The sequence below is a fragment of the Tinamus guttatus genome, unplaced genomic scaffold (assembly GCF_059628265.1).
Source record: "Tinamus guttatus ecotype Peru unplaced genomic scaffold, ASM5962826v1 Tinamus_guttatus_pri_ptg000211l, whole genome shotgun sequence".
NCBI lineage: Eukaryota > Metazoa > Chordata > Aves > Tinamiformes > Tinamidae > Tinamus > Tinamus guttatus.
In genome coordinates this window covers 7,151,158-7,295,336 of record NW_028288745.1, presented here as the reverse complement: position 1 = coordinate 7,295,336, position 144,179 = coordinate 7,151,158, and the positions used below count along the sequence as shown (strand labels likewise).

General features: G+C 38.9%; 5 protein-coding genes across 9 annotated transcripts; 1 reads left to right on the top strand and 4 right to left on the bottom strand.

Annotated features, from left to right (window-relative positions):
• Nucleotides 1-11,660: 11,660 nt before the first annotated feature.
• VCAM1 (vascular cell adhesion molecule 1) lies at nucleotides 11,661-19,529 on the bottom strand. Its single transcript, XM_088524438.1, has 9 exons — nucleotides 19,335-19,529; nucleotides 18,382-18,657; nucleotides 17,702-18,019; nucleotides 16,664-16,936; nucleotides 15,842-16,108; nucleotides 15,042-15,308; nucleotides 13,889-14,155; nucleotides 12,943-13,209; nucleotides 11,661-12,220 (listed from the first exon to the last, which is right to left on the bottom strand). Exons 1-9 carry the CDS (start codon nucleotides 19,396-19,398, stop codon nucleotides 12,060-12,062), a joined length of 2,160 nt encoding a protein of 719 aa, XP_088380564.1. The 5' UTR covers nucleotides 19,399-19,529; the 3' UTR covers nucleotides 11,661-12,059.
• A 32,476-nt stretch (nucleotides 19,530-52,005) lies between these two features.
• On the bottom strand, nucleotides 52,006-53,462 carry GPR88 (G protein-coupled receptor 88). Its single transcript, XM_088524544.1, has one exon. The coding sequence runs from the start codon at nucleotides 53,053-53,055 to the stop codon at nucleotides 52,006-52,008; it is 1,050 nt and encodes a 349-aa protein (XP_088380670.1). The 5' UTR covers nucleotides 53,056-53,462.
• A 5,543-nt stretch (nucleotides 53,463-59,005) lies between these two features.
• Nucleotides 59,006-102,075, bottom strand: CDC14A (cell division cycle 14A). Of its 3 annotated transcripts, XM_088524479.1 has the most exons (16): nucleotides 101,959-102,075; nucleotides 101,572-101,662; nucleotides 93,209-93,284; nucleotides 89,533-89,625; nucleotides 83,981-84,060; nucleotides 77,912-77,978; nucleotides 76,482-76,544; nucleotides 73,652-73,739; nucleotides 72,824-73,054; nucleotides 71,143-71,281; nucleotides 70,461-70,620; nucleotides 69,596-69,711; nucleotides 69,060-69,107; nucleotides 67,872-68,000; nucleotides 66,564-66,891; nucleotides 59,006-59,729 (listed from the first exon to the last, which is right to left on the bottom strand). In XM_088524479.1, the coding sequence occupies exons 1-16, from the start codon at nucleotides 102,062-102,064 to the stop codon at nucleotides 59,700-59,702; spliced, it is 1,845 nt and encodes a 614-aa protein (XP_088380605.1). In that variant the 5' UTR covers nucleotides 102,065-102,075; the 3' UTR covers nucleotides 59,006-59,699. The 3 variants fall into 3 exon arrangements, with proteins under 3 accessions (XP_088380605.1, XP_088380607.1, XP_088380606.1); XM_088524481.1 differs by lacking the exon at nucleotides 66,564-66,891; XM_088524480.1 differs by lacking the exons at nucleotides 101,572-101,662; nucleotides 101,959-102,075 and adding an exon at nucleotides 97,367-97,384.
• A 5,289-nt stretch (nucleotides 102,076-107,364) lies between these two features.
• Nucleotides 107,365-111,938, bottom strand: EXTL2 (exostosin like glycosyltransferase 2). Its single transcript, XM_010213716.2, has 4 exons — nucleotides 111,911-111,938; nucleotides 110,335-110,762; nucleotides 108,778-108,848; nucleotides 107,365-108,157 (listed from the first exon to the last, which is right to left on the bottom strand). Exons 1-4 carry the CDS (start codon nucleotides 111,913-111,915, stop codon nucleotides 107,666-107,668), a joined length of 996 nt encoding a protein of 331 aa, XP_010212018.2. The 5' UTR covers nucleotides 111,916-111,938; the 3' UTR covers nucleotides 107,365-107,665.
• A 1,520-nt stretch (nucleotides 111,939-113,458) lies between these two features.
• Nucleotides 113,459-128,094, top strand: SLC30A7 (solute carrier family 30 member 7). 3 transcript variants are annotated; one of them, XM_088524436.1, is made up of 11 exons: nucleotides 113,459-113,560; nucleotides 113,647-113,748; nucleotides 117,088-117,201; nucleotides 118,521-118,608; nucleotides 120,059-120,185; nucleotides 120,701-120,850; nucleotides 122,083-122,115; nucleotides 123,508-123,643; nucleotides 125,275-125,365; nucleotides 125,577-125,726; nucleotides 127,076-128,094. In XM_088524436.1, the coding sequence occupies exons 1-11, from the start codon at nucleotides 113,481-113,483 to the stop codon at nucleotides 127,121-127,123; spliced, it is 1,119 nt and encodes a 372-aa protein (XP_088380562.1). In that variant the 5' UTR covers nucleotides 113,459-113,480; the 3' UTR covers nucleotides 127,124-128,094. The 3 variants fall into 3 exon arrangements, with proteins under 3 accessions (XP_088380562.1, XP_088380561.1, XP_088380563.1); XM_088524435.1 differs by having other exon boundaries at nucleotides 122,065-122,115; XM_088524437.1 differs by lacking the exon at nucleotides 117,088-117,201 and having other exon boundaries at nucleotides 122,065-122,115.
• The last annotated feature ends 16,085 nt before the right edge of the window (nucleotides 128,095-144,179 follow it).

Genomic DNA, 144,179 nt, shown 5'->3' with positions numbered 1-144,179 from the left:
CGAGATATCTGGAACCACCGTTCGTTGTAGCTCTGTCTGCAGACACAGGCTACACACACTGCTGCACTCCTGGGAATGCCAACCTCCTGTGGCCCTGAGCCTCTGTCCAGCCAGCCCTAGGAAGGGTCTGCCCAGATGACCTTGGAAGATTTCTGCATTCCCAATTGTGGTCGTTGACAGGAAATGGTTTTGCAAGGACTAAGGTTAGCTGGAGCCACGCTGTACTTTTAATTCTGCAGATTAACAGTATTATGATATTGTAATGTTTTTTAAGTAGATGGGAAGTGAAGGAAGTGAAGGGAGAGTGACAGGCTTCGGGTTGCTCACCCTTTTGCAGATCCAGCTGCTGCAGGCAGTGACAGAGCGAGCAGTGAGTAGGGAGAGAAGGAGAAAGCAGGCAAGAGAAAGGGTGAGCTCGATGGGGGCAGCCTGCAATTCAAATGTGCTGAGTTACGCCAGTTTTGTAATATGTTACAAGATCATACTGAAAACCGCAATTTTGGCTGAGTTCTCCCTATTTGCTTTTGCTGAATTTCAGCTTTATCTTATTTATGTGACTCGTACTAGTAGCTTGTCCAGAGGGAAGCAGCTTCTGGGAAACAGCCTGCCTAAAAATTTACTGGAAACTTATACTTCATGAAGTCACGTGCTGGAAGAGCAATCCTGGGGGCAAGCTAGACCACAGCAGCAATGGAAGAGCCCAATGGCCTGTGTTTGGCCCTGGGCACAGGGAAAAACCCCAGAGGACGGAGCAGGAAAGCATCCGATGTTGTGTGCCAGCTGCTGACACCTAACCCAGAGTTTTGTTAGCTTTTACCTTGTCTATACCATTTCAATGCACTCATTTAGAAAGGAAACAAACTTGTTATAAATTAAGATATTAGTAATATTAAAATATTGCCCTCTACTACCCCCAAAATTAATAACCCAATGAAAAGACTCAACATTCACTAATAAAAAGGCTTTTCATAGCACCAGCTTTTGCTTAAGCAGTTTACAAATTCTAGTAATTAACAGACTAAAACCACCCTGGTACAACTTTACAGCTGCATGCACATAGTGTCATTATTTCCTCTATTAATGCCAAAAGCAAATATTAAAAAACCATTAGCCAAATGTAGGCCAGGAGACTAAACACTTGAGTAAATGACTGTCAGTTCACATGCTTCTCTAAACAAAAGCATCTGTTGGATGACATTACAAATTTTGATATTACGCAGATAGGTATTTAAACCAACTGATTTAGACATACCTGGAAAAAAAAAAAGTTTCCTAAGCAATTTTTCTATGAGAAGACAGTAAGAGGATGAACAAAAGTAGCAGTTTAATATGTGAGATTTATATTCTTGAGTCTTGGGTTTTGACACAAAGTATTTTTAATTACTTTTTTATTGTTGTTGAGCATGTGGGTGATACTACAGGATGACAGGAATAGCATATGCCCCTATCCAGCTTGCTCCTTCCAAGCAATGCCGGGAAGCTGCTGACATACCAGTGTGCCACGTGTATCACTTGTAGAGCAGAACTGCTGAAAGGGACTCAGCCAGCACGTTCACACCATCTACTCACCGGGTTGCCTAGGGAAAGCTCTGGCCCCCAAGCTGCAGCCTTTCCCCAGGATCAGCAAACACTGCACGGTCCCAGTGTGGCTCCCAACCCTCGGCATCCAGTGTGCAGCTGTTCCCTAACCTGCACCCCTCAGGTGCAGGTCACCGCTGCGCTGGAAGGCATGCACAATTGGTATCTCATGCTCCTGAGAGTGCCTGGAGTGATCCAAAACAGATACACACTCACCACACTGTACAAAGAACTTTCACATAAACAACTTTCAAAGAAGTGAAGACCAAAAGAAGTTTTCTATAACCAATATTAGTATTGAGTGAGAGCTTCTCTCCTTTACTCAATGTTTATTCATTAAAAGCTAAATATGCTGACATTCCTCCACTCCAAAAGTTCTTCGATTCTTCCATAGTGACAACATATTTTTTAATTGGCTTCCAATTGGTGATCTATGGGTGGCTGACCCTAAACGTAATTCCCAATATCCTAAAAAAGCAAAGCAGTATGTCTGCAAAATGCACTGCAGGAGAGTGGTAGGAGAGAAATAGCCTAGCATCACATCTTACTTTACAAGGATAAAATCTTGTTACCTGTGCAATCCCTGACAAGTATCATTTACTTCTACAGCGTAGATCCTTACATTTAAAATTATATTTCAAAAATCTTGAACTCTTTCTGGTAATAAATATTTAATATACTCTTCAATCAAGGAACTCTGATGTGATTATCAAATGCATTTGAAAAGTTCAAGGAAATGGAAAGTATTCCTCAGTCAACGTACTTGGAAAAAACATGTCAGGCTTTAGAAATATCATAAACTTCCAGAAAGCAGCTAAATGACTCTGATTTCCTACAGGAAATTTTTGCTGGGTAACAAGCTACGTGATGAACATTCACATAGGGTTATTGAACTCATTCTAAATCTAGTGCGCATTTTACTAACTAAACAATTAATAATGCTAGTTCTGAATTCAGTAAAAAGCTTTGATTGCTGTGCATCTAGGGTTAAAATAAGGTCGTTACCACAAATAACTGTTTTCACAGGCATTTTCATTGGATGCAAGTGTGGGAGGGGCGGCTCTGTCACCGCACTGACTAGCAGCACTGCGAGCCTGGTTGCACTAGCCTGGGACTAAGACTCTGTGGCCACTTGGATTCAGTACCTGATCTATCTGAAGCAGAATTAACTCAGTAGGAAAGAAAAAAGAAAAAAAGAAAAGAAAAAAAAAATAAAAAAGAATGTGGGTGGAGGGAAAAATAGTTTTCATTAAACAGCAGACTTCTTTTGGCTTACCGGGGTGGATATGGATGGAAAGCATAGAATATCCTCTCATATGAGACTTTGTCATCTTAAAGCAACCATACCTCACAAAACTAGGATCTGCAAGGAACGAGAAGCAAAATAATACTATAATAATCCTATAATTCCTTTAAGATAACAAAACGATGGAGTTTCATTTGGAATTATAAGCATCAGACCGATCACTAGGAATTTTGGAGGGTGACAGAAATCACTGAAATGTGAAAAGCACTAGAACTATTACAAAAAAAAGTGTTTTTTTTTTTAATTTAGAAAGGATACGAATAAGACAAAATCACGTACATTAATCAACAGAAAAAAAAAGACCATTAGATAACAAACTTTTGTTCTTCCTGCATCATAACTCAAAAAAACCCCAAGGGAACAGAAACTATTGAAGTACTTGAAACCAATCAAAGGAAGCACTTTTTAAAAAGTATGCAATTAAAATATGCAACTCTTTTCCACCAGAAGTAATTTGAGTCAGTACTTTAACTAGAGTCATGAAGGAATTGGGTGTTTAGACTTGCAGTTATTGCCAGCTATCTGGAAATGGGATCAAGTCTTATATCTGCAGGCTGAATTTTAAACAATCTATATCAGAGATCAATCTCTTCCTGTGTATTACAGAATCTCCTTTCCTAAATCTGTCCCTAGGGAGTTTCTTTCATCTTGTGGAACACTGGATGCTTCTTACTAATAAAAAAAAACAATATGCTGAGCTGCTTGAGTATTTTTATTTGCTCCTGTATGGGAATTCCATTGTTTCTCACAAAACAAGCAATGGCACCTGTCACAGAGAACCACAGGAAGAAGCAGCTTGGGATGAGCTCCAGTCCCCTGCTCCTGCGTCGTGCTCAGAGGGAGCTTATCCAGGTAAGGCTGCTGCTCAGGGCCTTGCCCAGCTGAGCTGGGAACATCCCAAGCGCAGGGGCTGCTGAGCAACCTGCCCTGTGCTTAACTGCTCCAGCTGGCAGGAGGTTTTTGCTCGTGTCCTGCTGCAAAAGCCCTTGCCACATATTCTGACCACAACCTCCTGTTCTTTACTATGCTCCTCTGAGGAGAGGCTGTCTCTGCGGCCTCGCTAGCCCTGGTTTGGCGGAGGGATATGGAGAGACTGCAGTCACACCACAAGTACACTTTGCCCTTCTAATATGCATTTTTTATCTGGCAAGGGTATTTACAGATTTCACTAGACTATAAACTATGAGTTGCAAAACAGATTAAATGGGAGGAAAGGGAGGCTTGTACTAGTCACAAAACTTCTTATACTTCGGCTTTTAGAATCATAGTCATTCACAGTATGTTTTTCCAAAACCTCTTTGCTTTAACTTCAGTTTAATTCTGCAACCCCTTTAAAGGCAAGAAATCCTATTGTGTAATTTGAATAAAATGTATTTATCATGCATATCACATGAAATTTAAGGTGCTTTCTTATGTGACCTGTGCATGGAAGATAGTTTCAGTGTAAAAAAAGCACTGTACTTTATTCCTTTATCTAAATTGCAGACTTTTATCTCTTCCTATAAAAACCAGGAGTCCGAGGATGGCTTTTTTAAAAAGACCTTTACACTGCATGCTTTCAAGATGCCTACACTTGAGAGTTCAACTGCAGAAAGATACAGCAAAAAGTATTCATCTTTTAAGTACAAGCAGGGATGCTAATCTTGCCATTCTGAATTGACAGGTTTTCTTTTCAAGTGTCATAGACTCGAGCTCTGATTACACATTCTTCACAGGCTCCAACAAAAGAAGCTCCTGTTTCATCTTTACTTTGTGCTGTTGATCTATTTTTCTGAGTATTCATTTTGATAAATAATACAGGACATTACCCTAAAACTAAGTTTTTATCAATAAGATTTTGCCGTTAAGAGTGGAAAGAATATCATTGTAACACTCTTTTACAAAATTCAACGAGATTTAGAAATCTACAAAGTATTTCTCAGGTTTGTTTTATTACTACTTTCTATCCTCTTTTATGCTTACTCTTATTTTACGGCTTGATAAATTTAACAATGCATTAGCTTTTAATAATTTAACATTCTAATTCAAAACATCTAATTCAAAACGTCTCTATTTCAAAAACATCCATGCATTAGACTCCAGTAGAATTCAAAATTCCTTACCAAGTTTGTCAAAAGCATAAGGAAGACTTCTATTTTGTTTGCAATGAACACAGGAAAATGTGGTCTTGCTCCTGCCAGCTGAAAAAATGACCATCACAGCTACCCTATGCTTCATTTTAAGCTCCACAAAAGGAACTGAATAACTCAGTCCAACAGACATATGAAAAAACACACACCCTCCTTGCAACAAACACCAAATTTTCAGTATTCTTCAGTTCTTCAATCAATCAAGAAAATAAAAAATCCACTCCACCTTAGAACTGTCCTCCTCAGATTGTCTTCCAATTCTCATCTTTATATAAATGACTTGACCTTCATATCAAGTATATAAATGAGGGCTCTTAAAATGTGAAAATAATGTTTATTACTTGCTTGTACCACATGAAATACAGTCACTGGCAATCTACAGACTGTATGTTGAACTACTCCTCAACGGACTTAGCACTTTCAGCCCTCTAGCTGCATTTCATGGGATCACTGCCAAACTCCTTCCTCCTGCTGCTGACAGCTCGCAGCAATACTGTGCAGAGCTCTTCACACCACATGCCTCACTCTGAAACATTATCTACAAATCTAGATAGTTCAGTGTTGAAAGATTGCTCAAACTTACTCATGCTTTCTTCCATTTTGCAAAGAACACAAAACAAAACAATATAAAACAAAAACCACAAGCCAACTTTGACATAGGTAAGCTAAGCTTTACTAGAAAAAAATGAAGCTCCCAGAGGTACCACCTGCCAAAAATAAAGCAGAATTTGCCTGTGTACAAGGACATACTATGTATTTAATGCATATGCACATATGTATTTTTAATTATTAAAACATTAATAGAGTATTTGTAACATATTATGATGCATTTACATAATTTCAGTGACAAAAAAAGTGAACAGAAAGCAAAACCATTACAACAATTTACTAAATATAGAGAAACAATGTCTGACTCACGAAGTTCCTGAGCTACAGAATTGCTGAGCGTACATTTGGAGAAAATTTTACTTTATGCTTGTTGTTTGTACAGCCTTTTTCAGGTCTTAACATTTCACTGAAAAAAAAAAAGACTCTTTGTCATTCTTATGTTCCACATGATGGTGAATTTCCTTTCCCTTCTTGCTGTGGCTTTTTCCTAGAATCCTTTTTTTTTTTTTTTAAATCTAATTACCAAGGTCGGGTTCCAAAACTGTGTATGTGCACTCACAAAAAACTGTGGGAACCTTGTGAATGATCCAGCACAAGTTTTAGCCAGTATTTGCCTTAGTTCTCTATTAATCATGCCCAAGGCTCAAAAGATGCCCAGGTCCAAACCTCTATCTACTCACCTCTCTCTCGTCACTAGAAAAGAACTTTGCCAAGAAAACAAACAATAGCTTCTAGAGGAGGATTCTCACATTCAAAGTACTGCAGATCTTGGAGATTTTTATGGACCCATTATGTTCAATTCACAGCAAGCTAGAGATAGGGAAGAAAAAAGAATAGTTGTTTTCTTCTCCCATCATATATACAGCTACTCGCAGAAGTGCTCTTAAGCTACTATAGATTATCTGCTACAAACAACACTGCAAAGAACTACATCCATATTTAAATATATATATAGCTTTAATAAACAGGATGCTTCAGGACATCTATGCTTTAACACAGAACTTTCAGCCTGTGAATGTAACTCTAGATGAGGAAACAAAATATCATGGTCCCATTTCCTTAGCTCCTTAGCTGTCTGTAGAGACACATCACTCTTCTGGCTGTTAAAGCCAGCAAACAGGGCACTATTCTGCCATATTCTTGTTTGTCACCTCAACTCAGAATCCTCGGGAAAGTGCTTTATGCCAAGATTGTCACAATTTCTCATAAGATGTGAGGTTCCTTAATACACACACACAAATGTGTTCCATGGAGCTATCTGCTCCATAATGTTCTGTAATCAGCACCAAGGCCATTTTGACTATAAACATAAACAAAACACTCAGTAGCAGTGTGGTAATAGAACTACACTTTGTATGTGAGAAGGGATTTTATTATTCTTTTCTCTGAGAGTTTATCTACAAAACTTGGATTATCTCCATAAATTATTTCTGTTTGTTTTTCAGATATGAGGGACAGTTGATTATTCAAAAGGGAAGAATCATGCTTATTACCTTATCCTATTGTTTTAATGCTTTTATATATCTATATATGTAGATCTATATATGTAAAAAAATATATTATATAATAACATATATTAAATTAAATAATGGGAAAAGCTGTTACAGGGATTAAAGTAGATATATATGTATATATAATATATATATATTTTAATAAATCTTCTGTTAGTCCTTGCACAAATTTTAGGATTTGAATGACTAAGTTTGCTCACATCTGCAAAAAGCAGAAAACGACCTTGTGTAGTTAAATTTTCAACCAACCAAAACCCTCTTCTCTTTGTCTCAATCACAATAAACCTTAAACATAGCAGAATTTCTGAGAGGAACAAGGAGCCTGCAGAGGGAACTGCACACAGCTGTGTCTCGGAGAAACCCGTCTGGCCATTCCGCGTACTACTGAGATAGGAAAGGCAGAGAGACAGAGGGTGTATTCCCTGCTTTGGCACCTGGTGACTACCCAAGTACTCAAAACAACAAATTACAACTTTTAAGTCATTTAGAAGTTAAAAAAAGCAAAAACAAAACAAAAAAGCAACTCATCGCTCCTTTTACAAACAAGTATTTCCATATTTTCACTAGCAAAACTTTATCTCTTAGGGGGCAAGATATAGCATGTGGACCTCAAAAGAGCGTGAGATTTAAAGCTTATCTGCATAATAAGCAACAGAGAGATTTTCCGTGATCTCGCTGCTTCTCTCATTTATTTTTCAAATTAGTGAAGTAGTTTTGAATATGGAATCAAAAACTCTTTTTTTTTTTAGTGAGCTGAATGATCTGGGTAAAATGTGGATTGTTTGGCATGAAAAAGGTCTAAATAATGCGAAAAGTTTATAGGGGGATTAAAGTAAAAGAATAGAAAACATAGTACAAAAGTGTTCATAATTTCTCAGACAAAAGTGCTAGCAGCGCCTCTGCCAAGGGCTGTGAAACCATAACTGGGATGAAGAACAGAGCAATAGCTTCGATTCTCTAACAGAAAGGGATTTATGTAAAAAGAGCTGTATGCAGCAGGAGTAAAGAAGTAAAATCAGTTCTGGCAGAGCCAGCACTAGAATATTGTACGTGGCTGTCCCATGGCTCCATGTTAAAAGATACATTGAAGTACTGGAGGGGATTTAGAAAAGAGCCCAAGAACTATTTACAGACTGTAGAAAACGCCTTATAAAGAAAGTTAAGTCTTACAACAGCTCAATCTGTTTAGTTTACCCAAAAGAAGATTAAGAGACAGCTTGATTACAGGATATAATTATCTAGCGGGGAGAAAGGCATAAAGCAAGCCAAGAGCTAGAAGCCAAGGACAGACAAACAGAACTAAACAACAGGCCACGTGTTTCCAGCAGCAAGGGCAGAACTAATGATAATGGACAACGGTGCAGTCTCCATTTTGTGGAGTTTTGAGGACACTCCATTCCAAAGTGGAGTCCTTACATGGCAACGTGCTGTGCTCGGGAACATCCCTTGGTTCAGTGGGTGGGAGGTGGCTGAAGCCAAGCGGCCAGCAGTAGCCACACTCACGAGGTTGCTCTTGTTCCCAAGAAATTTTCCCAAGCATTCCCAAGAGAGTTTGAAAAACGTATTTTCAATTGGAGCTTTACATTTTCAAGGCAGAGCACATCCTGCCCTAGCCACAGGAAGTAAGGTTTTGTAACCAGCCTTTAAAATTCAGTCTCATGCTAGCATCTGCACTGCCCCCAGGCTCCTATTGGGATAAACTCCTGCTCTGAGGACATGGGCAAATGGAGTGCTTGAGCACAGTTCTTCCATGGCAGAGAGGATAAAATGTAATTCTCTCCATTGGGAAGTAACTTTACGGAGAGAATTTGAGTGAACCTATCACAGACTTTGCTTCAGAGCTCCCTTTTTCTGTAGGACACAAGACCCTCGAGTCTAAGCCTTCAGCTGTGACTCCTTCTGAAATCATTTGGTGGCCTGGAGCTGCTGTTAAGGCCTTTTTACCAGGGCAGGGGCTCTGTATTTTGCATCAGGAGGAACACTACAAAGAGAAATTATATTCCTTCCAGAATTTTCAAAAAGTAGACTACTGGATCATGAACTTTTATGAACTTCGAACCTCCATACTACAGCTGCTGCTCAAATCATCAAATCACTTGGAAAACCCCGAGCTGGACACCACAGGGGTGGAGATCCCCTGACAATGTTCTCCTCGTGATTTCATGGAGAGGAAGTTCGCTGCCCACACAAGAATGTCATCTCCTAAAATGGCATCTGTGTCTGAGAGGACAGACAAGTGACGCAGACGCCACCATTCTTCTCAAACAATGAAACCAACAGTGCAGCAAAGATATCGGGAGCCTGAGGAAGAACTAACAAGAAAAACTTAAATGTGTGCAGCATGACTTAGATTCTTCCACTCTTTTTTTTTTTTTTTTTTTTTTTTCCTGAAGGAAAAGAAGAGGAAGGAAAAACAACTCACAGGAAATACTGAGTTGCTCCTCTGAGCAGGCCTTGCCCTAGACAATTGAGAGAAGACAAGAACACATGCAATACCTTACTGGGTCCAGACAGTGATCTGGCTGTCCCAGTGTCTCCATCAAGGGAAGGCAATTCAGGGAGAACATCCAAGCCTGGCCACTTTCTAAAGTCTATTCCCTGAGGATTGCCTGGCATCCATGGCCATGGGATCAGGGATGTTATACAGCACATCTCTACCTACTTCCTTTAGCTTTTCTTTATATACCTCTCTTCCATTAATCTGTCCATTCCTTTTTCATGCTGATTGATATTGTTTACCTCCACAAGGTACAGCACCAGCCACCAGTAGTTTACCACCTACTATGTAAAAGAGCACTTTCTACCTCCTAGTTGAGGACCCTGTAGTTCCAGCACTGCATGATTTAACAAACAGTTCTGCATCTATTTGCTGTCAGCTACTTCTGCAGTTTTGAGAACCTGTCATATCTCTTCTTCAAAATGCTCTCTCCAAACTGAGAAGCTTCAGCCTTCCTAATTTGTTTCTCCAGCTCCTCCAACCACTTAATAATTTTAGTTCCCTCTCTGTATCTTTTGTAATTACACTATGTCCTTGCAATACAAAGACCAGAACTATATACAGTATGCAAAATGTTTTGCATAATGGAAAAAATTATGCTTTCTGGTTTGTTCACAAGACTGCAGAGACAGGCCTGACAGCATTCCATTGCCTGGCACCACCTCCAAGAAATTCGTGTCAGAGGCCTGTCAAAGCTCTCCTCCTCTTCTGTCTTCAGTCTTTTCTTCACCCTCCTACTGCATGCCTGCATTCCTCCAAGCCAAGGCCACACTGCTCTCCCATTTTTCTGCTACACCCCCACTTCCCAAGCCTCCCATTCCTAGTGCAGGGAGGCATAGGACCCCACATGACCTGACTCACTGTGCACAAAATACTGCTGAGCACGCTGTGATGGGGGAATACACATCCCTGCCTCATCCTGCAACTACCTACTGAGGTTCAGCTGCTTTTCTGTTGCTCCTGGAGGTGGCTGTTACCAAGTGCTACAATATAAAGAAATTCCTTTCACATATCTGCTTGAGCTTGTTGGGGGGGAAGTGTGGGTAGGAATTAGGAGGCCCCTGGCCCAGCTTCTTGTGCCTAACCCAGTGGTTCAAGGTGGCTGGATGAGACTAACTGCAGCCCACCTGGTCTCGCTTGGCACCACCTGGGGTGCAGAAGGCACAAACATTGGTTGGAAAGCAAGTTGTCAGGCAAGTGGTTTGGTTTTCCCCACTCCAGGCACTTTGGGAGCTGCTTCAGGAAGCAACTCAGCTGTCTTTGCTGAGCCTGCCTAGATTTTGCTTCCCCCTATAGCCTTAGGCAACTGCCTGCTTTGCCTGTGCCTTTAAAGTCAGGGCTTCCCACGACACTTGAACTTGCTGTTATTAAAAGGAACTGTGTCCACTGGTGCCTTGCATAGGAATGTGCACAAGGATCACACAAGCTTCTCCTCAATAAGGCAGCCTATGTCCAAGTTCTGTTTAACTTTACCTATATCACAGCAAGTTTATAGATACAGATATACACAACCAATTTATTTACATCATATAACTTCTGAATGTGGATCATCTTGCTCTCCAAAGAAACGTTCATTACCAATGGTGATTTGGTAAGCAGGAGACTTTTAGGACAGAAAACCACTTGCAGCTTTACTTTGCAGTAGAAATGTGTAAAACATACTTATTGACAGCTTATATAACAAATCATGGAAGAGCAGAATTCTGCCACTGACTTGAGAATGATTAAACCCTGCAAAAATATCTTAGCTTTTCCAAAACTAACTAGACTTTGATCCCAGTCACTTTCTAAATAGCATTTATACTAACATATTAACTAAAGTGTTTTAAAGATGAGTCTTGAGATCTTAATTATATTTAAATTAATTAGAAATGCATGGCCCAAAGACCGTGCAACTTAACTGAAAGTAGCTTTATGTCAATATAAGTGAAAAGAAAACATTTTTCAAACATTTCCACAAGTGGACAATTTACATTAAAATCATCCTTTCTGTAGAATAATACAAAATAAAATATTACCATCTGATCAACTCATATAATGCTGATTTTATATATTTGAATTAACAACATTTCTATGTACAATTGCAATAAGACTGCATTTTTACAGATATTCAGTTGAACGTACTTATAATACAAATTATACACTATATACAAACCTAGTCCTCCCAGGAACTTATTGCTGAGCATGCTTCACTTAGAAGTGTTTTCCCTGTTTCTAAGACAGGATGTTATTTTTTCCTTTAATTTAAATACTGAAATACTCATGAAAACACAAAACATTTTCCATTTGCTATCACAAAGTAATGTTTCAAGTCAGTTGCTTGTTACAGCGTATTATGGAAGAGGAGCAAATCCAACAAATGTGTTGGCAGAGCCAACAATAAATAACATTGCTTATTATGAACCACTTAGACTATTATATTCACGTGATCACACTTTCAGCCTCAGTGCTTTTACAAGACTGTAGGATCCATTTATCTTTGCTTTTCTTGACACGTAGATCAAAATTGCAACCAGAGGTACTGCTATTGCTGTTACACAAGAAAATGCAATAACCACGAGCATCATTTGATCTGGGTTTTCCACTCTTCCTGCAAAATAGGGACATAACGAGGAAAACAGTTTTGTAAAAAGTGGTTTAAATAAATGTATATTTCTGTGAAAGATATGCTATTAATCATCTTCACTGGGGCTACTTTTCTGTTCTCATATACGAAGCACATTTCCAACCCTTCTCTTTATATTTGCCTCTAGCGATTGCATAGTACCCCCTTTATTTCTTAGACAGAATCTTGTTATTGAATTAATTTTGCAAGTTTCAATGAATTTGGTATCATTTACAATGAAGAGTATCATGAAGTTCATGAAAAATACAAGAGAAATATCCTCTATTTCCCCAAGGAATACTTGGGACAATTCTGCTTCCTGGAGGCATAGCACTTCAGAAAACAGTCATTAAGGAGCCCAGTCTTTACAATATTTATGTGAAATGGAGCTTGTTCCATCCACAGATTAGCTCTACTGCTCAAGTAGGTGCACAGAATTGTAGTCAGGATCCTCCTTTTTTCTAACCCCTCTCTTACAACTGTTGTACCATGTCAGCTAAGAAAGATAACAACATTCATTTTGAAAGGAGGTTATATACAGGTGATTCTTACCAGCTGTTTTATTATTTGTCTTAGTTTCTTTGTTTTTTAAAGCTAAGCATAACGTTTCTGTGCAAGGATCAGCAGTGAACTAGATGTGCTCACCTTGACACAAAATTCGTTATAAGACAAGAATAAAGATAGTTGAAGGCAATAGATCTACCTACCTCCAACAGCTATCTCAATCATTTTAATGTTGTTTCCAACCTCATTAAAAACATCAAGCAAATATGTGCCTGTGTCACTTTTGGTGACATTGTAGAGTATAAAGGTTCCATTCACTGACGACAGAATAATTTCTTTCTCTGGATGGACTTTTTTCAGAATCATTTTTGACGGTGGGTTACTGTATGTGCTGCATGTAATAGTGACATTTGCTCCTTCTTTAATATTTTCTGATGGATGTACTAATACAGTAATATTTTGAGGAGGAACTGAAAAGAAACACAGTAAGATTTAGCAACAGATAGAAGCCAAGGAAAAAAGATTCATAAGGTACCAGCAGCTTGTAGACACAAGGCATTCATTTAATTCAGTTAACAGATTCACAACAATTTTTGAGGATGTAGCATTAGATGCTGCTTGGTACCTATACTTAATAAAGTGCACTCAACAGCAATTGATCGAAAGAACATTTTAGCACCTGATAGACTACTTCGCATTTACTTTATCTCATATAGAGCCTTTTTTTTTTCTTTTCTTATTTTATTTATTCAGTGAGTCCATGAAAGGGTATGAGTTTACAGTCACACAGGCTGATGTCCTTTTTTAACAGTCGAGAAAAGGCAAAAAATACCATTTTTATCATTAGGTTCCACAATTTTAAATCCTGTTCTTACAGTTTGGGGGAACTATGAAAACTTCAAAGAGACAATTATCCTGTGCATCTGGACAACAGTTTTCCTTCACCACTAAGATCCTATCACTTTTTTTTTTTTAATGACAAGAACCTGTGCAATTCATCTCAAGACAATTTTTTAAAAGACATTTCATTCTCAATGGATAACAAAAGATGAGCCCAAATACTGCTATTTGAAAGAAATGGAAGTGAAGATGTAATTTAATCCTTCTAAAAAATCATATTAATTTTATACAGTAGTTGTTTTAACTGACCTTTGACATCAAGCACTATATGCTGAGACTCCTCTCCCAGTTCATTACTGGATACACATTCATATGTTCCTGCATCCTTCAGCAAAACCCTTTCTATGGTATATTTGCCATCTTGTGTTTCAAGCGTTGTGATTTCATCACCTGTTTTCTTTCTCAGAGTAATCTGAACAGCTGGAATTCCTGTAGATGTGCAAGAGATGGCAACACGTTCTCCTTGTTTCACTGCATTTGAAGGGAAAACTGAAAGAGTTGTGTTTTTTGGCGGAGCTACAAAAAAGTAGAGAGACTGATTAGCAGCAGAAGTAACTTCTGAACAACTTATTGCCCTGCAGTAAACACAACCAGACTGACTAAAGAGGATAAATTAATGAAGTTACATTTTAAAAATAAATTAATAGTCTAATAACAATATTCTAATAATTATTTACTTAGTTATAGATAACGATACTACATATATGTATAGTAGTGCAGTCAATTAGATTGCTTTTAGGATTAGATTGCTTACTAAATTTACTAAAATGCGCATGTATATGCTGTACTCCACACCGTTACTCTTATCTTTTTTTTCAAATTCAAAAACATTTATGTTTAGCTTGCTCTGAGTACTGGATGAAAACGAGACCCAGATCTTGTTTTGTAAGGGCAAGCTGAGTAACAACTGAAAAAAAATATTCCCTGAAAATGAAACTCTGCTATCCTTGCACACAGCTTCAGGAGTTAGTATTTGACATAAATTTAAATGGAGCTTATGAGAACAAAATACACTGTCAACACTTAAAGGAGGGCCAAGGAACTTCAAAACACTCCCTTCACAGGGAATTTTCAGCATATTCTTTCTCTTTGAACCTTTTCTATATAAGTATCTGGATCCTACTTGGTGGAAAATATAGGTGCTTTCCTTTATAACTGCTTTGCCTTGTGTGTACATTTCCCACAGCAAAGGAGTAACAGAAGCTAAACTGACATGGAGAACTTCGCATGACTTACCTGTACTAAGGAAAAAGTCACTCTTCATTAATGGAGCTACCTAAATGATTAAATGGAATAGGGCCAAATTTTGACTCCATTCACATCAAAGACAGAATTTTCATTGACCTTCACAGATTTGGACCTAAAATACATATTTTTAAAATGTTTTCCATCTTCTACTAACCTTGAACAAGTAATTTTAAAGCTTTTTCTTCTCTGCCAAATTGGTTATATGCTTCACATTCATAAAGCCCCAAATCTTGACTTTTGATATTGTCTATAGTTAAAGTAGCATCTTTAAAAATTTTCTCAGACTCCCCAGTGGCACTCTTTTTCTTCCAAGAGATTACTGGAGTTGGATTGCCAGAACTATTACATTTCATTGTCACAGTTTCCCCTTCTTTAACGGCAGCAGCAGGGATTACAGAGATGACTGTATTCTTTGGTCCATCTAAAAGGAAGAACCATGTGGTTAATTATCAATAGAATTTTTAGAGAAGATTTTAGAGAACATTTACTGCTGCATGCAGGTTGTCAGCCTCCTGAAATTAATTTCTCTCTTATCCTCAGAATAAGCAAAGCACACAGATTCAGAGCTTCAATGCAAACTCTCCAAACGCTGTTTATCCTACCTATAAACCAAGAATGTTATGATAAGTCAGTCAATCTCACTCAGATCTTGATTTAAGACTGACAAAATGCCAGGTCTAACCGTTACATTAAAAATTTCATGCCTCTGTTTTGCTCCTCAGCACTGCTCCTTTCTTTGGGAAAATACAGAGGATTAGGTTGTTCTTTTTCTACAAAGAGAAAAATGCACTCAAAGGAGGACTGGATGGGCTAGGGAACAGGCAGAACTCTGACTCCGATTTTGTATTCATAGGTTTTCGTTTAGTTTGTTTGCTGTATCTATCACTTGAGTAAGTGGAGAACTGACATAACTAATTATGTTTAAATGACTGAGAATACATTATGGACACTTACATTCCACATTAAGAGCTATTGCACTTTTTTTTTCTCCGAACTTATTTTCGACTATGCATTCGTAGTCTCCACTATTAAGAAATGTCACAGATGGCAGAAGGAGAATTCCTCCCTCACTGTAAAGCCTCACGTCTTCACTGTCAGATTTCCTCCTTAAAACAATCTTAGCAGGAGGGTTACTCTCAGCAGAACATCGTATGGAAACATTTTCTCCTTCTTGAACTGTTGTTGAAGGCTCAATGGAGAACTCTGCAATATTTGGAGCACCTGCATGACAAGAGGAAATACTAAGGTTATGCTAAAGCACAAGAAGTACTAAAGATGGATAGCATTTGAGAAAGTAGTAACTGCTGAAGGATCACTTTATTTTGATTTTGGTCCCAGATTCCAGCTGAGACTTTTGCCCCTACTGAAATAGTGATGATAAAGTGTGATATAGTTTTATTAATAAATGACTGCTAAATTTACTACTACTCATTAAAAGTCCAAAGTCGGAGATGAGATGTTCCTGTGAAATTCCTATGTGCATTACTATTTCAAGGGAATCCCCACAATACCACTTTTTATGACTGAGTGTGGCACTACAGGAGATATTTATAGGACTGCATGAAAACCAGGAGAAAAACAACTAGCTGAAAATTAATCATCTAAATGCAAAAACATAGCCACAAAGAGTAACAGTAATTCGAAATATGATTCCTGAATATGTTGTAAGGATGGCCCCATAACTTCCTAATTTTCAGTGTTCTAGAGTCCTGAAAGGAAGAGACAGCTGCAGACTGGGACCTGAACAATATAAGTAAAATTTATTCAGACTTGTACCTTGTATAACAATCTCCACAGCTGCTTTCTCTGTTTTATTAGTCAACAAATTAGTTACTTCACAGATGTAAAGTCCTGAATCAGTGAAATGGGCTTGAGGAATAGCAAGGACATTGTTTTCCGATGCACACTGGACAATTTTGTCAGCCACTTGTCTTCTCCAAACTATTTGTGGTGGTGGATTACTGTCAGTCACACAAGTGAGATTTAGAGAGTCTCCTTCCATTGCTGAATTGCTTGGAGATGCAATAATGATAGTATTTTTAGGACCAACTTGAAGAGAACAAAAGAAAAATATGGTCAATATTTTGATGAAGATATGCACATCTCTAGGGCTAGCTTCTCTAGAGAAACACTTCATATAATACTGAATAAAAATAACAATCTGGGTATACCAATAGAACTTTTTTTTTTCCCCCGAACTTGATAAGGTGTTCACACTTGCAGCTTTAAAAACTAAACTAGCCAAAATGTGTACCTTTTTAAATTTTTTTTTAAAAAAATGCTTACCCTGTTGACTAGGACTATAAACTCACAATTCTAGTTTAAATAAACTTATAATTTTAAACAAAGGCAACTTAAAACAATATTTCTCTATCTATATGCTGTTATTTTTATTCTGGTCTTTACTAGTACCCAGGGTAAGAAAGTGAGAGAGAAGTTACTGCAGGACTGCCTAATTTCCATCATGAACAACAGTGTGTTACTAAGCTGGCGAGTGCTGCTGAGCGTTACTGAACACAGCCCCATCCAACCTATATGTCATCGCCTTTAAACCTGAAGCCCTCAGTCACCTGTTTCACAAAGAAGTTACAGACTACTCAGAAATGACATTTCATAACTAAGACCCACAGACTGCAATACGGTTGCTACAGTAGTGTGAGGCCTAATATGGATATTAGATAGTAGATTATCTATACAAATAATATAGCTAAAAAAAGTGTGGATTATCAATGATTTATTGCACATATGTCGTAAACCCTCTCATGAACCTTAATGTAAAATGGTATTTGAAAACTCTAGTATGGAAAGACTTACAGTTTGCATTCAATTTCTGAGATGTTACTCTTTCTTTGGGTTCAAAGTCCATATCATCAATTGGTAATTTAGCCACACAAGAAATCTCTTTCCCAATATCTTCAGCAGTGGGGTTAAATGAATATGTCACAGTTTTGGTCTCTGCATTTGTGCTATGATCTTCATAAAAATTTTGCTCATGAAGAATATGATCCTCTTTTTTTAGGAGCACTTCTAGGCGATCAGAGGGATACACATTGGGAATTTTACAGGTAACAGTGGCTTGTTCCCCAGCAGCTAAGGATGTGCTGACCTCAATGACAGGATCACTGGGGAAAGCTGAAAGAACAAAACAAATTTGTTTAGTCTGCCACAGAAAGGCCCTAGAGAAAACACGAGGGCAAGATCCAGATTTGAAACATCTTAAGTTTAGAGGTGTTCAGAACATGACTGTTTATTAGCTGTGTTACAAGGCATAGCTTGATATGAAGATGCACAGGTCTTTCATAAGCAATTCATACACTAGCAGGAATTACATTGGCACACTTGTTAGAATGTGACCACAACTGATCTAGTAAGATCCAGCAAGGAACCTAGGCTGCCTAACCCTAGGGTTATCAGTTAACTGCACCATCTAAGAGCAAACCATTGAGTTTTTATGAATAAGTACTACTTAAAGAAAGTTTTACATATTCACTTACAGTAAACTTCAATTTTGAAACTTTTTTCTTTCTTCTCATGCTCGCAGCAGACAGTACACAGATAATCATGAGCATTCTCAATTTTAACTGCATTCATAGTCAAGGTCGAGTATGTTCCATGGTATGTCACTGTTCCTCCAAGTGGGTTGTCGGTTTGGATTCTCCAGGAAAAACTTGGTGATCCACAGCCAGTGGCATTGCATGTAAGCACAACTCTTTCTCCAACCTGTGCAACAATTCTGTTGGCAGGTGTGATCTCCATTTCAAAAGCTTTCACTACAATAGGGAGAATATACATAAACTGAGCAGCATTCTCAACATTTATTTTCCTTCTTCTCATGGTCAGTTGTGATATAAGAGCTCTTTACTTTACAAGTTAAACTAATAAACCTCATATACTGGTTTACTTGTCAAAAAGAAAAAAGAAAAAAGGAATGTTTATGCAGTAAAGATAACTTGGACTCAGATGATCTTAACACCCTTTTTTTTTTGTGCAAAATGGCATAAAAACAAGCCTAGCAGTAAAAATATTTGCATCAGCACAATTCAACTTTTTGCTACCTGGATCTGTTCCAAAGCTTCATGAGATTTGAATGAGCAGTAAGTAAATAAGTTAAAAACGGCAATTACAGAATCACTTCCAACAGGACGTTTAGTACTAAACTCGACTGATACTGTCTGGGATGATAGTAAAACCAAACATATAGTGATATACAGCATTTGCCTCCTAAGTTACCTGACAAACTGAATGAGAAAAGGATCGTGTTATTGCAGAGCATAAAAAAGCTCAAAGTGAATGCGGAAAAAAGTTTCTTAATATTCTGACAATTGTACTCACTGAAATGTAAAAGCAACTGAAACAAAATGAAATAAAGTTCAAACGGCAAATGGCACCTCAGTTGGCATTAAGCAAAATTTAAGTAAATTAAAGGAAACAAATTCTCCCAACTTACCACTCATGCACACATACAAAATTGTTATCACAGCTTGGCTTGTTCTTTCCATCAGTTTTATCATTTGTAATTGCTGTAATTAAGTGACGAAAGTAAATTCAAAAGTCTTGCTTTCTATTTCCTGTGGAGAAGTTCAGTGAGAGCCTGCTGCTCTGCGACTGCTTGTTCAGCCAGCGCCCGCGTGCTTTTATAAAGGTTCTGTGGGAAATCCCTGGACGGGGAAAACGGGGAAAGCCAGTGCCGAGCGGAAGTCATCCACTCAGTGCTGGGGAGGTGATTTCAGCGCCCTCTGCTGCCTTTTTTTTTTTTTTTTTTTTATTTAAATCAGAATTTGAAGCCCAGGAAAACAACAAATACACTGCCAATTGTACTTGCAAAGAGCAAGTAAGTCAACATCTTGCTCTGGAAACGTCTGATAAAATGAATGAATGAGGGTAATTCCAATTCAACAGAACTATGTAAAAGATGGAAAAGTTATTCAAGTTTACCTTCAGTATCTTCACAGGGTTGGGTTTTTTGAGAAAAGTCCCAACAATACTCAATTATGTGAATTTCCTTTGAAAACTGTGCCACAACTCTATGAGGTGATGTTATTCACAATCCTAAGTGCTCCTGATCCCTGAAAAAAACACAAGAAATAAGTCAGAGGAAAGTGTGGAGATCAGACTTCATCAGCTTGAACCAGGCTAGTCATGTTCGGATGGATTTTTACTCAAATGGCTCTTCTTGTGAAGCGCTATTGGCATGTATTATAACCCTGATACTCCTCTGGGACATAAAAACACCACTCCAGGTCAGTGCTTGGTTTCCAGTGAATATGCAGTTTGGAATAAAGACAAGTACTATTACGTAATGTCTGGTAAGGAGACAATGTTTGCAAAAAGCAATATACTGCCTGTGCTTAATTATAAATTGCGAAATGCTATGAGAGCAAAAACCGAAGGTTTACAAATCTCAATTGTTTAGTTACTCAAATTGCAACCGGTCAGATATGACTGCAATAAAAGCATCGCAAAAGTCAAAAAAAAGCACAGATTTTAAAAATGTGTCTGCCAGATCATTTTGTATGTAGTAATTTAATGAATTGTTTAATATCTGTGAACAGTGATTGTCACTGCATTGTGCGCTTTATAAAGAGCATGGATCTGACTAGCTCTTAACTAATTATTTGGAAAAATACACACTAAAATTAAAAATAGATCTATGAATGCTAAACAAATTTCACTATTGAAAGGTGGCACTACAATAATCTAATACCTTTTGAACCGAGCAGATTTTATGGTCAAGACACTAGTGCTGGCTCCAATACACCATATTCAGGTGAGAGTTGTACTGGGGTGGCAAGGCTCCTGCTGTTACCGTGTCTTCTATCTTATTAATCAAACCCAGAAAATCAAAATCTATGGAACTAGGTAAACAGTATTTATAGAATGTGATTTGATTCAACCAAAAAAGTGTTTTTCTGAAAGAAAGCACACCCTCTTTGTTAAGTTGTAAATAAATACTTTTTAATCACAAAGAGAAGCAGCAGATGAAACTCCTCTGTTTTGACTGCTTAAATAGTCATACTTTAAGCCACAGAAAGAAAGGCATAATTTCTCTATTTCTGGGAAGTCAGTTTCGAGATACAAGAAATTATAAACATGGAAGGCATTATCCGTATGCTGGGAAAACTGTAATTAAATCCTTCATTAGATACCATGGAATAGGAAATAACTCTGATCCAGATCCCAGTAAATTAAACTGGACAGTTGCCATTAATTTTACTGTGTTGGATCCTTACCAGAGGGTTTAAGGTGAGCAATCAGACAAATCTAACCCAGACAGTACAAGTAAGAATTGGGCTAGCCAACACACACCGTTAAAGGAAGTACAGACTTGCCAAGAGCACTGATAAATTTCTTCAAACTTGCTTTTTCTTCCACATTAAATGTGAGCACCCTGAGCGTTTTAAAAAGAACATGCACTTTACTGTGGCCCTACTATCCTCAGCATTCGACCTACAAATAGGAAAATATGTTACCTGGCCATTCTGTCTACAAAAAAAACAGAGAACAGCTGTCAAGTTTTAGATGTTGGTCTCAAGAGTTCAGATAATCTAACTTTTCATTCAGCTAGGACCGAGGAGGAGGCTGAGGATTTAAAAAAATAAAAAGAAAAAGCTGCATCTAAGTTTGCAGTGACATGAGGCTGGAAGAAATTGATTCATGCAGAGTACAACCATCTACAAGCAAAGTAAAAAAAATATTACAAAAATATTATCTAAGACCCAAAAGACTGAAAGAATTAAGTACTGGAATGTAAATATATGTTTTCCAACACATTTAAGATTCAAAAGTGACTTTTCTAAGGCCTTGGTGGACAAACTGAGCTAAAATGATTGTGTGTTTCAGAAGAGGTTCAGAAATAATGAACATGTCATTTTTTGGCTTGGCACCAGAAAATAGATGCCTTCCAGGAAATCGAAACTTACTTCTGACTCTTCTGGAACACAAGAAGAAAATAAAACTGCTTCAGAACTGTGCTAAGCATTGCCTTTAATTCATACTTACACAGCCCTACCAAACAGCTTTATCATGAAATTCAAGATTTCCTCTGGACAAAAGAGTTCACAAGCGCTTGCTATTTGAAGAAAATGTGTATTATGTAACGTGCTAGATATCTAAATATGCACTTAGAGAGTAGTGTGCTGCATTGTTTCATAGAGAATATTAGGGGAAAGCATAAAAATTAAACTTCATAGAGAGTTTGTCTCTCAAAAATCTCTCTCTTTTTTTTTTACTAAGGGGCCAAGATCTGCTGAGAAGAGGACTAATCTTTCTCTTCTTTTGGCAGAAGAGATTTTAAAAGTGCTAGAAATAAATTGGCCTAATTTGACATGCTTCCTATGCCAGCAATAAAATGCTTAATGGCACTTCACGCCAATATCTGCATCTAGAGCCACCTGGGATTTCTGCTTTAAAAAAAAAATAGTGTTGCAGTATTTATATTTATACAGAATGTGAACCCAGAGACTTACTTAAGCATATACATTATTGAGCATCTTTGTGTCCCATCAGCTTGAGATGGCAGAGTCTTTCAGGTGAGAGATTAGATATAGCTTAGTTTCACTCCACATTTCTTTGGTCTCAGGTCACAGAGCTATTTCAACAGGTTCATACTTAGGTCTCCCCTAACTGCAGCCTCACCTATCTCATAAAAGATCTTTCTCTCAAGATGTGCACTGGAAGCCACTGGGATGAAGAGCTTTCACTCTGCAGAAGCATCTGATACATCCACAGTATGATTTGCCTAAAAAATGTGAGCAAGAGAAACATCCTGTAGCCTGAATGAGAACTATGCTGGCAGGGAAAGCATATTTTTGTCAACAAAGAAAGAACAGGCACTGCATCCTAGACAACAACTTCAATATAGTTATGTCTTACGAAATAACAGAAAAACTATTTAACACACCCAAACAATTATTAAGAATGCTTCTTATGCGGCCTATGCTGCAGACATCTGACACGCCAGATTCAACTTTTCAGTTCTGGCAACCTCAATAACCAGCTATAATTTTATACTGTCTTTCCTTTCTCAGTGCCTACTGGCTTTTCCTGTTTTCCAGTGCTTCCCTGACCCTTCTCTTTCCCTACCTCCCACCACCTTCTGTCTCATCACCTGACAATTGTACAACCTCCATAAAGCCCCCAAGAGAGGGAGGAGAGCATCACTGAATCCCTATAATTTTCACCTCTGGATGGGAGGGATGAGATCTACATACAGATCTATTTAAAGGACTGTGTCTGTTTCAGAAATTTTAACTTTGTTCCTCATTACAAAGAGAACACCAACGCATTACCATATAACCCACTTCTCACTATACAACATCTAACTTGTCATCTGTTGAAAACAAAGAAAAAAAACTTTAAAAAAGTTTTATCTGCTTTTCCTTTTCTGGAGTTTCTGAGATACTTTATACAAAAGTAAATGTTTCTACTTTCTTTATTATCTTTCTCAGGCACCATTTCAGCAACTATTATATTTCCTGTTGGGTTAGTTTAACTGCACAGTCTCTGATGGTATCTAGAGTCCATAAAAGATGACAGATAGAATAATACAGAAGTCTGCTAATCTGCATAGACTACAAAATAGCTTGTTTCTTATTTTCTTTTATTCTGAGGCACTATTTCACTTAACTGAAAGAACAAAAGCTTTATCTATCCAAAAATAGAAGTCAATAGAGGAAAAAAGTCCCTACATTTTTACCCTGGCCTTTTGGTGCTGGGAAAAATAACAAGCTGAGGAAATTCCAGATCTTACTTCTGAAAAAAAAAGAAAATTCTATTTTAATGATGCTGAATCCAAAAGCAAAACTCACTTGTCCTTTAAATCCACATACTTCTTAGAATGTTAAGTACTAGAAGTCAAACTGTCAGTCTGAGTAGCTCAGCTTCCACTCCTCACATGGTGAAATGTACAAAAAAAATCCTTTTGTAAATAGCAAGACTCAAATTCAAACCTAAGCTTTGGGCTATTCAAAATCTCAGTGAAAATTCTGAAGTGAGAAAATGAATGCTTTTGAGATCTTTGCCGAGTCAGATAAATGGAGATATATCGAAGTAGTTTCTTCTTACTATGACTTTTTAGATAAAATCCATTCAAAACCACAAAAGTAAAAAAATAAAATGAGTTTTAGATTAAAGTGCAAACTGCTGGCTAGCATTTGGGATACAGCAAGATAAACTGAAAACATGTAAAATAAAATATGAACAAATTACTTGGCTCCCTCAACAGGGCAGCAACACTCCACATGAAAGCCCAGTATCAGTAAATTTTCTTATGTACCTCATGAAGGCCAGCATTTCAAATTATCAGAGGTGAAGTCAATCAAAAAGAGGGTGGAGGAGAACTTTTTGACCAAGCTGCACACCACAGCTGCTTACCAAGGGACTTGTAGATTCTTGACTACGGAAAACAAATCAGTGACTTCCTCTGTTTCTCATCGCCTTCCTGTTCTTCAGGAACTAGTTCAGCAACTAGGTATATGCACATCTCTGTAGACCCAGAAATAAATAGGGGAACCATGAGAACAAGCCCTATAACAGGTCATGTCAGCTGGATCACAAGCCAAAAATCAAATGACAGAACGAAATGCAGAACTTGAACAGTCTTAGACATACTGCTGACAACTGTATAGCTGCTAACTGATTATCTTGTAACTTGTGTACCACTTTCTTACAATGATTCTTTCCTTCTGCAGAGCTGGTTAGCTTAATGGATGCTGCTTTTGCTGCAGAGTTGTATAAATATTATCCTTTATAAACCCACAGTGGTCTGGCTCACCAACTAGCAGAAATATTATGTGGATATCAAAGGGGAAATAAATGACTTAACATTGCATTTTTCAAGAATCATCATCTTAAAATACTCCTTATGAAACAGGATTATGGGGATTACGCTATTTTTTATTTTTAAAGATATATAAGGGAATCATCTGAATATTGTCACTATGTCTGCAAATGAACTGCCAATGGTAAAATAAATGACCCTCCAAAAAGAAACAGGAACGAAGCAAACAAATTTTACTTCTGTCTAGCCAAAATGTCAAATACCAGTGAGAAAACATTTTGAAGTTGCAAGATGCAGTTGTGTATCTGTACATATATTAATACAGAGGGATTCTGAGCCAGCTATTGGTCTATTAAACCAGGAAATTTTTCTTTTTGCTTTTCAATGTGCTCTACCTTAAATCAACAAAATGCTGCTTTGTTCCTAGACTAACATTTATTATTTTTCTCTTTCTCTCTTCCTCCCTCAACTGACTGTCACACGTATCATCTTAGCCGGTTCACTTGCTAACCCTTCCATGGAAGGAATACATTAATGTAGAAGAAACTAATAGCTCACTGATAAGAACCACCGGCAGCTGAGTTTTTCTAAACAAGTAAGTGCAAGAAAGATGTTGCTGGGATTTATTTTCTCTTTCAAGAGAATTACTTGGCCAGGCATCAAAGCCCAAACTCTTGTTGCCTGAGATAGACGACTGAGCCAGAATGACTTTCATAGTTGTGTCACCCACTATCATAGACCATGTTACCCTGTAGTGATAAGAAAGGCAACTTGTGAAATGCAAAGCATGTTTTAAATTGCTGGCAGGCAGGATAAAGCTTTGTGTGGAATTAAGTCAACAAATATCTGACTTTCACCATTCTCATGCTACTTTGCCAAAAGTCTTTCCTGAAATTTTCCGGACTCATAGTGAACAGTTTAATGATCCTTTTAGTTGGATACATTTTGCTTCTATTGACTTAATTTCTTGCTGTAACTAATTTTGCAGCATAATGAAGAAGAGGTATCAGTCCTGTATTCCAACAGTCAAGCTCCAGGTAACTGCTCTAATTACACAGTTTCTGGCCAAGGTTCCCTCTCCCTGATGAATGAAACCACTACTCAGTGCAACACAGACAACCAAATAGACCAGTGCTAGGGCACCCAGCTGGAAGCTGAGGCACACGTTTCTTATCCTAATAAGAAACATTCTGTACAGTTTCTTAAAGATAAGACTTCTAATTACGACATACACAGTGCTGAATCCCTTTGTGGATAAAGAATCAAATCCAGTTTAATTCTGGTAGGTTCATGAAATTGAGATTAGTCTTGCTTTTATAGTATCTTTCTGTATTCAAGTAGTACAGCAACTTAGTGACTTGGAATCTGCAAGAGCAACAGGGCACAGGAATTCCAAGGGAGGGGCCCAGGGCGAAGTCATTAAGATTTCACCCATATTATACTGCACTCAGTTTCCTAGCTTACCTGAAGAAATACAACACAATTGTGTTGTATCTTACACTATCTAGTCTAAGATTTAGACTATCTAAATACGGTGTAGCAATTCTGTATTATTGTGGTAAAGTATTCGATATAAAACTACCAGCCTTTAGCTGATACATTCAGCCTTTCAACTTTATGATACATTTCCCTTTATTCCAGTAATCATTTCATACTACCAGTGGAAAATTTGTCCTTCTTTCTGTTACATGTAATCTCTTCTAATCTTGTTTCATTAATCTGAATTATTTACTAGTACTTACGAGATCATCATAATTAGCACTTTAATATGAGTGCCAAGAATGTTTTCTAAGTCATCAGAAAGCATGGATAAGATATTTGAAAAAGACTGTTAATTTAGGTTAGAGCTGCAGATTATAATAAAGATAACTGAATCATTAATTTTGCCTAATACTCACTGCAAAGCTAATAACATTCTTGTCAATTATCTACAAACTTACCTTGCTATTTGATTTTCTCATTAAATTGTTACTAAATTAAATGTATTAATGAAGGATTTTCAAGTTAAGGCATTTGACTATTTTGGGGGGAATTTGTATGGTGCAATCACACATTTAAGATTCACTTTACACTTCTGATCCTTTGTTAGATGATAAAAAAAATTAGACAACCATGCTCAATGCTTTGACTAACACAATAATCTATTGGACATGACAGGGAATTATTCTGGCACATAACTTTAAAGCAAACCTTTGTGAATAACTGGAAATCCTGGCAGGATCTAATTGGAAGAAATAAGGCATAAAAACAAGCAAGAATTCATCTGAAATTTCTTGGTAATCTCATAATAGCTGTTATATCAGTTGTAACAACCCCATAGTTGCTATTTAAGGTCCCTAAAGGTGAAACACTATGGAAGACTGACTTGACATATGACAGAAAACTACCAGTTTTATCTTGGCTTGAATTCCTCACAGTCTCAAAAGAAAAATGCCCAGAATATTCAGAGAACTCTTTCAAGTACATGGCATTTCAAGAGCCTGGAATGACAGCATGGGCTGTATTGTCACGTCTGGGTTTACGACAGAGAGAAGTGTTCAGTAAAAGTGACTTCTGACTTTGTTTGAACTTCCCAAATGAATAGGGAACAAGTGTCTAAAAGCTCTATGCAACCTTAAAAATCTTACACTTAATATCAAAAGAAATCCTAGCAATCTTGCCAATGTGGAATAATGTCTTACACAGAGGAGCCACTGAAATTTCTGTCTATGAGAAGTGTAATACTCAGTGTAGGTATGAATACCAGACTGCCATTAACTTCTTAGAAAATTTCTAGGATCCATCTAGTGGGAAGTTCTTTGAAGAGCAGTAAAACAAATTCTTACAAACACCACGAGATCTTCTTACTCTACAAATTAAAATATTTTCTAACAAATACCAGCTTTCAGTTCAGGAAAGTTCATTTATAGTCATTCCACAAAACAACAAGTAACACGAATAGATAAAAAAAAAGGAGAAAAAAATGGATAATAAGAAATGAATGCTCAGCAAAAGGTTGTTGTTGAAACATTATTAAACAATCTGAATTCTTCCATATCTCACACAGTTTAGGATAAGCATTTTGTCTTCTAAAGGAGTTCAAATCAAAAGACAAATGCTGCTGCCACATTCACTTCAGATAACAGAATATGTTATGGAGAATACTGTTCTCATATGTCATGTGATATATTTAGGGTTTATACTCTTTCATCTCCTTTTATTTTCTGACATGAAAAGGAACCTTTTCCATCTATAAATTCAGCTGCTGCTCTTTTCTTTTATCCTGTACATTCAGAACTATCTGTAGTGATCTTCTCCATGGTTATTAATGTCCTTGAAATAAAATGTTACCCTAAACCTTTTGAAATACAGATATGCATATGTAAGAGAAAAAATGATTTTTCCAGTTAATTGGATATTCTTCTACATCTTTTAGTAACTGTGAAAAGTGGGCCAGGGGACAGCTTGTGCTGACTTCTGACAGTATAAGACAGCTTAATCTGACTTCTGAGGGAAGGCGAGTGCAAGATTTCTAAGATGGCGTTACGCAGAGTTTGACAAACCACTGATTGTTTCACCCAAATTAGATTTTTATGCAATTATACAAACATTTCCACTGAATCAGTCAGAATTTTATCTGGCCAGAATCCCAGCTCTGGCCAAAAACAAATGCTAAAAGAAAACCTGAAGAACAGGAGAAGCAAATGTAATACAATTGATGACACAAGGATGCACGGAGATGACTTCTATGCTTTTAGGATGTGATTTTAAGAGCATAACTCAATATAAGAAAAATTGTATGGGGAAGCAGAAAGAAATCTGAAAAAATGATTGAAAGATTTAGAAATTCAAATCTACTGGCATATTATTCCTAAACACTGTAGCTTTGAAAAGCTTACCCTAAGCTTACCCTAAGCATTTTATAAATATGTAAATTTAATATGTAAAATATGTAAATATGTAAATAATAGCAATTAATACCTGTTTATCTGGGCTTATTAGAACTCAGCAATCACCTGTTGTGCACTGCTGCTGTAAAATCAGCTCGGCTGCTTTCCACAACTCCTCTCTGCCCTACTACTGCAAAACCTTCTTTTCCTCCATGTAGTTGCAAAATAATCTGAGTTACTCTTGAATGAAGGGTGCCAGTATGCTACATCAAATGGCCTCTTCTAAGCATTTCAGTTTTGCAGAGATGCTACCAAAATTTTTACTGCCTACCAACTCCTGCTGGTGCATTACTCCCATGCCATTGCAGCCAGGCCTCTGTTAGCAAGTTTCGGGTGCTTCTGTGTTGCAGCTTCACCATCTGCTGACTTTGCACTACGTGCGGTTACACAGCTGCCTCTCGGCTTTCCCCTGCAAAAACAAGTTTTCCCAAAATTAAGTTTCTTAGGCCTTGTTGCTTGAATCTTCACTTGGGCTTAATCTAAAATCCAATGGACTCAAAGAAAGAATCTCTTAGAGACAGCGCTAACCTTTGAATTGTCCCATATAAGTGAGTTATGACTTACCAATTGAAACCATCATAATTACTACCACTGGAAACTGCGAAGACTGAACAATCAATAGCAATTTTTTTCCTAAAGATCTGTATGACTGAAATCACAAGGAACAAGATTTTCATGTACTTTATAGAGTACCTGCTGAGAAGACTGGCAGCTTAGCCCTGTCTCAGGCATGAAGCAAGGCTACTGCACAGCAGCCTGTCCTTGCCATAACACAAGTCTATAGATTGCAACAGAATAAACGTCTTTATCTCAAAGTAGTTTAAGACGAATTTGCAAGACAAGTTAGAAATCTATGTTACAATTAATTTCAAAATAGAAGGAGGTTCCAAAGAGAATGCATAGGATAGTAAACCTTTAAGGCATATAGTCATAAACACTCTTTGTTTTTTGCAATACATCTCATCTCATTCTGTTCTTAGGGGAAAGTGACATTTTTAGTAGTATCTGTTTTCACTTTGCAAATATTCTTCAGTTTCATCAGAAAGATCTCTACCTTCTTCAGATATTTTGTATCGGAAAACCTTTCTATGGTTTCAGTCTTTTTCAAAACCCCACTGCTAAGCAGGGGATAAAGAAAGAAACAGGATATCCAAGTAAAATACACAAAAATAGGAAGAAGTTTGTTTATGAAACACCAACCAGAGTCCTGACTTACAGAATATTCTCGTTGTTTTTTCCTCTGCCAAAAGTTTTCTGACCCTGCTGTTTTGTTTTTCTGGTTGATTTATTCATTGGCTTTTTCTATCACTATGGCAAAGGCAAATATCTTTTGGAAGGAAGACCATTTTCCCTCCGCCACACTTCCTCCGGGACAGAGAAGAAAGGACATCAATTTATTGTCCTGACAAAATTGGCCACCTGGACAGAGAGCCCCATAGCTTGCAGGCCAGAAGTGCAAGACTCTGTTGCGCTTGGGTAAAATTTGCCTGAGGAGCACATCGTTTGCCACATCAGCAGCATTTAGCACTGATCCACTGTCTACATTCTGGCGTTGGTCAACAGCGGGTGCTTCAGCGGAAGATGAAGACTGCACATAACAGGCCAAGTTTATCATGCAGCTCTTCAAATAATTTCCTTATTTGCACAGATTTTTTGCACCCTCACTTGAGATATGACTTCCTTCTTCTGGCTTAGCTTATTTTACTGCAAATATTACTACTTTGGTAGTAGGAAAAAAGGCAAAACCCGTGCAGAATCAAAAATACATCAAAAAAGTGGTGCACATAAGTCTGTATATAAAATCCACTGTTTTATCTCTGGAAGTAGCAAGGAACTTCCTGAAAGTTCTCAGCTAAAAGGCACCATATAATCAGATAATATCATTATCTGAAATCAAAACCTATTTAATTCAAGGAAATGTGAAACATTTGACTGGAAAGGGGAAGAATGTCCACATGCTACTCTTCCGATAAGAAGAGTAACCTTCCTCACTTCACTCGTACTATGTTCGAATTGTCTGTACTTAGGCTGTGAGCTCAGTATTTTACCATTAATCAAGATAATTTATAGAAAGAAGGAATGAAAGATATAAAAACAGAATGTAAGGCTTATGTTGGCACATAAGTTCAAATAATTTCAATGCAAAAAAAAATGATTTTTTATTATATTCTGCAAATACATTCAATTTAGCTGTCAGATGTAGACCAGTGCTACCAGACTTGAATAACTAAAGTGCCTTTTATCACCAAATGGAGGAAAAAATGGCAACAAATTAAGAGAAAAAAATATTAATATCAATCATCTACATTTAGAACATAAACACATGAAAATGAGGGCAAGGTATGGAAAAACATCAGGAAAGATGGCAGCAATTTAGTTGTGCATGCAGTCGAACAGATACTTAACTGAAAAGGCCTACTGAAATGACTGGCTTGCGGTTTGATTGTAAATTCCCATTCAGAGTTCCATATTGGCCAATTTAAAATACCGACTGTAAAAAAATCTGAAAAGTTTCAAAACACACAAGGAGATTGAAAGACATATGTTTCGTACTACCAACACATACGCTTCTTCATGCAGTCGTATTTTTTTGTCATTAGACTGTAGGGGTTCAACTCAGCTGCTCACAGTGGCATGTTTTGTGCCATCTGAGATACCTCCAGGTACGGAACGCACCCACAGGGGCCAGGCAGAAATGACCCAGGACCTCCAGCAGAGCCATGAAGCAGCAGCTGAATGCCAGAAGGGACAGCCCAGATGCTGACATGGCACTGGGTGCCTATGCTTAAAAGATGGATTCAAATCTTACCAGCTGCTTTCTGGTCCAGATTCACCCCCTGCACCTGGGTGTCTAGCATGTATATTTCCGTATGTGAATTAGGTGCTTTTTGTTTAGTCAATGTCTAGAAAGTCTTGGAGATTCAGCGGCGTCTGGAGAACTTCCTCTCAACTCACAGCAGACGCTTGCGTTTAGTTAAGACACACTGACCTCTTGAACGAGGGTGGTGCACACAGGCACACCTGCCATGGAGTCTCATGCTTGCTCTTCAGATGCTAGTCCAGAAGGACAGAGGTCTCCTGCAAATCTCCTGTGATATATTGCTAGCATTCTTGTGTTAATGTTTTGGATACACTAGCCCACCTCAAAGAGCAATAGCCATCTAGCTCACATTTGAACTCCTCCACGTAGACAAACGCACTGTAGCTCTAGGTGACCTACATACTGAAGAATGATATGCAAAAGATATCTCCATATGCTATCATATATTATCATTTCTTTTAGAATAAGCTTTTTCTTAGTGATTTATGCATGATATCACAACTTCCTACTGAAAATGCTTCCCACAAACTATTTTTAGTAAAGCTATATAAAATATTTGCAGATTGTGTCCTAGTGCCACAAAGAATGCTATATTTGTATTTATGTTTTCAGTACTAAGAAATCAAAAAGAGAAATCCAACTCACTTCACATCAATGAATATATCAGGCCAATCCTTCAAAAGAATAGAAGTCTATGGACTAAATAAGCTCAAATGTATTGATGCTTAATCCCACTCATAAACACCTGCTGGAGAATGCCATTACTGCTCAGTTTTATGTAGGTGTACAAGTGGGCTCCACGGACCCGTGTTTCTGATGGTTACTATTTGACTTCTGACAAGTCAAATAGTCAGTGGAAGTCTGTGCCAGTATTCAAACTGAGATGGAAATTACACATTACGAATGAACTATAGAGGAAAGCTAAATACCAAGCTGAAATATCAAATGGAGAGATAATATTACAACATTGCAAGTACCTCCTTCTAGACAATTAAAATAATGGCGCCAATGTGTCTCTAAAGAATCACGTTAGTCTTCAGAAGCACCTTTTTCTCTACCAGATACATAGTCTCTATACAAAGGAAACAGGTAACTCAATTTTAGTTTTCTTTAAAAATAGTTGGAAAAAAATGTAACAAAAATAAGATTGCACACATATCTGGTTTTGATTTTGACATAATCATCATGTGTGCTCACCTGCAGTACACCTCATTCTTTGGGGCAGGTAGAGAATTGCCCTCAACATCTTGAGGGATTTTAATCAGTGTAATATTCTATTCCCTATCATGTTGTTATAGCTTGCTGAGTCTAGACACTCATGTTTTTATAAATGTCCTTCCACCGTTGTTACGTAAGAAAAGATCAGCAATTAACATAATATTAACAGTAACAGTAATGATAACACAAGATATTTCTCATTTGGGAATAAAAAAACAAGATAAATGAGAAACACTGCTCTATTTTATGTATTTGCATCTCTACAGAAAGAAATATGTAGCTAGAGGGATTTGGTCACATGAACATTTATGAAATTTTCTTCACGGGAGTCTTGTAAATCTTACCACTAATCATGTGAGACAACTTCTTTAATAACTTCAGAAAGTTATTGGCAAGGATTAGGACTAGCAGTTGAATTTTCATTCTTTTGGACTAATTTGAAGAGGATGAAGTCTTCTCTTCCTTTGGAAGGACTTCAAAATTACAAATGACTGCCAAGACAAGCAACCTTTGCTGGGAAAAATAATGTTAAAACAATGCAATAGGTCACTGGAAGTTTTCTTACATTTTTTTTTTATATACAGGGATCTTTTAGAGACTAGGGTGATTGATGTAGGGTCTTTCATTTGAAAGAAAAAAAAAAACTAAATAAAGTCCAACATAAGGTTCTTCTCAAATGAAAAATATTGCTAGGAACATGGCTAGTTGGAAACTAATACTATACAGGGCTGTTACATTTCTGTTCTTAATTCACAAGAAGTATTTCTCTAGATAGCCCTATAGTATGTCTCTGATTAAATGAAAATCTTCCAGGCCTAATGCAAAGGGAGCAACAAGGAGCACTGAATGACTTTTTTCTATTATGGGGAGCAGCATTTGGGACGGCTGTACACACTTGCACTGCGGTTTGTGTCATAACCCTGGGTAACATGTACAGAAGTCAGGATGAGCTATTCCATATTAAATACAAAAAGGAAAAGAGGTTTTGGGCGAACAAATAGCACATGGTAACATGCAGGACATTTTAACAAAATGTATGTTCAAATGTATGTATGTTGAAAGATCATAGACTTTGCCACCATTAATCATGCCATGCTATCCCACATCCCATGTGGAATGGAGCAGTTTAAGTTTTTTTTTTAATTAGGATAAAAGACTACATGGATAAAAGACTATGCTACATTTAAAGCCAAGTTAACTTGCTGTGATGCCACATTTGGAATCAGATAGTTTTTTTCATTACCTTGCTATCATTGCTATGGATACCCCTAAATCATCATGCACTTAGTTCCTCCTTCTCTCCCCATAAATGCTTCATTTCTTGCTTGCATGTCCTCAGTGTACATACTAAATGTAAGACCACACAGCTCAACAGCAGAGCTGCAGCTGGAGCTGGGAGTTTAAGGCTTTCTCATACTCTATGTCAGTATGGCACGACATCATGGAATTTCTACAGTCTTGAAAATTACATTTAAAAATACTACATAAAAAAAGTTCTTAAATTTGCAAATCCGCATGCTCTAAAATGAGAAAGAAGAGAATGAAAGTTTACTTACATGCTCATACACTTTTGTTCCAAGAAACGTTTCTTTACAATCAGACTGACTGTGGAAATGAATGTGATTTGGATGACAAGGGAAGCTGTTTTTACCCTACTTTGCCTAATTCAGGCACATTCAGACGCTCTACTTAGACATTCAAGGTCAGTGGAGCTGAGATACTCCAGAAAAGTGTGTTTGTGTATGTGTAAGCAATGAGTTAATCATTAATCATTGTAGTATTTCACATTTCTGTTAATTAACATCACATATATGGGGGTAGGTACAAAAAGAACATGTATTCGAATGAGTAGGTCTATTACCCTCTGAATGTGCTGCAGGGGAAGGGAAAAGCTTTTAAATCCTGGTATTAATTGGAATCACAGTTATATCCTCAAAATTATGAGGAAATGCTTTGAGATTACAGAGGAAAAAGAAGGCGTCATAATCAGACAACTGAAAAAAAACAACAAAAAAACAGCTTTAGGCTTCATCCAGCTTCTAACCTCTCTTTCTATATGGAAAGTGACACCCATTTGTCCCTTTTCGTACAAACATATCCACTTCTATAAAGAAAAAGCATAAAACAAGTCCCGGATCCTCACAACAATTTCTCCTGCCAGAAATTCACTTTTTTTTTTTTTTTCTTTCTGTGCTCAGTGTGGCTACATTCCAGGAAACTCACGGGAAGCAACTCCCCGGCGCAGACACTGAACTTCTAGAACGGGATGTGCAAAGTCTCTCGTTTACACCAGGAAAGTACTGAAAATACTTCACCTCCTCTTCAAAAACTTCAGATAGCTGTGTTACATTTTATCTTATAAAATACATTTATAAATCTCAGATCAGTGAAACTTGGTTGAGGAAGAAACTCACCAATAGTGGAACATGTTTCTTCAGCACTTACCCAGATTCAGGAAGTCAGATGCAACCAGCAGTGATACCCAGAGCCTCTCCACACCACAGATTCTAGCTGCCTCTTACAAGACTGTCTTCAATTTGACCATGAAGAATCTATTCAGGGGATTTATCAATGAAAGAACACCTATACTCCAGGAAAAAAAAAATCATGTAGACTTTAGAGTCAACATTCCTAATATTTGGGTCACTTCTAGGGAATTTAAAATGATATTACAATTACAGTAGGGAGATACCATGGAAAAAAGAATTGACATTGAGATACAATCTTATACTGCTTGTAAGCTTATTTACAACATGTATACATTCTTGAAGTCTGAAAAGCTTCAGAATATTACCAATATCATCTTCATTTACAAATGCAGATGAGGCTCACAGAGAAGCTTACATTTAAACTAGTGAAGATATAAATCATTCCCAGCCATTTGTTCCATACACAATATACTACATTACACCATAGCAAAAATTCACCATGTCTACCTTTATTACATTCACAGCTCATACAATTTGCTGCTCTTAATAGAATTATCTGCATAATAACACACTTTGCCAATAGCGTACAGAAGTCAAACATAACCTTCTCTAATTTCCTTTTTTTCTTAAGTGCTCTAACTACATTCAGAATATCTAAAATAGCCCGCAGCAATACATTTACTAACAACCTGCTGATAGATTGATGTATGTTAACAGAGATCCTTCCCTTGACGATGTAATTATATGAATAGCTACACAGTTTTTTCACTTAGAGAGAGCTACAGGGCATATTCTGATAGTTATTTCCTTTTTCTTGATTTGTTTTTGGATGTTTAGAAGTGACACAAATTGGAACCTTCCAAGTATGCTGATGGCCTCATACAGTGGTGAATAAGAAGTCTAAATACCCAATGAGCACGACTATGTAAAAGAACCAATAAACTTATGAAAAGGAAACTACAAAGAGAAAATGGCCCTTGAAAAGAAAGCTGCCCTTCTGCCAAGTACTTCTGCAATAATGCAATGGCAAATGCCCCAAGTTAATTTGGAGAGTTTAGTTTCGGTGAATTCCCACCATGCAAAGCATTCAAGTAGACAAAACACTGCTGTTTGAAAAGTGGGAGACTTACATAACCGTAGTTCTCCATGGATATTAAATTGTTCTCAGACCCAAAGGAACTTAAAATATTTCCTTCTTCACTAGCACGTGTCTACACTTCCTTATTGATCACCACATGCCGTAGCAGTTTCTGGTTCCTTGGAACTGTTCAGCACTTTTGCCCAAACAAGCAGCAATAACCTGAAATGACAATGAGAACCTACTGACAGAGGTAACTTATTCCATCATTCTATCTCCGCAAATCTGTACAGTATCAAACATTGGCTATTCTGTTTTGATGGGACATTTGCAAGTGTCAGCATTTAAAATCACATCAGCATATGAAACTTCCGAACATTTTTTGCATTTCAGTGCCCAGATTCTCCTCTTCAAAATTCCTTTTAGCTACCAAAAGATTAAGAGTTATTTTAAACCTTTTCTTGCTAGTAATTACCTCATTTTCATAGTTCTTCAGTTTGACTATTTTTCTCCTAACATCTGAAACTTTATAAACTAGCTTCAATCATCCAGTTTCCCCTCACATGTTTATTCTCTTTTCAAATCTGCAAAAGTTTACTTCAGAAGATACTTCAGAGACCTGGTGCTCTTTTTTTCAAAGATCATGTTCCATAGTGACAGTTCCCATATTTTCTATCACCATAAGACACTGCTGTTCTTGTGTCCTGTGCCAGCCTTCTCAGGATCACTGGTCAAGTTCTCTTATTTCTTTTCCAACATGGCTTACCAAAAGGAAGTTTCTAGTATTTTCAACTACAGCTAATCTTCTATTCAGCAAGCCGAACACCCCTTTGGAATCATTTCCTCACTTCTACCTCAAAAGAGTTAGCAAAACTATTCAGCTGACCACGTTATCACAGATTTTTCATGTTTCAACTTGTCATTAAAGGTAGCCTGCAACTGCTCTGATAGCTCATACTAGCAAACAACTGCAAGATGTATTATTGCAGAGTATTTGCAGACACATACACTTCTAACATTTCTTATATCTTTCAGCACTAGCTGAAATCTCCAACGTCTCACTTCCCAATCTTTCCCATATCTAGCCCCATGTTACTCACTAACATTGCATAAACATGCTATTGTTCTTTTCTTGCCTAGTTCCTGATCTCACATTCCGGCTAATTCTCTAGCACAAAAATAGGATTAAATTAATTAAGATTTCCTACTATTCTTTTTTCTTTCTTTCTTTAATTATCTTGTTGGAAATGCCCCACCTACATAGACAGAAACATGAAAAAAATATTTCTATGAGATACCGAAACTAAAAAAGCTTATAGAAGAAAAAAGATATTAATTCTTTTATATGTGAAATAAAATACAAGAGGATTTTAAAATTAAGTCTTTTGACATATTTTCAGGCTAAGCAGTATAGGCTCTCAACACATTGACTTCAAACGAAAAAAAGTAGTATTTACATGTTACTCTTAGGTAAATACTTTTGCTTATTGATTCTTCAGAATACTGAAGTATGTACATAACAGTAGCAATTAGATTAGCTCCAGTTAATGGCACAGTTAAAGTTTCATATATGCCTAACTGCTTTGCTAAGAGTCCTTACTAGTATAACATGTGAAGTGTATCTGATGGTGCAAAAACATTACAAGTTCCCTGTAGTTGTTAAAAATGAACTGAAAAGCTCAAAGGTTTGTTAAAATAATTTTAATAAACTTACTATAGCAATTTTAACAAACTTATTACAGCAACTTACTATAGCTTACTACAGTAAGCATATCTTACTAGTTCTGAACATACATTTTGAACATATGTACTTGGACGACAACTCTGTGTGCAATCACCCTAGGAAAAGCAAGGAAACGGAAATTCTGCCCTTCCAATCACTACTTTATAAGTAGAACTATGTAAAAATGGAAGTCATGGATACTGAAAAGTTGAATGTTTAGGAGTATGGAGACACCTTCCTGCATTTCCCATATTTTGCAGAGTTCCACAGGCTGTACTGTTCCAAAAATCTCCTGCTCCTACTCTTTCTCAGAGAAAAACAAACCTCTCTTGGATGTCTCTTAGATTGTCCCATCTTTATTTTTTGTTGGAAAATAAATACTCTTGTATTTACCTCAGTACAACAAACAAATTACAACTGAGTAGAAAGAAAAGTTAAAAAAAAAAAAAAGACAAGCACCTGCTTCATCCGAATCCCACAGAGAGCAGAGCAGACACAGAGAGCTACTGGGGCTGGCTCCACTGATTTGGATGTTCTAGTCTTTTTTTCTTCAGACCTCATCTGTGCTGTAGCAAAGCTGCTTTTAAATATTCCTGCTCAAAACAGAAATAGTGCAATTTAAGTCTCCATAAGTGCTCAAAAACAGGGAAGGAACAGAAGCAGAGGCGAGCAGGCCCACAGGTGAGAAGCAAGGGAGAAGGCGCCTCCGTGCCCCACGCGGAGCCCTCGTGGGGAGGCTGCTGCTCACGGGAAGGTGCCCCCCTGACCTGAGGAACTGCTGAGGCTGCAGCCCACCCACTGCAGACAGCCTGGAGCCACTTGCATACCAGCTGCTCCTGCAGCCAACAAAAGTAGGAGTTTAAACAGGAGACAAAAACAAGGACATGGGGCTTTCCCGAAGTTGTCTCTTTATCTGCAAATGCAGTAGCAGGCTTGAGGTCTTCATCTAAAATAGGGGAAGAAGAAAGTCAGTCCTTCAATCTCAGCTCTTACTTTTTTTCTGGCTTACCTTCCTCCATGGGCAGCTTGGAAGACGCTGTAGCTCAGCTACTGGAACGATTAAGGTTTTCTCTGAAATTGTGGGGCAGGGTTGTCAATTTATCAGGTAATCCGCAATACAATAAAATTAAAAATGTGATGAATATTAAGAGGATTAAAATAAGAAATTTTAATTCACTTGGCACCTTCCAAAAACACTAATCTAATGAATTTATCGGAAAAAAAGGTTTTGAGGAAAAGAGTGATCTTAAGGGGCCATTGTTGTATAAATGCTCTTATAACGAATTTCTGAAATTTGGATGTGTTTTTCCTCAATTAGTAAGTGATAAAAGGCTGCATTACTGAAAAGCCTATTCAAGGGTCCATATATTATGGTGTCATATTTCCAATATATTTCTAATGGCAAATACGTGCAACAGGGCTGCTCAGAGATTAATTCTCTAATTCTTGAAATAAGTAATTGTTCATTAACTTACAGTAATCAATACCTTTAAGAAATATTATTACTTTCATGAACTCTCTCCATCTTATGCAAAATTCTCAAAGTCTCCAAGGGATTTCCAGATGTCACTTGGACCTTCTGTGAACAGTGACCGATACAATTTAATTATCCTATTACTTAAAAATATGGTGCAGTTTCACCTTAAAAAGAGACTTTTCACAAACTTTCTTGCACATAAATTCATCTATGCAGGGAATGAGAATCTAAGAAGCGAAATGAGGAGTTTCAGCCCACAGTAAGCAACTTCTACAAAAATTGAAATTACTTTTTACTACCATTATTTTTAATCAGGTTCAAAGGGTATCATCTTCTGCTTTATTCAGTTCACCTATAACACTAAACCCCTAAAATAATCATGCTGGACTTCTTGCTGAGTGCACTCATTTTAGGAGAGTTGCTGCATAATTAGTACCTTTTTTAGCATCAGCACTTTCTTGAAAACAAACACAAAGTTAACAGTTATTTTTAAGAATTTGCTGCATCATACATTTAAAAAATACAAATAATGCCAGCAAATATGAAGCTGCTATACCTAATACAGACAGTGCTAAGGAAATGGAAATCAGATGTAATAAGCAAATCTTCCTATCACCAATAGCTAGAAATTGGACCTGCTATTGTTTATTTAAAACATAGGGAAAAGTCTGCTTCCTGACACTATATGTGTATTTTGCCCCTATACAACATGACCCTTGACTTACAAGAGACATTAGAGAACTTTTGGCTCTCGCTCAGTTAGGCCATTATAGAATGAATCTGTAGAAGGTTCAGCCAACATCCAGGTTGCTTTAAATGGATTTGACACATCATCGAAAAAAAGAGAATTTGAGTTTCCTTGAATTCTAAGGGGAAAGTACTTCAATGACAAAAAAAGAACAGAATAGAAACACTGCTAGGTCACATAGTATTCTGTAGACAGTCCTGTCCTCCTTGCTGCTGAGGCAGCACAAAATAAAAGCTATAGTTATGTAATTACTGCATCAGCACTATCATATTTCTCAGTGCTTTTGAAGGCTGAATCCTGCAGTCAATTCTCAGGAGCCTGGAGCTAAAGAAGACATTGCACAGTACAGTTGCTATAAAGGATTCATTCATCTTCCCCATGGGCTTAAAATGAAATCCCAAGTTAAACACTGGTGTTTAATAAAGCAGCAGAGATTCATGCTTAATGAAGCAGGACCCTCCTGATCTCTCATGTTACCAGAAGTTGGAGGAATGGTGCAACTCACTGGCTGATCCTTGTGTTTTCGTGCTGTCCATGGCAGGTCTTCAGTGCACATGCATGGAGATCAGCAAGTATGTTAATGGGAACTAGAGTTTTTCACCTGTTGTTGATAGAAGGAAAAGATTGTGTCATTTGTTGTATTTTATTCTGAATTTTCTTTCTAACTCCCTTCGAGTAGTAATTTGGTCATGGTTAGGGCTCTTAATGTTTTCCATCTATTGGAAAGCATTAATTTTTCCATTTAGAGCTGAAATATGTCACCCTAGTGTACTAAGCACAGCGCACTGAAAAGAACACGTGAATCATCAAATCTACAATAAAGCAGGAGCTGATAAATTCAGTGCATCTTAAAATAATTGCTATGAAATTAATACTTTTCTTTTTAACAAAGTACCATGTTAACAGCAATCAGTGTTTTCCTCTGGGCTATGCCTAGCGAAGGCTCCCAGCACCTGATTGTTCTGACATCTGGTTCTTCTCATTTCCAATCCTGTGGCAAACACTACAGAGCTACTTCTCTGCCAACTTGGTATGAATCTGCCTTTTCCTTCCACTATGCCTTCCGATTACAGTAATTCCTTCTCTTCTCCTCTCTCTTCTCTTGCAGACCCTTTGATAATCTTCCCAGTTCCTTGCCAGCAATTCAATCCTGAATGAATGCATCTATTATCTCATTTTCACTTTCAGAGAGGCAAATTCTCCTCCTGTTCCTATGATTCCATTTTCTCCTGTTCCTGCTCAGCTGTTGCTCTTCCAGCTGCCTGTCCCTTATCATTGTCCTTGTAGTACTGCAGTCCTAATTTCCCAAGTTAGGCATTACAATACCATAATTATTTTAAGCTTTTCATTTTATCTTGATAGACCTTCTCTATAAGTTGTCCTGAAGCTCCTCAAAAACCTCCCAAACTGTAACTAATTTCCAAGCGCTTTTAGCCTTTTCAAGTTTGTTACATCGTTGTCCATACAGTGACATTAATGAAATACTGAATCCCAAAGGACAAGTATGATTTTCCATGGCTACCTTCTGCCACGGTAAAATGCTGCAAAATCAATCATTTATTACATCTGTTTTCTGACACTTACCTTGTTTGTATAACAATACCTTACCTTTAAATGAACAACTACTGAGCTCCTTTAAAAAGAAGAACTTCCTATGGAAAAGGACATTAGTTAGGGATATTTTTATTGGTTTTGTTTTTTAAATAACTTTGATATTCTTATAAAGAATTCTTAACCTCGTATTACCTCCTTGCACTCTTAGTACTAACTGTAGGTCAAGGTCAGGTTTTGCCACTTAAACAGACAAGCTTTACTTGACCCTACACTTCTAGTGAAAATTATACTGAAACATTTTTGCTGTTATTTTTAATAAAAATACAAAGATGAATTATATATATATATATTAATGAAGTTAAAAATTAGTTTAACTTAGGGATTAGAAAAATCAGCAGATGGCACTTAAATGCCATATATATGGCATACATATGCCAAATAAAGATGATTCAATGAGTGTCTTGCAGTAAAAAAAAAAAATCAGATATTCAATGGTACAAAATTTATGCTCTAGCGATGAAGGAAGGTCTCTCTATCTCCATTCTTAAAGGATGATCAAAGAAAAGTTTCATGAGAGGATTAGTGTGGATTTCTTCTCCTGTAGCTTCCAGCACCAAGTAGCCTTTTAAGATGAATCTGCTGGTTTCTTTTAATTTCACGGATGTGCTGTATAGCTTATCGACTTTTATATATAAACATATCTGAGTGCCAGCATCAGACAGCACACGCTTAAAAACACAAATACGTGTAAGGTATTTTGAGGTAATGATACATAATCTACTTTTCAGTTATGAGCACAGGCAATCTTACAGGCATTTTTCATCTCTTTGCTTTAATATCCGTAAGCTTAAATCTAATCTTGTTTCCTAAAGAATTCAATTTGTCATTAGTGTTAAAAAACAAAAGTTAAATGATTGCGTCAGTGGAAAGCTTGCTCTCCCTTAATCCCACTTCAAGAGTTCTTGAACTCTTTTTTGCTGGTATTTATTAAATTTTAGAGGCTTTTTAGGCCAGATAACTTTTATAACTTTTACCTGATCTCCTTGGAGCACAGTGCCATCTAGCTTCTCTTTTTGTGACTTCACATAGTCTGCATTGAACATAATTTTGTGGCACGACAAAAGTAGTAGTCCCGAGAAGCTATTGTAACAGATAAAACAATAGATAGTGTAGCAGATGCTCTGGGACTCTATCAATAGCACAACCACTTCGGAGGTCATGGAGGAAAAGGGGCTAAAGCCTCTCACATCGCTAAAGGTGGCTGTCTCTTAAAGAAGAATCCCTGCTCCCAGATGAGCTGCACTGAAAAGATTAGGTAGATTCACTGATGTGCCAAGAGGAGGAAGAGAGAGGAAGATACCGTTCCTGAACATGAGGGTTTTTTGTTGGTAATGAAGACTTTTTCTTTTCATTCTTTTTTGAGAAGTGCAGAGCAGACATGAAATAATCCACCACATCTTGAAAGTGGCCACTTCAAACAGGAACCCTTCAAGGGCAACAGACTTCCCTGTACACATCTGGACTCTGAGACGTACGCAGAGGTGTCTGACTTTGTAATACACACAAGACCTGCTATATGGAAGCCTGGAACAGCTTCCATATAGGCAGAGGAAATCCCATCCTCTTGAAGCTGTCTTCGCATCGCAGAAGCTGTGGCAGAAGAGCCAAGTCCCCTCAGGGCTGGGCCTGACTCACGCCCTTGGCAGTTTCCCGTGGGTGAGCCAGGAACACGTAACATCCACTCTAACTCTGTCTTGCGAGTTCCCTGGCAGGCTATTCCCAGCCGGAAGGGGGGCTTCCTGACGCGCCTCGTTCCCAAAGCTAACAGCACAGTTAGCTCCGCAGACACCGGCACCATTAACCAACCTCTCACTGCTAATGCACAACAAGTGATAGCAGCCAAGCCTTCACACCCTCACTTCTGCTGAGACCAAAGGCTTTCCATGGATTCTACAAATCAATGTAGCTTCTTAAATGATTAGGGTAAAATAAGGCCCAAATAATTACAGATAAATACCTAAATAATTAACAAGCACAAACATTTTTTTCCTTTTCAGGCAGCTCACTTGAAATCAATGAAGATACATGAGGAAAGCTTACTACACAGCATGTCAGGCTGGCAGTATACGCAGACTCCACAGGGATGAGCTCCAGCTTTGCAGCTCCCTTGCATGAGGCAGAATGACTTGGTTACTTTGCTTTTTTATCCTGGTTGGCTGCCACCATGCAAGGGAAGGTCACGGGTTACCATCCTTCTTGCTCAAGAGCATATGGTGAGATATGCTGTGAGAGCGCCCGTGAGCATCAGGCATCTGCAGACAGCCTCATGATCACTGAAAAGTTTTCACAGATATTCTTCTCAAATGTTTCTTCATAAAATGATTCAAATGGAAGGATTTATGTAATAGATCTCTGCCAGCCTAGGAGTAACTGGCACATAAACAGCTTTATACCTTCATGCTTGAAGCCAAAGTTGGATGTCAAAAATACTACCAAAAACATTAAAACACCACACCAGCTTTGTCTTCAGAATCAAGCAATAAATGTAATATTTCAATATTTACTAGGTAAGGAATGGAAACAGGAAACAAAACTACGTTCCAGTATTTCTACAGATCTCTCATTTAAAGATAAAAATGTGTACATGCCATTCTAACTTATTTTAGTGATCACAATAATTTTCAAATTAGGGATAAAATTAACTTCTTATAATCAGCTATTTTATTCATTAGTCTAATATATTACTTAGCATTAGATAACACTAAATAAAAATTACAAGATTACAAGACCTTTACTTGTTACTTTTTCCTTTGGCTTTTTCCTTCTGAACTATCTGCTCCCAGAGTTGCATGTGGACAGGCTCTTGAATACGGTTTCCTTAGAGGCTTTCTACATTTGGAAAGAGAAATGTTTAAAATATTCATATACATATGAGATATCCTTTTTTTCTTCAGAACTGAATAAGCAATTGTCTGCCAAACCTACAGGAAAGTGGTAAAACCTGAAGAAAACATTAGATAACAACTTTAAATTTATTCTCAGAGTTCTGTCCTGGCACTCCACAGAAATCAAACCATTATCTGAAATTATGTATTTTACCCTGGGGTAAGTCTTCCATCTAGGTGTACGTTACCGGCAACCTGCAGCCTCCCAGCAGGAGGCTCCCTGGCGAGGCTCGGGCCTCCGAGGGCCCCGGCCTCTGCGGGTCCCAGCGCGCAGCACCAGCGCCGCGTGTCCGGCTGCGCCAGCCTCGTCCCATACAGCAACCCGTGCTGCCCGCTCTGCCCCTATTTATGTGGTTTCTTTGATCCCCGAGGTGTTGGCGGGGGGGGGTTAAATTCTTTAATTCCCAAACTAGCCAGGGATAAGGGATATTCAGCAGGGGATTAGAAATCCGGGCAAATTTTGCTTATCTCAAATGAAATAAAAGATAGTTCAAAAAGATATATACATATATATATATAGTTTTAATATATGCACGCATAGGTACATATATATATGTGGTTTTCCTTGAATGCCAATAACTTAGAAACAAAATATTTTTTTCCTCAAAAAACTCAAAGTATATTCATATGTTTGGGCTAAGATCCAGCTTGGGATGCTACCATCTCAAAGATGCTTTTTTAGCATAGCATGACTACATCGGAGAAGGGACTATAATTATAATCTTGACATTACCATAACGACCGTGGTTGCTATCAGGTGACAGGTATAATATAGATAAGCAGTAGAAGGTACAATAGCAATACTTAATGATGCATGAGATAGAAGAAAATTAATTCATGCCTTTAATTCAGCTCAGATCCATCATTTATTATATTTGAGTGTGACTTTCCTGATTCTGTTAATATGTACATAACAGTAACAATAAACAGCAACGAGCCAAGCAAGATATCTATTGCAGTATCCAGAGAGCTTACATTCACCCCTCAAATACAATGAATATATTTTTTGCATGTTCTTCTTATACTGTTAGGGCTTTTTTGACACGATAGATAGATAAATACTGTCTTAAAACCATACAAAAAAAAATCTGATTGTCACAGCAAAGCTATGAAAATACCCCTTGCCTTGTGCTGCAGGCAGTTGAAAGCAGCAGTGAGGCTGTCCTTTTCTTTTTCTATGCTGCAATCTACCAACTCTCCGATTTAGTGATACTAGAAAAGAAAATGCTACACATTAAACAAGCCTAACCTGGAATAAAACAAAGTGTTTTCCTTAGCAAAAGAGGGGCAGTTACTCTGACCAGAATAAGAAATTTCTGTGGAAAAGGAGACTTCTTCAGTGAGACTATTCCAATATGTGCAGGTAGTGAGGGACAAAATACCCTATAGGATAAAAGAAGAAAATTTCTACAGAGAAATAGTACTCAAACATAAGGATGAAGTACTACTCAAATGTCTCAATAGTATTTCTAGATATTACCTCTGGTCCTGTCTGCACAGCTACAAACTGCTATAGAAATCAAAGTAATTTCATTATGTCTTAGGATAAAATATAAAGTCTGCAAGGAACCACAGAAATAGCGTCTCATGGAAAAAGATATAAAGGTCAGTGCTAAAGAAAGAGGTTGCTTCAGTAGTGAGGTACACTGGAGTAAGACAGATGAAGGGAACCAAAAAAAAAAAAAAAAAAGATATTTCACAGACACCTTACTGGAGCACACAGGAAGCAAAGATTGTGGAACACTCTACAAAACTGGCTTATTGTTTGATTCACCAACTTTTTCTCTCAAGCCTCTTTTAGAGCTTGCTTCTGTTGCCAATATTCACGTGTTTTTGAGTGGCATCACAGCTCCAATCACCATCAGTTTGGGATGAGGATCGATACAGCTCTTGCCTCAAGCATATTTGCATTCGTAACTCTGCACTGAGCACATCGCCAGATAGATGAACACTCCAGATAGCGTTAAGACAGCTCTAAGAGACTTCTACCCAAGATGCTACCTTTATGAAGCTATGAAAGAAATTAGAAGATATTGAAGATACCCCTTTCAAGCATGGCAGTCCCTGCTGTTTTTCCCCCAGAGCTGCATCTCCCTTTCCTCACTGAGCTGCTCCCTGAATCCCTGGGGAGAGAGCTCCAAGTCCCACTGCAGGGATGGGCATTTGGCCTCACTGAGAGCCACAACCCACAGAGCCAGTTCCTGTGAACGTCAAGACCCTTTCTAGTCACAGCATCAGAGACAAACACGGCTGCTGGGTCCATTCAGAAAGGAAGGTAAATACCACGAGCACCTGCACTAGGACTCCAGGATGGCTCATGCTGTAGGGCCGCTCCAGAACACTGGGCAGCCCTATTCCTGCCAGAGCCTTTCCAAGAGAAACAGCTCCTGCCTTGGTTCTTTGTACCACGGTCCTTGAATCAAAGGAATGAGATTTCCTTCTTCCACACTGTTCTTTTTTTGAATAATACAAGTATGGGTTTCATCTGCTGACACTTCTAAAGCATCAGGAAAAGCTTTGAAGCAGAGGTTGATGTCAGAAGTACAAGGATTAAAAAAGGCATTTAAAGAACGCTCTAAGTTTTGGCAAAAACCTTTTTGTTATTCGTTATATTTTTCTTCAGAAAGTCAAAACTTCAGACCAGAAAGCAGTCACAAGTAGTTTTTTGGGGTTATTGTGTTTCTAGCCTTTTCACTTCATGAATAACCTGAGTATTCATCTGGACTAGATGCAGTACAGAGACTGCACAGGAACTCGTCCACAGGGAAGCTTCCATAGCTGATACATGAGAGGTGATCCACACCCGTAAAGCAGAGTTATTTTCCTCCAGAGTTCATGTCAGAAAAGGCCATTAGTAGTGTACTGGTTTGAATACTTGCATAAAGGTGCACGAGGTCACTTTTTCTAAGTTAATCATAACAAGCTCTTTAACTACAAAGTGATTTTACTCTAATCAAACTGTGTGTGGCTTTTTTTTTTTTTTTTTAAACATTACCTCCAATCTCTCAACAATGTTAATCATACAGGAATAACAGTTATACAGAGATTATTTGCAGTGAGTCTCACCACTGCTCTACACAGGAAAGAAAACAAAAAAGCACTTTCAACCCCTTCCTGGTCTTAGACATCTAAGTATCTGGGACTTATCCCTCAACTCTTTAGTTTTTGTTGACATTTGTCTCCCAAACCACTGCTGGAGGAGCCATTCCCTGGTCAGCAGGACCAAGCATCTGCCCCTCAGCAAAGGAGGTTACAGTAAACACTGAAGTAAGAGAAAAAGAAAGAATAAAGAAACTATTACTTTGGTAAATGATGACAGGGCATGGGAAGGATTGGCATAAGAGACAAAAAAAAAAAAAGTAGCATTCTTAGAACTTAAAGTCACGAGAAAAGCTATTTTCGCTCCCTTTTGGAAAAGGGACTTCTGAATTTAAAGAATACTGCAATAATCTAGTTATATGATTTAAGATGAAATAGAAGGGTAAAGTATATGTTGTCACTTTTTTCTTTAATGAAATGCTACACTTAAATGTCTTCATTTGAAAATAATCTGTATGTGGGTTTTTTAAAAATAGCATCAATTTGGCAGTTAGAAAAAAAAAGAAGGTTCTCGATGTGCTTATGGCTGACTGAATCTGGAGGTGAATTAAGATCTTATTCCAGCTTGTAAGGCCAGTACTGCTGGTGACCGTAGCCTCCACAAGCATGCTGGTGCAATTCATGCGTTAGCCTTTTTGACATAAGAGGTTAATAAAAAGTTGCTGGCATAGAGAATGCTTTGTTAAAAGAAATTGAGAATGGTTATTCTTACTTCTTAAGAAAAGTACAGAATCACGCTTCCTTGTGCACAACAGAGTCTAGCAACTAGAGATGGGTTATTTCACCATTATTCCAGGTGACTTTTGGCTTTCAGACTTTCTCTGTGCTGCTTCTCAGCATCACACTGTCAGTGCCCCCTTCTGCCACCTTAATCTCCTCTCATCACGTTTTCCCAGTCTTCTTTTGCTGCTTGAATATTTTTACTGTGCCTGTACTTTGGACAATCATTGTCTAGGTTTGGTGAAGTCCATATTATTGTAGTTAACTGAATGCCCAAGAGAGCTCTTTGTCTCTTTACCTTAAAGAAAGGATAACTTTGCAAGTTCTAATCCCAATGCCTTCTCTTGTAAGCTATTTCACAAATAACTGTGTTTGTGCCTTAGAGTGTTAGTCTGAGGCATTGCAGTTTTATCTCAAAAGAGCTGATCCCATAGGGAAAGGCTGAATTTCTGCAGGGGCAAAGTACCAACTGGCCGAACTAGTGGCAGCTTGATGTAGGCGGTGGTATCAAAGGGATGTTTTTAAGCCATATTAGTAGCCACTACAACTCATTGGTCCTATTGTTGACTCCAAACTGCTCTTTTCCAGAAGCCCTGAGAAAATAGCAAGGGAATAAGCACCCATTTAACATGAATAATGCGACTGACCTGTTGTTGTATAAAGCAAGCCAATGGTTTGGTAAGATTACACACATTCTCTGATATATATGAAGCAACTGACTAACCATTTATGGAAGCTTTAAGCCCCGCTCAAAGCAACTTACACGGAAGATCATCAGACCAAAGGAGAACTTTGCTTGAATAATCGATGGCGTTTCCCACCATCTTCCTTTACACCTGTTGAAGGAGTGGTTGGTTGAAACACTTTATAGGATAACTGGCACCTCCAAGCTGGTTGTTTGAACACAACAGAAATTCATATCAAAGAAAAGTTGCCATCAAATTGCAATGGGCGCATCTGAAGGCGCTGTACAAAGCACAGCAGAGATACCAAGGTCTGAGAAGCAGGTAATTTGCTCAGACAAGAAGTGCTGGTTATACAGAACGACTTCTGTTGGTTCTGAATAACCAGAGCTACGTTGAGCTAGGCTAAGCTTCTGTTATCATTTGCCAGAGACTATTCATATAATGGAAATTTAAAGAATATGGCTGTAGAACAAGGCATACAGGCCTTTTCTGAGCAGCAATATCTCAGAGACTAAGATCTGAAGTTGAGATAATTATTCTTTCTTAATTATTTTAATTTGAAATTCTTTTCTGTGTAGTGCTATTTTAAAGTCACCTGAGTATATTAAAACAGTCAAAGACACATAGTCAGATGTAATTGCATCAAACTTTCCAAAAGATTTCCAGCTGTTCTCTGGAATTAATGCATAGCATAAGGATAGCTGACTGAAGTTTTGTACACAATAGCATTTTTATACATATTTGCATTTGAAACATTTCCAATATAAAATACAGGCATTTCAGATTTAACTTGCATGCTCTTCTGTAAGGGATCATATCCAGAAGTTCCAGTTATTTAATATTTGGACATTGAATTCTGAAACAGGTTATTGCTTTAATTCCAGATCAACATGTTTCATTGCTGAAAAACAAAATTACTGTTGTCTTACTGTTTAAAATTTTTCTTCTTTTGCTTACGGGCTCAAGTGGTTTTATCAAATACCTAATTCCTTTAAATATGTGAGAAGTCGTCACACTCATCCTTTGGTGAGTTCAGACTAAAAGATTACTTCATAGTAGAATGAGATGTTAGCCCTGGTTAGCCTTAAGTTTAGCTTTATTTTGGCAGTAATCCTGGATATTTTCCAGAATTGATATAGCTGGAACAGTGGGTGGCTGGAACAGCTCTTCCTCTTCTCCATTTGTACCACAATGCTAGCAAAAGCACAGTCACTGTGATTAGGATGTGAGATTAGATTGAGGATCCTCCACTCACCGAGATAAGTGCACAGCGTTGATAAAATAAATCTTGCAAAACTCTGATCTCCCTGATGCTGCCACTCAGGTGGTATACAATGTCTCCACAAGACGAAGGAAACAAAAAAAATCCCCGTAAGCTTCAGACTTTAGAAAACGTCTCCTACTTTTCCACAGGTTCTTGTGAAAGGATAAAGCTGCATTCGCTTTGTCTGTGCCAAAATAAGTGGCTTGCTTTGTTTTATTTTTGTTTTGAAGCCTTGGCTTCTTGTCTTTGTTGAATCCTGAATTCAAGCAGAATCTTTTCTGTAACAATGTTGACTTCACTATTTAGAGAAATAAAACAGTGGTACGGGAATTTCAGATACATCATAGCTGCTCCACAGGTTTTTGGATCAGGAAAAAAAAGAAAGTCCTCCTTTCCTCTTAAAGCAATTTTGCTGAATCTTAACCCACTCCAGGTAAGGGAAGTATGGAACATTGTAACAGATGGCCATATGACCTTACATTTTACTCCTTGTGGAAGGCGACATGTTGCTCCTTCCCTGTTATCGTCTCCCTGGTCTAGTATCATCGTGAGAGCTGCTAAATTTGTTATCATTCCGGTCACCCAACACAACCTTCTATGCTCCCACACTCCTACCTCTGTCCTCAGACTAACGTGATTTAGATGCTACAGCACTGATAGCTTTAAGGAGCAGGGTTCACAAACTGCGGACAGGATTAGCTTCTCCCAGGCTTTTGTACCACACGGCAATCACTGCGGAGCAGCAGCAGCGCCCCGAACCACATCACCCGAGCCACAAAGAGGGAGCGGGTGGAAGGAGCCAGCCACAAAGCGTCGCAGGTCCATTCCTGACAGAAACCTCGAGGCTGCAGTACTCACCACAGAGCAGCTCCACCTCCCGCGATGCTCTGAGTGGGAGCTGTTGCCTTTCCACACGCTACGGAGAATCTGGTGTTTTATATTTAGCCGAGGCTGTGAAATCCCACTGTAACAATAACGCGTTTAACAGAAATGCCACAAACTGTGGATCAAACAAATGATAAGGTCAGATGGAGAACTCTAGCCCCCACATTACAATATTTTTCACCAAGTTCGTTGCTGTAGGCAGAGGCCTTTGTCAAAGTGCCTTTTATTTAGAAAGCTTTCAACAACAACAAAAAAAAGGATTAAAAAAAATCCAAACCAGACTGCTAAAAATGGGGGGTTTGGTTTTTTTGCAACCATTTCCACAGGTGGCATCCCCCAGAGGTTTGTCCCAGAAGGTCCCCCAGAGCATGGGTATGATATAAAGGTGAGGGAAAAGCAGCAGCTCCCTGGGGGGTGCTTGGAGTTTTCGGTTTGTTTGGAATTTTTTTGTGTGTATGTGGGAAGGGACCTTCACCCTTTCTTCCCAAGTGAGCCCGTTCCACGGCAGCACCACATACGCTGTGTCAACACAGGCTGTCCCTGAGCCTCGCTCGGGGGAGGCGTCCGGGTCCCGTCCCACACCGTCACCTTTGAAGCGCGGCCCGTTTCGCGCGCCGCGGAATTCACCGCCGTCCAGCGCAGCCAGAGGGGACGGAGGGAGGGAAGCGGCGGCGGCTCCGGCGGGAATCGCCTCAGCGCGGCGAGGCCGCCGCCATGTCGCGCCCCGAGGCGGGCGGGGGCGGCGCGGGCCGGGGCCGCGGCGCTCAGCGGGGCTCGGCGCTGGTGCCGCGGCGCCGCGGGAGCGGCGGGCAGGGCGGCCCGGGCCCGGGCGCGGGCGCGGCGGGCGGCGCGGCGCGGGGCAGCACGGAGCGCGCGGCGCGGCGGAACTCCTCGCTGCGCCACGTGTAGAGCAGCGGGTTGAGGGCCGAGAGCGCGCAGAGCAGCAGCCAGCTGGCGGCGTGCAGCGCCGGCGGCGCGGGCGGCAGGAAGAAGGCGAGCAGGCTGAGCCACGCGAGCGGCTGCGTGCCCAGCAGGAAGACGCAGCAGAGCAGCAGCACCGAGACGCTGCTGAGGCGGCGCTGCGCGCGGCGCGGCGGCGGCGGCGCGGCCGGGAAGGGCAGCTGGTGCAGCAGGTGGAAGTTGAGCACGCTGACCCGCTTGGCGCTGCCGCGCACCCGCCGCACGATGCCCAGGTAGCAGTGGAGCAGCAGCGCCGTGTGGCCCAGCACGGCCAGCGCCAGCAGCAGGGCCGTGTAGCGCGGGCTGGCGTCGTGGTCGGCGGCGCGGCCCGCGGGCGGCTGCCGGGCCGGCGCCCAGAGGCCGGGCAGCAGCGGGAGCAGCAGCAGCGCCAGCAGCCAGGAGAGGCCGATCATGGCAGCCGTGCGCCGCCGCTGGTACAGGGCCTGGTAGACGCTGGGCAGCTTGGTGATGAGCACGTACCTGTTGAAGGCCACCAGGAGGTGGGAGGCCAGGGAGACGGTGAGGCCGAGGCCCAGGAGCCCCCCGCGCAGCAGCCGGTACTCGGCCGAGCGGAGGGAGGAGGAGTTGGGGGGCAGCAGCCCCAGCACGGCCTCCTGGGGCATCCAGAGGGCGCAGACACTGAGGTCGGCGGCGCAGCCGTTGACAATGAAGGCGTTGCTGGTCGTCTGCAGCTTCTTGAAGGAGAAGACCAGATAGATGACCATTACATTGGACAGGGTCCCCGAGATGGCTAGCACCGCATAAAGCAGCGACAGGAGGATGCGGGTCCCAGGGGAGTCCTCCCAGATCAGCAGCAGCGGCGAGCTGGTGCTCCAGGAAGACGCGTTGGGCATCTCGCTGAGTGCGGCTCAGTTCTGACGTTTCCCTGTAAATCCCATCCTCAGCTGCCTCGAAAGATCCCGCTGCAGAAGTCCCCCGTGTGGGAATATCCTCCTGCAGAAGTCCCCCGCCAAACACCAGGGACAAGGTGCCACTGACAGACTCTAAGGCAGGCTGCAGTCAAACGAGCTGTTGGTTCCAAAAAAATGCAGCTAGCAGCAAAGATCCAGCAGTGTCCAGGGCAGGTAGCTGGTAGGAGATCCCATGGGTTGTAGCTCGTACAAGTGGGTCCCCAGGACACAGGGAGCTGCGAGCCGGCAGCAGCGGGACCGAGCAGTTTGTAGCTGTGGAAATGCCAAAAGCAGCAGCACCTTGCAATCAGCAGCAGAAACGGCAGCAACTGATACAAAGCTTTGCAGTTTCTCCTGTGCCACACTACGTACACTGTATATCATTCCAGGAAGATTCAGCCCTTCCACTCTTCATGAATTATTCAGCAGATTTTCAACTTGTTAAATCAAGAAGAAAAAAACCCAAAAGCCTGCCATGCTCTAGAAATACTGCAACTGCACAGTCTGACTCTTTCTCTCTTCATCTTACCAGTTTTCTTGTTTCTAACACATTTACACAGCAACTTCCATTTTCAGCAAGTTTTCAAACTAATACCAATTTCAGTCACTTCTGTCTCAAACACAGTCCATTTACTGTAGAAAGTCCTCTATTAGATATTCACTTAAGCTTTTTTTTTATCTTATTTTAGTTATTATAAAGCATTCTATGCTTCTATAAACTTTTTTTAAAAACTACTTTTAGAACTGGTCTGTAATAACAATGCTTTCCAAATTAAATTGCTTTCAGACATGATATCCAGATCTTTGATTAAAACGGTATTTGAGGAGGCTGGTATTCCATCTATATATTTTATGTTTCTTCATATATTTATGAAGAAATGGAAATGGCAAATGAAATGAAGATTCTTAAGATATTCCTGTCTTAGAGCTATCACTGGTCTTCACTGTAGACACCTTACTGCTCTGGAGTCCTTACATGCATGAGCAGCACTGTGGACCTCTGAATAGGCTCTCAGGTGCAGGAATCTGACCTAACTTTAGACTTGCCAGAAGCTCCACACACACAGTTACAAATAATTTCCCAAAAGCCTGTTGCTGTATACAGATGGTGGTTCACAGGAATTGCATGGGAATGAGAAAAGGTGCCTAGAGCTTTTTTATGTGGTCGGTAAAATCAGTGAACATGTGTGAGCACATGTGTAAGCATAGAGACTGATCTGCACATGCTAAAAAACAGGACAAACTCTGTTTAGACACTGTCTTTTGAGAAAAGCCGAATGCAAAGCCCATTCAAGCAAACTCCCGTTCAGTACCTTCCTTCCACAGGCAAGAGCTTGAGTTCCTTGTCACTTCAGAAACACATTTCATTTCCTTTTGATGCTCAAAAGGTTCTGCCGCCCCCACCCTGCAGCACAGCAACGAGCAGAGTTTAAAGTGACAAGTCTAAACAGCTCTGCTTCTCCTTTTGCCAATCTCATCTCAGCAAGGCTGTTTACATAAAGCAGTACTGAAATGGTGTAATTAATTAAGTGCACATACAGTAGGGCTCAGATGAGATAATCTGCAACAATAATTAAGCCTGCAAATTACTCAGATTAAAACCCATAACACACAAAGGATTAAAAAAGAGCCTCCTTCTGCTTCTCTTTCTCATTCTCTTTCTCTCCAATTTTCCAACTTGACTGTTCTGAGAGATGATTTCTCATAATGGCATTTTTTAAAAAACCCCCTTCCCATATTCCCAGCCTATGACTCACCCAGGTTTCAGCACAAATAAAACACTTGCTGAATGTGGGAATCCCCTCCTAGCAGTACCTGCTGCTCAGCCCAAACTCACTAGCAGCTTGTGCTCCCAGATCCACGCACAGCCAATAGGATTTACTGCTGGGTGGCTGCTTCCCAGCCATTCCAGGCAAAGAGAACACCTGCAAGCCTAGAGGAAGTTTAGATTACCAAGAAGTCAGGTCCTCTGTTAACTGTTAGCTCTGCCATCTTGATTCACTTAGCAGGCCAAACCATTTACATTTGAAAACATTTGAAGTGTGTAGAACCTGCACTTCCACAGCTCATGGGAGCCCTTTCCACGGGACGTGACATCCAAGGTCAGACATTAATACATGGAGCTGAGACAGGCTGCCACTGAGGCACAGAGACCAGGCAACATAACACAATCACAGTCAAAGACCTATATTCACTTAAAAAATTCATTGGCCATCTGCTATCAAACTACCTCTTCCCATGCATGCTCATAAAGAAATGAACTGGTACTAGCTTCTCTGGGTTTATCTAAACTGAGCAGGTATCACACGCTTTGCACAACTTAGATTGAGTTCGGAATACGGAGCTGAAGACTGTTGGAAAACTTTTCATCCAGTATCAAACAACTGTCCTTCTTCTGGAGCTTTCTACAGTACTCCATCCTGTTGATTTACTGTCCCATCTGGAAGAAGTGGGAAATCAATGGATGGATACGTTAATGGTATTTTAGACCTCTAGAGATACACGAGCAGTGAATTAGCAGAAAGCCCACCTGCACTACCACAGTCCCATGCAGTGCTCTCCAACAGCTAAAGCTCAGTAACATTAAAGCCTCAGTAACGATAACTGTGCCATTAGCAAAGGTGGCAACACTGAAGAGTGCACCGTGTTGCCTAGCAGCTAGAAGGCTTTGCCTCCTTAGATACATGTACAATGAAGATTTGAGGTTAATGAGTTGCAAAAAACATACATAACTCGATTTTAAAGAGGATTCTATAAAGACTAACCTCTTCTTCCAGCAACTCTATTTTCTGTTTAATAGCAGCTGTGGCACTATTTCACTATGGCAATTAAATAAGCTATATAGGAAAATCCAAAGCTCTCTGAGCACAATATTAAATAAGTAGGCAGGAGACTATGCGGAGCTGCTAGAAACTGTAACCATTAGAAAACAATTCACCACAACCTAGTGCTAGAGCGCAAGATTTTCTGCTTTACCAGTATTAGGCAGTATTCAAATTAAACAAATTATCCAAATTAAAAGCCAAATTAAATAGTTAACAGAATGGGCAGCTCCTAAAACAAGTTTTGTTTTGCTTTTATTTATTAAGGTGCTATTTTTTTTTCTGAATAAAATAATATTTTACCTGGAATATATACTTGCTGCACAAGGGCATGTATGGTAACTGAAATAAGGAGAGGTCTGTAGGAGGCCCTTTTCTCCTTACCGGATTCTGACAGGGGGAAGACGCGCTCAGGAGTTTTTCATTTCCCATTTGGCATTAGGTGGGGGCACAGCTCATTCAAACTGCTGCTTGTGTGTTTGTAGATTCTGCAAGTGAAACATCAGTGAAAAAATCAAACATTTCAAAAAGGATACACCAGTTCATAAAATAAGTTCCCACTGGGCTGAATGAAAGGTTCTTCTATGTGCTTGAAGCTGCTTGAAGGAAGAGGGAAAAGATTAAAAAACAAAGAAAAAAAAAATAAGACGACAGTTATCTTCAAATGGAGAGGGGTTGGCAGTGGGTCCCCCAGATACTCTATAGGGCTGTATCCAAAGATGGACAAAGTGTTAGCTGTCCTTACTCTGGACAAGATTCAGCCCAAATATTCAGTAAAATACTTGCTCCTCTCAAAAGCATTCCCCCCCCCCAAAAAAAAATAAGGAACTCCAATTAGTTTTGCAGAGGTTAGGAGAGAAACTGCATGTGGATTACATGTGGGCTTCAAAAATAATCAAACTAATATGGAATTATCTGTGCATTGACAAAAGATTTATTTAGGTATAAGGCATTTTTAGATACAGTTAATCTTATGATGCTAACAAATTAAAACACCAATATGCTAAGAGATAATTACAGTTACAATCCAACTTCATCAAGGTAATTAAATTAACTTGTGTCATTGGATTATTTTGCTACAAAATAGCACATTGTATTTGACAGAAAGGCTCATATTAGCAATTGAAAGGACAATGAATCCAAATACAGATTCATTACAAACATGATTATCTCTGGTCTTTCCAATTAGATTGCTCATATGCTGCAGGTTAAGGATATACATAAGCAATTTACTTGACAAGGCCCTTAATTACTGTATTTCTTCCCTGTTACACTTCACAGGGTAGAGCTAATCAAGTGTCAACCTCCCGGGGCCTCTCATTGTGCAGTTGTCAGCAGAGACCGTTATTACAGGAACTAAAATCTTCCCTTTCTGCTGTATTGTAATTCAAAAATATTCTCTAAATTTGTAGCAATATCGGACTGAAAAGCTCCATAAACCACACTTTAAAGAGATGATGAAGAGTTTCGTAAAGTCATTAGCCGTAGAACTACAGGCCTGGAGACTTCTAGATTTATCTAGTCTTTCCTTTAACCTTTAGGAAACTTACTTAATCTCACGTGCCATACATTGCTCTCTCAAAACAACCACACTAGCTGACACTATCATATAAATCCATACAAGCAAGTGTAAAAGAAGAGGGAAACAGGGAACAAGATGGTTGCTTTTGACAGATTAGAGATAAAATTTTAAGCTTGTTTTCCTCTGTACTTACACACACAGACAGACACTAGAATTCAGGGTGCATCTGCAACTCTGTTGTGTTCCTAGTTTTGCCATTCCTCTAGAGTGACTATGCAACAGTTACATATACACACATCATCCACCTCATTATAAAATAAATATTGCAATCCAGACTTATCCAGGCAGGAACTGGGGAAAAATAATAATGCAACACAGCAGATTCACTGAAAATAGAGCAGAGTGAAACCATGTTAGAAGCATCAGTGGCTAGTTTTTAAAAGTCAAAGGAACTCTTCATTTAAGGGATAAAAAGCTAAATGTAAGAAAGAAAGGCCAAGAAACAAGATAGGAATCTGGCTGATATATGCATTTTATTATCAATTAGCTGTATATATATGTTTATATATGCACATATCTACATTTCAAAATAAAACAGTATTTTTTATTAAGGAAAACTATTTATAACAAAATACATGACAAAATTCTTTGTAGGAGGTAGAATTACCTTACTATTAACCTAAAATTCATATACAGTATATTGTATATATATGCACACATATGCTACTTAGTGTGTGTATATATTACATATACACAGTTGTGATAAAGTACAGTATTGCATGTAAGTTTATTCCGTGATTTATATAGCTGCACTCAGTATTATTTACTACCACTTTAAGTGTAACTTTGCAGGGCAGTTCTGACCTGAACTTTTCCCAAAGCTGAAATGCCATTTTCTTTAACATCAGTTACAGAACAAGTGCACATCATTCACATATTTAGGCATGAAAACAGACAATTGAATCAAATGTCATTTTCAGGTTTCTATAAAAATAGTGGCAAAACTTAAGGGTAATGATTCTCTTCTGTTTTTGAATTATAGTGACAAATCAAGTTTTTATGGTTGTTTAAATTCTTTTTGTTAACTGGAAGATTAGCATGTGGTCTCTAGTACTTCACTACAACACTTTCTTGCAGAATTCCATATCTAATCAAACCCAATTAAACTACATGTTGAAGAGCATCTTTACTACTGCCCAAGCTAATCTATGATACTGATTCCATCATGATAACATTCAAATTAAAGAATGAGTTTCTGAAGAGAAAATATTTAACACACTTCTACATTAACTTCTTGCTTGCTTTGCTAATGAAATTGAACACATCCTGCCAAATGGAGCTTAAATACCTGTAACCTAATGTACCTAAGTATGCAACTCTGCCAAATTCACTGTACATATACATTCTTACCAAGTTTAAATTTGGTCTTCTGCTGGTGCAGCAAATATTGCACAGCAAGATTTTACATTCTATACTGAAAAGTTAAAATATCAATTTATGACAAATTAGAAAACTGTTAATTGTATAAAAGAACGATCAACTAATTGACTTTCTCTTTGCAATGAATCATGTATTTTCCCTTTATTTTCCTTACGAGACATCAGCAGCTGAAAGTGGAAAGAGGACTATGTATCAAGTGCTTTCAGTTCATCATAGAGTAACTAATCTCCCACTAGTTCGACTTCCGTTAAGTTACCACAAGACCAACTAGTGAAAGAGTAATTACATTAGGCTTTAAGCAATAACGACAGGCCTACAAGACAAACATCTTCCTGTTCATAAAAAGAACTTTCAATATCTTATAGAAAAAGATCTAAAATGTCATTAAAATACGCATTTTGGTAGCAAAGAATTGAAGAACACTAAATTAAAATATATTCTAATTTTGTACATAATTATATATTGCTTATCAAAATAGTCTCTTAATACATACATATTTTAACACTGTACACAAGTTATAAATGTATTAAATTCATTAGAAATATTTTCAAGTTGACTCAGCATTAAAATTTTAAATTTGTATATAACACAAGCTAGTAATTTCCATAAATTCAACTTCAGTGCAGCTGTAGTAGTCATTAACCAGAAATTTCTGGCTGTTAAGAAGTTTTGTCTTGGTGTTGAAGATTTTAATCCATCTTGGATCAAAGATGACTCAAGCAGCTTCTTTCCTTTAACTCTTCTCCTTCAGGATGGACTTAGGTTTTTAAGAGCTCAAGAGGTTTCACCGAAGCAGCAAGGCTTTAGTACTGAACATATTCAGACTGAAGGGACTGTGCAGGGGAGAAACAGAAACTGATTAAAACTCAGAGTGGTCATACTTGTGTAGAATATATATTTTGCAATAACACAAAAGGGACAGAGGAAGAGACAGAAGAAAAATAAATCAAGAGAGTTCAATAGAGGGGGGAGAAATTTGAAAATCTGTGTGCATATGTAGAATGCAATAAAATACAAGTAATTCAAAAACTGGATACAGTAAAGTCCATCAGCTTTTCTGTATCCTCACACACATCCAAATTAATTTCTAGAAATTCTTGATGGAAGTTTTACAAATCCTTTAAAACCCAGACAATGCCAAAGCCTTTGGGAAAAGGTATGATTGCAATTACTGTAACTGAAGTGCTTTCATTTCTCCTGAACAATAAGAACGAAAGCACTGATATAAAAATAGAGCATACAGCAACATGTTGATTCAGATAATCCACACAGGAAACGTGATATAGCTAATCACTGAGGAAGAAACGACAGCACAATTAGGCACATAAATAACTTCAGGTATAGGTGCTAAGAAAACAGAAATGGAAGTGAAACTGTGGATGATAATGGTTAACCTGGATTAGCAAAGAAAGTAAATGCAGTTAAGAGTTTTGCAGTTAAGGCATAATCTCTTCTACTGTCTTGATTTATTTCATAAGCTCAAAATCACCACTGAAGACTCTATCATGTAAGACTATTTCCCTCCTCTCTGCACTCCAGTTCCGAATTGTTAGCTTTGCTTAGAGCATTTGTCAAGCTGTTTATTAGAAGAGTGAGCCAGAAGGAATACCCCCTCATTAATGAATTAATGAGGGCTTGAAATTCCCTTGAGGCTTTCTCATTTTCAAAAGTGTATTTTAACAATGATGCCTGTTTACTAGTTAAAACAATCTTTGAAAGAGATCTTTGAAAACTCAATTCCAAGAGAAATTGATTAATAAACATCAAAAGAACGCAGGAAGTTTCATGATACACGCTCATGTGATTTGCAATGTAATATTACATTCCAAGCTGGGAGAGGTGAATGACGACCAGGAAGTACCATACACTTCTGGAGCCACCCCTCACATGGCAGGCAGCAGTAACCAGAGAGTCTGCACCGTAACTTAAGTATTGCTACTTAAGTATCCAGTATTCTGGAACTTACACTGGAATTACTGAAATTATTAGAAACCCTTAGTCTTCTCACAGGATGAAATATACAAATATGGAAGAAAAATTAAGGGCAACGTATAAAAAGAACAAATATCCATGCAGCAGAGACTGCCTCAAAACACCAGATTGCTCATGTTGTTGATTTGTTACAGATGGGTAGATATTTTTAAGATAAACATATGTTTTACAATATATTCAGCCTAACCCTAATTCTTTTCCACATAGCAATAATTTCTTACGGTTTCAAAGCCTTTTCAAAATGCAGAAATGGGCCAAATTAAGTGTAAGAAGCATTAGCATTGTTTTTCCCCTGGAGTAAACAGTATCTATAATTTCCATTAAAGTACCATCACTAAAAAAAACAGGATGGCAGCTATAACAAATGAATTGTTGCAAAGGATAGAGACTAATTTTTAAATGTGAAAAATTAAAGATAGAGGTGGATTTTTCTGGTTTCTGCAATTAAACAATTTGTGCTCTTACACCTTTTCATGTTGTTCACAAAGACTGACAAATGTTTCAAAGCCTGTAACTTTGCCTGTTTTGTCTCAGAGTGTTTTTCTCCTTTTCATATTTACAAACCTGGTTCCTGATTGTGGTGACTCAAACTACTGCTTGCTATTCTGAACATTTTGTTAGAAACAAACACCACAAGCCTCCTTCACAGTCACATGCAAGTACTCAACATAACTTAAATAAGGCAAAAGTTAAAAGAAAGAAAATTTACTGCCAAATTACCATAAAAAGAATAAAAGCATTTAAGGAAAATCTCTATTTCTAATCCTACAGCATTCCATGCAGTGTCAAACATTGCATTTTATACCAAACACTAGCCATCTAATCTAACAACTGAGTATTAGATCATTTTGCAACCATCAGTAATTGCCAACTGTTCCATCAAGTGCACACTGAAGTGACTGGAGAGATCAGTATGTTTTTCCCTTGTACTGTAGGAGGCACTGATAGACTCCTGGAAAGGAAAAAGAGCCACAGGTTGTTTAGAGGCTTGAAGTGAATGCACTTGCATTAACTTCAGGACCAACTCAGCTGCAAGTTAACTCAAAAGGCAGAACCCTACAGGATTTATGCACTTTCTCAAATAGCAAAATTCTAGTGGTATGTCATGATTTTTAGATTCAAGCATTCATCTTTACTTGCAAGGAATTTAAAATTTTTGACTGTGCATCACTCTCAAAAATATATGCTGCAACAAGAATTTTGCAGCAGGCAAGAATGACTCAATACATGCCAGCAACTAAAATAAATCAGGATTAACAACTTCTAATATTTCTAGTATTTTAAACAAAACTTAACTACATATTCTGACAAGTGACAGGCAAAAAGGAGAAAGTCTATATTGAAATTCATTTGAAACTATTTCTGTATATATACACACATATATTACATACAGGCTATCCTTTGATTATGATTTATAGATCAGTAAGACTAGTTTGTTTTTTCTTTTTTTGGCAAAGGTAGTTTTGCATTCACTAATGTTAAGTCACTATTAAGTAAAACTATCCTAGAGGTATAAAGATTATGTACATGAATTTAAAGATACTGTTACACTTTTTTTTTTTAATTTTCCATCTTGCCAGTTTCCATGACAGCTGCAGAAGCATAAGGTGACTCATCTTAAAGCAATGTAGATGCAGACATTTCAGTAAAGATTTTTAAAGTGATGTTTAGCAATGTAATTATTTAATAGTGTAATATCTTTTATTTAGTAATGTAATGTAACTATTTAATGGTTAGTGATGTAACTATTGTGAAAGTAAGATAAAAAATTGTAGAAGTACCTTAAATGTGCCTATATTTGATCAGGTATTTCTGCAAACTATAGCTGACATTGTTTTAGTTGAAAATTTGAGAAACTGGATATTTTCAAAGATTTATTAGCTAGAATGACAAGCTGTTGTATAAAAAAATTCAAGCTATCTGGCTCATCATTATAACAGCTGATGTTGATGATACAATAAATACAGATGAGAAGTAAAACCTTATACCAACGAAGGAAAAAAATTAGGGAAAATATGCCTGACAAAACTGAAGAACAGGAAAACAATGGGCATGTTAAGATTTTTCAATACAGACCAAAAAACAAACAAAAAAAACACATGCACACACACCAAACAAAAACCACACAGCTCTCCACACCCTGCAATACTAAGTAATTATTTATCTTTCAAACTTGGGGCAGTGGAGGGGTAGGGATGAGGGGAAAATAGCTTCATCACAAAAATGAAGATGTTCCAATCCTCTCACTAATGAAATTAAAGTGTATTCATTAGAGATGAACAGTTACAGTCCTACTAGTCTTTAAAAGTACCTGCATCACTAATGTTAACTCCTGAAGAACTTCACAAGAGAGTACAAGACTGTTCTTTGATTATTGTTTTCTTTACATAGAGTATCTGTACAATTACAGGCGGTTAGTGCCACATCTAACTGAAAAATAAGATTCAGGTGCTCAAACAAGCAGGAAGATAATTCCTATAATTCCAGAGCACCTTGACGAGGTGGGACGCAAGAGCAAACAGCCACGGGCACAGGTGGCAGAGCCCTCCCTGTGGGGCTCCTTCTCCAGCGCATGCCCCTCAGCAGGGCCGGCACAAACACCCACTGCAGCAGGGTGAGCCTCGGCTGGCCACGCTGCGCCTGGCTCCACACCAAGCCCTGAGCTGCAAGTCTTCATAAAGAGCCCTGCTTGTAACAGACTCATACCAGAACTACCAAGGCTTGTGCTACTCTGATTTTGTTCACGAGTTTAAGACCACTGCTAAAAATGGCCACAAACAAAATATCTGGATGACAGTGGTTGAAGTGATAAGAAAAAACAATCTTCCTTGGAAGGCATATAGAATCCAATAAAAAGAAAGTTTTAATATAGGCAAATGCAGAGTTCTACATATAAGAACAAAGAATGGTGGCTATTAAGCTAATATGAGACATAGCATCATAGATAGCAAGAACTCTTGTTTTTCTCCATGAACTTACAGCACATTACACTTAAAAGGCCAACTCAAGAGATAGCAGGATTTATAAGCAGGAGAGCACTGAAAGATTGGTGTTAAGACTGCTGCATCTGCTGCTTGAAAGAGCATGTTCAGAAACTGCAGAGGGCTGAAAAGCCATCGAAGTGATCTCTGAGCCAAAGAAAGTGTCAAACATGCAAAGAGCTCAATAAGCTTCAAAAGACATCGTTGGGATGAACATCATGAAGGTATTTCAAACTAGGAAAATATAATGTAATAAAGAATTATAGCAATGACATAATAGCAAGAGATATAGTCAGTTTTAGATTTAAAAAACTATTTTAAGTGTGAATGTACTCAACCAGTGAAACAAACTCCCAAGAAAAGTGATCGGTCTTCAAAATAGGTTACCATCAAGAAGAATCTGCATTACCCACTAAATTATGTGCTCCCTGTCAGACAAAGGGCAGGCACAGATAAGATAATCAAATAATCTCTACTTTGTCATCACAAGTAGAAACTCTGCAACTGCACTCAGTGCTAACAGCTCAGTGCGTTACCCGGACTGTGACAGAGGCACAAGAAATGATGAATTCTTAATAGCCCTTTTAAGGTTTGGATATATGAGGAAATGAGCCTATTGCTTCTCCAGCAGCTTACATTATGGCACTCTCAGCCTTCCACTCACTGTGAACAGTGGCAGCTTGCTTTCCACAGCTGAGTCACATCAGTTACATGGGCACCTCTCCCCTTAGGGCTCTGCATGCAGGTGCACATATTTATACAAAAAACATTCAACCAACTAAAACATGGAAGTGTGAGGAAAAACACCCCAATAATTACTACTCAAGGAACAACAGAAGAGAAAGTGTATGGACCTCGCAGAGAATTATTGTTCAAATATACCAAATAAGAGACACATTGAAGGAGAAGCAGAATAGACACTATCACTTAATTGTTGAGCTCAATCATTTTCTCTCTTCATTTCAAAACCGTCTCTGGTTCTAATATACTCCATTAAAGCCTCTATCACTCCTTCCTCTGAGGACTAGATTTCTGTAAGCATGTTGGATGAAAAAATGGGAACACCTAATAAAAATGGCTTTTCAGAATCAGAAACCATGCTGAGATTCATGGCTGTCTATTCAAATATACCCACCTTACTGTGCGGCTTAATTTTTCTTTCTCCCCATCTCTACATCCAAAATTATTAAACCCAATTAGTGTTCTGAACTGATTTAAAATAGTATTGTACTACTGCTCTCAAACCAGATTTCTCATAACTAGGATGGTTTTACATCAAACTTTGGAAAAATCTGAATTATAAATAATCTCTCTCAAAAATTCTACATAACGAAGAAGTGTCAAATCAACAGCTAAGGCAAAATTTCATAAAAGTAAAAAGATGAGATAATATTCAAGACATTCACAACAAAAGTTACTGGTGATGATTTTAAACTCCCATTTAAACTAAATTTAAACGTAACTTAAAACACAGTGCAAAGCACACTGATTTTAAAAACTGTGGAATCCTAACATTTATTTGCAGATACGTTGTGTTGAATAAGCTAAATGTATTTGCAAAGAAACACTCTGAAAACATTAAGGATTTTAAAGAGATATTGCAGGTCTAACAGCCTAGCACAGCAACTCAACTTTTCCAGGGAAAGTCTCCACCAAACCAATACAGAACATCTAAACAGCATCACATTCTTTTTATTCTAGTTAGGTTCCAGTTGCCTACAGGAAAATGTAGTAGCTATAGTAGCACTGAAGTAAAAAAAGAATAGTATTTCTGAAGTTAGCTTATATGATGGTTATTTTTTCAGCAACTACAAACAGAAGTTTAAAAAATATGAAGCGTCAGTGCCACTAAACAGATTTACTAGTTTGATTAACTCCTGAGAAAACACATAAAGAAAACTATGGCAATTTTTATAATTAACAGGATATCAAATCTTTAGATAGCCAGATATTTTAAATTGGTTTTAGAAGCTGACTTTTATATATGCTCCCTTTTCCCATCCTAAAAATCAACATGCCACAACTGAAGTTATTTTGTAACTGAAGTCTCCCTAGTCTGTCCTCTGGATTTTGCACAGATCCACTTTCAAATGGCACTAAGCTATCCATGCAGCTTTTTCAATGCAGATTTTTAAACAGAGAGACGAGCACAAAATAACCTCTAAGCAAAGTTGCAACATCAAAGTTAAAATGATAGCATCAGAAATACATTGCCTTAAAATACTTTTTATTCAGTATGAGAAAAGGTCTATATTTCAAGTCAAGAGGACTCAATTTTTAAGTGAACCTTGTCTTTCAGAATGTAACATCTTCCACTTAGTATGACAAATGCAAAAGTTAAAACTGTTACTGTATGAAGATTAAGCTACATAGTAAACATAAAAGTACTATGTTGTAAAATAAGAGTCTAAAGCAAAAGGTGGCAAAAAAAGAGAAAAGGAATTACAGTTGGTTTAACTTTAGGAATTATTTATTTGCACAAAACCTCCATGATCTAGAAGCTTGAAAGAGGCAGAAAAAAAAAGCTGCTGAAATGATAGTTACTTAAAGTAACAGATAAAGGTGCTGTTAGGTCAGAAAGAGGTCAGGAAGTTGTGGTGGGTTACAAGTTTTGGGTGACAGCTTTTCTTGCAGAAGCAAGGAATGTAAGTACTGGTCAGATGCCTGAAAGGGCTTTTGTGTCTGTGAACTTACAGGAATTGATCGACTCAGGTATCGTGCTGGAGGAGTTGCAAGCCCCACAAAGGAGGGTTGATAGCTGCTGTACTCATCTGCCACGGTGCTGTGAGGACTGGCTTGGCTGCCCGGGTTGTTGCCACTACTGCTGCTTCTGTTGTACAAGTTGTTGTTCAGTTCACGGTTATTTCTGAGAGGCAGCTGCAAGCTGCCATTCAAGTGGCTGGAGATTTGGCTTACAGAAAAACCTGTCCTAGAGGACGATGATGTCATTTTGCTCTCATCATCATCTGAAGCAGCACACAGGTTCCCTAGAGAACTGGCTAGTCTGGAGTTTATGGAAACGCTGAATGGAAAACACATGTGGGGAAAGAGATACACACAACGTATGTATAGATACATGAAAATTTAACAGACAATTCAGAAGACATTAGGGGGAATCACATGGACCATTCTGAAATACCTAATGTTTGCACACACCTTCACCTTTCCCTCTCTCAAATAACAAAAACCAGAATTCTGTGTCAGGAGTTCCCAAACTTGGCATATTCAAGTACTATCACTGCCAGCTTCTACCTGTGTCCAACCCTGCACACGTGACAGACATGGTATTAAAGGTACAGGCAGCACGTGACCCACACCTGAGATTTGTGAACATGTCCTGTGCCACGGGCTCTAGGTGACCCTGTGTGTGCAGGGGGTTGGACTAGATGACCTCTAGAGGTCCCTTCCAGCCTTAAGCATTCTATGAGACATTATCTATGAGACATTTGGGAACTTCTGTTGCTTAAAAGCCATAACATAAGATTAGACTTCAGGTAATGAAGAATAAAATAGGATGTCTAAATAATTATTTTCTCCAAGTAAATGTTTGTATCCAAAAGTTATTAAAAAATCAGTTTTACTGAGCATCCACAATTAGTTGGTACAGCAGTAAAAGTAGAATTAAATACCAATATGTCTAAGGTTCATAGAAATCATTAGTTACAACTCAGTATTCTTTTGGGATTAATAGCATATAGAAATTTTGTAAGTATTCTTACAAGTCTATAAACTCCAATGAGTTAAAAAACATAAACAAAAAACATCAACAAGATAATACTATTTCTAAATTGAAATAATCTCCTGCAAGTTTTATACCAGTAGCTTTCTTTTTGATCTGCAAAAGCTAACCTTTAACTGTTAGAATAGCAAATCATTCTGTAAGCAAATATAAGCTGCCCTACAACTAGGCGCAGCAACCACTCCATAGATCTGAAACATACTGAAAAACATTATACTATATGGTAAGTATTTGTACCCCAATGGAAAAAGGAAAACAAAAACCTTTTAAGATTCGAGCCTGAGGGTGTGGATGTTCTGTGAATTCTTTTTGCAGAAGGTGAAATAGCTGCCATCACTCTGGAGGCCTTCAGAGGAGACATCGATCCTTCTGTACTACCTGAAGTATTCAGTCTAAAAAGATTTTTTTTTTTTTTTAAAAAAAAGCAGACTTTTAATGAGAAGCAAGATTATTATAATTGAAATATACACCTCAAACATATAGTCTATGAATCTTAACATTCAGAAGGGGGAATCTTATGTCCCAAGTGAACTTTTTTTATTATCCTCTTCCCATTTTTTCTTCTTGCTATATTGTATTACACAATTATGGGCTACTTCCCAACTTCATTGGGTAATTTTTTTTTTTATGTTCATGTGCATTTTCTTTTTTTAAAATTTAATATGAAAAAGAATGGTTCTTGTGCTTATTATGCATGTATGAGAAATTCTTTAACTTTCATGAAATGAAAAACATTCCCCTTTTCAAATGACAGCACTAAAATTTTTTCAAGTTGCATAAAACAGCTCTAACAGGTGACTCAATGACTAAATTCTTCATATTTTCTTGGAGATTTAAGTATGGAACACTGGAATACTCCACAAAATAGACATTCATAGGTGTTTAAGCTAAGAAACTAGTGTAGAAATAATACCTTATCAATAATAAACTAATAGCTTAGCAGTAATGTGAAATTCTCTCAATCCTTAGAGTGGAATGTTATTATCAGCTCTTAGGGATGAAAGACCTTGGCTATGAGACTAACTACAAGCACAGAAGGAATGATACTGGGCAGAGATAGATGTAATTCTGTCCTCAAACAGGGTAAACAGAAGTCTTCCAATTCAGACTTCTGTATAATCCATCTAAAAAATACATGTTGCAATAAAACTAATTGTAACGTGCTTTCATATTAAAATATTTATATTCATAAAATGCTCTTTCATATTTTATTTTAAATTCAGTGATAAAGAGTCCATTAGTTACAGAAAATAGACACTATTCATACAGCTCTTATGTCACACTTTCTACACTAAATCAAAATTGTTTCCTGCCACTTTTAAGAAGCATTCTGAAGCTGCTAATCAGTCCATCTGAATGGATACAACACCAGTGCTGACAGTTTACAACTAGAATGGTATGCATTGAAAATAATTATTAAATATACTGGATGATTTATTTCAAGTTAATACCTGAAAGGCTGCGATATTGACCTGGTGTGCAGTTTCATTTCTTCCAGCCTAAAAAAAAACATAAATTTAGTTGAGTACATGATAACTTTTTTCAAAGTATATATGTGTACATCTCATCAGGTTTAAAATTACGAAATTCAAGAGAAAAATTTAAAAATCATCAACAATCTTTTTCAAATTAAGTAAAGGTACTTCAGGTTTATTTTTGGACTTTCCATTTTTAACGTTCTTGAAAGATTCAAGATTTATATAAAAATATAGAAAAATATTTTCAAAAACATAAGCAAGGTCCCTGAAGAATATTTTGTTAGGACATAAGTTATAAAATGCTAGACAAAGACAGCTCTGAAGAGTGAGATTTTTCTACTTTTACTGGTAAATAACTCATTATCCTACGGAGGAAGATGGGAAATAAATTAATAAATGTGCAACATATAAATTTCTACCACTACTAAGAATGTACAACGTCCTTAAAACAAGACCATACACTAGTTAAAGACTAGATAGGACAGACTGAATTTAGAACTGCAAATTACCTGAGAGCTCCAGTTGTAGCAGAACGTGGCTGTCTCCGACTTTTTAAGGCACGAAGTTTATCTCCCTGTGTCATGCCATTCTTAGCTTCCATATCTGCTTGGTCTACAGAATCATTCTGGAAAATGCCAAATATGCAAAGAAAAATACAGAATACATAAGCGCACATCACAGTTTCAAAACAGTATCTGTGAGTGCAAAGATTAATACTTAAAAGTTAATCATAATCTTTTACACTTGTTTGGATAGCATCCTGCCTTTGCTTAGCTCCAGTGAAGTTAATGTCAGCTTGTACTCACAGATGCCTTTTGCAGAATCCATTCTCCAATATATACAAATATATATACATATATTTTTCTTAATTATGTTTTTATGAAACTTCAACTCTGTATTACATCACTATTTTTAAGATTGTTAATAACGAAGGTAAGAGTAGCATGCGATTTTGTCATATGCATAAGGAAAAAAAATTAGTTAACAGTCTACATTCTGCAACAGGAGCTAAAACAATACTTTCCTAAACTACTAACTGGGGGGGGAGGGGGAACTGATTTTCTTTTTCCTCCGCTCTCCCATAAGTACTTGAAAACCCTGAAGAAATTATTGGAAATATTGCAAACCTGCTGAATTTTGTGAAACATTTTTTTTTGAGATTTGTTCTAATTAAGACCGATTCTTCAAAAAGAAAAATGGAACAGTTTAGCTGTGAAAAAGCAGTCCAATACAAATATAATTCTAACAAGAAAAAACTAAAAGTGATCCATAGTTTTTTTTTTTTTTTTAATATACATATACAGACACTCACATACATAAAAAATCATCTCTGCACATCTCTGCTTGGGTGAAATTTTTCCTTTGAGAACTTACCTCCCCATATTGATCCAACTCCTGTACTTTATTAAAGCTGCCACTGATTGAAATGTCATCCAAACCACAGAGAACTCTGTTCATGTTTCCATCATCAACTACACGTTGTTTCTGTTTTGATCGGATGAGGTCTCCCTGCAGCCACAACGTTGCTTGCTTCCTGTCAGAGAGGAAAACTAAGTTATATCAGTACATTTGTACACAGATAAAAACAATAGGAATACACCACCCTTTTAGATTGCCACCATTTGAACTATTTGTATCTCTTCTTCAGTGGAGAAAGTAAAATCTGCAGGAATATCACAAAAAAGTATCATTTTGAATGGTAAAAGGATCACCAACCTTAAAATAAATATTAAAAATGCACACAAAACAATAACACACATTAAATGAGTAGAATAAATGCTGTGGTGCTGTGCAGTACATTACTGGCAGCATGAGTTTTGTATACAGAGACACTGGGCAGAGAAGTTGCAGCTGACCTGCACAGTGGAGCTGGTCATAGTCAGGTGAAGCGCAACAGGAGTAAAACATCAGCTTTCAGGAAACAGATTATATCCCTCAGACAGATGGCAAAAATGGCCATCATTTAATTACTACAATTGCTATCCTATAAATAGCTTAAGATGAAGATAGATGTAAAGAAACAGTTGATTTTTAGCAACAAACAGGGTATACATACTCTTCCAAGAAATGTTGCTGTGGACCTATAATAGAGCCTGGTCGGCATATTCTTATCCAAGCAATGGCTTCAGCGTGTGTGAACCTGTAGTGCTTCATTATGTAGCAGGCAATCAGCGTTCCCGTTCTCCCTAGGCCAGCTACAGACACACATATTCGGACACAAAATTCATGCACGTTACATGTTATTTTCATGTTACATAACCACACACAAAATCATGAGTTCATAATTATCAAATTCAGTTTCATTATGGCTTATGAGAAGGCATCAGAAGTTAGTGGAGTTTAAGAAAACGCACAAGAGTGATCACCTTTATGTAATTCTACTTAAAAAAACGTAAGCTTCACATTAAAGCTGTGGAAATACTGGATAAGAGTTTCATATTTGCAAATGTAGTAACAAAGCAAATCAAAGAACCCACGTACAACGGCCAACATCGATAATTTCCAATGCAAAACTCAAATATGAGGAAATACATGTGCATGTTTTACTGTCTTACTGCTTCCCTTTTTTGTATCAGATTTGGTGTAAATGAGAGAACTTGTGTGACTATTCAGTGTTTTCTATATAAACAGCAATAAATATTAACCAGCATATAAAATTATGTCAGCAGCAGTACTCTCAGAGATCTGGTTTGGATTTTTTTCGTTTTTTTTTTTCATTTTTTTTTCATTTTTTGTTTTTCTTTTTAATACAAAAATGAACGCAGCTTGCAGATAGATTACTAAAAAGCTGTGCTCTGCTAAGTACATATCCAGGTATGAAAATTACAGGCAACGTCTACCACTTGCATATATTTATAAGACATCTGTTCTTCCCTGCAAGTTCCCGCTAATGTACAAATCTTCTATAGCAGCCGTTTGCATTAAACCTCGGAAACTTTTGTATTTGCTCTTTGGAAAATTGATTTACAGTGCAGAAGTTGTGCCTAAAATACTTTTGTAACAAGAGTACAAGACTATTGTGGCAAATCTGTAATTTAAGTTACGATTACGTCAAATAGCAAACAGCCATCTCAATATCAAAAGTTTGGGATTCTAGCTGCACTAAAATCTTGTTAGTAAATTGTCTTACTTAGATTTGATAGATTTACATTAGAACATCATTCTTCTCCAGAGAAGAAATGGTGAATGAATAGCACTACTCCTGTTTCAGATCAGCAAACCATTTGTCTCTACAATGCCCTTACACAATTCTATTACAGTAAGCTGAACTCTTCGGAGCTTTTTTGTTATCCATCGTTGGCTAAGAATGTTTGCATATTTTCTGAAACAGGCGAGTTTAAAACATTGGCATCACACTACACATTAGCTTGAAATGTGGTAATCATGAACAGGAAAATGTAAAAGCATGAAGAAAATCTTCTAGTCTTCAGCATTTCCTAGCCGATTATTAAAATGTTAGCTGTGAAACCATAATGCAAGAGAAATTTCTATCAACTAAAACCCACACCATTACATGGAATTAAGAAAAAGAAACAGCGAACAACAGATCGTCACATGCGATCTCTTTGAGGAGAAGGGCATAGGGCTAAAAAATTTAATATGTTTGTTAAAATATCAAGTATTTGTTATACATTTAGTCATATATTGTAAAGCAATATTACTTTTAAAACCACGATGCTTTTTCAATTTTTTTCCCCCCCGAAATAACTTCAACCTGAGAAAGTCAGTGAACATACCTTTACAATGCACAGCAATAGCACCCTCAGCATTCTCACAGATATTCAAGAACCTCTGCACTATACTGTCACTGGGTGTGCTTCCATCTATGAAGAACAGGTCAAAATGCTCAAAACCTCCATCAATAAAGCGTTTTGCTTCATAGATTTTTTTGTTTAGCCTTATGATTGACGTGACATTATGTTTCTTGAAATAAGGAAAGTAGGCTTCAGGTGCATGAAGAGGATAGCCTATAAAAAAATAAAGTAAAACTTCTTAATACAAATATAACATTTCATGTAATTACCAAAATCCCTCCCCAAATATTTTAAAAACTCTTAAAGCATTCTAATACTACAAATGCTTTACTATCTTATTCAAAACAATACACAGATATTTAAAACAAAACATATAAATTGTCTACAAAATGCTGTCATAAAGACCAGCATAAAAATAAACAAATAAAGCACAATACATTTGAAGCACTATACTGTAACCTGCTTAGTTCACCGCATGCAGCTTTGTTACAAGACTCTTACCATTTTTTTTTTTTTTTTTTAAAAAAAAAAACAAGGAACATCTTCAGCTCTGCATATTTGTCACATCAGTGGTCTGGACCTATGTTTCTCAGGCACTTTGTCCCTGATAGGATGTCAAGGACTGTTCGGGGAAAACTCTGGGATTAAGCTCTATGATTCTATATAAAATAGTCACTGCACAATCATTTTTGAAGAACAAACTTTCCCTAGGTCATTGCCTACTTTTGCTTATTTGCTATAAATATTTAACATATTGAAAACAAGACTGAAGAATAATATTAAGATGCATACTAGCACACCGCAACGTACCATTTTCAATTTTGCTTTTTGGGTGTGGTCCACTAAATGCTAAAAATTTTGCTGGAACAATCCAGTTGAAGTCACCATTTTCTACTCGCTAGGAAAGATTCAGGAGAGAGAAAGAGAAAAGAAAAATATTTTAATATCCTAAAAATTGAAGTTATTAACTTTAAAAAAGTATTAAGCACATTAAAAAAAAGCATTTTAGATGTAATACATATGGAAGAAGCTAACTCACCATAAGTTATTTCCCAAAAAACTCCGGCAACCCTCCCCACTCCAAGTCCTCATCTTTGCTAAGATTTTCAAAAGCAAAAAGATATTTCTCCCTTAGAGCATTCAGGATTAAGGCACCTACTCATAACAGCACTGGCAAACACCAGTGTTCCTACGTGCTTTAGCAAAGAGCCTGGAAAAATCTACTGGCTTACAAAAAGAAAACCTTGTCAATAAAAAAATTGAGACTGACTAGCCTTCAAAACAATTATAATTTCTGTGTAGAAGCAAGTTTGCAGCTTGGCTTAGTAATCACAAAAACATACATATAAATCAAATTAAAAGACAGGAAGTTTTTTATTGTTTGTTTTCACATGAAGCATGTTCATTCCTTGTTTGGCAACGTACTCTCAACGTGACATTTAAGGACATGGCACTTGGCTCTCCTGCATTAGCAAGCTTGGTGTTTTTAGTTCTCAGCAGGAGCACCCTAATGAGCAAAGGGTTCTGATAATGGACATCACTGTAGTCAGTTCATCAGCTTTTTGCCAACTATCCCCATTAGGCTTGTTCCCAACATCCTCAGACAGCACTTGCGTAAGGAGCAGTGACCTGACTTATGCTGCCAAGGCAGAAAAAGGAAAAGAAAAAACAAACCCAAATTCCCCAAGCTTGTACTGGCGACTGCAAGCTCAATATATTAGCACCTCCCCTCCCATTCTACTGAAAGTCCTGTTCAGTAAGTTAAAAAGTACTTTTTTATTACCAGTTGTATAACTTGTTTATATTTACACAAGTTATTGTGATAATTTAATTTTTATCCTATCTGAACAATATACATTCAGTCTTGTGTATAAGTAACATAACTTAAAAAATACAGACAGACACACTGAGAAAATATTTTGCATCTAATCCAGCAAAAGGAGAATTAGCTGCCTCAGCTGAACTATAAATATGAAACTGGAGTTTTCTTTAGCTTGCTCCCTTAACTCTTACACAGCTCTTTGCTAACTATAAATTGAAAAGCCTAATACAGGAAACCCTGGGACATTTACAGCTTTAGTACTATAGCAGAGGACATAACTAAACATACAAAACTAATCAGTATGTGTCTGGAAGGCAGAGAACAGACTTCTCAGTCTAACCACCATGGACCATTAGCATATCTAGAAACCTATCTCAAATAATTAAATAGGACTTTCATTAGAGTGGGAGGGGAGGTGCTAATATATTGAGTTGTATGTTCAAGTGCATCTATTGCAATCAATAATTACAGTATAAATTTCTGTGCTGTAAATTATGTTTTTCCCATTTCTCTCATGGTCTTCCCCTCTTTCTTCAGCATTTATAAAGCATGTCCCACAGCTGTGTATACTTAAGTGATACAAGTGTGAAATGGGTGGTTCAGTGTGTAAAAATCAGAACTGTCTACTAAAACTGTCTGCTATCTAGACATTTAGAACAAGTATTCCTAAAACTTGCTTGGTTGATACATTCAACTTAAAGTGACAAATTTAAAAACTGACATTTCCAGGTTAATGAAATAAATTTGTTTTAATCATTTCCAAGCTTCCTGAAAATACCAAAAGAGAAGGGAGTGGGGGAAGAATAATGGTTACAATTAAAAAAAATTAATCTTTCAAAAGACAATATTTACTACATATTCAAATAATACATATCTACTCTGTGTATCCTTCTTGCTTACCAGTGCAATTACAAGGATTTCTAGGAGTACCAAAAAAATTTCAAGACAACTATAAAGTTATTTCTGCATCTATAAACCTTTTCCTTCCTTTGAGGTGGAGAAATGGTGGGGAAAGACCATGCAGCTCTTCCAGACCAGAGATGCAAACACCTACCGAGCCAGGGACTTTCTCTGGCCACAGCCCAGATCCCAGCGCAGCACAGGGCTGGTTTAAAGATTCTCTGCAGCAACAGAGCTTGAAGCAATCACCTGCTGCTAGAATAGAGGCAGGACAACTTAAAGGGTTTAGGTCTGCACAAGTTACAGAACATGGCCCTAGATACACACAGAGCTTTTGCTCTTAAATTTTGACAAGGCTGGCAGAACAACAGACAACTGCTGTCAGCTTTTGGGGACTCCATCAGCAAGACATTTTGGATGTATTTTCACTACTATAATCTCCAAATAATGCTACTAAAAGAGCTCAAACTGCTGAGTCTATGTGGCTACCATCAAAAAAGTTGTTTTATATTTGAGACTAACAGCACCTTCAGAAGCAGCTATGCAAGCCTTGAAGCAGCTATGCTATTCTGTAGATCAGCTAAGAGATTTTGAGTCATGACACTGAGGTTTTTTGAGTCATCATAAATCAGAAAGGCTAGAAGGAAGAGAGCTTGATTTCATTACAGTGTGAAGGCACTTAAGCAGCCAGAATTTAGATACTCATCTTTCATGTACACATCTTGAGATGTTAGTATTTAAACTATTAGGAATATGTAACCAAGAAAAAAGTGCTGTTGTGTGCATACATTATATATGAACACTAGTTTTTACTTGAATTACAATGTTTTTCCAGTATGTTTTAGGTTGTGGGATACTGGATATTCCAACTCATTTTAGGTAAACCAAAACATTTAGTTCAATACTAGATGTACAAACCTCATAGTGTTCATACTCATCCACATCAAATGTCTTAAAGTCAAAAAATCCATGCTGCAAGGCCTAAAAGGTAACAAGGCATCAGTTTATCTTTAGGTATGACATATAATCCCATTTTATAATACTGATCTTGAGAATCAAAACTAAATAACTACAGGTACAAACATTAAGACAACATTAAATTTTACACAGAGACATACACAGACAACAAAAGACGACAACGGCAATAAAGCATCTCAGTTTCCTTATTACTCCTCCATAAAGATGTTATGATGGGGCATAAGATTGCAGCCTATTACTTAAGTCATAAAATTCACTCTCCTCTCAATGTGCTTTCTACAAGGCATATTATAAAAGTTAAAAGCAATTCCCTTTTTGCTGTATACTCAATCTTCTTTGCTTTAAAATGCTGAATACACTTTAATGCAGTTGGCCATACAACAGAGAATTAGTTTCTTATACTGAAATATGATATTCAGATTTTATCATCATAATATTCAGGCAAAATGACATAAGATTACAGTACTACATATAGCCAATATCTTGTAGTTTCTCATTAATACTTTCTAACACAACCTGTCAATAGAATGAAACTAACATGATTTAAGAGATTAACAAAGAACTGAAAGAAAATTATGTATCGTACTTGATTACTGTACTATTAAATATAACAACCTTAACTAAATATTTGCACATAATACCCTATTAAAAACTAAATTGTGTAAGTTATGAACTGCACAGGTTTCTTCTATAGACAAGGTCAAGTAAATTCCTGCAGCATATATTTACATCAATCTGCCACATTCTGAGAAGGACGGATATTGCACAACATTGTGGGATTGGGTGTGCTAAAAACAGACCACACACCTATCATTTCATATAACATTAAAAATCGCCACTTTTTGCTACTCAAAGAGCAAAGAGTTTCCCTTTTTTAAGCAATTTTGTAAAAATTAGTGTATCAAACACCTAAAAATATGAGGCCAAGTAGGGGCCAGAGCTACATGAAAACAGTGCTCAGGTTAAATCACAATAACCTCAGGTGAGATAGACAAAGGTATTAACCTATGTTACTCCCCACCATCAATGTTTAAAAACTCTTTATTAGCAGGTCTGCTGCGTTATCTTGCCCTGCTGCCCTACGAGTCCCACCCCAGCAGGACACATGCGTCTGCACGTTATAATGTGGCAGGTGAACTTTGGAAATCAGCAGGAGATCCATGCCAGCTAGGTAAAATGCCACTTCCTCCACTGTCACTACTCAAAAGAGAGGTCTCAGTAACTTAGACCTCAGGGCAGCTAGTTATTAGCTATATACTAGTTATTCACATACATCCTGCTTAGAATGCAGATTTCGGTATGTATTTTATTTTGCTTCATTATTTTAATAGCTAACTTAAACCTGTTTGGCTCAGCAAAAGTGTCATTACCTTATTTATTCCCTGTAAACAGTCCAAGATCGTGAGATTGTATGTGCAGTTCCCAAATGAAGCATCCCTATTTGATACAAATAAAACATACAAAGCATTATTTTTAGTAAGTCAGAGAAAGAAAGCACACAGTATATTATTAAAGTTATTCAATTCCATTAGAGTCCTATGAATTAAGTTTCAAAGAAGACATCTCTACACTCACCTAAGATAAATCCCTAACCTAGAGAGGTTGCAACTCAGTGCAAATGCCTTAGATACTGCACATGGATTTAAGCACTTGCTGCTACCCCAGCTGACAGCACAGCTCTGTACCAAGCTATCCTGCTCTCAAACAGGGAGCTCTGCAGCCTCAGCTGCACAGAAGTCATGATAAAGCAAAACTTCCTCAGCTGCTACGTTTTAATCAAGTTAAACCAATTTCCTGAATGTTTTAAATGATCTACTTGAGTAAAATACTCCTCAAATATTTTTCTTTAGAGAGAATTTAGTCAGTAACTGTTCCAATTCTTTGTTAAACACAAGGCAGAAAAGCTCCAGAATATCTAAAAGACAACCTTCTCCAGGATGAAGGTAAGTGACCAAGCTAAGTGGCCTAAAGAAATCTCTGCTTTTCCATCATGCTGCATGTCACGATGTCAAAAGTCATGTCAAGCCATTAAGAAGCTTTATTAAATATTTATAAAACACTGATCTTATTTTCTGAATCCTAATATTCATGCATTTGGTGGAAAAACAGAAAGAATTAGGAAGTAATGCAGAAGACCTGGCTCTACTTCATTGTTCTGTATATCAATCTTTCTTCCTACCAATTTTATCTTACTTTTCTAGAGCATGGATAAAAAACAAACAAAGAACACCCACCCACATACAGCTGTCAGAACTAGAACTAATCTTCACAAAAACCTGCTAGAAATACAGCTATACAGCTGCTCGAATACCAAAGGAACTTGAGGAGTCAATTAGCAGAAGAACATTAGCATGAATTTCCTTGCTCCTAAAGACAGCTATTTTAGCATTTTGGAGCAATAACTAATAAACAATAATCAGCAAGATTAGTTTTTAGCTTTGATAACATGTGATAAATTCCAACTGAACCACTTTTTACAATGATAAAACCAAATATACTGAATAGTGTTTAATGAGGAAGGGTCCTGTAAGGAAAAAATATTTTTACTGACCTCAGAGAAACAGTATTTTGGGTATAACTGAGATTAAATCGAGACATTGTTCCTGTATAAGCTTATGTTTAGCTGTCCACAGTCAGCATTTCATTGTACAAAATTTATGTGTGTGCTTAGGCTTGAGAGAGGAGTCGGTTTTATCTTACTGCAACTATTCATGCATGCACGAGGACCTAGGGGTTGGTTTTAGTGACAGAAATAGCTATTCGGATCCTCCTTTTTGTTTAACTCCGGAGTCAATGCTACAGGCTGAGAAAAGAGAGGTTGCCTCAGTTCATACTGATATATTAGAGCCCATGCAGACATCTCCTGCAGAGCTTTACCGCGTGGCTGCTCTGACTTGTTACCAACCACACACTTCATTTCAGTAGCCTTTTAGCCCTGTACTAGCCAAATGCTTTACCCTCTTGGTTTTTAAACTGTATTTTTACCAGCTGTTATTGAATAATATTTTGAAACTAAATATAAAGTAAGAAAAATGTGGGTATTTCTGTGCACTGCAGATGGAGAATGAATCTGAATTGGTATTACAGAGCTGCAAATCCCACATCAGATTTCTGTTATAGCTGACCTGAATATTGCACAAGGCTTTCAATACAACACATTCAATAATAAGATCATTTGCTTCCCCAGCTTTTGCAAGTAAGACACCCCATCCCAAAACAAACTAAAATCTAACTCTGAAGTTACTGTCACATTTAGAGATTGAACACTACAATGCTAAAATATCTTTAATATAAAAATCAATACAAAGTTGTTTGAGGCAAAAATCTAAAACTTAGTTTTATAATAGGAAAGAAGTATTTATCAATGTTTAAATTAGAATTAGCATTTATTATGTGGAATTAAGAAGACACAATACAAAGTCTTCAAGAGACTATATGATGTCACTGCAGAGATGCAGAATCAGCCATAAGAAAGATGGAAGTGGTCCAAAGACAGGAATAATCCCTTATGTTCCTGGTTTGTCTCATATCTTCCATTATGAAAAATAAAACAAAAGATTCCCACCCCCCATCTTTTACATATCTGGGGAAGGCATGTATTCCGATTTTCATCCACTCCTGAGCAGTATTTACTGAAGCAGTCTTTAAATGAAAGGCAGCTGAAGATCTAAGCCGATTAAAGCCTTTTGAGGTCACTGAGCTAGATAAAGCCAGATCTGCTTCCTAGTGATCACTTCATGCAAACATACCTCAGTGTCCCATAATGAATCCAACCATCCTACCCCATCTACCTATTAAAAGCTATTTTTCTCCTAAGGAAAGATACTTCAGACATCCAACTAATCAATTTCTAAATCCAGCTGCAACCTTTGATCATTACACACTGATAAACTTATATTTATGTTTCCAGTGTAACTTATATTACTCCACACTACATTACAATTTAAACAGATGATCTATACTAGGAAAATCTTACAGCGTTCAAGTTCTAGGCTCATAAAAAGGAAGGGGGGGAAATAAATCAAGCCAATACTAGCAATTGATTGCCCGAAGTATTTAAATTATTGCCTTCCAAAACAAAGTGAAGGGTTAAGACATTTGAATATTTTTTCATTGCATACGAGCATAATTTTAGTCCTGCTCAAGACACTAGCGATGAAGAGAGCAGAAACTTCCTCTTAGCACCACCTTATTTCCTGACAGTATAGATTGATGGAAAGCCCCAAAGTAGCAAGACAGCTCCAGTGACAGATGGATTCAGTTTGAGCCTCTGTATCTTGCTCCATTTTACACTACATGAACCTAAAATGTCTTGGAATGGACAGGGAGAAAGTTTTCTTGATCTACCAAGAATCTTGGAAAACCAGGCAAGGAAGAGTAAGTTATTTCTTCCCCGTGTCCAGCTAATTCATCCACTGTAGGCCCTCATCAGATCTACTTGTCCTGCTCTCACCTCATTAATTCCTAAGCTACTTAGGTCGCTATTTCTAACCTCTCCCTATGAATTCAACTCCCAAATGGCCCCTCCCCATCAGATTCCTTAACTAGTTTCCTATGGTGTCAGACTTTGTGTGTCTTATTCCCTGACTGCCGTTCATGTCGCCCGCTGCACAGCTGGTTTGGGCAGCCTTCCCTCCCAGCAGGACAGGCTGTATCACAGGTAACAGTGTGCTTAGTCTCTAATTCGGTGCCAAGATCCGGCCTAGCCCAGTGCAGCCCCAAAAGCAGCTTACAAAGCACTTCCCAACCCCACGTCAAATAAGAATAATAATAATAAAATCCTCCCCTCCCAGCAAGATGCAACCAACCTCTCTATGAGCTGCAAACCACAACCTCCTAAAATAAGGCAGATTTTTTGCCAGTGTGTTTTAAGGATATAAAAACAGGCAACTGGATATAGGAAGTAAAAAGTGAAATCAAGCCCCATAAAGTCATATACACATTAATCCTGAAGTTTAAAGAATACAATTTTGCCAACAAATCATTTGTTAATATGGCCATCATGCAAATATTTCAAGGTGCTTCAGTATTTCAAGCTGCAAGGTTCGTCTCAAAGACGACCTTATGTTTAACTTCTACATTCCAGAGCATACTCTTTCATTTAGGCATGCTTGGGTTGAAAGAAAAACAACACTACAAAAAGTCCCAGTTCTGACCAGTACAGCAAGCTTAGCAGCAGCAGCGGACACAAGAACTCCCCCTTGGTGCCTGTGGAAAAGCCAAACAAGCCACTTCAAGAAGCAGTTTAAGTTAGGACTCCAATTTTGTTGGAACGTGGCACATTTGACACTTTGTTCTGCAAACAGCAGTGGAAGTAGCAATCCATATTAGGACACTAATGTCTTAATCAGACGATGTTTGCCAAAACGAACACAACTCAGAAGCTGGAGACAAGGACATAGGCATTAAGACATATTAGAAGCAACACACAAAGGAGATTACTGCTCAGAGAACCTTTTTGCCATGTAGTGCAGGGTAAATTTAAATCTAGGAAAACATAGATAACAACTTTACAAATTTCTCCACTGTGCATACTTAACATTGCCTGCTAGGAGGTTTTCTCTTAATGATTTACCTCTTATTCCTTCTGGTTTTGGTTTATGTATAATTAAATATTGTACTACCATTGTGGTTCTAATTTTTTTCATATCCAACTGGAAGATGGATGTCAAGAGATTTTTATTCATGTTACACATAATCATTTCTGAAACACCTTTTCACTTCCCAGCAGCTACTTTGTTTTGCATGTTAGCTCTGGACAAGGAAAAAAGCATTTATTAAAGAATAAACTAAAGATCACCTTTGTCCTGAGTCAGACACAATATTCTAAAATTGAAGATTTTAAAATACAAAGATATTATATTTGTTGTGCAGTAGAATTGTCCTGGAAACTTATCTTTCAAATCCATGAGTTCTCATAGTTGGGTTACAACAGTCCATAGCACTGTGGGCAGATTTGAGGTAGAAAAACAGCTTGTGACAGTGGATAATATTAATTGCTTTAAAGAAATCTGACACCATCAACTGATCTCCCAGCAACCTGCAACTTGGAAAATACAGGCAGAGAACGCAGGAGAGCTTTAAATATCAGAAGACTACCTACCTACTCTGCATATACCTATCACAGAATCATTGCTCTCTTCCTCTGAAGCTGATAAGCTGCACGAAAATGACACTTTTGTAATAATTTTAATGACCCAAATTCCATAAAATCAAATGGCCCCTTTGCTGAACATTGCCTTCTTCAATGCTTTCAGTCAGTATTCTCTCCTTTGGGTAACACAGAATGTTCTTCTTTATGAAAGCTATTTTTAGAAATCCTTGCATTTCTTAAATTTCTTTGAAATCCTTCTTTGCTGCCCTGGAGTAGCAGATTTTTCATTGGAATAGAGTTTTGTGACTTCTGACTCAGAGGATTTGCTTTGAATAATTAACACTGGAAAAAAAGTTCCTGATCATTAAACATGTGACAGTGTTTTTTCAGATCCAAAGGAAGTCAGAAAAGCCAACTGTTTTCACCACTCCCTTCCCTCCTCATATAGGTCAACATAGGTGAAGTCTTCTGAAAAAGCCTCTCTCTGATTTGATGCTTTTCCCCATCACAACAGGAGGAGAAATTGCACCTTCCTTTGCCACATGGCCTTGGCATCAGCTGAAGCTTTTGCTCTAAACAAGGATGGTCTATGTATACAAAAGAATAGGCTAAGAGCAAATACTACTTTCCAGACTACTTTTCCAGACTTCCCTGGAAAAGAGGATCTTAATCTACTGACAGTTGCTTTGTAAGATGTAACCTGTGTTTTTGTAAGAAAAGCATGAAGATTTTGGTTCATAAAGCAGAAGGGGATTTCATGGTCCACGCCATGAAGAAATCTGAAAGTCTCTTTATATGGGCATAACAGCTAAAACTCCTTAGATGGAAGATGCAATACAACTGCACTACTGGCAGTACAAACAGCTAAAAATTTTCTGCATTGGCAGCACAGAAAGGCAAAGTAGCTTGAACTTCAGTACCCTCTATAAAAGAATATAGAACAGCCAAGGAAACCCTTTGTTCATCTAAGTCTAGTTGTTTGGCTCCTAGCTGACAGAAAGGATTGACTTCTAAATGGTAAAACAGAATACTTCAAGAAGGAAAAATTTAATCGATAGGTCAAACTTAGCAGGCTTAAATGCTAAAATAAATTTAAATACTAACAGCAATTTTCTAAACCAGAAAGCTTTCAAGATTGGCAGTCTTACTAAGAACCAAATTGGCTTTATTACTCCACAGAGTAAGTAATTTTACCCAAAGTCAAAAATGACTGTTTTGGGAACTAGTCATTTTGATATAGTGTCTGTACCATTTTCTGGTAAGGAAGAAGAATCTAAAATAATGTTTTTGTATTTAACAAATTCCAAAATGCAAAACTTAATTTCATTTCCACTTAGCTACATACCTAAATGGAATATATGGTGGATTAGATCCAGACAAGAGTATCCTGTAAGCTTCCTCTGGTGTTTTCTTCAAGTATATTACCTAAGGAAAGGGGAAAGGGGGGAAGAGGAGGAAAAACAAAAACAAAACATTAGCCCCATGCCTGAAAAATTACTTGTGTACATATCCCTGCTAAACTCTTAAGATACTCCCCTAAGACAAACTTTTATGCCATTTACAGGAAAGAAAGAGACCCCTACACTAAGTAAAAACTTGAACAGAAGTCAGTCAACAAATCATTTGTATAGAATCACATATTGCTGCAACTGGGAAACACTAAGACTCAATATTATGCTTAAATGAAAAACAAGTATCTATATTAAGAGGTCTTTGTCCAACTTCAAACTGATTGAAAGTAAGTATTATTAAAGCAAGTAACACACAAAACATTTCTCCACAACACCTCGCTGGAAACTTTTCTAATACAAATATTTTCCGATTCTTAATTATCAATATCAAACCTGTTATTAACAATCAATGATGGCCAATTCAACAAGGTTCAAGCTGAACGTGTTACTATACAAGACCAACCTACAGTTAAGGTAACCCCATATGCCAAGGCTTATTCTACTATCACTTAACACTGCCAGCTGCACAGAAATTGGAGCACTCCAACATCATGCTGCAAGCCAATACTTATTTGCACAAAAAAATGATCCTGAAGTATATCTAACTTCAAATGCAAATTAAACAAGCACATTATTTATAAAAAAAGGTTTCATCTACTTCAAAGTGAGATAGTTCATGCGCATAAAGATGTGAACAAAGCCACAGAATTTTCCTATCCACTTCTCTCCAAGTCATCCTGAAGTCAGCATGGTTATTTTTCAACTCTATACACATTTACTTATTGAGTAAAATACATATTAGTTACTTTCTAAGACAAGAAATAGGTTAATTCCAAATTCAAAAGTCTTATTATTCACCTTTTGACCTCAAATACATTAGAATACAGGTAAGTAGTGGTCACTGCCAAAGTATTTGCCTTTCTTTTATTTATTTTTTTTTAAATCTTAAATAATTTCTCAAGTTAAAGTATTCTCAGTATTTTGTAAGAAGACAGAAAAGAGTAGATGGAATTTCTTGCATTTTTCCTCACCTGCAGACAGGAAAGACAAGGACAGGATAAAGCAAAAGAAGTTTGACTGAAGTTATAGGCTAGCTAAAAGGCTATTTGCTTTATTGCAAGGAAAAGGGTTAATCAACAAAAAATGTTGATTAATGGTAACATTAATGTCAATTAGCTACTTAAATTTAAAACCCAAGTTACTGCTTACAAATTTGACAGACCGCCAGGCAGAGAACGCAGGGGAGGGACTCCAGCTTAAGCAGTTACCAAAGCAGGGGGGAAAAAGTACAACATGAATGATTCCCACTGAAACTGTTGCTGTTTGTTTCACAGAAAAACTGGAGAAACTCAAAGATTTCTGCCCAAAAGCGTTACTAGGTGAAATTTTGAACCAAACACTGCTAGCTGTTCATCTACATGTAAAGCTGCTAACAGACACCTGAAAATAGGAATGAAGATGTTAAGAACATAGAAGGAAGGAGATGTAAAGAAAAACTGAGAAAGCTCTTGAGGGAAAAAAAAAATTCTTAATTTCCACAACATTTAAGAACGGAAGGAAGAAGGAGCTTCTGAAGGAGAAGGAAACATTATAGCAACACGTCTTCTTTAGTACTTAAACAGAAGTGTACCCATTAAGAAAAATTCAGGAGATAGTTTTCTGACTCATCTTTATTGATGAAAAGAGAAGTGTAGCTTCTTTTTGTTTGCATTTAATACGTTCAGTTTTCAGAATGCTCTTATTCCACGACATATAGAAGTATAAAAAAAGCCTTTGCCAAATATAGAAATTTAACTTATATCTGAAATAGAAGTTTTTTTTAAAAAAAAAAAAAAAAAACAGGGTCACTTTGTGGATGGCAAGTATTCTCTAACAAGAGTCATTTAACAACAGACAGGCTTCCCCCTCTCACCACAACTGCGACTCACCACGTGGCTGCTACCCGTAAAAAAAAAGATGCACCAAGTACTGCAAATCAAAATATTTTCTAACTTTGGCATTCCTGCTTTTATTTCCTCACTTTGACAATCCTGCTTTTATTTTCTTGTCTTCCTGAAGGGTTAACTGATTGAAGGCAAAGCTCACCACAGTTGAGGCACTATGTAGGCATATGACATGCAGCACTACACACAGCATGCCAAGAAAACACATACCACTCGTTCCAAAAAGTTCAGAGAAGAGAGGGAAATCAGTATTTTGCAAGCCTGCCTGAGCACTCGCCCACAACACTTCAAGTACAATTTGCATGTGCCTAGCTCCCACCCCTGCCTTTTGTTTTCTCATTAAGGTTACACAGATCAAATCCCTTCCCCAGTGCTCAGTTATCACCAGAATGCTATGAAGCAACTCTGGAACAACCTGAAAAAAAGATGTTGCTTTAGCGAGCAAAGAGGCTGCATGTGCCACAGCACTGTAAAGCCTTTGCCCTTGCAGAGCATTCTGCCCAGAGTGCTGCCACGTGCCTCCTCTGAGAACAAACTCTTGATGATTATCCTGGGGGTTGAGAAGTCTGCTTTAAGGTTTTAAATTAGCGAAGATATTCCTGCACGCAAATGACTGAACATGATGCTCACTGTTATCCAAAAGTTCTCTCTAATAAAATTTATGAACTTAGAAATTTGACAGCTTTGCCTTTTTACTGGCCTTAAGGAGCCTAATAAAAAGGCATTAGTGCCAAATACACGCTTAAAGTAAGCACCGGAAAGGAACAGGACCAGCCCGTTTGCTATCTACAAGGGAAAGAGTTTGCTGGAGCTCTTTCCGGGATTTATCTGGGATTTTACAGCATTAAATGCTTCACCAGGACTACTAAATGTCAGACTGTAGTCCCCAAATCAACTTGTCACCTTTGAAGAACAGTGACATAGATACTACTTGTCTTCTATGACAGCACAGAACCAAGGCTCTAGGTTTGCCCACAGGAGCACAAGTCCCAAGAAAGCAAAGGGGGCTAAAAGCAGCTGGGGGCACAAGCGGCTGCCGGCGCAGCCTGCCGGGCACTGCCCGATCCCACCTGCCCCGCGGCCCAGCTCCCAGCTGCACCCGGAAAGGAACCGCAGAGGCCCCAGAAATAGGCAGAGGGACCTCAATCTAAGCAGCATCAGTTTTGCTAGGCACAAAATTATTATTAGCTTTTAAAAACCCAGTTTCAAGTGGGGAAAAAAGTAATCCTTGCAGAGTTCTTAAGAACTAGGAAATTAATTTAGCAGCTGCAAATGATAAGCCCAAATGTATTTAAAGTCTGTGGTAAAAACTGAAATTTAGAAAATATATCCTCCTGAGATTCAGTTAACAAAGACACAAGGTGTTGCAAATACAGTTTTAAGACTTAGCCTTCTCTTAAACTTATGATTCCCATTAAAGTATTTTAACAGCTATTATGATATTTCAGTTCAACATGTATAAGAAGCTGTTTACTGGAAAAATCTAAATTGCATAATTACCACCGGAAACCAATTCCTAGAACCTGATCCTCTGTTTTCCACGTTTCACTTTACACTTAATATTTTAGCATCAGGACAAATTAAACCTTCTCAGCCTTCTTTACACACACTAGTGTGATACAAAGCTATAAGACTTTCTGGTCTCAAAGTTCACAAAATCAGAGGACACACGCAGAAGACAAATGACCAAGCGTACACAGTTCTGCTACTAAAGATTACTTGATTTCTTCAAATCAGAAGCTACACTAACATAACCCAGGAATGTACACATCCATGTCACAACAATGTGGCAGTTAGAGACAAAACATTATTAAATGAAAATATGAAATATTTTCCCATTTTCCCAAATATGAAAGGAATATGCTTGGGTTAAAAAAAGCTAAGTGTCTATTACTTAAAAAAACAAAGATCAGATACAAGGCAGTTCCTAAATTCATAAAATAAGTATTTGTTCTAAAATAATTTATCTGCATTGTTACAAAGTATTATAGAAGAACGCGAATGTATTTCCATAACACTTGCAGACTTTGGCATAGGTACCTGTAGAACTAATTATGTAATATATTGGATATCTTTCTAGATATTAAACTACTATTCAATGTTTGACTAAACTGAGATAAAACAGGAAATAACTATATTCCATCTAAAGGCGTTATGCTCAGCGAGTGTGCTCATACTTTCTAGTGTTGGTAACACTGATGCAATAATTACTCTTTGCTACATCAATAGCTTCAAATGATCAGAAGGCACTTAGGACATCTACTAGTTTCTCCAGGAGAGGAGCTGCAAATGCAAGGATGCTAGCAGACAGGGCAATCAGTAAGAGCTATGAACACCACTAGCACTGGCTAGGCAAGGGTTAAATGTGCATGCAGTTGTGGCAACAGCACTTTGCCTTATACACACAAGCTCCCTTTTCTGTGTAATGTACTGCCTTTATCTGTTACGAAGCACGCACACAGCCCCACCACAGTACACACACTGCACGTTCCCACCTAGCTTCCCTCAGGAGAATTCCACCACCACCACCACGTTCCCTTATCCTTAGCTACAGCTGCTGAGCAGCTCATTCGAGTAAGGACTACCAGAGACACAACACTGCCTATAGTTTTGCCTTAAGATACTGTAAACCTGCACCATTTACTGGAAACGGAACTACAAGTGTATCTTTAATGCATTTTATATACCACACTCACCGGGAGATGGCAGTTCTAGTCAGCTGATCAGTTTGTGGCTTGGAGCTCCATCCTTCATCTTACATGTCACTTTACCTTTCTGTTGCTAAAGCAACTTGGCTTTGCAGGAAATTCTTTTCATAAATAGCAAGTTTCTTTGGGCCTAGCTAATACCCACAAGTTCCATTTGAATCCTTACCCAAAGGGGACAGCTACTTGAGACACAGTCATTTAACAATGATTGGACAAGGAGAATAAAAAGATAATCTCATCCCCTTTAAAATGTCAGTGCCCTACACTTCCCAGGGCTTCTAGGATATATCAGAGAATGAAGGCAGGATCAGACAAGGGCAACCTAGCGAAGGCAATTAGATGCTCTAATCTACATAACAGCTAAATGAGTGTTCCCTAGCTAGAGACTTAATTAGACCAGCTTTAAAATGGGAACAGAATTTTTATAAATACCTAACTTTTAAAACAGAAATAAGCATGAAAACACAAAAGCAATAGTGGTTGAATGGAGTGGCTGAAGCTTCCCTTTGCTGCACAAATAGGTACCTCTTGACAGAAAACAGGTTACTGCACTTTGCCTTTGTAATGCATGCAAGTTTGACAGACTTCTTTACATGGTAAAGAAACTTAACTGAGGTTGAGCGTCAAAGACGGGACTTTCCTAACACTCAAATGTCAGAATTTTCAAAAATAAATTAGAAATAATTAAATTACAAATCTACTTCCCTAGAGGAGCATCACTTAAGATGCTACTTCACACATGACAGGCATTGCTTAAGGAAGGTTAGAAGCATCCATGTGGTCAGGGGTACTTACAGCATATGCACCTATTAGGAACGCTGCATTTGCTCGTTTCCGCTGGTCAAAACCAGTGTAGTAAACTATCTTCTTTCGGGATAGACTGAAAGACTGTGAAGCAAGTACAAAAAAACAATCAGACAGCACATTTACTGAGAGATGAATATACTTTAAAATGGCACTTTTTGAAAACTTTTTTTTTGAAAAGTCACTTGATAAAGTAACTTTGTAAACTTTATAAAGTCACAGTCTGTTCAAAAAGCTGACTGTGTAAGTAAACAGCTTGAGACAAAATGAGGAATGGAAAAAGTTAGTAAATGCTTATGGCTCTTCTTTAGAAAGAAAGAAAACCTATCAGCATCTCCTGGACAAAGCTCCCAATGAAAAACAAGACCAAACACCCACCTGAAATGAGCGATAAGGGCAGACTGCAGCAGAACTATTTAAAGCCAGAGAAAGTTAGAATTACACCACTTAATGGGAAGTAGGACAGTTTATTGCAATCTTCCCTTTACTTCACAAATTGCTATACTATTTTTATATTCTGTAAGTATGCTTACTTTTCCTGACAGATTTCCACAGTACCAATACAGTTTTAAGGAATGCTCATGAACAGCTACACTGGATTAAGGTTCTGCATATATGAAGGTCATTTTATAAGTTGTGAGCATTTGCTGGCCAGCCTTTATTCTACTGGTACCCAGCTTCAGTTCTATAAGTTCTATTTGATACTCATTTAATTTCGTTTCTCAGCACTGATGACATCTACGGGGTGGGAAATAAGGTAACTGCTACACGCGTGTGTGTTTTAGTACATAAATTTGTGCCAACCATATCTTCCAGAAATTTAAATATTGATTATCTTACATGTTTATGCAAATTTTAGGAAAGCCAGAGCTGCAGAAGTTACTACTGAAACTAGTACTTAGTTTTTATAAAAGCCATACTGAATTCACTGTTTGTACCTTAAACTTTTCCTGCAAAAAAAAAAAAAAGAGCTGACGAGCTCAGGAGAAATCAATGTATGCATTACAGTAAATGCATCCTTACGTTCCCCCGCCCCGAAATAGCCCCTTCAATAGTCATTTTAACTGTACAGTATAACCTTGTCTTATCACCCACTGCCTCAGCAGGTGAATAAGGAGTAAGAGCTGAATTAACAGTACTGAATGCATCTAAGTGGGACTATAATCCCTCCAGAAGAGGTTCATTGTCATTTAGAAGATGTCATATCTTGAGCCAAAAAGCAGTTATCTCCCTCTGTGTAGGCACAAACATATAGAACATAAGCAACCAATTAGAGAAGTATTCATGTAATATTAAACCTGAAAATTAATCATAAGACCTCTCTTTTCCTCCTTAAGTTTCTTCATGTTAGTGCTCTAACTGAAATTCTGCCCCTAATGTGTAGGTGAGACAAGATTACAGAAATTTTCCAAAGGCAATCAAATTTCAGCTACAACTCTATGAACACCAAACCACAAATTCTCTGCTCAACCCAGTCACACTATCAACTCTAAGCTATACAAATTGAGAAATAAAGCAGCCTACTGATTTTTCTACCATGTTTAGCAAGCCAAGGAGGTCTAGGCTTTAGGTTATGTTCAATTACATCAACAGTTAAACACTTTTTTTTTAAATAAGTAACAATCTTTTACAGCTCCATTCAAATTATGGAGGCTTTAGCTCCCTGAAATAATTTGCAACTCCAAAAGGCAGAGCGCAAGAAAAAAGGCAAGACTAAAAACTTGTCAATAAGGAAGTTTGCAATAAGGTTTGTTTAAAAAACAGCTGCAGTTCATGTAGTAGGAAGTAACCCAGGGCTGACTTAGTGACAAAGTGTTCCTCTTCCCATACCCTCCCCCATTTTTAATTTAAAATTTTTATATGCACCATGAAACACTAAGGATAGTTTTATTTAACTATAACAAAAACTTAGCAGTGCTACACATATTAAGACACAAACTTACAGAAGAACAGTATCTGTCACGGTATATTCCAGAAGAGTATACACAAGTTAAATTGTGGTCACCTAACAAAACAGATCTTTTTCATGCAACTGCTTTTAATTCAAGAAATGTAGCAGATTTTGCTTTAGGTGATAATTAACTCATTAATTTATAAGAGAAATCTAGAATGTGTTACTTTCATTTTAGAAATACTTTTATTTTAACATAGATCAGCTGTTGCTTCATGAAGACATCTAGAGATTTACTTGGATATAAATGAACAGCTCTAGAAAGTGCCAGTGCAGTCAGGAGTAGCTCAGTATCTCTCTAGAACCATCATCAGATTGTCAAAATTTTGCTTAATGAACATGGTTTAATATGCTTGTGTTGTTCAGCAATAAGTTACCACAGCATGTTTAATAAACCTGAACCTACACAAATACTACACACACAAATAAGTGAATATAAGGCTTGTAAATTTGTCATGGAAAATGATGTGTTAAAACTAGAACATGCAGCCTCACTCAAAACCTAAGCCATGCTAATGAGAGCTTCTAACTACTACAGTTTCACACATATGACTAGCAGGTTATTTGTATTAAAATAAAAGCAAAACAGAAGTATCCAATTCAGCAGCAGTACAGCTGGCTACGAGAAGCCCCAAAGTTCATATATCTGTGAGAACTTTCCCCTTCTGCCTTAGATCTTCCATAATTTGGATCATTTATCCCCACAACTACCCTAGCTGGTTACACCCACTTCTACCAGGGTTCACTTAGGTTAAACATGGAAAACAACACAGTAGTTTTGTTAAAGCAGGTTTATAAAGTCAGTCTTACTTAAGCAGAAGAGGGAAAAAAAAAAAAAAAAAAAGAGAGAACCAGCCACTTCTCAATAGTATGCATTGCTTAGCCAAGCAGCTTCACCAAGCAGCTGAGAGCAAGGAGCAGAGCACGGCCGGGCACTCTTCCTTGCTGTTCACTGGGCTAGTCAAAATAGCAGCAGATCATCTCCATAGCAATCAAAACATTACAATTGCAATAAGGTCAGTAAGGCTTTCCTGTAAAGCACAACTTCAGTCCTTCACCTCCAGCTTGCTCAAAAAAAGACATCTTCAAAAAAAGTTCTTGAGCAATTCACAACAGAACTGTTTGCTATTTTAATCAGTCAGCACAAAGTTACAACAGTTTGTACAACAGTTTAATGTCGCACCTGCCTTTAGCTTGCGTCTAGAAAGAGCAGCAAAAGCAGGAAATTGCCTCCATGTTTAACCCTCTTGAAAAACAGAAACAGAAATAAACATAGCCGCAGGACTTGAAGGGGGAAGGCTTTTTTTTAAAGCTTTTTTTTTTTTTTTTTTTTTTTTAAAGTTGTATTCTCTCGCTTCTCCTATCCTATTTATAAAGACCTTATGGTTAATAAAAATCTTTTAAGTCTTAAATTATTTTTGAAACACCTGAAAAAAAACACATTTGTGTAGATTTTTTTTGTCAGTTTGTTAAATATTCTTTTAATATTATTTTAATGCTTTATTCCTCTATATAAGATGCATGCCTCAGATGTTCACTCCTTTACAACATGCATAAGCTTTTTGTTTAAAGAGTGCTGTCAGATTGCTGGTATCATCCAGCTGTGACAGTTATCATCTAGATAATGAACACTTAATAACTGCTTTCAAACTGGGTAATAGCATGTGAAGTTGCATTTTCAGGAATAAAAATTTAGAAGGTTGAAACAAAGCTTACCTTTAATTTCTTATTTAGCTTACAGCAATATCTGTACAACATTGCCAAATTCAGAGGTCCAAAATCTCCATAGAAACTACGAAAAAAAAAAAAAGAGAACACCATTGTTATTTATACAGAAGAGCTGAGCAAATTGCAACAAGCATTGTAGTGATAGCTAAAGCTACCTGCAACATATATGGTGCACCAGATAAGTCCTCTGAGAAAGACAGCAATACATCCTACTTGAAAGGATTTGTAGCTTCAGTATCTACTTTTTCATTAAACACATATGGTTTAAACAGATTCTTTTTCTTCACCCCAGAAAAACCAATCTAGTTTTAGCTAAGATTAGAGAACAGAGCACTTCAAGACATCATCTATTTCCTTTTTAGCCTTGACAGCAGCATCCATGTTATGTAGTCATCTTAAGCAGTTACACAGCCTCTATTACTACATACTATGAAGAATAGGCAAAATAGGCTTCATCTACCTCTGCAATTTAGAGGTATTTCTTTTCATCCCATTCTCCATGATTTCACAAGCTTTATGTTACACATAAACTTTATATATTATTAATTTTTTCCCCTTTCCTCCCATTCCACTTATCTCTAGGCTAAATTCTTCTAATTTATCACTTGTTTTCTGCATTTCAGATTATCCTTTTCTCCCTTGTGGATTCCCTTTACTTCTACTACCCTTGAAGTAACTCTACCACCGTCCTTAGGATAAAAGCCACTAGTAGGAATAGATTATATGAGGAAATTACTGCACTGTAGAAGCTACTCAGAAGGATTTACAGTGATCTTCCTCACTAACCCATCATACAGGCACCTTTATAAGCATTAGAAACACACAGTTTATATAAAACATTGAAGAACAGCAGCCATGCTTTAGGATAATTAGATTTTATTACCATTTGTTTGTTAGAAGCACATGATCACAAAGTCATACACTCCTACTGTTCTGCATGATTAATCCCAAAAGTGTAGAAAAAGTACATAAAGATGCCCATCATGGACAATTTCATTTGTAAATACAAATTAAGATAAGCTTAAGTTGTCCTAACATTTTCTTTCTGTCTTGGGCAGGGCTTAAATATATTTTCATCAGTGAAGCCATGAACTAACAGTATATTTCTACCTGTACAGAACTGACAAAATAAAGCTATTCAGTTTGTGTCACTAACCAAGCTACAAATGTCACAATCTTAGACTGCCTATTCCTCCAATATTAAGTATGCAATGCTTCCCCTAATAAGAGGTGGGGTGGGGGGAGGGGGTTTAAAAAGCATAAATGTTTGACACGCTGGTATTTGTTTCTGCTGCCAAAACAATATATTTTTCAGAATCCAACCATAATCAGAAAGAAAAAGCACTTCTGGTCAGCAGAGTTCAGCATTACCTATACACCAAAACACACTGGCAAGTCCCGATTCATGTACACACCGCCACGTGGGCAGAATAAACAGCCATTATCTCTGCTGGTAACAGACTGTGACGCTGTAGGAGAGGAAGAGAAAGACTATTCGTGCAGACAATGAAACAAAAATAATACTGAATTTTTCTACTTAATACCTCTAAGCAGCAGTAAGTTTCAAAGTAAAAGTGTAATGGGGCTATGTGAAACAAGTGCTTTGCAATCCTCCAAATCAGAGTTATCTGAAAAAAACTCAAACCTTTGCGTTTAAGTTAACAAATTCTGATCTACAAACTCATTCACCTTATATCCTTAAAACTAAATACAATTTCTGACATGCTTAAACTGAAGAGTTCTTATTTAATCCACACTTGATATTTTTAGCAGTAAAAGTCCGTTTCTGTACTTTCATTAGAGTTCCTTAATCCCAACTCTGACAGAGGATTTTCTTAAGAACAGAATTTTCACTGAGTTAAAGTAGAAAGATGGGAAATATTGGAGGGGAGAACCAAGTAATCCTCTGCATAAAGACTTACATGGCAAAAGTTAAAGACAAAAACCATAACAGAAATCAATTCTGTTTACCTAACTGCCACCGATTAAAACAACTAGCCATTGTTAGCTTACTTTTTTTCTCTTTTACAGATTAATAAATTCTTTGCCCCTAGATATTCTTCCAAGCATCTGCATGTAATAAAAGACCTATCAAGATGCCTTTGCTGATACTATCTGTCAAGATCTTGAGGCAGTCATTTATGAAGGAGATGGGGACCATAAGGCAGAAGGTGGTAGAAGTTGTATTAATCTGCATTTCATTATACTTTGTTTTAAGATTTTGTACCTAGATGATAGCCTGAAAATTATTCCCCCCTCATATTCTGCAAATTTCCATGTGATATCACATACATACACTAGGAAGTAGGAAAATCCCAGGATACTGTGGATAAATCAGTCTCCTTTGAAAGTATTTTGATAATGCTTCTCAGGAGCGGTAGCAAATATTTGTTGTATCAGTATTTTCCTCGGAACTAATTCCTGACTGACACCCTTCCTATGAGGGCTGACAGCTTCTCACCAGAGGCATTTGCTGAAGTGCATCACAGGAACTATTATTCACCTACTCTGTCATGCAGGCAATTACTCTATAATATTCCGGAGAGTTTAAGGTGAAGGCCTCATCCAGAACCCTTTAAGTCAGTAGTTCTGGTTGTTTTTAACTGCAGCTCCACTAACCACTAAACCTCTATTGCGCTGTGATGCCTCCTAAAGTACCATGTGCCAGCTCAAGCCTTGGGCGTCTCTTTTGAGCTGTAAATCCACATATTATTCAGTATTTGAAAGTCACTGACTCTAGCACAACAGTTAAATGATACACAGCCTCTGAACGTTAAATTAATTATTTGAATGCTGTTGTGGTAAGTGAAGGAGAGTTATAGAGATGTAGTCTTTGAATTGGTAAATTTCATTTTAACATCACTGTCAACCTATTTGTGGCCAACAGGCTGCTACAGATAAATGCACCAAACATAGGCTGAACACATTAAGTTCCACAGAAAGTTTCTGGGTAAGAGCCAAAAGGATAATCCCACAAATTCATTATAACTTAACTCTTCTTGTCAATCATCTTTCTTCCACTATTGGTTCCTAGGTCTGTCCCTCCTTGCCACTACTCAAGTGGGTGAAACAATGTGGGAAGCCCAATACTGCTTCGTCTCTCCTCTAGTCCCAGTAATTCCAGCGACATGTGAATTGTCAGGAGCTTTATCTTGGCTAAGACACAATCCTTAACACTTAATACGACTTAATGATCGCATGCTTCTGCGCAGACTGAGGAAGATACAGTGAACGTAACACTAAAAAGCTATATACTGCTATGTTACTTGCATCTGGAGGCAGAAATAATGCAGAGGCTTTGAATTATGCAAAAAGGAAACAGGTACTCACTCCATTTCCCCTTGCGTGTTCCAAATCCTCCTCAAAACCCTGATTCTTCAAAATCCAAGAATACAGCACAGCTCTGAATACAGCACAGCTCTAATTATAGAGCAAAAAGGCATTCTAAACACTGCATTTTTAATACAATTGTCCTTGAGCCAAGAACAAAGCATTCATGAACAGATTCCCCAGTAAAGAGTTTGCCTACAGAACAACATTCAGAGCACATTAGTAACCTATTCCCTTTGAGTTGGTGGGTGTCCTCTTAACAGAGCCTTATTTTCTTAGAAGGGTTTTTCTATATCATGCTACCTTCCTGCCCAATATAAAAAGGGGGACCTAAAAAAACAGGTGGTTTCTCCTGTTCCTGTACTGGTTTGCTGCAAACAAAAGAAGAAGCTTCAATAATTTTTGCAATTGCTTTCCCCATATGAAGAAGTGGGAACAGATATCCTAAAGCACGCTCTGCATACAAGATTTATTAAATTGTTAGACTAGAGAGAACACCACAGGTGTTAGTGCAGCATACCAGAAGTTTCAAATAGAAAGTTACACCAGTTATCCATGCCCTACATAAGGGCTGACATTCCCAATTCCTCTAAATTTCATAGCAATCTTTTGGTTTAGAGCACATTTAATATCTAAGTGGTAGAACAAAACAAATAAGAGTATTATTCTTTATAATCATCTGAAACAACCAGATATCCAAAGTATATGTATTAGTATATGAAGTTTTGCTACTCAGTATTTAGACAAATGTGGACAGAACGGGGAGAATTTAAGAAAGTTTTCTAAGTTTTTATTATTTTGTAGACTCTAACCCACCAAGCTGTCTTGGTCATCTGATCGTCAAGTTCAGATCTTCAGAAGCTACTGAAGTGAACAAAGAACTCCCTGTACTCCGTGTGAAGTAACAGCTCTGTTTGTTGTAACAAGGCGACTAAGTTTTCTTTTTCCTTTCAAGCAAAACAAGCCAATGAATGACACAGAAGTTAAGGTTTCTTATGCAAGTGCTGTTACTGGATAGCCACAGTTCAGCAAGGAAGCATTTTACTCCAAGCACAAAGACGAATTTACTCTTCTTACAGGAAAGAGATGCTGCTTCCTTGACTATATGCATGCAAGGAATGAAATACTTCCCCATGAGTGAAGGCTTCATGGGGAAGCAATTTGAGGCTTTAAGCAATTGAGAATCTTAGTCTATTGCTTCTTGAACTCAAAAAAAGCAGCTAACATTCTTAAGACCATTGTGAAATGGGCAAGTAACATAGTGTGGTTGAAAAGAACCTCAGCATTTAAGATGGCATATATATACACTAAGGATGTCCCATTAAGTACTTTTACAGCTGTTCACAAGACATCAGAGAGACCAAGTCTGCAAAAAGTGGTTTATACAAGAGATCAAGTCAGAATAGATACGTATAAAAACATCATGATTTATGAAAACTGCCATTATAATTTAATCAAGAGGAGAGATTCCTGTTTCTCATTATTTAAGAGTCTTATTCCTGCATTTAAGCCACCGTACTCAGGGTTGAAAGAACATAAAAAGTTGCTTTGAAAAATATAAGTGACAGCCTATTACAAGTTAACCAGTCAAGTGTAGTATTCCCAACCCAGATCTGTTTACTGAAAGGTGAAACACAAAAGACACTATTCTTAGAGAAGAAAGAGCTTTTTGCTGGTGCCCAACTCATTAACTGAGGTCCTGCCAAGACAAGGTTTGTCTACCTGCCAAATGACGGCCTTCACCAAGATGGATTATTTCTCATCAAGCCCATTTCCCTGAAGTTACCTGCACTACACTACTCTGAAAGATCATATTCACTTCGAAATGGCAAAGCAGACTTCCTCAGGATGGACTGCAGAGAGTTTCAGAAAGAGACTGACATAAGTCTTGCAAAATAGAGCCATCAAAAAGAAAAAGTTGAGCTTACAAATTCAGACTTGGATAAAACCATTCTCATTTTTTTTCCTCCTCTCAACTGAAGAAATTTCATACAAGCTCTTCCTTAGCGTGACAGGTTCAAGGTTAAATTGCAGCACCTTTAATTGAAACAGTGACAGTTCTAGTGGTGAGTTTCTAGTCAGCTAATATTTGAGATGTTCTTAAAATAAAAACAAGAAAGGTTTAAATGCTTTTAAGAAGTGTTAATGTTTAAGTGAGGACAATGTTATGAATTCATTAGAACTGTTGACAACTTCAAGGGAAAATTGGAGGCGAAGTACTCTAGATCATGTGTAATCAATCACACTCTGTGTATAATTCAGCATTAAATCATGTGACAAACTACAAGAGCAAATCAGCATTTGTCAGACCAAAACTTCCAAAACCACCAGCTTTAGCTACAGTGCTTTTGTTTAATGAACAGGGGTACACAAATAATGTAACTCATTAAATCCTCATTATTCTTTAGAGTGAAAAGGGAAATGAGGCAGAGAACAGATTTTAAATAGTGAGCAATCTGATAATATATGATTTATGACCAGTCTAACAACCTACATACTTCATTAGTTTTAACATCATATAGTGCCTCAACAGAAGCAAGTTAATACCTCAGTAAAGTCTGATAAGTTTATGTAACACACTTGATACTTAGAGCTATTGCTAAAGATGGTGCAAAACATAATGAAGTACCTTTCTCTAGTCACTAAAACTATGATCAAAACGGATTTGTCAGTAAATGGTCATGTTAACAAGATTACTTATCTCATAGGTACCAAGATCTTTGGGGTTGAATGGACACCAGCAACAAACATGAGGAAAAGGAAAGGTGGATGCAAACAACATTTTCCTAAGAACCAGGAAACTCACAATTTATTCCTCATTTTGCCACTAGCCTTCTGACTTCAGATAGATATTAACAAAGATGCTGCTATCAACACCAACTTTTACTTCCCTAAGGCAAGAAACTTTACTGGAAATAGAGAGAGGAGAAAAGTCAGGCATTATATCAGTATGCTATGAGGGAAAAGGTTAGAACTCTTCAGGAGAGTTAGTGAGGTTATTCCTTGCACTACGTTCAAGTGCAATACGCTCTCATACCGCCCGACAACTGTCCTAAGTGTCTACTTCATGATTTGGAGATGTATTTTAGCTTCAGAGTACGTAAGAAAGTACTAATAGTGTTTCAAACACAGGATGACACCTAATCAAAAAAATAGTTCAAATACGTAATTCTTTTTATTGATAGTTCCTAACCTGTCTGAGGTTCTAAGGTCTTCAGAAGTGTCCTAGAAGCACTTCTTTTCATTAACTCACAAGTATCTATGGTGCCATGGTTACATTTTAGCATGTAGTTTTCTTTATACAATTTTAATAACTACAAATCTCTTTAGTGACTTTTTTGGATACACCCCACCCTCTCCACACCAGTTACAACCCCCGGCTATTACAACCATCTGTATCTAATCACATACACACCCTGCCTGGAAAGGAACAGGTTGCTCTCACACACTCTGCCCCATAAGTTCAAGTCCCATGCATGGGTTTGGGGTTTTCTGTTTGTTTATTTTTTGTTTTTGCCCCTTATAGAAGCATATTAAGGATTAGAATCAAAATACCAGGCATAACATGAAAGTCTTATGAGATAAGAGGTCAAATTTTCTCTCATTAAAAAAAAGGGAAGAATATTCAAATAAGAGAAAACTCAGTTGGACAAGACTCTGGGCAATCTGATTAAACATTAAAGTCAGCCTTGCCTTAGGGTGAACTCCAGAAGTCCCTTCCATACTGAATTATTCTATGATAATTACAGAACTCATTCTTAACCCTAACAGTGACATATGAAAAAACAATCTGCATATGGATCACCAAAAATATCTCAACAGCTGAAAAAATTAAGACTTAGAAATGTCTATAGAAAAAGACTAAACACTAAAACCTTAAGGTTTGCCCTGGAAGTAACCTAGGAACCAAGAAAGATTGCTTTCCACCCTAACAAAAGCAGTATTCAAAACAAACACACAAAAAGCCAACCCTTGGATAAGACAGGAGCTGTGTTTATAGCTAAGTTATCAGCTTCCCTGCCAGTTTAAACTAGTATGTCAGACTACGAACTGCAGCAAGTGAGGACTGGATATTTGGTGGGTTTTGCTTTGTGCCAAGGCAGCCCAGAACTATTAACTTTCCTCCAACTTTTGCTTTCCACCAAAGCCCTAAGCTATGATGAGGAAATCTGTGCATGGCTGATCCTCTGGATGTTTAATGCCATTTTACAACCTACAGCCTAAAGTTTATAGCCCTACTTTACTGCAAGCAATTTTGTGCTCAAAACTTCTGGTTTTAAGTTCAGATCATATACATAAAAACAGATAATCTGACAACAGCGATCTAATTAAGATATTAGAACATGACAACTTGAGAGAAAAATACTTTTGACTAACAAGCTTAAGAGAAACACTCGCATGTCCCATCATTAAATGTCGGCAGAAATAAGCATACTTAAGCAGGGTGATTTCCTTCCAGTGTACTTACCTCATGTCCCTTAGTACTAGTCAAACTATACTCCCTCCTATTAACCTTTCATTGCTGTTAGGATGTTCCAAAGACACAAACACTTTATTTCAGCATTAGCACTCTTCCTGCTTTTTCTAAAGCCACAGGACCAATCGGAAACACTCTCTCAAAAATCTTCTGAAGTCTTAAAAACGAAAGCAAATCTGAGCTTTGCAGAATGCAGAGAAGCATATGAAAGGTGATTTCTTTTTAGACGCACTGTCCTGTATAGAAAGTATAAAGCTACAGCTTAATTTCAAACGCCAGCCCTCTCTTAAGGCTACTCACATCTTTTCGGGGGCGTCCTACACAGATGCTCCCCACTTCATACACAAGTCCTGCAAAGCTCGGATAACCTCACCCGGGGTGGGGAGCGGTTATTTAACCCCTCTTGACTTTATTTTTTTTTAATCCTGTCAAAACTGCTGCCCCCACATTACAGAGACGGCCGCGCCGGCCGGCGGGGAGCGCGGGAGGCTCCGCGGGGCATCAGGCGGGGAAGGCGACGCGCGCGGGACAGCGCGGCACTTACTTCTCATAGACCAGCTCCTCGTCCGTGCAGAAGTAGTGCGTGTTCACCGTGTTTTTGGGCTTGTTTCGCAAGGTGGCAAAATACAGGCGATCTGCAAGAGAGCCGGGCAGGCGCCGTGAGGGCTCCGCTCGCCCCACGGCGGCGCCGCGGGAGGCTGTAGGGGGGCTCTGGCTGCGGGCAAAGCTACAGGTGCCGGCGCCGCTGCCAACGGAGAGGCGTGCGAGGAGGAAGGGGCCGCGCGGAAGCGCCGGGCCGAGGAAAGCGAAGCGGCCCGGGGCGAGCGAGGCCGGTGCGCAACGCGAGGCCGGCCCGGGGGGACGGGAAAGGAGCCGGCAGCGCCCGGGAGGCGGCAGCCCCGCGGGCGGGAGGGTTCCGCGCCGCTCTCACCTTTCAGGAGCTCCGAGGCTCCCCCCAGCACTTCGGCGGCGCCCGGCGCCGGCTCCATCTTAAAGAGGGCGCGGAGCGGCGAGGCGCGGGCCGGCTCGGCGCTCATGGTGCCCGCGAGCGGCGGCCGCCCCTCTAGGGCATCCCCGCGGGGGCCGCCCGCCGGGGGCCGCGCTGCTGCCCGCGCCGCCACCGCCGCATGGGACCGACGGCGCCGAGCGGCGGGAGAGCGGCCGAGCGCCCGCGGGGACCTGCGCTCCGCCCCAGCCCGGAGCCGCCCCTGGGCGCTTAAAGCGGCAGCGGGCGGTTACCAGGCGCCCCGCGGCGCTCCGGCAACCACGTTACGGCCGCTTTGTTACACCCGGCCCGCGGCCGCCGCCTCCCTCCGCGGCTCCGCCCTCCGCCTCGCCACGGGGCGGCCCGGAGCTGCCGGGCAGCGCCCCAGCGCCCGCCGCCCCCATCGCGGGCTGCTGCCGCCGCGGGGCGGCCCGGGCGGAGCCGGTGGGGCTCAGGCGCCCTCATGGCGGGAGCGCGAAGGCAGCTCGCGCCGCACCCTCCCGCCTTGAAATGCGGCGGCCGGGGGTCCCGCGGCGGCTCCGCACCGCCCTGCGGACTGATGGACGTCTCGCCCCGCCAATCCCGAGCGGCCTTGCATCCCGCTGGCCAATGAGCGGGCGGCGCTCGGTCCGGGGGTGGCAGCCGTTGGGGTCCGTGAGGCGAGGGGAGCCCGAGCGAGTCCGGTGAAAGGAAGGGCGAGAGCGCCATTCCCGCCTCCAGTGCGGGCCTCCCCTCCGGCGCCTCCCGGCGCCGCCCTGTGGCCGCTCTCCTCAGCCCCCAGCTCCGGCCCGTGCGGCGGCGCGTTCCCGCCCGCGCTGCTTAGGCATTAGCGAAAGCAGCCAAGTATGGGGCTGCGCGGTTAAAAACACGAAAGTTTTTAAGCCACGGCGAGCGCAAGACATTAACGTTCTTGCACCCAAAAGCGCCTTGGTTTGGGCCGCGGGCTCCTTAGAAAAGTTACTCGGGATGAGACTCGGAGGCAGGCTCGAAGGCTGAAGCGGCGCTGCCCGACACTGCTCGAAGCTGCCCGTTTTACAGAGTGAAACACACAGACCTGGCGGTCGGGAAGGCGAGCAGGCTGCTGCCAAAGCGCTGCCAGCTTTAGAGGGGTTAGAAATACCGCTCTTTCCTTCCCCCCGTAGGATAGCATTAGTGCCGCACAGAGCAGCCTGGCCCGTTTTCACAACTGAAGAAGCAAAAGGTAACGGAGAAGAGGTACTGCCATGAGAAGAAAAAAGGTGCTGTTCTTTCCCACAGGGAAAAAAAAAAAAAAAAAAAAGAAACGCCTTAAAAGAAAGACATGGTGATAAAAAATAATACACAGCTGTGAGGTCCACATTGTTGCCGTGTTTTCACAGCATGAACCTGCCCTGACCGCAAGTTCATTTAATGAATTACAGGGTTCTGCTGGTGAGGTGCTCAGTAGAAACTGGAAACAGTGTCTTAAGTACGAGATAGCCTGGAAAGGCTTACAAGTACACTTAGGCTGGGGTACCAGACAATGGAATTCTCTCTAGTGCATTTATTGGTATTTTTAACTGCTTTTTCTACATTAGTTTCAATAATTTGTATCTACAATCTTATGTTTTCTCTTTTTCCTTTTTCCATAGCTCCAGATGTAATATATTTCTCGTCAGGTCTTTGAGGTTAGGTAAGGACTCTCTGTGGACTCTATTCCATGTAAGATGCTTGCAAGACTGAATTTTCTGCAATAGTAAATGAAATAAGGGTTGTTTAAGGCTATTTTCTTTACATGGAAATCAATGATTTTTTGGAAAAAAAGAAGTTTTTGCCTACATTGTGCTCTACTCTTTTCACTTGCATTCAACTCCTAATTAAATAAAGCACTCCATTCTTGTATAAAAGCAACACTGAAGTAGAAATTCTTCAGGGATGACATACTGTGTATAGCGTCTTAACACTACTATTTTTACTCAAACTTCCATTACAGGCCAACCTTACACAAATTTTTATATGGAGTCTGTGTGAGCCTATGTGTGGCTTTAGCTAAGGTATCTCAGGCAACAGAAGCAGGATAGTGGGCTATCCAGTGCCAAGGATCCTTCAATACCACACTTCTTTTAAAGCCCATCCTTTGCAAGTCTGTCTCACGAGGTGCATCGAGGAGGCAAACATGACTAGAAACTGAAGTCTCACTGTCAGCCCTCCATTTCAGATTGCTTACGTACCTTTGATAACATTATAAATAGTTTTATTTGCCCCTTAGTTCTCATTAGTCGCAATTAGAGCCTTTGCAAGCACAGAAAATAACCTCCTTCTTCCCAGTAAAAATATCTACTGCATATGCTTTATCAGTTCTGGTATTGTTTCTTATAGCTTTTAATAAGATTGATCTGGCAAATTTCACTGTATAAAATGCTAGCTTTAATATAGATACTTTTGCCTCATATACTTTTACAATATTTTATTACAATAAATTCTAATTGCTGGTTTTAACATTTTGGGTTATATTAAATGCTTAGGCTACAGTGACATCTTGTGGCTTTTTAACTTTTGAACTTTAATCTTGTACTCCTGTTGCATCATTTTAAGACAATATCCTTATTAATAATTATGACTTTCTGAGGCCAACTTTGTGTTAAACTTTTATTAGTTCTTAGTGTTTATTCAACCAATTTTTAAAGCATGACTTTAGATATTTTGGAATCCTATGGCTTGGATGAACACTGATTTGTATAGAACATTCAGTATGGATGATGAATCCATAGATATTTCAAGTTATTGCTAAATGATACCAAGATAATCTCTTAAATCATCATGGGCATATTATTTTCTTAAAAATATAAATTAAATTCTTATTAGAGTGCATTAGAGTCAAAGAATCTTGAGACACTTCTACAACCATCAAGGGATAATTCCTAATTGAATTTTCTCCAGTGAAATAAGTAATAGCTTGATTTTGAAGCTGTGGAAAATAAAACAGACTAATAATGCTGTTTTTTTTTTTACTGCTGCTGTGAAAAAGGAGTGTCTACATTAGCACTGAAGATCCTACTTAGTAGCCCTTTTTTTTTTGCACTGCTGATCTGTTTCTGACATAAAAATATTCCTTAAAAACATGTATTTTACATGTTACCTAAGACAATGTGTTATACAGCGCCCAACTGGAATCTGTTATCCTACAAGCCGAAGGCAAAGGTGTTACATATAAGAAGTTACTGACCTTAAACAAAAGTTACTGACCAAAACCAAAAGCCAAAAATAACCCCACACAACTCCACCATCACAAAAAATGGGAGAAAAAAAAATCTTTTGATTTCTAAACACGAGTTGAGTCTGGGCAAGAACTGCAGTCTGACGTTTTAATCTTCTTTGATATCCAAGCCTAAGAGCTCAAGGCTGTGTTTTCTGAGGGCTTTGTTCCCGCTCTGTGTGGGCCTTATATAAGTTTAAGTGAATATACATGCCCACAAGTAGGTTTATATATATATATAAAATATATATATATATATATAGATCTTAGTGCTGGTCATGAGAACATAATTTAGACATCTAACACTGGAAAACTTTGTCAATAATCTGAAAATAAGTGCAAAACAAATCTGTTTATGCATTTTATTTGACAATGGTACAAATTAACTTTACCAGCATAATAAAAACTTGTTCTATTAATTCCTTGACAGATACAGAAAAGCAACCCTTTCCCCCCATCCCCGCAAAGAAAATCCACCCCAAATAAACAACCCAGGACTAAGATTTGGCTGAGATGACAATTCATGCCACATTTTTAAAGCAGGTAAACAACATCTGTGAGTCTTCACAATTTTAGTTGGTACTGCACAGAACAGAAATTACAGAAGTCCAGTAAGTAAATGAAAGGCAATAAGCTACCACTAGGAAATTTGCATTTCTGAAAAGACCGTAGATCTATTTGTATACTACTTATGATTACACCACAATAATTAAATCTAGTTTTCACTATCACAACAAAATTTAGCAGCTTTTACACTACTATGTTAAGTTTTTGACCCTTAAGTCTTACAATAGTACTAGGAAGACTTCACTGAATGTAAAACAAATCCTCCAATACTGAAAAAAAACAAGGCAAGGCAAAATAGCCCCTCTTCTCACCAAGTTAAAGACTCTATAGCCAGAATCAGCCCAGCTGTAAAGAACTTCATACATTTTTCACATAGCCTTTTTGTTCAACTAGCCTCTTAAAAAGATAAATACCATTTGTGTACTAGAAATAAGCTGTTACTGATGGCCCACGGATTCCTTTGCTCTGGTATGGAGAATTCATTAAAAGCCAACACTAACATCTTCTGTAGATGCCAGACTTGAATCTACTCTGTGATCCAGCAAAATTACTGCCTTTGGTTTATTTCCTCTCCACATCACAAAACAAATTCTGTAACTGCAATGGAAATGGTCTTTGTCCTGTCTGTATTAGTACAATGTTTCCGGGCTACGCTGAGTCCCAAAAAAAAGGCTATTAATAACTCTGTTTCCTGCTATATATAAGGTCAAAGACTGATAGTAGTTAGGCCCTGACTAATACCACTGTACCTTAAAATACCTCTTATAATGTTTTACCCACTCACTTCATGGCAATTTAAATCCATTCTCATAGCCACCAAAAGCTGAGATGAAAAGAACCATAAAACGCATGAATATTCCATTGAAAGAGAAGTTTTAAAAAAAATAATAGACCTATAATATTACAAAATATACACTCTGGAGTAAATGTAAAACAGCTTGCTCCTACACGGAGTTGTAAACAAGACATTTTTAAAACTGAGGATCTTTCGGGCACATTTTGTAACAACGTACATGCAAAATACCAAAACAAAACTAAATACTAAAGGGAGTGTTAATAAGGAACATGGCACCTATTTGTTTTGGCTGCATATGTAAGAATCATATTTCATGTAGTCATTTTTCTTACATTGCCAGCAACTAGGTTTTACCTTGCAATTGACAAGCATCATTTCAGCAACTCCAGCAAAAAAAAGCTGTATCAAAGAGATCATTATCCGCTACCTTAGTGATTGCACATGTTGTAGGCAACGGTTTTAGGACACAGATTCAGGTGTGCTCCTTTTCTTCTGGCTTGCTTTCATATCAGCTTCAGGAACTTCTCAGAATACAGAATAATATCTTATATACAAACTTCAAAGGGGGTTTGTACAGGGGTCTAGAAGCCTAGCCAGCAGCTTGCTGTAGCCCTGCTATAGGTTCATGGGGAATGGGGAGAGAGGCAAGGAGGGGAAAAGGAAGCAGATGTCTCAACATGCAAATATCAAAAATATGCCCAGACATCATATCGCTAGATACGTATATTACAAAAAAAATATACATATGTGTATAAGAAAGGTAAATCAAAGCTCCTGCTGATGGGTAGGAGTGCATTTTTGTGTGCAAGTTTCTGAAGAGCTGGCCTGTAATTAACTGTAAAAAGCTTCTTGAGTTTTTAAGGAATGAGGATGATTTTATTACACCTAAACACTAGCATATAGTCTTTACAGAATTAGTAAGGAAGGAGCAAATGCATCAAAAAATGGGGAAAAAAAAAAAAAACACAGAGACTATGAATATGGATGACCAAAATGCAGTAATCTACACTTATCTCCTTGCACGTAGTACAATTCACAGAGTATTGTTTAACATCTGCCTTCTTAAGCAGATGAGCTTACATTTTATTTTTGTGATTGGCATAATTAGGAAAACCAAACTGAGAAATCATAATATTAGAATATTTTAAGGGCATGCCATCATAAATATTAACCAGCTTGTTTACACAGTAAGATCTCTGCAACAAATGCTCTGCTCTGTGCCACATTCCAGAATAGCCACTGTTAGTGTCTTTTTCTAAATTTCTTATATCAACAGGTTTTACAAACACTCCTGAAGACTTTCCAGTATTCTTTGCTACTAAAAAATTCATGGCAATATCATCACAATTCTGAGTTTCATCTATTAAGGCATAAACGGCTTCTGGCTGTTTCTGGAAGTCCTCCAGGTAGCCACTGTGGAAAAACGCTGCGCCAATGAGAACCATAGAGTACTGGTCTCCCTTTCCAGACCCAGGGCTCTGCAACTCAAAGCTGCCGTACGTGTATACACCCGAAGGAGTAGAAATGTGCTTTCTAGGAACAAATCCCACTATCTGCTCTGGAAATTGCTGAAAGAAAAAACAAATGATCAAAACAATCAAATGGCTTCCTGAGAAAGACATCTGCCTTTCCCCCCCCCCCCCCCCCCCCGAAGTGACAAAAGCACAAAATCATGGCCAAGAAAGAAGCAGAGAGTAAAACTGCCAACCCATGCTCCTTTTGTCTGCGTAAGAGTTGCACTTTCAACACAGGTGTACAAAACAGCTACCATAATGCTTTGTTCCTCTTGATGTAGCGCTAAGAAACATCTACCCAAAATATGAAGCTGTAAATTTGGTACTCAAAATAAGTCTACAGACGATCTTTAATAGGCAGAGAGAGACAGAAAAAATGTTTTGCAGCCTACTAATTGATTTAAATACATTCAGTAGTCAACAGCTTCAGTGTTCAGGTGTAAGAATTTGAAGAACAATTTGAAAGATTACAGATAAAACTTTCACTGAAGAAAACTTCTGCAATTTTTACTATTTAATGCTTCATCTTAGTATTCAACTTTACAATTAGAACACCAATAGCACTACACTTCAAAACCAATGTTATGATACTGCATTGCTTTTTAGAATTATAACCATTCATCTCAATTATATCTTGTAAACATTACCTGCGAAGGTTAAAAAAAAAAAATTACCTGCCAAACAGAGAAGGCAAAAGCAAGGTCATGGGCACTGACTAGTGTATCATCATCCATCATTAAAACAGCTGGAGAAAGGAAGGAGGGAAGGAAAAGAAGTACTTGTCAGACAGCAAATATCCAAGTCCATAATGCAGTACGTTGCTTGACAGGTTAGCTGGAAACTTCTATAACCATTAGGCTGAACTGCAGAACTGAATCATCATTCCTTGAAAGTAGACTGAGAAAACATACTTAGATATCGAAGTTAAAGCAGGTTTCAGTTTTGTGATAACCGAAACCAAATGCAAATTTTAGAGTACTTGCCATGCTATAACGAACTCATCTCAGGATGTTCTGATCATGTACAGTATAGTTGGCAACTGTGTGATGGAAAACTGGGGTGGAGGGATGCCTGGCAAAGAAACTTAAAATTTCACTAACTTAAGCCAGCCTACAATCTTTTTTTTTAACCAAATTAAATCGAAATTTACACACTAACTTTGTGTTGAATAGAACTACAATAAAAAAATCAGATACCATTCTTTAGTGTTTGAGATTAGTTATACATAAGGATTTTCAGTATCAGATCTTACAAGATCTATTTATACTATTTACAAGACAATACAATTAACTACATCAGAAAGCACCTTTGCCCTAGATTTTTGGGCAAAAGATTCTGTCAGGTAAGGGAGAAGGGAAGCTATTCTTAGATCAGAATTCCAAGTGTGGACAGAATTTTAAGTTTATGGTCTGCATAATCATATTGAGAGCAACAAAACATTGGGAGAGTTGAAGTTTCTACTGTTCCCCTAGAAGCCCTGGGTTGAGTGGCATTGTGTGTTAAGTAGAAGGCACTGACATGGAAGCTTTACTGTCACTCAGCAGATTTAAGGCCAAGTTTGTAATACCTGCAGGTTTTGTCACTTGAAACAAACAGCACTCATTGCTGTGCTTCTCCTGGACAAAGCTTAGGAAGAATATTTACATGTACAGCCCAAAGACTGGAGAAAATAACTCCTGACAGGATTTCAGTTAGTTCAGTTAGAAAGCCAAACACCCAGAGAAGGGAATCTGTCTGGGAAGCAGGACATTCTTGTGAACCTTGTCCAAAAGTTCACGGACTAAATCAAATCTTTATAAAATTAGGACAGCAACTGGACACATACATGGAGATTTAATTTCAGCTCACAGTACAAGGTGAAAAGCGGCTGAACTCCTTATGTTCTGCATAAAGTGGCCATGGCTGCAAAGGTCCAGGAAATATATTCAAGAGTCCTCTTTCCTTCCATATCCTTTATTGTCAGTCTATAGTCACCTGCTGGGTGCTATACATTTAGAGTCTGTTACCATAACAAAGGTTTCTTTTACATATATATATATACACACACACACACACACACATATATATACATATATATATATATATATGTATATATAAGTTGAGTATCTGTTGGGCCCCTTGAATCTACTTACTTATGTTTTTTTACCCCATAATATAACTCAAAGCATCCCTCTTTTAGTACACAGACTTCAAGTGCGAAAATGCTAGTAGCAACATGAGCTGTTCGTTACCTTTTGTTTCCAGCTCAGGAAAATTCTGGAGTCGGTTCCTCATGCGATTTACTGTTTGAACTTTAAAGACAACCGGGACGGGATGAGGCCCCAGGGAATTCCACGTGTCCTCTGGTATCTTCTCACCAACGTTGTTCCAGACAACAATTACCTTGTGCAGATGGGGAATGGCTTGGTAGTGATTTAACAGTTTTAGCAGCAAGTCAGTCCTGTTGTAAGTCTGCATAATGAGAGTAAATGCATCCAAGGCAGGCTGACTCGGGGCTTTTGGCTCCCTTCTCAAATTGGGCATTTTGTCATCTTTGATACTGGGAAGCAAAGCTGTCAAAGCACCCGCTACGAGAAGCAAGACGATGATCACCACAGAAGTGAAGCGAAGCAGGCGGATTCCCATAACTCTCCCTGGAAGCTTACAGAAGTGAAAATACCTTAACAAGAGAAGATGAAAAAATATTGGTCCCATGTATATTTACTCTTCCTCAAAACACCCACTGTATTAAGCAGACTTCAAGTAAATGAGTGAATAAATAAGGAGGATATTAGGACTTGGGCCAGTTACTATCAGCTATCAAGAGAGATACTTCTGGTACTTCGTTTCTAGAGTTCATTTGATTTTCACATCCAGAACTACTTTGATTAACTTTGAATTTCACTGTTCTATAAAAATAAATTTAGAGTTATCCTTTAATTCTAAATTGTGTCTTTTTTTCCATTTTCTCAATACTGCATTTTTAACTAAACATTCATGTCTCTCACCAAACCCCTTTTGCTGAAATTAGAAAACAAAATTGTACAGAGCCTAACTTCAGTATTTTCAGCATTGCAGAGCTCTGCTTTAGCACAAGCTTTGTTTCTGCTCTAAAAACAAGAGAGAGACACGGTTGCTCTCTTCTCAAGAGCTGTGGCAGAAGAGAGGCAGTAAAATGCTTCTACTCTTTTCTACTGCTCAGGCTCCATACACAGAAGGAAAAAAATCCATCATTGGTTTGTTGGACATTTTGTCTACAATTTTTGTATCTGCTTGCTGATGCCTACTGAATGTGGAAAATACTATCCTGATAAATGCTATAACATGATGCTAGGGGCTATCTATCAGCTAACTCAGCAACAGTCTCAGCACAAAGAGGGAGGCTTTGGATCCTCACAGTTTTGGGCCTGAGTAGGGGCCATCACAAAGGCAACGCTGGCAGCTGTGACTCTTCCAAGTAGCATTACCAGTTCTTCAGAGCCTCATAAATTGTAAACTTAGCAGCATCCAGCAGCTTAGTTTTCTCCTCAAATGATGCATCATGTGCATTTGTTCCTCAGCGTTTCTCCCAAGATTGGTATGAATCAGACACAAGATCAAAATTCTAAGCTTACTCATCAACAAATATTATTCATGCCACTCCATAACTGCATTTTAGGATTTCAGTAGGAAACACTGCTTAAATCAAGTGATCCAGGCCAGTCTCATTAATCAAAATTCTTGAGCGAGTGTTTGAGTTTTTCATGGCAGTTTTGATTATTCACAGTGCATATACCATGCTTGAAAATATGAATGTAAATCATTTTAGTCTAAAAGGCCTCAGCTTACCTCATTGTTGCCAGGCACGATTGCTTTTCCTTGCAGTTGTTGGTGATATTTTGATCTGTTGGAAATCAAACGGACTTTATTATTGAAGATCGACAGTCATCAAGCAGGGTACCCACCAGCCCCTTGCAGATACCCATCCTTCTCAGTCCCTGGCAGACATATGTGCCCTTGGCAGTTATCCCCTCCTGCTCCCTCTTGCCCCGTTGAATAATTGCCTCTGTCTTTCAATGAACTCTCCAGAAATAGGCTATTAAAGTAGTCTGTTATTTCTCACTAAATTGCTGGTTTGTATTTTTCCGTGTTCCATCATTATGGCCAACTACTGAGACAAGCAGGTCTCCAGAACCTCAATCCAACTGCCCTAGGCATCACTAAAATACATATCTGGCCATCAGAGCCAAGCAAGTAGTCTCAATAACAATTCCTTCCCCTTCAAACTCTCCATCGACCAAGTTTTCCAGCTGCATTAGAGGCTTTAACACATGGTATTTTAATTTTTCCTATCATCTTGTCTGTCACTGAGTCAAAAGGGACAAAATAAGAGCACAAGCACAAAATGCAAGAAGGCACAAGATGCAAGACACCTAGGTGTGCAAAATTTCCTAGGTTGCCATAGGGATTTCTCTTCTTTAAATATTCCCTTTCTTCATTCAACTGCCTTTATTTTTGATTTAAGAATGGACCTGTGAAAAAGTAGAAAGTAAGCACTTGAATTTAACAAGTGAATATATGACAAATTTCCTAAGAGCGATTTGGTTTAGACTACACAAGCTGTATGCTTAAAAATGCAGGGTCTCCAGTTTTGGATGCCGAGGTCCGAGGCCCCTGCGGGAGCCGGTCCGGGCCAGGCCCTGCCGGTGCCGCTCGGCTCGGCGGGGCCCGCAGAGCTGCGCCACAAGCCCGCACCGCCGCGGTGCCGGCTTCAGGGCGAGCTTTTCGGACGGCGAAACGGGGGGTGTCCTCCCGCGCTGGCAAAGCAGAGCCGCTGACACCGGCACGGCGGGGCCGTGTAACGTTTTACATTACCCTGACGACGAGAACAGAGGCGCTGTTCGCGGCGGTGACGGCGCACCGCGGTGTCCGCACGCTCTGTGCCTGCGCAGGTGCGCACGGGGCTGCCGCGCCGGGCTTACCGGGGCCCAAGACCACAAGCCCGCAGCGCGGTGCTCCCAGCAAACGCCGAGGGCTCGGGCAGCTGGACACGAACCGGCGCCGCCAGCGCGGCCTCCTGGTCCGTCCGCCGCGCCCCGCAGAGGCGCCGCGGGCGGCGGCAGCTCCCGTTTCGTAACCGAGACGGCCCCGGCGGCCGCGCGGCGCTCACCGGCTGCGGGGCCTCGGGCCGGCCCGGGAGGAGGCGGAGCGGCCCGGCCGGGCCCCGCTCTCGGCGGCAGCGACACCCGCAGCGCGGCCCGGCCCCGGCGCCGCCCCCGGCGCTGCCCTGCCCCGCCCCGGTCCGTCGCGCTGCGCTGGCGCTGGCGGCGGCGCTGGTGACGCGCAGGCGCGCGGCGGGCGGAAGTGGCGCTGGCGCGCGGGGCCGGCCGGGGCGGGGGGCGCCGCCGCTGCCCGCAAGATGCTGCCGCTCTCCATCAAGGACGACGAGTACAAGCCGCCCCGCCTGGACCCGCTGCGCAAGCTCTCGGGATGGGTCAGGTGAGCGGCGCGGGGCGGCGCGGGGCACCGCGGGGCCGGGCCGGGCCGCGCCGCGCGGCGGTAACGCGTGTGTGCCCCGCGCTCAGGTCCATCCTGGCGGATAAGACGTCCCGCAACCTCTTCTTCTTTCTCTGCCTCAATCTCTCCTTCGCCTTCGTGGAGCTGCTCTACGGCATCTGGAGCAACAGGTACCGGCGCGCGCGGGGAGCGGCGGCGCCGCCAGTGCCACGTCCCCGCGGCGGCGGGGGCGGCCGTTGCCGGGGGCGCCGCGGGGGCCCGGGCTCCTGCTGCGGAGCCTGAAGCGGTGGCGCGGGTCGGGGTGGCCGCGTCCTCTGCTCGTCGCGTTGTCCTAAATCTCGCCCTCAAGCTGTGCGATAACCCCCAGCTCAGGCTGGAGCGCTGCTTGGCTGCCGGTGCTTGGGCAGCTTGGAGAGCGTCTGCAGCCGGTGTCGCCAGGCGCAAGCGGCGCTCGCGCCGGTTCGGAATACGCACGATTTCATTTGAGGGCTTGGGTATAAAGAGCTATATGGTAATGTTAATTTGCTGTGTTTTTCTCTTGGGCATGATAATTTGGGGACTGCTGTCACTAGAAATAGGGTCTATTCTGAAGAAACCCTGTATAACTATAACCAAGAAGCTGAAGTGACACGTGCTGGAGGCTCGGTACTGCCGAATGGGGATTACTGGAATTCAGAGAAGTCTCTTTGTGTATTTTTGTTCCTTACGGAGACTAAGAGTTAGTATTTGTTGGATAATCATTAGTTGGGTCTCTTATATTTCAGGTAATTAATTGCAGATATCCTTTTGGCAAGTGTTGGTTTTGGGCTGGTATGACAGCATGACTGCCGCTGTACCTTTGGTAGAGCGGGATGTGAGACCTGCTCGCGGTTGGAGCAGACACTTCATACGTGTGAAGAACAGACCTGTATCCAGCAAACAAGCAACCGTGGAGGGAAAACCCCTTCCCGTGCTCAAGGAACATGGCTCCTTTGGCCCTTTGCATCAGAGATGCAGAGACCAAACGGCTGCCGAGGGGGTTTTCTGTGTTGCCTTGGGACGTACTGGAAAGAGGAAGTGCTTCCGTGTTGTGGATGGCCAAGATCTGGTGCGGCAGTTGCTGGGAGTGTGTTGAAAGTGATCTTCAATTCTGGTGTTCTTGTTGGAGCCATTGAGCAACAGCGTAGGCGAGATGAAATTTCCCCAGCATGGAAGCCAAGGGAGGAATCGTGGCAGTCTTTTCGGTTGTGATTTAGAAAGACTTCCTACTAGTCAGACCCAAACCTAAAAGGAGGTGTTTCTTTAGGGGTATCACTTGTTTTTCTTGGGGAGGAAAACTGTCGACCTCTGTACTTAAAGAATTTGGTAGGGAATTCTGTTCTACTTTTTCATAGACGTCCAGTGAAAATCTCCCATTGCCTTAGGTTTTCCTTCCTTTCCAGGTTGATTTGAGCTTTGTAGGATAAAATAGCTTGCTAAACTTCTGTATTTTCATGAGCAATCAGTCAAGATGTGATTGTGCATTGACCATTGAAATAAACCACTTAACAAGGGGTTTTTTCAGCCTCTGCTTTCTTCAGCTTCTCGATTAAAGGGACGTGTGTGTCTGCTAGTCCATGGCTTGCTGCTGGTAAAGCAAAGACTCGAGCCCTGCTGAGGTTTGCCAGTCGTAGCTCGGCACCGTTCTAACAGCCCTGCATGGTTTTGAACTGCAATTGGCTTGGATCCAGTTAGTTGAAACACAGGCGGAACAGGTACTTGTTTGTTTTTATTCCTGGATGGACCTTTTCCAGGCTGACCAGGGAAGATACGGTGATCGCCAGCCAAAGGAGCAAGTGACCCCCACGCCTAAGCGTGCCGCAGGGGCGGCTGTCGCAGCTGCGCGCGGCAGCTCAGCGCCGTGCCGTGCCGTGCCGCGCCGCAGCTGCTGCAGCGCTCGCAGCCCGCCTGGCCAAGGGCAGACTCCAGGAGCTGGTTGGGAGGCTCAACCCTTCGACAAATTGTTTTTCCTTCCTCCTGGAAGAGGCTCGCAGATCGAAAAACAGAAAACCTTGATGTGGCTCTGTGCTATTAGGAATATTATAACTAAATCCTCTGATTTAGTTAGTGTAGCTTTACCACACTCTATTAACATACAGCTGTGTAAATAAGGAAAACTTACAAATCTATTCAACAGTGTTTGTTTTGTTTTTAATGTTAGATTATAAATTCCTGCCGTGGCTACTCAGAAAAGCTAATGGAAGGACTAAAACATTTTTGTCACAAGAGCAAAGGAAGCTGAGATTCTCAGAGGCTCCTTAGTTGGAGTGTTTTAAAACTGGCACCTATTTAATACTAATTAAATAATATTTATGTGTACAGTTTTGTGTCTCCTAATAGATATTAGACTAAGCTTTCCTAGGATATCCCAGGTCTTTCATGTACTTTGAAGCTTTCAAACCTTGATATTAGAAAGATAAGTTTGGCCACAATATATAAGGAAATTTCCATTCTGAAAAACACCCATATGCTCTTGGCATGTTTCTCAACATATTTTCTCTGGCAGCTGTCAGGATTTTGACTGCCTGGGTCACTAGAGGTGTTGATGAACTCCATTTTTGGAATATTGGAAACTCTTATCATCAAATGATTTTGCTGAGATGCTGCCCTGTTTTTGAGGAGTAATATTTAGTTTCCTAATATTTGGAGTCCTTGGGTGTGTCCACAGCAACATTATTTTTCACAGTCTTGTTTCTTTTCTTGTCAGAAAGCAACCTGGAGAGCTGTGAGCAAGTGAGCTTAAATCTAATAGTGCATCAAGAAAATTCGGTCTTGCTCACCATTTCTTTATAATATATAGATGGTGATCAAATCAAGTAAATCATTATCAAATAATAGATGATGATCTCAAATCTGTAGGAAACAGCTTCAGATCATAATTATTTCCTGTAAGAGATGAAAATACCTTTATGTCTGTAGCTGGGTGAACTAGATAAAATTCTGTAGATGGTTTGTAATAAAAGTAGGGTTTGGTTTCTAAGAAGCTCTCTGATTTGAGCCAGGAAACTTGAGTAAGAGTTTATTTCTTTGTTAGAATTTCCCAAATTCTCAACTTTTCAGTGATCCTGTGTGCCTTGCGTGGGAGCTGTGCGATGGGGAACGGAGGAATGTGGCTTGTGCAGCGTCCTGTGGGTGCTGGTGATGAGCAGGGAGCAGCCGCTCCTGGCGCGGGCGCATCTCCTGTGGCGGCTCCGGTTGGTGTCGGCGGAACCTCCTCCCGAGGAAAGGCGCTCGGCAGCTCCGCGCGCTCAGCACCTTTCCCTCAGCTGCCAAAAGCAATTTTATTAACACATTTACATTGGTGACGCAGCGAGGGTTTTCCCTTGGTGCCAGCAGAACTCTGTCCCAAGATGAAGCTTGGAGACAGGGTTTGCTCTGCTAGTGTGTAAAAGATTAAATGTTTTTTGTGTTTTGTTTTGTTTTGCTTTTTTTCCCCCCGTACCTAACCTGTAGCTTTAGAGCATAACATTTTTTTTTCTCTTCTTTTCCAGTTTAGGTCTAATATCAGATTCTTTTCATATGTTTTTTGACTGCACTGCTCTTTTGGCTGGATTAGCAGCTTCAGTTATTTCAAAGTGGAGGTCAAATGATGCGTTCTCATATGGGTAAGGAACTTCAGGCTGTTACCTTAATGTATTTTAGTAAGCGTATAGGTGGTGGTACTTTCTCATTAAATGCACAGTAACTTTTTTTTGCAGAACATGAAAAACAATATTGAAAGTTGTGGGGTTTTTTTGTTGTTGTTTTTTAAGATGAATTATTTAAAGGTTGTGACATTGAAACCTTTAGTGAGTATCCCTCCTAGAAATGGTAAAAACATACAAGGATTGCTTTGGGGGAAGAGGTGTATTGCTTCTTAGAGCGCTGTGGTGCCAATGGAAACCGAGTTGCAGAGCCAAACACTGCCCTGCCCTCCGGTGCGCTCACGGCACCGGGAAATCGGAGCAGAGGGGCTGTCCTGGGAGAGATGGTTCCACGGCTGAAAGGAGCGAAATCTCCGTGATGCTTCATGTGAAACGGCAAACGATGCCCGTGTGAGGGGAGCAGCGTTCGGGCTGTCCCCGGCACGCGGGGTGTCCCGCCGCCGTCCTGCGTGGGCGGCCCTCGGGATGCTGCTGCGGTCCCGCTCCCATCGCGCCTGCGCTGTCTGCGTTCAGCTCAACTTTCTCACCTAAGCACGTGGTTTGGGACTTAATGCACTGTTTAATTAAGGTGGAAACTCCTCTGTGCCTAGGAATTAATCTAGGATGAGCTGGTTATACCATGCACTAGCTGCAATGAAGGCAGGCTCTGTGTTATTTAACTACTCTTTAAACTGCTAGCAATCAAGGTATTGGAGAACAGCTGCTACCCTGACATTACATCCTATTCTAACCTGACTCCTTCATTAGAAGCACTTAATAGCCGAAATACTTTTTACTTAACCTTTACTAATATTAAAAATTCCTTGTACTAAAGGGGGAACAAATGAACATATTATTATTAATATTTAAAACTTCAAATCAATGGACGCAGAGGTTTACATGCCACCCACATATCTTACTTTATGGCTTCCAAATATAAATTTTTATCATAAATTCCTGTAGAGATGTTCTTAAATGGGAAGATTTTTTTACGTATTGGAAGTTTTCTTTCACCTAGGTCAGGCAGTGGCTGGGGAGGCTCCATGAACTTGCAGTCAGGTCTGAGGACTTTAACAGTTGTCCCACTAGACTGGTGGGTTGAGGAGTTGCTGAGGTTCTACCAGAACCACAAGAGTTCTAGATGTTTATTTAATATACATTTCTCTTGTTTATAGCCTACATCTTCATTTAAAAATCTCTTGTGTAATGCAAATGCTTGAGAAGTAGAAATAATGCCCCAGTTTCTTAGTTCCACTTTCCATTTTTAGCATTTAAATAGCTGATATTTTTGCTTCTTGCAGGTATGTTCGAGCAGAAGTACTTGCTGGCTTTGTAAATGGTTTATTCCTCATCTTTACAGCATTCTTTATTTTTTCTGAAGGTGTTGAGGTATGTTAATGAGTTTCACTGCACTTCTTAATTGTCACATCTCTACTCGTAGTGGGAACCTAGTGGGAATAAACTTATTGCAAGGGAATGTTTTACATTCATAATTGGTTAAAAATCTGTGATCCGAACAGAAAATAGGGCCATTTAAAATTGTGGTTTAACATGAGACACAAAAAGCTTTTTCAGAGTATCTGTACCAGCCCTTAAGGAGTGTACCGATTGCACAGAAAGACTTTGTCACTTATCCTGTCCCCTTTTCAGCCAGTGCAGGATTTCATATAAGTATTTTTACTACTTATGTTAAAAACATGAGGCCAAGAAAGAAAAAAACAAAACTAGTCATTCAGAGAAGTGTAACCATAAGAAATGGAAATATACTCTGTGAAGAAGTTGAAGTAACTTGAACATCATTCATAAACTTTGAAGTCTTGATATAAATGCAGAATAGTAACAACTTTGCCTTTTGCCGTAGCACTTTTTAAAATGCTTTTTATAAGATGATTCAGATAATAATTTATAGATTTAAACTTTAGACATTGAGCTTGTCTACACCAGTATGTGTTAGGATTGAGAGAGTGTAAAGTTGGTAACTAATTCTGATCGGCTTGCTTTACTTTTTAATGGGAGATTTCTTTTTCCTGGTTCAGAATAAGTTAGTTCTGATTTTTGAGCTAGTAGAGAAGAGCTTTCAGGAACGTGTCTTCCATACAGATAAGTCTGTAAATACTTTGAAAATCAGTAGAAACTATAGGGTTCATAGTGTGTCTGGCATTTACTCTGCTTTCTTTCAAAGTTTTTGAATCTAGATTTTAGGAGTTTAAAGAACTGCTGCAACTGTTGCTTGCTTTCGTTACCTTCGTCTCCTCACCCTTCTTAGAAGGTGTGAGGGTGACTGAGCACCGGAACAGGTTGCCTGGAGAGGTTATGGAGTCTCCCTCCTTGGAGACATTCAGGAGGAGTTTGGACACTGTCCTGTGCCATGTGCTCTAGGTGACCCTGTTTAACCAGGGGGGTTGGACAAGATGTTCTGCAGAGGCCCCTTTCAACCTCAACCATTCTGTGATCCCGTGAAGAAAGGACGAAAATAAAAGGCCTTCCAGACTCGTGCAAAATACTTGGATGACTTGTGCAATCCATGTACTAGAATGAACTTGACCATCTTTCAATGGTGTTGAGCCATATTCCGCAGCATAATGAAGCTGATGATGGTCAAATAGGTGTAATGCTATTGCATCATTTTACTGTAACGAAGTCAAAAAAAAAAAAAATCTCCAGATAGTGAAAATCCTTTGCAAAACTGGAGGGCCCGAGTAATTCCTTATTATGTCTTTATGTGTGCCTCCTGGATCTAAGCAGTTTTGTGACCCTGTTTCCTTTTTGTAGTGGCTTTTAACAATATGAGTTTGTAAAACTCTACATTTGCTTTTTTTTTTTTTTTTTTTTTTATTAGAGAGCATTGGAGCCTCCAGATGTGCATCATGAGAGACTTCTTCCTGTTTCTGTATTAGGATTCGTTGTAAATCTTATAGGAATATTTGTTTTCCAACACGGAGGTCATGGGCATTCACACGGATCTGGTACGATGCCTGTAATTTTCAGTACTGTTTCCTCTTGTAGTGGTCTGTGTTCCAGAACCCTGTTATCCTCCAGTGGCAGCTCAATAGTTTTTTCTTTTGAGGGGAGGACTAAGCAAAATGTTTATGTGACTTATAGTAATCTTAGTTTTCAAATTTTATTACTATCCCTGCTTCATCACTGCTTTATTTGTGTTAACACACACTATCTGGAAGACTTAGATCTCCAGAGTCTGCACATTTGCTCCAGTTGTATTAAGGGCAATGTAACTTACCTCAAAAGCAGGAAATGTATAAAAGCATTTGACTTCTTAAACAGGTAAATATTTTATACAGCAGCCCTGCGTAGATTGAGGTTCTAAACAGTTTGTATTCATTTCATTTTCTTCTAGTAAATTTATGTATGTCATACCTTAAGATGACCTGAAGAATTAATAGGTTTTAGGTATCTTAAGTAATTGTAAGCATGCTTTTATTCACGCTTGAATTCATGTTCTGACAGTGGTACTTGTTTATAGGGCATGAACACAGCCATTCTCTATTTAATGGTGGTCTCAGCCATGGACACAGCCACGGAGGTCACGGTCACAGCCACAACCATAAACATGGCCATGGCCACGCTCACGATCATGGCCACGGCCACTCTCACAGTCAGGATTATTGTCATGGTAAGTACCAGGTTAGTGGAATAGACCATCCTGGCTCCATTTAAATTTGCTGCTACTGATTTTTCTGAACAGAGGAGAAGCTACTGGCAGCTTGTTGTAGTGAGCACGTTTGGAAGTAATTTCACTAGAAATAAGGTGCACAATGACAGTGTCTTCTGGTGACTTTTGGTCGATGCTGTTTCACTTGTGATCTGAGCAGTAAGTTCAGTGTTAGTTGTGTCCAGCTGTAGTCTATTTGCAAGCTGGTTAAGATACAGTGTACCTTTCTCATAGCTCAGCTTAAATCCTTACTATAAACCCTGTGTGCTGAGACATGCCCATGAAATGTGACAGGTAATCCTCCCCTTGGGAGAAGAGGCAGTGTGCTTGCTGCTCTTGTGAAAAAGTAAAAAAGAAAGAATTATTGTAGTGCCGAGTTGTCCATCCTTCCTGACTAGGCCATAAACCAAAATCTGAGATGACAGAGAATGTTTGCATTCAGAGGGAGTAGAGTGGTGATTTGCAGACAGGAGGTGACAAAGAGTATAAAAATATTTCCGTGGCTTGCCACTTCCATGTTTTTTTTTTAGCAGAAAACTGCTGCTTGTCTTCCAAGTGTCCTCCTGGAGGCAGCTGGGAAGCAGGAGCCACCCTGACCCTGCTGTCTCTTCCTTGCTGCCTCCTTCTCCAACTTGACTGTTTTATCTTCTGTTCCACGGGAATGACATCATATCTGTTTTGTGCATTTCAAAAAAAAAAATGAGTGCACTTTTCATAAATGGATTTTTTTTGACCTAGTTTTACTGTCTTTATGCCCCGTCTCTGTTAGTTTACATTATGTCGGAATGAAGTGTGTTATTTCTGTGCAGGAAGCTCATTTGACCTCATTCTTCCTCCATGCTTGTTTATACAGCTCATTGTCTTGAGCTGCCTTCTTTTGCTAAATATTTAAAAGCTTTTTATTTCTTAAATTGTGTTTATTAGAGAACTATTGATCTGCTATATCTCTCTGTGTGTGCATTTACCATTGTATAATGCAGTACTCTCTCAAAACACAGGTCTTTAAAGACTTTTAACCTAATTGTTGAATTGAAAACTCTAGTTTGGGTTTTTACTTGTCACAGCAAGCTAATCATAGTGAGTAGCTTGTCAGTCAAAGAAATTTTGGAAAGGTAATAAAATATATCACTAGAGACACTTTGTGTAGCCTAATATGCCAATAATTGTCTTAACAGATGACCATTCTCTTGAAGGGACAGCTGGATCCAGCAAGCAGATTTTACAAGGTATGGCAATAGGAAGAGCAGATAGTTTTCGTTACTCATCTGTTTTCCAGGCAATGCCATCTTCCTAGGGATAGTTTGTGGAGTCCCTTTTACTTATAAGCAAAGCAGGGTCATACCCTGTGCGTGACTAGCTGTCGACATGTTCTCTCAAGTCTCAATGTAATGCTGTGTCAACCCAGTCTAAAAAGGAGATCCCAAAAGCTGTGATTCCGTTTGTTGCTGACATTGAAAAAATAAAGTAGTGGAAGTGTAGAAAAGAGTGGTTAAAAGCAGAAATTTAAGGTATCTAATCACAACATAGGCTCTGGAAGGTAAGAACCTGTTATAGAATATACTTGAAAAATGCAGATCAACATGATCACTGAAGGACACGTGAGCTTAAAGCTCCTTTCATGGAGCTATTCTAGGTGGTTTAGACAAGATGATCATTCACTGTATAATCGCTCTACGGATAATTGGAAGCTGTGATCTCCTGAACAGTACTTTAAATAAATTACTGATGATTTAGTTTTGAGCTTTAATTATTCCCTCCCACCCACTCCTTTCCTAAGATATTCAAAAGTTAGTGGGGAAGAAAGAAGTAGTAACTGTTTGACACACCCAAATATTCATGCTGCTGTTGGATCTCACGTTGGGACCCTTTTTGGATTAGGCGTTATACTTGGCCCCTTGTTTGTAGCCCTTGCAAGAGGGCACTTTCAACCTCTTCCAGTACTTTTAGTCTCTATATTCAGTGTGTATGTACACAGTTCTTTAATAATAGGTATGAAAAGAAGGACTTTCAAATGAAAGGCGTATTTTAACCAAGGTGTATCAGAAAGGCTCAATTTTCTGTAATTTTAACTTTTCAGTATAGGCTTGTTAGAAAAAAAACTGTTAAGAATTGGTATATAGTTGTGAATTATATTACTGCACAGGATCATTTAAGTTTGAAAAAAACGTATCCAGAAAGCTTCTTCTGAATGGCTATTTCTGTCACTACTGTCGGGGACCTCCAAAAACGAAACCGTGGCTAGTTGCAAAATGCTTCTTTTCATGTCTTGTAACCTAATGTGTTGTTTTTCAAAATTACTTTCTCTACTGTAATGTGGCTAGATATTGAATTAAATTTTTAATTTAGTCTGTTAATGGCTACTTATGATGATAGCAATGCCACGAAATAGCATTTAATGCTAGTTGTAGAAAATAATATAAATTCTTAAATGTTTTATATTTTAAGGATGGATTGAAATCCTGTGATCACTTTCTGTATTTTGGACCAAAAGCTGAGCAAGAATTTAACAAGCATAAATCATACTGCAGTTCTTGCAGCTCTTCTCATCAAACTGTCCTTGAAATATTTCCGTTTACTTTACAAATGCCAAGTTGCATTGATACTTAATCTCTTCACAGGTGTATTTCTACACATCGTTGCAGACACGCTTGGAAGTATCGGTGTAATCATATCTGCTATACTCATGCAGAACTATGGTCTAATGATAGCAGATCCTATTTGTTCAATGCTGATAGCGCTACTTATAGGTGTAAGGTAAGCACTGTTACCACTGATATTTGGTAGTATGTTTTGATGATAATTACAGTAGAACAAATAGCAGCTCCGAACAACAGGTTTGTCCCCTCAAAAAATGTGGTTACACTATGCTTCACAACATGTTTTTCTTCCAGAGTGATGTTTTCTCTATTCTGTACAGCTGTTTTGGTGTGTTTTCACTTGACTCATCTTGCTTTTTCCCTTTCTGCATTTTGGTCCTGTTGGCATAATACTACAAAAACATCTTGCAGGTTCAGGCAGTAGAAAGCTTCCTCTCTGTAGGTAGCAAACGCTTACATAAAGCGACGTGCTGCATTAGTAAATGGAGCAGAATGCCCTCAGCACAGCAGCCCCGAGCCTGCTGCCGACAGCCGCTGGCTGGCCTTGATGGATCAGGGCCGTTCTGTTTATTTGCGGGGAGAGGATTGTGTCTTCATTTCCATTTATGTATGGAGCTATCCCAATTCCTTTCAAGATCTGTTGGAAATACTGCAAGTAGCTGTGCACTTTTGCTGATGTTGCTTACCAGGCTCACTGTAAATGTGGAGCTCTTTGGATTCCATTAGACGAGCAAACATCACACTGAGCGAGGCGGTGGTTGAGGCTTTTCTGGATGGCCTTGTTGGTGGTAGAGGACAAAGTGCCACCCCTTGCATTACAAGCTAGCAGCTGAGCGCCTTTCTGTCGCTTCACAGTGGTGACTGTCTTCTGAATACTTGTGGGCACGCTGTGTTTACAACATTTATGGCATGTTTACACCATCTGAAGGGCAGCATTACTGATGTGAATCTCCCTGTTCCTCAGCACTGGGCAGCTTGCTTCAAGCTTCAGAAAATGCCCAGGAAATCTGTGCTAGACATCACCCTTAAGTTAGCACTTTCATATAAACTCAACACATTGATTTAAACATCCTAGAATTAAATTCCGTAAAGGGCAAATTATTAACAAATTTTATTAATGAAGTCTTCAAAAATGGAAAATAAAATGTAAGTTCTTTTCAGTTTGCTGGTTAAACAAGACCATGCAGACAGGAGGAAACCTCTAATTGCTTCCAGATGTTTACTGCTTGAGCTTGGATGGGGTCCTGCACTTAGTTCACTTCAAGAATATGCTGAGCTGTCTGTTTCTGGCAAAATAACTCTGTTATAGCTGGACTGATCCATACTAATTTTGTTTTATAATCTCCCCATTATTATCTTAGTTCATATGAAAAATATGCCTTAAGCCAGACACAAAAGCAAAAAAATGGTTTCACTTGCATATTTTTATGGTTGTTTGTAATTGCCATTGAAGTAGGTTTTGCTTCTGAACTTTACCCACCAGCTGCTTTATGACGTAAAATTTAAGACACTTAAGAGACTTTGTCCCAAATCCCATAATTACATTGGTGATCTGTGATTGCCCACTGGTGGCCTCTGTCAGAAATCTGTATTCTTGCCGTTAGTAAGAGACCATAGCAATTTGGTCCATCTCTTAATTTTCTGTAGCAGGTTTTCACAGTAATTTTATCAGTTTCTAGTGAAACAACTAAAGAAAAATTCTTCAGGAGCATGAGAGAATGTTGTGATACTGCTTATTCTGCATGTTTTGAAAATACGATAGTAACTAACTTCCTTATTTCTTTCTAGTGTTGTTCCACTTTTAAAAGAATCAATTGGGATTCTGATGCAGCGAACACCTCCCTCCCTGGAAAACACTCTGCCTCAGTGCTATCAGAGGGTGAGCTCTTTATGTAGGCCTTTTTGTTCAAGATCTAGTTGTTGACTGATTGAGCCACAGCTGTGTGTTCTGAATATGTTTTGCAGTGTTTTGCCAGTAATGCCTATAAAACGTTCTAGAGCAACACAGTACATACAAATGTTTCTTCAACACAGTACATACAAATGTTTCTTCTGAAATACCCTTTTTTGAAAAGTTGCTTGTCTTTTAGGTGCAGCAGTTGCAAGGAGTTTACAGTTTACATGATCCTCATTTCTGGACCCTCTGTACAGATGTTTACATCGGGACTCTGAAACTACTCGTAGCTCCTGATGCTGATGCAAGGTGGATTCTAAGCCAGACTCACAACATCTTTACTCAGGTATGTCTCATCAGAAGAAATCACACACATGTCAAAATCTGTATATTACCTTTCTTGTGATGTAAAATAATTCTGATCAAATCTGGTTTTGGTATAACTATTGAAGAGTTTTTCTGCTGTGAAGTTGCATTTCTGCAATCTTGTGTAGTGTTGGTAGAATTGCTGTACCTTTCTGTGTCCGTTTTTGCAACTTCCTGGGGATGCACGTCAGACAGCTACAGCTGTTACCAAACGAAGGTGAAGCCCTATATTGACCACCTAGAGAGAAACCAAGAAAACAGTTGAGGGTTCCTTGCAGGTGACACAGACTGGCCCTGCGTCCCGTTACTCATTGTGCTGATGCCGCATTTGTCATTCATTGCTGTTCCCTAAGGAGCCACGTTCTCTGTCTATTTTGTGTTGCCTCCATGCTGTGGTCGCCAATATTGAACAGTTAAACAACAATTACCATCTTTTATAAGACCAATGTGCTCTCCTTTAATTTCCTGCAAAACTTGATTGTCTCTTATATAAAAAAGGACATATTTGATAACATTTGAAGCTGATATGGTGTGCTGGAATTCTTGTGATGCACAGAAATCTTATTTCTAATAAGGCTGATAGCTGCCTAAAGATCAGAATGTCAAGATTCACTCATTTCCTTTTTCTATATTTACCAACTAAAAAATACAGAAATCACTTTGGCTAGCTCCTCAAGCACAGGTACTAGATATGGTCTACAAGCATAGTCTCCTTTTCGTGATAAATCTAAGGAAGGCCATTTAAAGCTTATTTCCTACAACTTTTGAGGGGAGAAATGCTTTCATGCAGTTTACACACCTAGGTTACCAAAAGTTGTTTTGTCATGTGTCAATTCGCTATAGCCATTCTTACTTCTTGCTGAAAATTTAATGTAGAACAGCTTCAAAGCACAAATCCCATGTTATGTTCTTATGCTTTGCTCCATTTTAAACTGCCAGGTCTTCGAGCGGGTAACTTTTGAGGCAGATAAGCTTGCACAAAAGAAAATAAGAATCACAATTGTTTAGTTTTGTTTCTTGTTACACAGTTGCTACTTAGGATGAATCACCAATCAAAATGGAACATGGCAAAGCTAAAGTTGATATACATTTAGTGTCTTTGCATTATTTTACTGTATGAAGGGACATGTATTCGTACAGTAGTTTTAACAGTTTGTAGGTTTGCAGATTGCTAGTAACTCAGTGCCAGGTTTACCAAATATGGGAGATGCCTTACAGAATAATAAGATACTAAGCTCTTGTTTAGGTACTTGTGTGAACTGGTGCTTGGGACAGTTGAATTGCTTTGGTTTTTCAGTTTCTTTTAAACTCTCCTTTTCTTCTCTGCAGGCGGGTGTAAGACAGCTTTACGTACAGATGGATGTTGCAGCCATGTAGTCAATTCCTAAAATTGTGCTGTTGGACCAAAGTTTTCTGTACTGTATATACTTCTGAAGACAGTTGCCTCCACCACTGTTCCAGAGTTGACTGAAAAGACTTCTGCCTTTGGGCTACTGATGGAGTTCACTTCTAAGGAGTAAATATTGAATGAATGTCATGGACTTTGGTTCCTGTCTTTTTGTGGCCCCTAAACTTGTAAGTTTTTGTGGGATTTTTTACTTACTACCTTTGTTCCAATAGGAAACTAACATTGTGGTACTGGAAACCCTGTCATGTCTTCAGTGAAGCTGCTGAAACCACTGCTCATTCCCATAAAACCAGTGTTATGAAAAATTGGAAACTTGTTTTGTACATAATGTCACAATGGCTGACATGTGTCAATAGAATTCTATGTTTGTACAATTGTTTGTACTTTGCAAACTTAATGAACCAAACCATATTGGGTTTTCAAAGTGCCTTTTATATCAGAAGTATTTGCCAGCATAGATGTGGAACATCAGAGGGTTTCATTACTTTTACAATATATCTTGTATGCAGTTGGATATTTACTAGTGCTGTACGTGCGGGTTTTGTGTACTTGCGTAACTGTAGATGTTAGACTTCCCGTACTCTTGTGTCTTACCAAACAAACAGAAAAATGAGCAATGTAAAAGGCCAAGCTATTGTGAAGAGAGAAGACAAACTGGATACTTTGTTGCACATCTCATGTGGAAATCATTTTAGTCAAAGCATTAGACTTCAGTCTATTTTTTAAATCTCTTTATACTGTTACAGTAACGAAACATTACATGATGCTACCTACCATTTCATAGTCACCAAAAGACAAGGCAGCTGAGGTAAGATGCTGGTGACAGAAGCAGTGCCTGAAGCTTTTTATCTTCCAAATTGTGCAGGGAAAAGAATTGAATCACTAAGTTGTTTGAAAACTTAGTCTGCTCAATTTTAATAAACTGTAGAAATTTTTATTAGAGATTGAGGAAATTGTTGACCTTCCAGATACTGAAAGTAAGTGTTCCTAGTGGTTATACCTGAAATATAAATGAAGACCACTTTTCATACTATTTCAAATAACGCTTTTTCTAAGTTGAGAAATCTATTATTTTTGATTTTTTTTCTGTCCCACTCTAACTTTGTGTATTTTTATCCAAATAAGTCTTTTCTCAATGCATCAGATCTTTTTTTCAGAAACATTAGTCAACCATATTTTTCTAGCATTTACTTTCATTTTATATTCTCAGATTTGAGTGATGTTTTCAAAGACAATCTGCTAGACTTGGTATTACAGCTAATGATCCTATGAAATTGCAGTAGTTAACTTGGTAATGGAAGATTTTAGAAGTGGACATTTTGCAAACGGAATATTGTGGATAAAATAAGGTGAAAGCATTCTTAAGAAAATTCATAGCTGCTACTGACTGGTATGGATTTTAGTTATTCTTCTGGTATGTGATATGGGGAAATACTGAAGTTAGGGTCTTCTGAAGTTGATAATGTCTGTGTAGTAATTGAGAGATACTATGAAAATATTCAAGATTCTTTTGCAGAAAGTGTTTGCTACTGTGACACTGCTGAAATCATGATAGAGAAGAGCTTTTTCTTGCATTTGTTTCTGTCATTCCTATATGGTATCCTAATTCTGATCTTTTTCACATGAAAATGATGGTAACTGTTAAGTTGATACCTGGTACCTGAACTCAACATATGAGATACAGGAACATGATTGTTTGGTCTGTTCACTTCATCTTGGAACTGAAAATTGTATGGAAAGAAATAGAGCAGTACAAAACCATGTATCGTTTTGACGCTTTGGAGGTCCCTTCTCCACAGAACCCCATCTTCAGACCGTTCTTGATCCCTGTTCCTGGTTACTGACACTGCTCTGTTCTCCTGGGAATGCAGCTGCTCTGTTCCCTCCCGCTCTCCTCTGGCCTCCTGCGTGGCAGCCCTGTCCCGCTCACCCTGTGCTGGCGCTGCAGGGGAGGACGGTGTCTGACAGCTACCTGGGCAGGGAGGGGGGCACAGGAGTCCACGGGACAGATTTGGGCGTCAGTTTAAGATGTCACTTGTATACCTGACTACAGACAAAGTAGTTACAAGACAAAATTATGATAATAAGCGCCAAGACCCCTCATGCTATTTTTGCAGCATGCTGCATCCTTGTTTGCCAGTGGCATGATTTCTTGATTTGCATAGGTAATGCTACTGCTATCTGAGGCTACGTAATATCAACAGAAATCATTTTAAAAGTGAGCACTAGCAAACTTTGTAGCAATTGTAACATGACTGTAGCAGGAGCATGCTTTGGTTTAAATTGCTTTTGTAGCAGCACACTGTATTTCAAGTCTAGATTTTCAAAAGTACTGTAGAGCCACCTAAGTTGTTAGGCCTGGTCACGATTTTACTTGTCTTAACAAAAAGACAATTGCTACAATTCACTTTAAGTTTCTGAATGAGAATCTGCCTGGCTTGTAGTTGGGTTTTGTTAATATGAAAATCTACAGACTTTTTAAATACAAAAATGAAGTGGAAGAGTTTATAAGCCGATTACAATCACAAAAATGTTTTGGAGTCTGCATTGCATGTGAGGATTTCTTATCTGACCGCTGGAAGCGCATGCAGGTCTGGATTTTCTACCAAGATAGTGTGAAAACATCAAGCTATCCTTAAAAGTAATGAAGCAAGATTGAAGGTATGTATCATTTGTTAAATATAAACTTTGAGGGCCATATATGGAAGCCAGTTGCAAGGTAGACTTAGCATTTTAGCCTTTTTGAAAAAGATGAGTGTCAATAGATTCTACAGGCAGCAGTACATATATCCACTAATTACATATAATCAATCCCAAGAAGTTAGTAAGTAAGGTAATGTGATTTTTTTGTTTTGTTTTTCCACCTACTTATTTGGTTGCAGGAGTTCACAAATCATGCAGTCAAAGGTGAAACCTTTCGTATCTTGAACATTATTTTCTGTTTTGCTAATTATGTAATATGTTGTTTATTATAAAACACTTTGCCTTTAACATGTTAATTGTCTATTCTGCACTATTTTTAACTACACTTAAGCAGTTAAACAGCTTTCAGAATTGCCAGGCAACGGAGTTTTGCTTTCAGGACATGATGGCAGATAGACTAGTTCACTGACAGCATATACTAACTTTTGATTTAATGGTTGCATCTTGTATCACTATGTATTGTTGAGGTCTGAAAGTATAGAGCATTTCACTGCACACTGGGTGCTTTGGCAGTGTATAGTTTGGCTCTCCTTTTGTGCATAAATTTTCACTCAGAATCTGCATGGGAAAGTGCTTGTATAAATAGCACTGTAGGTAACTTGTGTATGTCTTTTATTGCCACCCAAATATGCTTAAAGAAACCTTTTCTGATGATCAACTCCAAACTGTCACTATAGCTTCTGTTCTTGCTGCATGTCAGCCTCCATGAAGGCTGTGAGGTCTAGTGACATTTTGAGTGTTCCAGGGCCATCAGCAGTGGTGCTGCAGGTGCCCGTGCCGCGCGGGCACAGCTCCGCAGCCCTGTGCTTGGTGCCCGCGGCGGTGCAGGGCTCTAGCTCATCCTGCTCACGCTGCACGCGTGTCACTCGCATGAATCCTGTGACCAATTCTCTGAAGAGCCAGAAGATGGGCACTTTAGAGCCATCAGCCATATGCTGTATGTCTCTTCGTGTTCACAAAAGGCTATTTAGCCACGTGAGCTATAAGATGTACAGCATGATGTCTGATGACAGCAGTTATTTAACTAAGGGATATCAGCAGTGCTTACAGTGGAAAAGGCTGCACGTTTTACATTACAGCCACCAGATGGAGACCTCTACAACAGCTTAGCCTAGAAAATAGGGGCTGCTGTGAATACGCAGGGTATCAAAGGTTAGAGTTGTTAGCACAAGCATTTACGAAGTGTTGCTGATGCAATGCTGATGTTGGAGGCTAACCCACAGCAAAGTTCTATCAAGTGCTGCTTTATCCCGCTAAGGAGCATATGCGCTTACAAGGTGTGCTAGAACAGCCTTTCCTGTCAGGGAAGTATCAGATTACAAGGGACATTCTGCACCGAGACAGACCATAGCAGTAGAGGAGAAGAACCACTGCATTTTTGTCTAGAGATGCATCTGTGTTGCTGCATCAATTTCTACTTTCTTCTGATTAAGATGCTTAACCTGATATTGATGTCTTAGGGATGGAAAATGCCCATTTTTACAAATGTACAAGTTCTTATTCCTAATTTATTTTGTCTTAAATAAAAGGAAGGGTGAAGAAGGAAACAAGTTAATATAAAAACAGAATTGTTTGTCAGGAACTCCTGTTCGAATATTAGAGTCATTCAGTGGCCTGCAGAAAAATGCTTACACCTCTCAGTTCATCAACTAGTAAAACTTAGCTACTGGTTTTAGGTTAGTTTGAAGGAGTTTCTTTTTTCCTTTGAGGCTTAGAAATGATCTGTTTCTGCCCAGACTCCTCTCTCACTCCTTTCCTTTGTCTCCCCTCTCTATGGGCAACAGGTAGTGCTGAGCATCAAATGTTAACTATATTAACAAGGTTGCTCAAATTCTTAGCTGTTTTTTATAGTGGAAGACCAAAAGAAATGGCAACATTACAAAATGGGAGAACAGTTTTGGCAACATTATAAAACAAAACCTAAATGTAGTGCTACAATTGAAGATGTCTGACTTGCATGCCCCTATTTATCCTACAGCAGATATTTCACACATGATGAAATGATACTTAGGGCTGACAAGTACCAGCAGTGCAAATGAATGATTCCTGACCAGTTACGCGTGGCAGAAAAGTTAAGTGGCTGCCCAGGTATCTGCTTTTTTTGGTTCTGAGCAGTGATAATCCTCCAGAGCCTCCACCAAACTTGAGGAAAATCTACCCAGGTAGATTGCCAAAAGAGGCAATTACTACAAGTTCACTATAAAGGGCTATGCAATATATATTAAGCATTATTTATGTTCTAAAACCTGGAAATCATGCTGCTGTGACATGTGCTGGCACATCAGGCATTGCATTCATAAAGGCAATCTCCTTTTTGTACCATTCTATGAAGAACAGCACATTGTTCTTCATGAACAAAACCCTCCACACTGTGGAGCTATTTAAAACACCTGACAATTGCTGGCCAAATGCTTAGAGTTGCCTAGTCTCATTTTTTGTAACTAGTAACACAGTATCTATATTTATAGTCTCAAAACTCAGATTTAGCTGATCACATAAGAGTCAAATGAACAAATGAATAAAGGAGTTGAAATTGCAAAGACCACCCACCCTGAGTTCCAAAACAGTCAGGTCAACAAAAATAACATCCCCCAATCAACAAAAAAAAAAAAAGAAAAAGCAAAGAAGCTATCACAATATTTAAAACGATTTCAAAATCTGGGTTACTTACTTGATTCTTGAGCACCTCATGATAAATGATAAATCTTGTGATGTAAATTCTGCAGCTCCTTCTCCCAAACATACTTCAAGATCATCTTGAAGATACCTGCAGCAGAAAAGAATGGAGACGGTTCATTTCTGTTCACTGTGGTGTATTTCCTGGTAGGTATCAAATACAACTCTTGTAGGAACAGCTAGTCATAGCCAGCTTTTTCATTAACTTCTCTAACTAGCTTTCATTCCAAAGCACTACATTACTATATCACCATTATAAAACTGCAAAGTATCAAACTTTTAGCAGAAGTTGCATGAGAAGGGACGTTCAGAAATGTATAAATTCTCACTTGCTATAGAAAACAAGGAATACCTAGTGACTCTTTCCCTAGCAAGTATACGAGCAATTGATGAACTTAGCCTGGTTCCTGGTGAGCATGTTTCTGCATTACAAAATGAAGATTGTATTCATCCTTTTGTTAAGGAACAGCCTTCAAAAAGCAATGACTGGGTGACGTGGAATATCCCAACTTTGTGGATGTCTCTACAGAAGGACCTTGAAAGACATTGAAGCTACCTAAACAGGAGCAAGCTAATAGCACCTTGCTGAAGACACACATCTCGAGGCACCTCAGGCCAAACTCGCTCCGCAGGAGTTCCTCCTGCAAAAAGGCAAGGCAAATATTTCCACAGAACTCCTGCACTTTTTCTTCACAAGTCATTCTAGGTACAACACACGCTTGCATTCTAATCTCACAGTGCATGTTTCTCAATACCTGGCTTCATGCACTGCATTGAAAGCAGGAATCAAAAAGGCCAGGAAGTTTAATATGTACAAGGCTTATGGTTTTTTTTTTTTCCAATCAAAGGAAGAAAACCCTGCACAATATTAGAAAGAAGCATAAAAAAACACAGGTAAAATAAACATGTCTTGAAGGGCAGGAGCTATGGTAAATTGCAAATTCCTTAGATGAAGTTGAGTTAGACCTTACAAATGACGTGAAAATAAAAAATAAAATGTTCTCTAGCCATTAGAAGTTATATATAGCAATGTTTGTTAGAGGAAATATAGCCCTGTTATGTTCATCCAAGTGAACATTTTGCCTTAATCTGCAATAGTGAAAATGGTGAATATGATGGGGCGAAGATGTAGTTGGTTTTTGGGAATGAGGAAGATGACTAAATCTCCAAAAGGAGCTGGAAGGCTTGGGATATTACAGTATAAATTAACTGACCTTTCACAATACTGCATCAAAAACACTTTGGGATCAATTAAAACAATTTCAGCTAAACATTTCAGCTCATCATTTGAATGAGAGATGAATCTGAAAAATCCACAGCTGCATTTGCATGTTATCAGATGTAAAACTACTCAATTGAAGGAAATAAATAAGTCTTTAACATAGCGGCTACAAACTGGCAGGTAACGCAGGAAGCTAAAGAAGAAAGCTAAAGAACTGTGGCATTGACATGTATTTATGCCTAAAAGCAAAATGAACATGTCCCTTCTTTCTAAAGCAGCCGTTAAAAATGTCAGTACAGTTCCCATGCTGCAGGGTCACCCCAGATCACGGTTCATTCGGGAAAAAATCTGTGTACTCTGAACAAGGGATGTGCCAGGTCTCCCATATCAGAGCCACTTGGACTGGAAGACCAGGCATGCGCATTGCTCACAAACAAGAACTTCAACCATTTCAGCAAAAGTAGGATTTCCAAAGCAGAGGTTTTATGTAACGTATATGAAAGACAAGAATAAGACTTTCCTGATTCAGTCAGAGTCAATGTCAGGAATCCACATTCAGATGAGGGAATTTTGCTTGCAGAAGCATTGCAACATTTGACAGCATAAAATAACTAATAACATCCTTTTTCTTCTAGTTTTCCTTTATAGGTTCTGCCAGATAACACATCCAAGGCATTTTCAGCTTTAACACAAGACGCAGCAATTCTTCTGTATCTTGCTAGGAATCTTCTCAGCTAAACAACAAGCACAGAGTGAAATAACATTCCCTTTTTGAAGGAAACGCTATCTTTCATTCTCAAAGATGTTTCAGTGGAAAAAATTATTCCAAGAATCACCTTAGAAGTTTTCCACTGTGAGACTAAAATAGCCTGGCAAAGAGCAGAGACTCCCATATGACTTACATATCATTGCGTTTAGATATCAACTATGAATAACTTGAACTGTACAGCTTTCCTCTATATTACCAAGATATCTCCCTTATGCAACACAAATCTAAATAAATCTGGAAACAGTGACTCAGACCCATCCACTGTGCACTGAAGGCAGTGGCACGTAACCCCGTTGTTCAGCCTTTCCTAATTCCAGGCAGAGCCATCTTTTGTTCCTCGGCTTTGTGACTCAGCCCACTTTAATACCCCACAGCGGCTGTGAAAACTATAAAGCCTCCTCATTCCGCGTGGCTCATCTTATTGCAAAAGCTTATTACACAACGGAGCAGCTCTTTTCATAGTACAGACTGATTAAGAATGAATACATTGCTGTTGCTGCTGTTGCTGCTGCGGCAAATCAAGACCAGCGAGATGTTCCACCTTAAAGGCCATGTCCAAGCTCACAGGTGCATGTCCACGGCCAACACAACAGCATTTCACCTAGCCTCTGCCTTGGAAGTACTTAGGCACCTTTGATTGCTAAAGGAAGAGTATTTTATTTGAAAAGCAATATGTTAGCAAACAATTGAATGATAATCTTATCAATCGACACAGCTACCTTTTTATCAAGGACAGACCTAAAAACCAATCCAGAGCATAAAAGCAAGCGGCAGCTTCTACTAAACTGAAAGCTTATTTTGAGATGTGAGGCCCAAAGGGCAGGCCAGTGACTACTGGTCAAGATTTCCCCATTCTGTTTTCAGCCCTGGACCTTGGTCATAACATTTAACCCCTTTGTGACCCAGGTTCTTTAGTGCTTTAATGAGATTGGCAAAAACAAATTTGAAAGTGTAATAATTAGTGTTTTCAGGTATCTCTAAAGAAAAGAAAGCTAAGGTGAGCTCTTGCTCTTGTCTACAACTACCTCAGGGGAAGTGCTGAGAAGACAAAGACTGATTTCCAGAGGCCTACACAGTCACAGGGCAAGAGGCAATGGACATAAGCTGAAACACGGGAAATTCTAATCGTATAAAAACAAAATCTTTTCCACGATGAGAGTCGTTAAAGAATGGCACAGACTGTCCAGAGTGCATGGAAGCTCCATCACTGGAGATAGTCAGGGTCAAACTGGACTCGGTCTTAAGGAAACCAACCCACTGAATGTGTTTTCACCGGGAGGTTGGACTTAGTTGGCCTCCAGAGGTCCCTTCCAGCCCAAATTATTCTATTATTCTATGACAATTATTCTATTATTCTTAGATGAATTCTGATTTCAGAAACTAAAAGAGCAGAAGAAAAGATATCTTGGGCCAACACACTATCTCTTGACCGCAGGCCTTATTCCTATATTTCTGGCAAATCCCCAACTCTTTCCCTTCTCTAGAAACATCTCCAGGGTAATTTAAACTTTTTTGCTTCAATGGTAATTAATTCATTAACTTCTAAATAGTGTAGGTTGTTTTCCCATTTCATCTCATGAGGCATTACTCTGAATATGAAGTTAGGCAGGAATGCAGATTTTCTACAACAGACCAAATGAAAGCCATAGGCCCAACCATGCTTATTCTTTGAGGCATTAATAAATCCAAATTTGGTATTAAATTTGGGGAGTTGGGCCAATCTGAGTTCTTCTATTGCAATGATGCTACTTGGTGGTTAAAGTTCCAACACAGTCACTTCAAGCATTTTAGTTGTTTTTTGCCACTAGAGATGTTTTAATTACTTTTCAAAGCTTGTTAAACAATAATGAAAATAATAATAAAAAGAGACTCACTTCATTAAACACAAGAGAAGACAGATATGTTGGTTAGCTTGGATGAACATGCACTGTTCATTTAATTTCCTGACAGTTTCACTGCTTTCACATGCATTTGCATTAAAATAGTCTCCATTGTCTCTCAGTTTCCAGAACTTCTATCTATTTTATAATGTATTTCATTTAGAGATATCAAAGCTCATTTTATTCATGGAGAAACTGAAGGAAAAAAAAGCAGTCGAAGCACTTGCCAAATTCACTGCTAAAACAGAGCCTAGTGCTCTGCAGCCCACTCATTCTCTTACCAAGTACCCATCCCAATGCCTTGTTGCTACCAGATATAGAAGGGGAAAGGAAAAAAAGCCGCCATGTTTCTCAATTAGGATCTATCATCCCTGAAAACCTTAAAGTTATTATTTAACATCCCATTAGCTGCAGCTTCGCACTCTCCTGGAAGCATTCTGTCTCTCTCTTCTGTAGGCAGAATGTTTCCCAAATCTATCCCTGGGGAGGTTTCCATTTCCCAATCTGCCTATGACACTCTGGCTGATAAGGTCAGAGTTGTGTTGGGATCTCTTTATACCAGTAAAGTTCACTGTATGTCTAGCAATATTGGAAAGTGGCAAACAGTTCTGACTTCATCAAAATTCTAGAGACACTTGGCGAAATCCACTGGATGCAGCACCATGACCTCCAAGGAAGAGAAAGAAATGGGAGTGTCCAAAATTCACTACATCCTTTTCTTTGGAAAATGAGATAAATTTCTCAGGCGTATCTGCATCGTGAGCTCTGCAAGCAGAAAGGACATATCTCTGCTTTGCATGATCGTCAACATGCCAAGCGTGTTTTTTCTTCCTATTTTCCTTAGTTTGTTAAAATATAAGACAAGAACCAATCAGGGCAAATACCAGGGAAATTAAGAGAGAGATTTTTCTCTTTCCAGTTTCCACCTGTGCTTTTCTTTCTTTCGAAGCCCATTCAGCAGTCAGCTGAGGTTAGAGGCTATTTGAACAACTTAGTTTAGCTTTAGTTTTACTTTTTTTCCCTTCAATTGCTTCAGAGAAGTTCTGCAGACAGCAGAACATACATAGCTCTCCCAATTTCTTCCCAGTAACTGCAAAGCAAGCTCAGGAATCATTTCCTGCCTTGCAGGACACAATATGCAGGTGGCACATCCGCCTGGGGGTGCTCGGAGCCGGAGTGCGCTCCGTTGTTCTGCAGGCCAATATGGTTGTGTACACAAGTATTAATGAAAGAAAATCCAAACAGGAACCGAGCGCTGGCTGGGAACTGCTCCTCCACGGCACACCCAGGCCATCAGGGAGTGGGACATTCAGCAACTGTGCAAAAGCTACTGGAAAACAAACACCACTATCTTTTATTGTGTCTAGCTGTCTTCCATAAAGTAACCCTGAGAAACTCAACAAGAGCACTGATGAGGCTGCCAATGCTTTTTTGTTGTTGTTGTGCTTGTTTGGGGGGTTATTTGGCTCTATTTTTAACTCAAAGAACAATCCACAAAATGATTCTCCTTGAAAAATATATATATTATGCTTGCCTTTGAATATCCAGCAAATCTGAAAACAAAATCAAAATAAAAACACAAGGCAAAGCTTTTTTTCTTCTTTGATCTGGTTACTTTCCCCAGTACAAGTAAAACATGTGGAATTATTTTACAAAAGTACTACATGCTTTGTTTGCAGAAGAAACTTGGTCTGCTCATAATTTTCTTAAGCAGAATGAACAGTATATGAGCATGGAATATTTAAAGGGGGAAAACCTACTTCTTTGCTCTGCAATGAAACAGCTCAGAGCGCTGTGCTATTTTAAGGCTATATGAAATTGTACATAACTTGCATTACAGAATTGGCAATCCAAAATGCCTGGATTTTATGGGCTGCAGGCCAATCTTGCCTAACTCTTCTACTTTGCTCTCATGTCTTATACCTGAGTTTCCCATCTCTGCCCTCCATTGCCAAATGATACCAAGCGACTCCTTGTCCCTACCTCAAACAGAGAGAGAGAGAGAGAAAAAAAAAAAAGCTTTCTAGGATAAGTAATTTATCAAAAACACTTTGCAAAGGAGAGGCAGATTTTGTGGTTGTTCTGTTTTCAAAAGCAGGCTCAAAACGATGCCCAGAACACCAAGGCACTGACTCTGATCTGAGCATGTGGCCGCTTCCTGCGTGTGAGGCTCGCTGCGAGGTTATCTGCAAGAAGTCAGATTTTTAAGTCTTTCTTTAGTTCTTGCTGTCAATGGAAATTTTGTAACTATGACAACACCGCGCCATCTGTAGAACAGAATTCTGTTATATTATCCATCTGGTAAGGAAAAGATTAATTCATCAGATCTTTTGGTGTGGCTTCTGTCTTAAAGTTCATGCGAGTGGGAAAAGTGTGCAACTTAAATGGAGGGATGGAGGGATGGCAGAAGAGGTGGCTACTTCATAGCCTAAACTGGTAGACCGCTAACATCCCCTGAGGCTTCAGGGTCCAGCTAAAGGGTTAAACACCAGCCACTGCTTCACCTTCCTGCCCCTCTTCCTGCCTGAACCTGCTGCTGGAGACACTGGTGTCTGCCAAGAGCCTAGGACCGAGTCGTGCTTTCAAAGATCTGATAGGCAACACCTGCAGTAATAGTATGGCATACGCAGAAAAATGCTGTGCTTTAGATTTTATGTTATTAACTGTTTTGTGGGAAGTACGGAAACCTGAACTAAAGTCTTTGTCACCTTTTCTATTCCCATTTAATGCTTGAAAGATTAGGCTAATAGTCATACAATGATTCATTAGTGAATTTTATAAGTGGATGAAAGTACCCAGAACAGAGCTAGGAACTTACACTTTGAAAAGAGAGTGAACACTGCAAGGCAGGAGGAGAGAAGAAGAGAAAAAGAGAGAAGAGAGAAACAAACTTTCAAAGTGAGGAAATCCAGCAACATTTTGTGTTGTTTCTCTGCAATTAAAAATAATTTTTATGTTACTCAGAGAAAAATGAAGTGAGATCTACTTTAAGTAGCAGGAAAGCTTACAATCTGTCCCATATTTGACCATAGGCCATATCTTATAGGAAGGGAAAGGAGTGAATGTCCAAGAGAGACAGAATGACAACTACATCAAGGGATGATGAGCAAAAGCAGCTCAGAAAACAGCACAGATCACTCACAGGACTGAGCAGACACCAGCATCTCCAGGGCTTTATATGCAAACCAGGATCAAAGAAGAGGATCCCTTAGGGACAGACGACAAAGTGGAGCCAACTGGAAAGCTCTGAGGACTTTTACAGCCATCTACTTCCATATCTTCCATCCAAACTAACCTGAAAAAATGCATCTAAGTGAGTATCACAATTCGGCAGGTTGACTATGCCTCAAATACATAGGTTTAGAAAGCAACACATTTCTACCAGCCGTGTTATTTTGACATGTTACCCCCATCAGATGATCTATGCTTACCAGTTTCATTCCCAGTATTCATCCAAAATTATTGGAAATAATTATTATTCTTTTAACAAGAAAAAGGAAAAAAAAAGAATAATCTTAATCCTTAATTTAAACTCATTTCTTGATTTTTTAGCATGATTTAGCAGTAGTTGATATGTATTAAAATGTCTGATTTATTACATGTGCATTCATTAGAAACTCTTATATTTATCTTATTCCATCTCAGCTGCTTGCAGCTTGTCCTCTAGCACCTAGCACCCTCATCCACTCTGCTGTCCGTACTAAAGCTGAAAAGATGATTTGTACCAATGACTTCAGAATCCAGGCAGTGACAAGAGAAGTGGAGCCTCTCGCATTTCTGGCCTTGAACAATTTGTCTGAGTGTCAAAGAAGGAGATAACTCTGTTTACATTCCTGTTCCCTGGAAAGATAATGAGATTATTTAGATGATGTCTGGACTGTGCTTTGAACATTAAAAGAGCTACATAATGCTAAGCATTGTGATGAATAGTCCCCCTTCCTTTTTAATACCCCTATTCCAAATACATAGAGGCAGCCAAAACACAGGGTTGAGCATGCCAGCAATTCTGGTGTAAATCCCTGGCATCACACATCAATATGCTCTTTCATGTGAAATTAAATCCTCCTCTTCAAGCATTAATGGCAACAAAAGATGGGCACTTGAACAATCAAGGAAAAAAAAACAGAAAATAGGAAGAGAGGGGGTTGGAGCACACTGGGCCAAGTTAACATGTCTGCTCAGCTCTGAGCAAAGGGCAACTGAAGAAAAATGTTTCCTGCTCATCTGCTGTTGTGTTAGCCACGGAATATCACATGCGGCTTCCCAGCAGGTCCCAGGTGATTGCCACATCTCACACCCACCACTCACTGCTTGCATGCAGTGCTATGGGACATCCTCCACTTTGGATTCCAAAAATCCAGGCACCAGCTATGCCTGCCCCCTGCTCCAACTCTCCTGATGTGACTTTGGAGAAACTAGTTATTTTCTGTATTCCTCAGAAAGGGAGAAAATACAATTGCAATACTGCCTTGAAATTCTAAACTTAAATATATTACATAAACCTTTTGTACTACAGCCATAAGCATTCATTTAAGAGGGAGCATATCATCCATTATTAAATTCCAATACTGAAATGAGATACTTGAGTTACTGATGTTTTTTAATGAAATGGTGTGCTGAATTCCACACTCATGCATGTGCAGAAACCTTTGACTTGAGTTTATTACTGCGTCCAGTCACAACTGGCTGACTTACCTTGTATGAAGGCTAGAGTCCTGATAGCATTTTTACTTGGTTTAAAAACCCACTCTTTCTGCAGTCAGTACAGTGTTGACAGTCCCTATCTCCAGGATATCTCTGTAGTTCTCTTGTACACCCGTAAGGAAAAATGTGGAAAATATGCTCTCGAAGCGACCTCCCTGTTTGTCAAATCCAGGTTCCTTTTGCCACAAACAGTATTTCTCTGTTACTACTATACAATACCCAAATCCTAAATGATGATCCTATGATCCTAAATGCATCAAGTTTCCCCTTAAGCTCTCATTCCTCCTATGAACAGCTCTTCTAAGGACTTGTTTAGAAACCTCCATCCAATTTTCAACTTTGTACAAATGATTCATATCAGTAGCCCCCTGCTCTATTTGTAAATGGGAAGGATCCCACTTATTCCCTGGGGAAGAACCAGAGAACTGCCCTACGGACCAAAGCAGATAAAAGCAGCACCCGGATCACAGCCTCACTGCAGGGGCACCCAACTCTGCTGGCATCACAGGTCACGAAAGAAACAGGGGCTGAGCAGGCACATCCTTCCCACAGCCCGAGTCTGTTTTATCAGTATTGAAGCCGCAAACCCCCTGAAATATTTGGCTCCCTTTCTGCCAGGGTTGCAGCACTGGTGGGGTTGGCATAGAGACATTCCTGCCACTGCCACCTGCACCGAGACGAGCACATCCTGCCGTGGACGTCTGCAGCACCAACCAGGCACTCGAAACAGTCTGACGCGTCCTGGCCACGTCTCGGTACCCTTCTGCTGGCTCAGGCTTGTGACACAAGGTGAAAAAAAGATGAATACAGTCAGGACAAACACCTAAAAACCTATGTGCTGGGCGATGGAGGAGGCAATTTCCCACATGTTGGAAGAAAATAATCCTGAGGGATTAAAAAAATTTCACAACTTCTTTTCTTCATAAAATCCACAATAAAAGCAGACCGTATCAGCAGAAATGAGCCTGGCATAACTTGTGAATAATTCGCATTCTTCCACTGGAGCCTGGCCAGCTCCCCTTGGAAAGAATTCCTGTTTACTTTGTAGTGAATGTGAGAGACACACAGTCTGCCAGGAGCTGTTGTGACAGTAAAAACACAGCCAGAGGCTGTCACAAATAAGGAAATCAGAGAGAAAGTTAATTTGTTAACTTCAAGGACAAAGATCAAAATAATACATTTGCTTAAAAATTCTTTATCAAACAGAAAGTTTAAGTTTACTTTATGGGAAATTTTAGTTTAAAGGCAAAATTTCAGATACTTTTTTCAATAGTAATTTGTTTTTCAAACTTGATTAGATGTACAAGGAAAGTATCTTTTCTTACCAAAGCTATCATTTTCTCTTTGGCTGACATGAATATTTTCCCTACACCTGTATCTCTCCTCCACAAAGCCGGAGCCAGTAGAGCTGCATTGGGGCTCACATGCTCAACTCACTTCCGAACATCTGAATAATTTGGGAGGTTATTTGACTTGCTCCCTCTTCTGGCTCTCTAGGATTTTCATCCTAGAGTGAATACTACATAGGTTAAGCCAAAACTGCAGCCCGGTAATTTTAGAAATTCCAGAGGGAAAAAAAAAGGTATTTTTAGTATCCACAAGCCTAATCGTGAAGCCTGCATAAAATGACCAGCTCACATAGGAGAAAAACAGCCTAACATGTAGGCCTTACAGATCACACGGTAGTATGGTGACTATAAATTTATTATTTCCTGCTTATCAACACAGATGAATGCATTTGTTAACAGTTTCTATAGTTTTTGTACAATATTTGCATTCATCTTATGTGTTGTCTTGCTTTTACACTTAAGGCTATGAACATGCTTGAGCACTTTCCTGAACCTCAATGCAACAGCTGGCGACCTGATAACGCTGTAATGGTAGTAAAAACAGGACACAACTATCACCTCAAAGATACACTTGCAGTGTATCTGGCTTCTTAGAAACAGGAAATACCACGAGTCTTACGTAAAACCCTTCTATCCGAATTTTGCAGGCCCATGGGGCTGGGGTGGATCAAATACAGCTCACATAAACATCCAGACTTTCTCATGATTTCCCAAACTCTCTGAGAATCTGCAGCTTTTGAGGTTCACTCATCAGCATCACCTTGAGCACATCCTGGAAGCAGCCTGCACCCTGAGCAGAGCAGCGATAAGGCTGTGTTTTCCGAAGCCAAATGCAGATCCATTAGCTAGATCACATCGGTAGGAAGTTATGAAACATGCCAAGAGATTGGCAAGTGGCTCAGGAGAAATAAATCAAGAGTTTATAAATATCTTCAAAGTAAGGACATCGGTATTCAGTCTCAGAAAATGCACTTTAAGCCAGGAATGAAAATATTTGGAGCACCTGCTTGTAAAAAGTACTTAGCAAATGTGAAAAATTTAGATGTCCATTTTCTTCACTCTTCCTCCAAATAGAGGTGTACATCTGGAGAACAGGCTAAAATACCACCAAATGTGGGAATAAACAGATCACCTGTATAGTCCTGTTGCAATCCACCTAGGACAGAATCACTTTAATTAAAGCTACTTTATTCATCAAAAGCTTCTGTAAACACAGACTTCATGGGATTCATGAAAATTAATCCAAATTAACTTTTACAGTAGATTAATAAAATCTCTATTTAGAAGTCAAGTAACCTTGTTTTGACTTTGGAAATGAATCCAGCTATATCAAATTAAGCCCACTTTAATTCTGACTCTGATTAACTATCCAGAGGTTTAATGTATGTTGATTAATCCATGTAAAAAGCACAATTTTAGTTAATTCAGATTACTGTTCAAGGGTCTCTGCAAAGTCCTAAATCTCATCAATATTAATGGACCAAAGGAAGGGAAGCCTTGCATTCCAGTGGTATTTCTTCATCTGTTTTCTAACTTCTCCACCTTGGAATCCATTCAACATAGTGCACTGAAGCAGCAAAGAAACAGTTGGACTAGGTTTCCTTCAGTGGAGAAAACGTTGTTATTTGTAGTACACTTACTCAAAATAATAAAAAGGGAAGGTGTTTTTGAATCTGGACGGTACACATACCACCCCTTTGTGGACGGCATGGGGTTCCAGGG

Excerpts from the sequence above, each read along its gene's own strand:
- VCAM1 (XM_088524438.1), bottom strand. The coding sequence starts at position 19,398 with ATGATAAAACTGATGGAAAGAACAAGCCAAGCTGTGATAACAATTTTG. Across the intron at positions 18,020-18,381 it reads TTTCAAAATTGAAGTTTACT|CTTTCCCCAGTGATCCTGTC; the intron begins GTAAGTGAATAT and ends TTGTTCTTTCAG. Across the intron at positions 15,309-15,841 it reads AATAGCTCTTAATGTGGAAT|ATGGACCAAAGAATACAGTC; the intron begins GTAAGTGTCCAT and ends TCTTCCTTTTAG.
- GPR88 (XM_088524544.1), bottom strand. The coding sequence starts at position 53,055 with ATGCCCAACGCGTCTTCCTGGAGCACCAGCTCGCCGCTGCTGCTGATC.
- CDC14A (XM_088524479.1), bottom strand. The coding sequence starts at position 102,064 with ATGAGCGCCGAGCCGGCCCGCGCCTCGCCGCTCCGCGCCCTCTTTAAG. Across the intron at positions 84,061-89,532 it reads TCCTAATAGGTGCATATGCT|GTAATATACTTGAAGAAAAC; the intron begins GTAAGTACCCCT and ends CCCTTTCCTTAG. Across the intron at positions 77,979-83,980 it reads CCACCATATATTCCATTTAG|GGATGCTTCATTTGGGAACT; the intron begins GTATGTAGCTAA and ends TGTATCAAATAG.
- EXTL2 (XM_010213716.2), bottom strand. Across the intron at positions 108,849-110,334 it reads TCCTGAGCTGGAAACAAAAG|CTGTTTTAATGATGGATGAT; the intron begins GTAACGAACAGC and ends TCCTTTCTCCAG. Across the intron at positions 108,158-108,777 it reads TTGCCTTCTCTGTTTGGCAG|CAATTTCCAGAGCAGATAGT; the intron begins GTAATTTTTTTT and ends TTTTTCTTTCAG.
- SLC30A7 (XM_088524435.1), top strand. The coding sequence starts at position 113,481 with ATGCTGCCGCTCTCCATCAAGGACGACGAGTACAAGCCGCCCCGCCTG. Across the intron at positions 113,749-117,087 it reads TACGGCATCTGGAGCAACAG|TTTAGGTCTAATATCAGATT; the intron begins GTACCGGCGCGC and ends CTTCTTTTCCAG. Across the intron at positions 120,851-122,064 it reads CAGTCAGGATTATTGTCATG|ATGACCATTCTCTTGAAGGG; the intron begins GTAAGTACCAGG and ends TTGTCTTAACAG.